The 135475-nt window shown below is 49.0% G+C and overlaps 19 protein-coding genes and 1 pseudogene across 23 annotated transcripts; 11 read left to right on the top strand and 9 right to left on the bottom strand.

Annotated features, from left to right (window-relative positions):
* Window positions 1-361: 361 nt before the first annotated feature.
* Window positions 362-1193, bottom strand: LOC121403878 (annotated as a pseudogene).
* LOC111079549 (casein kinase II subunit beta'-like) lies at window positions 399-7959 on the bottom strand. The gene is made up of 3 exons (XM_041591927.1): window positions 7460-7959; window positions 7313-7394; window positions 399-417 (listed from the first exon to the last, which is right to left on the bottom strand). The coding sequence occupies exons 1-2, from the start codon at window positions 7891-7893 to the stop codon at window positions 7316-7318; spliced, it is 513 nt and encodes a 170-aa protein (XP_041447861.1). The 5' UTR covers window positions 7894-7959; the 3' UTR covers window positions 399-417; window positions 7313-7315.
* A 14672-nt stretch (window positions 7960-22631) lies between these two features.
* On the top strand, window positions 22632-28507 carry LOC111077440 (amyloid protein-binding protein 2). Its single transcript, XM_022371716.2, has 8 exons — window positions 22632-22772; window positions 23194-23549; window positions 24751-25445; window positions 25515-25739; window positions 25833-25934; window positions 26014-26690; window positions 26764-26921; window positions 27001-28507. The coding sequence occupies exons 2-8, from the start codon at window positions 23358-23360 to the stop codon at window positions 27115-27117; spliced, it is 2166 nt and encodes a 721-aa protein (XP_022227408.2). The 5' UTR covers window positions 22632-22772; window positions 23194-23357; the 3' UTR covers window positions 27118-28507.
* A 1500-nt stretch (window positions 28508-30007) lies between these two features.
* Window positions 30008-36870, top strand: LOC111077443. 2 transcript variants are annotated; one of them, XM_022371721.2, is made up of 6 exons: window positions 30008-30161; window positions 34639-35042; window positions 35335-35451; window positions 35875-36167; window positions 36251-36410; window positions 36475-36870. In XM_022371721.2, the coding sequence occupies exons 2-6, from the start codon at window positions 34837-34839 to the stop codon at window positions 36635-36637; spliced, it is 939 nt and encodes a 312-aa protein (XP_022227413.1). In that variant the 5' UTR covers window positions 30008-30161; window positions 34639-34836; the 3' UTR covers window positions 36638-36870. The 2 variants fall into 2 exon arrangements, with proteins under 2 accessions (XP_022227413.1, XP_022227412.1); XM_022371720.2 differs by having other exon boundaries at window positions 30008-30198.
* A 341-nt stretch (window positions 36871-37211) lies between these two features.
* LOC111077444 (type-1 angiotensin II receptor-associated protein) lies at window positions 37212-41977 on the bottom strand. The gene is made up of 4 exons (XM_022371722.2): window positions 41309-41977; window positions 40803-40949; window positions 37761-37830; window positions 37212-37624 (listed from the first exon to the last, which is right to left on the bottom strand). Exons 1-4 carry the CDS (start codon window positions 41354-41356, stop codon window positions 37410-37412), a joined length of 480 nt encoding a protein of 159 aa, XP_022227414.1. The 5' UTR covers window positions 41357-41977; the 3' UTR covers window positions 37212-37409.
* Window positions 41978-42778: 801 nt separating this feature from the next.
* On the top strand, window positions 42779-43848 carry LOC111077456. The gene is made up of 2 exons (XM_022371738.2): window positions 42779-42964; window positions 43035-43848. The coding sequence occupies exons 1-2, from the start codon at window positions 42857-42859 to the stop codon at window positions 43707-43709; spliced, it is 783 nt and encodes a 260-aa protein (XP_022227430.2). The 5' UTR covers window positions 42779-42856; the 3' UTR covers window positions 43710-43848.
* A 1-nt stretch (window position 43849) lies between these two features.
* Window positions 43850-47372, top strand: LOC111077455 (putative inorganic phosphate cotransporter). Its single transcript, XM_022371737.2, has 3 exons — window positions 43850-43997; window positions 44382-45133; window positions 45218-47372. The coding sequence occupies exons 2-3, from the start codon at window positions 44911-44913 to the stop codon at window positions 46747-46749; spliced, it is 1755 nt and encodes a 584-aa protein (XP_022227429.2). The 5' UTR covers window positions 43850-43997; window positions 44382-44910; the 3' UTR covers window positions 46750-47372.
* Window positions 47373-48065: 693 nt separating this feature from the next.
* On the bottom strand, window positions 48066-59906 carry LOC111077453 (neprilysin-1). 4 transcript variants are annotated; one of them, XM_022371736.2, is made up of 9 exons: window positions 59573-59906; window positions 54987-55821; window positions 52072-52149; window positions 50623-50750; window positions 50435-50552; window positions 49364-50370; window positions 49128-49290; window positions 48750-49066; window positions 48066-48677 (listed from the first exon to the last, which is right to left on the bottom strand). In XM_022371736.2, the coding sequence occupies exons 2-9, from the start codon at window positions 55549-55551 to the stop codon at window positions 48405-48407; spliced, it is 2649 nt and encodes an 882-aa protein (XP_022227428.2). In that variant the 5' UTR covers window positions 55552-55821; window positions 59573-59906; the 3' UTR covers window positions 48066-48404. The 4 variants fall into 4 exon arrangements, with proteins under 4 accessions (XP_022227428.2, XP_022227425.2, XP_022227426.2 ...); XM_022371733.2 differs by lacking the exon at window positions 59573-59906 and adding an exon at window positions 57553-57625; XM_022371734.2 differs by lacking the exon at window positions 59573-59906 and adding an exon at window positions 56774-56858.
* Window positions 59907-60664: 758 nt separating this feature from the next.
* Window positions 60665-61393, top strand: LOC121403888 (multiple inositol polyphosphate phosphatase 1-like). The gene is made up of 3 exons (XM_041591977.1): window positions 60665-60869; window positions 60902-61318; window positions 61389-61393. The coding sequence occupies exons 1-3, from the start codon at window positions 60665-60667 to the stop codon at window positions 61391-61393; spliced, it is 627 nt and encodes a 208-aa protein (XP_041447911.1).
* A 161-nt stretch (window positions 61394-61554) lies between these two features.
* LOC111077452 (regulatory-associated protein of mTOR) lies at window positions 61555-67830 on the top strand. The gene is made up of 3 exons (XM_022371731.2): window positions 61555-63441; window positions 63783-67538; window positions 67738-67830. Exons 1-3 carry the CDS (start codon window positions 62052-62054, stop codon window positions 67743-67745), a joined length of 5154 nt encoding a protein of 1717 aa, XP_022227423.2. The 5' UTR covers window positions 61555-62051; the 3' UTR covers window positions 67746-67830.
* LOC121403783 (multiple inositol polyphosphate phosphatase 1) lies at window positions 67828-68637 on the top strand. The gene is made up of 3 exons (XM_022371732.2): window positions 67828-68102; window positions 68170-68367; window positions 68463-68637. Exons 1-3 carry the CDS (start codon window positions 67828-67830, stop codon window positions 68635-68637), a joined length of 648 nt encoding a protein of 215 aa, XP_022227424.2.
* A 3498-nt stretch (window positions 68638-72135) lies between these two features.
* LOC111077436 (protein THEM6) lies at window positions 72136-73542 on the top strand. Its single transcript, XM_022371711.2, has 3 exons — window positions 72136-72375; window positions 72442-72656; window positions 72735-73542. The coding sequence occupies exons 1-3, from the start codon at window positions 72216-72218 to the stop codon at window positions 73185-73187; spliced, it is 828 nt and encodes a 275-aa protein (XP_022227403.1). The 5' UTR covers window positions 72136-72215; the 3' UTR covers window positions 73188-73542.
* A 709-nt stretch (window positions 73543-74251) lies between these two features.
* LOC111077431 (protein THEM6) lies at window positions 74252-75354 on the top strand. Its single transcript, XM_022371707.2, has 2 exons — window positions 74252-74328; window positions 74545-75354. Exon 2 carries the CDS (start codon window positions 74592-74594, stop codon window positions 75171-75173), a length of 582 nt encoding a protein of 193 aa, XP_022227399.2. The 5' UTR covers window positions 74252-74328; window positions 74545-74591; the 3' UTR covers window positions 75174-75354.
* A 1435-nt stretch (window positions 75355-76789) lies between these two features.
* On the top strand, window positions 76790-82324 carry LOC111077447 (tetraspanin-9). The gene is made up of 6 exons (XM_022371725.2): window positions 76790-77165; window positions 80469-80539; window positions 81289-81480; window positions 81558-81752; window positions 81824-81984; window positions 82056-82324. The coding sequence occupies exons 2-6, from the start codon at window positions 80477-80479 to the stop codon at window positions 82294-82296; spliced, it is 852 nt and encodes a 283-aa protein (XP_022227417.1). The 5' UTR covers window positions 76790-77165; window positions 80469-80476; the 3' UTR covers window positions 82297-82324.
* Window positions 82325-83124: 800 nt separating this feature from the next.
* On the bottom strand, window positions 83125-84713 carry LOC111077448. The gene is made up of 4 exons (XM_022371726.2): window positions 84337-84713; window positions 84146-84268; window positions 83937-84068; window positions 83125-83633 (listed from the first exon to the last, which is right to left on the bottom strand). The coding sequence occupies exons 1-4, from the start codon at window positions 84553-84555 to the stop codon at window positions 83550-83552; spliced, it is 558 nt and encodes a 185-aa protein (XP_022227418.1). The 5' UTR covers window positions 84556-84713; the 3' UTR covers window positions 83125-83549.
* Window positions 84714-86768: 2055 nt separating this feature from the next.
* LOC111077450 (membrane-associated guanylate kinase, WW and PDZ domain-containing protein 1) lies at window positions 86769-100165 on the bottom strand. The gene is given in 9 exon segments (XM_022371727.2): window positions 86769-87145; window positions 87147-87527; window positions 87595-87801; window positions 88981-89292; window positions 89358-90243; window positions 90304-90437; window positions 90500-90616; window positions 90618-90873; window positions 99644-100165. Coding segments are annotated over 8 exon segments (2379 nt in total). The 5' UTR covers window positions 90837-90873; window positions 99644-100165; the 3' UTR covers window positions 86769-87022.
* Window positions 100166-101864: 1699 nt separating this feature from the next.
* Window positions 101865-111869, bottom strand: LOC111077432 (brefeldin A-inhibited guanine nucleotide-exchange protein 3). The gene is made up of 8 exons (XM_022371708.2): window positions 111489-111869; window positions 110660-111045; window positions 109492-109625; window positions 108541-109181; window positions 108143-108463; window positions 106790-108080; window positions 106346-106716; window positions 101865-106255 (listed from the first exon to the last, which is right to left on the bottom strand). Exons 2-8 carry the CDS (start codon window positions 110742-110744, stop codon window positions 102712-102714), a joined length of 6387 nt encoding a protein of 2128 aa, XP_022227400.2. The 5' UTR covers window positions 110745-111045; window positions 111489-111869; the 3' UTR covers window positions 101865-102711.
* A 304-nt stretch (window positions 111870-112173) lies between these two features.
* On the bottom strand, window positions 112174-113856 carry LOC111077434 (importin subunit alpha-like). The gene is made up of 3 exons (XM_022371709.2): window positions 113498-113856; window positions 112966-113428; window positions 112174-112896 (listed from the first exon to the last, which is right to left on the bottom strand). The coding sequence occupies exons 1-3, from the start codon at window positions 113752-113754 to the stop codon at window positions 112369-112371; spliced, it is 1248 nt and encodes a 415-aa protein (XP_022227401.2). The 5' UTR covers window positions 113755-113856; the 3' UTR covers window positions 112174-112368.
* A 103-nt stretch (window positions 113857-113959) lies between these two features.
* On the bottom strand, window positions 113960-115020 carry LOC111077435 (malignant T-cell-amplified sequence 1 homolog). Its single transcript, XM_022371710.2, has 4 exons — window positions 114921-115020; window positions 114717-114869; window positions 114345-114647; window positions 113960-114252 (listed from the first exon to the last, which is right to left on the bottom strand). Exons 1-4 carry the CDS (start codon window positions 114929-114931, stop codon window positions 114171-114173), a joined length of 549 nt encoding a protein of 182 aa, XP_022227402.1. The 5' UTR covers window positions 114932-115020; the 3' UTR covers window positions 113960-114170.
* A 286-nt stretch (window positions 115021-115306) lies between these two features.
* On the top strand, window positions 115307-116926 carry LOC111077430 (cell cycle negative regulator roughex). The gene is made up of 2 exons (XM_022371706.2): window positions 115307-115461; window positions 115526-116926. The coding sequence occupies exons 1-2, from the start codon at window positions 115431-115433 to the stop codon at window positions 116536-116538; spliced, it is 1044 nt and encodes a 347-aa protein (XP_022227398.2). The 5' UTR covers window positions 115307-115430; the 3' UTR covers window positions 116539-116926.
* Window positions 116927-135475: the final 18549 nt, after the last annotated feature.

The raw sequence follows: 135475 nt of genomic DNA, 5'->3' as shown, positions 1-135475 counted from the left end.
GGGATCGAGGCCGTCCTGAACTCCAAGCCGCTAGGAGCCCTCAGCCAGGACCCCAGCGACGGCGAGGCACTCACGCCCGGGCACCTGTTGATAGGCGGGTCGCTCCTCGCCCCCCCAGCACTGCGGACTCCGGACCAGGAGGGTCTCAGCTGCTTGCGGAATGGCAACTTGCCTCGTCAGTCAGGCAAATAGAGTGCACTCATTCCCACAATCCACATTCCATCCACCAGCACGCATCCTACTCTAGCTATAAAATCATCGAATAAACGATGGACAGACCAGACAGTTTGTTTGTAAGAGTATCAAAAATATAACAATATTAGATTTTTAAATTTTAATATTAAGTGAATCATTCGAATTAAGTATCAAAAATATAACAATATTAGATTTTTAAATTTAGTATTAAGTGAATCATTCCTTCTAGGTATCAGCTTCTTCGTCCGAGTCCTTATGTGTCTCAGAGCGATAGGCAAGGGGATGGATCTTGAAGCCATACAGTCTGGGAATGGAGTCGAGGAGGGTACATGAATAAAGAATGGATTAACGGATAATTGTGGTACCCACCTGGCCACAAACTTAACCTTGGAGCGCTTGGGACGCGTCTCTGGCTTGACCATGAAGAGCATTTGAGGAAAGTTAGTGCCAAAGAAGGCGCCGTCCAGGTGGGGGGGGGGGGGGGGGGGGGCCCCGGGGGGGCGGGGGGGGGGGGGGGGGCCCCTTTCGCCGCCGGGGGGCTCACGCCGAGGGGCAGCACGTGCGGGCGCAGAAAACGCGTGGACATTTCCCAAAGACGCCCTTCACGTACTTCTTGTACATCAGTTCGATGCCGCGGTCGGTGACGATGAAACGGGCGTGAATCAGCCCGTAGAGCTCCTCGGCTTCTTGAACCTCCGCTTCGGAATCGAGTACACCATCGGAGGCGGACCCAGTCTTCAGGTCAAGGATCACCGGGAGTGCCCTGCGATAGTTCTTCTTCTGCATTTCTAGGAACACCAGGTTGAACTTGTCGTGGATGAAGTCCTTGTCCACCATCACAAAGAACTCATTTCCGGGCTTCTTGCAGAACCAATTAATCCAACTGGTCTCATCCGAGTCAGTCATTGTTAGAAATAAAATAAAATACAAATAAAATCCTCAAAACTGTAACTTGCTTTTTTCGAGTTTCGAGTTTCCAGAAGGACTACTTGATTACTTGTGATTAGTTTTCTTTTTTTTTCTGGCATGATGCAGACGATCAAATTTGTAAAATTTAATTCGAGATTCAGCTCCTTCTTCTCCGAAATATCCAATAGGAAGCACAGAATTTTCAATGATATCCCTTGCGTGAATTAAAATTGTATGAACACTTGCGGTCATTGGCAGCCAAGGGTATTTATCAATGATTATCTCGGCAGTACGATAACAAAAAGCTTAAAATTTTGGAACAGAAATCGGCAGCTGGCATGAAAGGCATATCAAAATCGTATGTAAATTTGCAATAAGTTGCTCATCGACACCAGTGATGTTGGAAAAAGCATGAGGATCGGAAAATGCTCGCCGAGCAGTGTTACTATCATTGGTACTGCCAAGTCCTCCAACTTTCGGTTGATCGACTTTAAGCGAAAGGTGTTCCCAAAATAGGCCTTGGGCTTCTTTTTTTGCTAAAAAAATGGGTGTGACACCGCCTTTTATTTGATAATGCATATTAAAAAATAGTTAATGATAGGGAATAGGAAGTAATTATAACAGTTTTATTAAGAAATTAGTTTAACTAATTTTTATTAAAATTATAAAGGCGTGGCACGCATAAAAACAACACCCGACCCGCGTCGAGTCGAGCGACAGAACACACCAAGAAAATATGAAGTCTTACGACGGGAATAGGTCCAGGGCCGGATTAGCAGTTGCCTAGGGCCCTCCTAGAAATAACAGAAAAATTTTGTTGAAAAAACAAAACTCCAAATAATGAATACAAAATATAATGGCCACTGAGAAAAATACAAAATAAAGGAGGGCCCCAGATTGATGATTGCCCAGGGCCCGGTTGAGGGTTGATCCGGCCCTGAATAGGTCGCTACATCACATCAGCCCTCAAAACAAAACGAAAAACCAATTCAAGCGGCCAACAATTGTAGAGCCCACACACAAGCACAGTATGTGTGAATACATGGCACACACACATTTACGTAACCTGGAAACGAAACTCAAAACGGTTTCGGAAAATAAGAATTGATACAAAATTTTGTCGTGTCTGTTTACACACATACATTTGCAATTCTCAGCTTGCTTTCGCATCTCGTCATGAATCGAACATGTCGAAAAAATGCCGAACGTCTCAGCACCACAGCCGAATGGTCCCAGCACCCTAGCCGAAGACCTGGGGGTGCTGGGACAGAAACCTCAGCTGCGCCCCTTTCGTTGTATGAACTGACACATCTATATACTGTATGGTTAGTGGTTCTGTACAGCCTTGCGAATCAATTTAGCCTTCTCTGGGCATTCAACTTATTGTTTTAGCACAAATTTTAAGATTTGTGGTCAAATGTGGTATTTCTTACTATATACATTTCAACAAGAATTTATTAATCTACATCACACAATAGATTTCAAGGTGGGACTAGGTGGGACTCACTAAATATACCTTTTCAAAAATCAGTTTTCAATCAAAATTGGCTAAAAAAAAAAGACTCATTTTAACCTAAAAGTACTAAGACATCACAACTACGAGATACAGTTAACAATACAAAACACGTAGTAAAAACCCAACAAATTAAGATTCAATCAAAAAATTGGATCATCTAATCGTATTTTTCAATTTATGAGAGATCTAAAACTGTAATTAAATTGCCACTTTTTCACTGCGCGTGCTTTTCAGCAACAACAGCTGGGTTGCACAGCTGATTTTGCGAATGTGGCGCCATCTATGGAATTTTCTGGTACGCAACTTATAAGCTCACTCTTTTTCTAATACAGAGTGATCAAAACCACGGATTTTTTTTAAACCCTTGAAAAATGGGTTTAGTTTACTGTAGGGTAGCGCGTCACATGCAAAGTGAGTGCCTAAAAAAATATACCCTCAAAACACAGGGTAGCGCGTCCCTTGGCGATCCGTTTTGATCAAGCGCGGCAACGAAAATTCTTTCACCAATTACACAGCAAGCAACGGCGGATAAGCGAAAGCGAGAGACGAAAAGAATGCACCGGTGCACTATGGGAAATTTGACCACTTTTTCTGGGAAACAGTTTTAAGGAAGAAAGAAAGTAATATAAAGCGCATTCATCTTGTAGTCCTGCAATGAAAGACAATTAATAATGTATTGTAAGAAATATATTTTCCTTACACACCTCTTAGAAAAAGACCTGCTCTTCCCTTTCCAAATCAATATTCTATTTATGTTCTAAGTCTAATTCATTAAAAGGGATTTCATCTTAACGCTCCGCGCTGCCATCCGGATTTGATGAGTATTCTAATAGGTTTAAAACCTTTAATGGAAGACACATTCTCCTCTCGCTGAATACGTCTATCCAAATTCACTGAAGAAATTATCGGATCAGAAGTATCTATAGCTCGCAGAAACACGTCTGTTAGGTTTTCAATCCTACCGCATTTTTTGGCATGATGCAGACGATCAGATTTGTAAAATTTAATTCGAGATTCAGCTCCTTCTCCGAAATATCCAATAGGAAGCACAGAATTTTCAATGATATCCCTTGCGTGAATTAAAATTGTATGAACACTAGCGGTCATTGGCAGGGTATTTATCAATGATTATCTCGGCAGTACGATAACAAAAAGCTTGAAATTTCGGAACAGAAATCGGCAGCTGGCATGAAAGGCATATCAAAATCGTATGTAAATTTGCAATAAGTTGCTCATCGACACCAGTGATGTTGGAAAAAGCATGAGGATCGGAAAATGCTCGCCGAGCAGTGTTACTATCATTGGTACTGCCAAGTCCTCCAACTTTCGGTTGATCGACTTTAAGCGAAAGGTGTTCCCAAAACAGGCCTTGGACTTCTTTTTTTGCTAAAGAACCTCTTTCTTATCAACAGAGCATACTCTTTTTGCGACTTTTCCCTTTGCTTCGTACCACTTGCCAAAAAAATCTGAGTTTGCCAAATTGAGGTTATGTTCTAAAAATTAAAACTTCTCGCAAAATCGTAAAAAGTGTTATTTTTAATTACAATTAATTATTATACTCTACAATCAACAATAATTCAGGTATTGCCATCAGGTCGGTTTGAAGTAAGGCTGCCGTTTAAATCAGATCCAAATTGTCTGGGAAACTCCTTTGAGGTTGCTAAACGGCGGTTTTTGTCGCTCGAAAGAGGATTGTCTCGTGAACCTGAGTTGAAGAAAATGTACTTGGAATTCATGGAAGAGTACCTCTCCTTAGGTCATATGTCGCCGACTGACAATACGGTTCCTTCTACTCCACACTACGTAATTCCACATCAGTGTGTCTCTCGGCCCCAAAGTACGTCCACCAAGCTTCGCGTCGTGTTCGATGCGTCGTCGAAGACGTCCTCTCAGGTGGCCTTAAATGAGATTTTGATGGTCGGACCGACCATTCAAGAGGAATTATACTCAACGCTTCTCCGCTTCCGTCTGCACAGGTTCGCCCTGACTGCCGATGTGAAAAAGATGTATCGCCAAGTGATGGTGAATGAAGCGGATAGGCAGTTTCAGATGATAGTGTGGAGAAGAAACCCATCTGAGTCCTTGAGATTATACAAGCTTAACACCGTGACGTATGGGACTGGACCAGCCCCCTTTTTGGCTATCCGGTGTTTAAAAAGGTTGAGTGAGTCTGTGAAACTATCATTCCCTAAAGCTGCTCACGTTATTGGGTCCGACTTTTACGTTGATGACATGTTGACTGGTGCTGCATGCGTAGAAGAAGTATCGAAGTATCTCAGGTTCTTCAGACCGCAGGGTTTGAGTTAGCGAAATGGTTTTCGAACTCACCTGAGATCACCGCATCTGAGAGCACAGCAAAGCCCATAACGATCTCGGATTCAGATGCGACTAAGGCGTTAGGAATCTCATGGTTGCCTAAGGAAGATGCCTTTCAGTTTAAAATTGACAATGAAGTCATGGGTCTCCGAGCGACAAAACGGAACATACTGTCGGTGACATCGAAGTTGTTCGACCCCCTTGGATTGTTAAGTCCTATCGTCATAAAGGGCAAGATCGTATTGCAGGAACTCTGGCTTAACAAACTAGATTGGGATGAGTCGATTCCGATGCATTTGGAAACAGCATGGAATATGTTGAAAAATACATGAAGTACATGTCTCAATTGGAAGAGATCTCGATACCTCGGTTTGTGTATTCCGATCCGATGTCACCGGTCCAGATACATGTCTTCGCTGACGCCTCCATGAGAGCTTATGGAGCGTGCGTCTATGTCCGTAGCAGAACTGCAGAAGGTTTAATTGTTGTATCATTGTTGACTTCAAAGTCCAAAGTAGCGCCGCTCAAGACCAAAACGCTCCCACGGCTTGAGTTATGTGCCGCTCACCTTCTCGCGGATCTCTGTCACAGAATCAAGCCCCTATTAAAGGTCCCTATCGAACGAGCTATTTATTGGTCAGACTCTGAAGTAACTCTTCACTGGATTCGGTCACATCCATCTTCGTTGTCGACGTTCGTTTCGAATAGGGTGGCTGAGATACAGGAGTGGTCAGATGGAGCTACGGTGCGGCATGTCCCTACAAAACGAAACCCAGCAGATATTGTGTCAAGAGGTTGTGACGTCAAGGAAATCGTCCAGTCCATCTGGTTTGAAGGACCCGCATTTCTAAAGGATGAAGAGGAAAACTGGCCTAAAAACCCTCATTTCGAGCCTTCAGAAGATGTTGAGCTGGAGAAGAGGAAGAACGCGGTCGGGCTGACCGCTGCCGTGGAAGTTTCGGATTTAGTAGATGTCATCGAGGGATTCTCGTCACACCTCAAGCTGCTTAGAGTGTTTTGTTATATGATCTGCTTTATAAGATAATGTAAGAACCCGAGCATGACGTTTGAAAAAACGGTCTCACCGACCGAGTTTTGCCTTTCGCAAAATTGTTGAAACCACCCAACATCACGAGTATCGTGAAGAAATCGAGAAAGTTCGGAAAGGATCTAGAGTTGGTCATAGTCTTCAGCGGTTGAACCCATTCATCCATGAAGACACTGGTACTTGGTGTTTTTTTTCGTTGTTGAGAGTAGGGGGGCGACTAGCTAAAGGTCCTATATCATACGATGCCAAGTTTCCGTTGCTTTTGACAAAGCGCTCGCAATTCGTGCGGAGCTATGTTCGTCATCTGCACCAAACCAATTTTCATGTCGGCCCACGAGCACTTGTGAGCATCCTTCGACAGAGTGTTTGGATCGTAAACTCTCAGGAGGTCTGCAGTCAGACAGTTCGATCGTGTATCCGCTGCTTCAAATGCAAGCCTCGACTGCTGACGCAACTTATGGGAAATTTACCCACAGACCGGCTCCGTACTCTCCGCCCATTTTCAATTTGCGGCGTTGATTTTTGTGGACCCGTCTCGACGACATTGAAAATTCGAGGAAGGCCCCCATGCAAGTCCTATATCGCGCTTTTTGTTTGTTTTGCGTCCAAAGCGGTTCACTTAGAACTTGTATTTGGCTTGACCACTGACTCTTTTTTATTGGCTTTCCAAAGGTTCGTTGGGCGCCGAGGATATCCCCAGATCGTCCATTGCGACAACGGGACGAATTTCGTCGGAGCGGGCCGCCACCTCAGCGCTCTGCTCGAGGACGAGGCGGACGCAGTTCGCGAATTCCCGTCAAGACACGGATGCGAATTTGCGTTCATACCGCCTCGAGCGCCGCACATGGGAGGCAGGTGTGAAGTCTGCGAAGAGCCCACTCCTACGGGCGGTAGGCAGCGCGCTCTTGACCGCCGAAGAGCTCGCCACAGTCCTCGTCGGGATCGAGGCCGTCCTGAACTCCAAGCCGCTAGGAGCCCTCAGCCAGGACCCCAGCGACGGCGAGGCACTCACGCCCGGGCACCTGTTGATAGGCGGGTCGCTCCTCGCCCCCCCAGCACTGCGGACTCCGGACCAGGAGGGTCTCAGCTGCTTGCGGCAATGGCAACTTGCCTCGTCAGTCAGGCAAATAGAGTGCACTCATTCCCACAATCCACATTCCATCCACCAGCACGCATCCTACTCTAGCTATAAAATCATCCAATAAACGATGGACAGACCAGACAGTTTGTTTGTAAGAGTATCAAAAATATAACAATATTAGATTTTTAAATTTTAATATTAAGTGAATCATTCGAAGGCAATGGTGATGAGCGCCAGCATCGGTTACCTTCTAGGTATCAGCTTCTTCGTCCGAGTCCTTATGTGTCTCAGAGCGATAGGCAAGGGGATGGATCTTGAAGCCATACAGTCTGGGAATGGAGTCGAGGAGGGTACATGAATAAAGAATGGATTAACGGATAATTGTGGGACCCACCTGGCCACAAACTTAACCTTGGAGCGCTTGGGACGCGTCTCTGGCTTGACCATGAAGAGCATGTGAGGAAAGTTAGTGCCAAAGAAGGCGCAGGTGCAGAAAACGCGTGGACATTTCCCAAAGACGCCCTTCACGTACTTCTTGTACATCAGTTCGATGCCGCGGTCGGTGACGATGAAACGGGCGTGAATCAGCCCGTAGAGCTCCTCGGCTTCTTGAACCTCCGCTTCGGAATCGAGTACACCATCGGAGGCGGACCCAGTCTTCAGGTCGAGGATCACCTGGAGTGCCCTGCTATAGTTCTTCTTCTGCATGTCTAGGAACATCAGGTTGAACTTGTCGTGGATGAAGTCCTCGTCCACCATCACAAAGAACTCATTTCCGGGCTTCTTACAGAACCAATTAATCCAACTGGTCTCATCCGAGTCAGTCATTGTTATAAATAAAATAAAATACAAATAAAATCCTCAAAACTGTAACTTGCTTTTTTCGAGTTTCGAGTTTCCAGAAGGACTACTTGATTACTTGTGATTAGTTTCCTTTTTTTTTCTGGCATGATGCAGACGATCAGATTTGTAAAATTTAATTCGAGATTCAGCTCCTTCTTCTCCGAAATATCCAATAGGAAGCACAGAATTTTCAATGATATCCCTTGCGTGAATTAAAATTGTATGAACACTTGCGGTCATTGGCAGCCAAGGGTATTTATCAATGATTATCTCGGCAGTACGATAACAAAAAGCTTAAAATTTTGGAACAGAAATCGGCAGCTGGCATGAAAGGCATATCAAAATCGTATGTAAATTTGCAATAAGTTTCTCATCGACACCAGTGATGTTGGAAAAAGCATGAGGATCGGAAAATGCTCGCCGAGCAGTGTTACTATCATTGGTACTGCCAAGTCCTCCAACTTTCGGTTGATCGACTTTAAGCGAAAGGTGTTCCCAAAATAGGCCTTGGGCTTCTTTTTTTGCTAAAAAAATGGGTGTGACACCGCCTTTTATTTGATAATGCATATTAAAAAATAGTTAATGATAGGGAATAGGAAGTAATTATAACAGTTTTATTAAGAAATTAGTTTAACTAATTTTTATTAAAATTATAAAGGCGTGGCACGCATAAAAACAACACCCGACCCGCGTCGAGTCGAGCGACAGAACACACCAAGAAAATATGAAGTCTTACGACGGGAATAGGTCCAGGGCCGGATTAGCAGTTGCCTAGGGCCCTCCTAAAATAACAGAAAAATTTTGTTGAAAAAACAAAACTCCAAATAATGAATACAAAATATAATGGCCACTGAGAAAAATACAAAATAAAGGAGGGCCCCAGATTGATGATCCGGCCCGTCCCAGGGCCCGGTTGAAGGTTGATCCGGCCCTGAATAGGTCGCTACATCACATCAGCCCTCAAAACAAAACGAAAAACCAATTCAAGCGGCCAACAATTTTAGAGCCCACACACAAGCACAGTATGTGTGAATACATGGCACACACACATTTACGTAACCTGGAAACGAAACTCAAAACGGTTTCGGAAAATAAGAATTGATACAAAATTTTGTCGTGTCTGTTTACACACATACACTTGCAATTCTCAGCTTGCTTTCGCATCTCGTCATGAATCGAACATGTCGAAAAAATGCCGAACGTCTCAGCACCACAGCCGAATGGTCCCAGCACCCTAGCCGAAGACCTGGGGGTGCTGGGACAGAAACCTCAGCTGCGCCCCTTTCGTTGTATGAACTGACACATCTATATACTGTATGGTTAGTGGTTCTGTACAGCCTTGCGAATCAATTTAGCCTTCTCTGGGCATTCAACTTATTGTTTTAGCACAAATTTTAAGATTTGTGGTCAAATGTGGTATTTCTTACTATATACATTTCAACAAGAATTTATTAATCTACATCACACAATAGATTTCAAGGTGGGACTAGGTGGGACTCACTAAATATACCTTTTCAAAAATCAGTTTTCAATCAAAATTGGCTAAAAAAAAAGACTCATTTTAACCTAAAAGTACTAAGACATCACAACTACGAGATACAGTTAACAATACAAAACACGTAGTAAAAACCCAACAAATTAAGATTCAATCAAAAAATTTGATCATCTAATCGTATTTTTCAATTTATGAGAGATCTAAAACTGTAATTAAATTGCCACTTTTTCACTGCGCGTGCTTTTCAGCAACAACAGCTGGGTTGCACAGCTGATTTTGCGAATGGTGGCCCCATCTATGGAATTTCTGGTACGCAACTTACAAGCTCACTCTTTTTCTAATACAGAGTGATCAAAACCACGGATTTTTTTTAAACCCCTGAAAAATGGGTTTTGGCCAACAAAAGTGGTCATTGGGACCATAGTGCATCGGCGTCCATTCATTCAGTGCCGCTCTGAGCTTTTTGGCAGACTTTGCCCGTCCCCGGGCCAAACGTCCGCTTCTTGGTCTTGAACCGAGGCCCACGGGCACTTGTCGATGGCTGTTCCTCTGTCTGGGTGCCGCATGGCACCTGTGGGGAATTGGCAGCGAGGATATGGCTGTCAACAGTAGCTTCTCCACCATCGGCGTCCATTCATTCAGTGCCGCTCTGAGCTTTTTGGCAGACTTTGCCCGTCCCCGGGCCAAACGTCCGCTTCTTGGTCTTGAACCGAGGCCCACGGGCACTTGTCGATGGCTGTTCCTCTGTCTGGGTGCTGCATGGCACCTGTGGGGGAATTGGCAGCGAGGATATGGCTGTCAACAGTAGCTTCTCCACCATCGGCGTCCATTCATTCAGTGCCGCTCTGAGCTTTTTGGCAGACTTTGCCCGTCCCCGGGCCAAACGTCCGCTTCTTGGTCTTGAACCGAGGCCCACGGGCACTTGTCGATGGCTGTTCCTCTGTCTGGGTGCCGCATGGCACCTGTGGGGGAATTGGCAGCGAGGATATGGCTGTCAACAGTAGCTTCTCCACCATCGGCGTCCATTCATTCAGTGCCGCTCTGAGCTTTTTGGCAGACCTTGCCCGTCCCGGGCCAAACGTCCGCTTCTTGGTCTTGAACCGAGGCCCACGGGCACTTGTCGATGGCTGTTCCTCTGTCTGGGTGCCGCATGGCACCTGTGGGGAACTGGCAGCGAGGATATGGCTGTCAACAGTAGCTTCTCCACCATCGGCGTCCATTCATTCAGTGCCGCTCTGAGCTTTTTGGCAGACTTTGCCCGTCCCCCGGCCAAACGTCCGCTTCTTGGTCTTGAACCGAGGCCCACGGGCACTTGTCGATGGCTGTTCCTCTGTCTGGGTGCCGCATGGCACCTGTGGGGAATTGGCAGCGAGGATATGGCTGTCAACAGTAGCTTCTCCACCATCGGCGTCCATTCATTCAGTGCCGCTCTGAGCTTTTTGGCAGACTTTTCCCGTCCCCGGGCCAAACGTCCGCTTCTTGGTCTTGAACCGAGGCCCACGGGCACTTGTCGATGGCTGTTCCTCTGTCTGGGTGCCGCATGGCACCTGTGGGGAATTGGCAGCGAGGATATGGCTGTCAACAGTAGCTTCTCCACCATCGGCGTCCATTCATTCAGTGCCGCTCTGAGCTTTTTGGCAGACTTTGCCCGTCCCCGGGCCAAACGTCCGCTTCTTGGTCTTGAACCGAGGCCCACGGGCACTTGTCGATGGCTGTTCCTCTGTCTGGGTGCCGCATGGCACCTGTGGGGGAATTGGCAGCGAGGATATGGCTGTCAACAGTAGCTTCTCCACCATCGGCGTCCATTCATTCAGTGCCGCTCTGAGCTTTTTGGCAGACTTTGCCCGTCCCCCGGCCAAACGTCCGCTTCTTGGTCTTGAACCGAGGCCCACGGGCACTTGTCGATGGCTGTTCCTCTGTCTGGGTGCCGCATGGCACCTGTGGGGGAATTGGCAGCGAGGATATGGCTGTCAACAGTAGCTTCTCCACCATCGGCGTCCATTCATTCAGTGCCGCTCTGAGCTTTTTGGCAGACTTTGCCCGTCCCCGGGCCAAACGTCCGCTTCTTGGTCTTGAACCGAGGCCCACGGGCACTTGTCGATGGCTGTTCCTCTGTCTGGGTGCCGCATGGCACCTGTGGGGGAATTGGCAGCGAGGATATGGCTGTCAACAGTAGCTTCTCCACCATCGGCGTCCATTCATTCAGTGCCGCTCTGAGCTTTTTGGCAGACTTTGCCCGTCCCCGGGCCAAACGTCCGCTTCTTGGTCTTGAACCGAGGCCCACGGGCACTTGTCGATGGCTGTTCCTCTGTCTGGGTGCCGCATGGCACCTGTGGGGGAATTGGCAGCGAGGATATGGCTGTCAACAGTAGCTTCTCCACCATCGGCGTCCATTCATTCAGTGCCGCTCTGAGCTTTTTGGCAGACTTTGCCCGTCCCCGGCCAAACGTCCGCTTCTTGGTCTTGAACCGAGGCCCACGGGCACTTGTCGATGGCTGTTCCTCTGTCTGGGTGCCGCATGGCACCTGTGGGGGAATTGGCAGCGAGGATATGGCTGTCAACAGTAGCTTCTCCACCATCGGCGTCCATTCATTCAGTGCCGCTCTGAGCTTTTTGGCAGACTTTGCCCGTCCCCGGGCCAAACGTCCGCTTCTTGGTCTTGAACCGAGGCCCACGGGCACTTGTCGATGGCTGTTCCTCTGTCTGGGTGCCGCATGGCACCTGTGGGGGAATTGGCAGCGAGGATATGGCTGTCAACAGTAGCTTCTCCACCATCGGCGTCCATTCATTCAGTGCCGCTCTGAGCTTTTTGGCAGACTTTGCCCGTCCCCCGGCCAAACGTCCGCTTCTTGGTCTTGAACCGAGGCCCACGGGCACTTGTCGATGGCTGTTCCTCTGTCTGGGTGCCGCATGGCACCTGTGGGGGAATTGGCAGCGAGGATATGGCTGTCAACAGTAGCTTCTCCACCATCGGCGTCCATTCATTCAGTGCCGCTCTGAGCTTTTTGGCAGACTTTGCCCGTCCCCGGGCCAAACGTCCGCTTCTTGGTCTTGAACCGAGGCCCACGGGCACTTGTCGATGGCTGTTCCTCTGTCTGGGTGCCGCATGGCACCTGTGGGGGATTTGGCAGCGAGGATATGGCTGTCAACAGTAGCTTCTCCACCATCGGCGTCCATTCATTCAGTGCCGCTCTGAGCTTTTTGGCAGACTTTGCCCGTCCCGGGCCAAACGTCCGCTTCTTGGTCTTGAACCGAGGCCCACGGGCACTTGTCGATGGCTGTTCCTCTGTCTGGGTGCCGCATGGCACCTGTGGGGGAATTGGCAGCGAGGATATGGCTGTCAACAGTAGCTTCTCCACCATCGGCGTCCATTCATTCAGTGCCGCTCTGAGCTTTTTGGCAGACTTTGCCCGTCCCCCGGCCAAACGTCCGCTTCTTGGTCTTGAACCGAGGCCCACGGGCACTTGTCGATGGCTGTTCCTCTGTCTGGGTGCCGCATGGCACCTGTGGGGAATTGGCAGCGAGGATATGGCTGTCAACAGTAGCTTCTCCACCATCGGCGTCCATTCATTCAGTGCCGCTCTGAGCTTTTTGGCAGACTTTGCCCGTCCCCGGGCCAAACGTCCGCTTCTTGGTCTTGAACCGAGGCCCACGGGCACTTGTCGATGGCTGTTCCTCTGTCTGGGTGCCGCATGGCACCTGTGGGGGAATTGGCAGCGAGGATATGGCTGTCAACAGTAGCTTCTCCACCATCGGCGTCCATTCATTCAGTGCCGCTCTGAGCTTTTTGGCAGACTTTGCCCGTCCCCCGGCCAAACGTCCGCTTCTTGGTCTTGAACCGAGGCCCACGGGCACTTGTCGATGGCTGTTCCTCTGTCTGGGTGCCGCATGGCACCTGTGGGGGAATTGGCAGCGAGGATATGGCTGTCAACAGTAGCTTCTCCACCATCGGCGTCCATTCATTCAGTGCCGCTCTGAGCTTTTTGGCAGACTTTGCCCGTCCCCCGGCCAAACGTCCGCTTCTTGGTCTTGAACCGAGGCCCACGGGCACTTGTCGATGGCTGTTCCTCTGTCTGGGTGCCGCATGGCACCTGTGGGGGAATTGGCAGCGAGGATATGGCTGTCAACAGTAGCTTCTCCACCATCGGCGTCCATTCATTCAGTGCCGCTCTGAGCTTTTTGGCAGACTTTGCCCGTCCCCGGGCCAAACGTCCGCTTCTTGGTCTTGAACCGAGGCCCACGGGCACTTGTCGATGGCTGTTCCTCTGTCTGGGTGCCGCATGGCACCTGTGGGGGAATTGGCAGCGAGGATATGGCTGTCAACAGTAGCTTCTCCACCATCGGCGTCCATTCATTCAGTGCCGCTCTGAGCTTTTTGGCAGACTTTGCCCGTCCCCCGGCCAAACGTCCGCTTCTTGGTCTTGAACCGAGGCCCACGGGCACTTGTCGATGGCTGTTCCTCTGTCTGGGTGCCGCATGGCACCTGTGGGGAATTGGCAGCGAGGATATGGCTGTCAACAGTAGCTTCTCCACCATCGGCGTCCATTCATTCAGTGCCGCTCTGAGCTTTTTGGCAGACTTTGCCCGTCCCCGGGCCAAACGTCCGCTTCTTGGTCTTGAACCGAGGCCCACGGGCACTTGTCGATGGCTGTTCCTCTGTCTGGGTGCCGCATGGCACCTGTGGGGGAATTGGCAGCGAGGATATGGCTGTCAACAGTAGCTTCTCCACCATCGGCGTCCATTCATTCAGTGCCGCTCTGAGCTTTTTGGCAGACTTTGCCCGTCCCCCGCCAAACGTCCGCTTCTTGGTCTTGAACCGAGGCCCACGGGCACTTGTCGATGGCTGTTCCTCTGTCTGGGTGCCGCATGGCACCTGTGGGGGAATTGGCAGCGAGGATATGACTGTCAACAGTAGCTTCTCCACCATCGGCGTCCATTCATTCAGTGCCGCTCTGAGCTTTTTGGCAGACTTTGCCCGTCCCCCGGCCAAACGTCCGCTTCTTGGTCTTGAACCGAGGCCCACGGGCACTTGTCGATGGCTGTTCCTCTGTCTGGGTGCCGCATGGCACCTGTGGGGGAATTGGCAGCGAGGATATGGCTGTCAACAGTAGCTTCTCCACCATCGGCGTCCATTCATTCAGTGCCGCTCTGAGCTTTTTGGCAGACTTTGCCCGTCCCCCGGCCAAACGTCCGCTTCTTGGTCTTGAACCGAGGCCCACGGGCACTTGTCGATGGCTGTTCCTCTGTCTGGGTGCCGCATGGCACCTGTGGGGGAATTGGCAGCGAGGATATGGCTGTCAACAGTAGCTTCTCCACCATCGGCGTCCATTCATTCAGTGCCGCTCTGAGCTTTTTGGCAGACTTTGCCCGTCCCCGGGCCAAACGTCCGCTTCTTGGTCTTGAACCGAGGCCCACGGGCACTTGTCGATGGCTGTTCCTCTGTCTGGGTGCCGCATGGCACCTGTGGGGGAATTGGCAGCGAGGATATGGCTGTCAACAGTAGCTTCTCCACCATCGGCGTCCATTCATTCAGTGCCGCTCTGAGCTTTTTGGCAGACTTTGCCGGTCCCCGGGCCAAACGTCCGCTTCTTGGTCTTGAACCGAGGCCCACGGGCACTTGTCGATGGCTGTTCCTCTGTCTGGGTGCCGCATGGCACCTGTGGGGAATTGGCAGCGAGGATATGGCTGTCAACAGTAGCTTCTCCACCATCGGCGTCCATTCATTCAGTGCCGCTCTGAGCTTTTTGGCAGACTTTGCCCGTCCCCCGGCCAAACGTCCGCTTCTTGGTCTTGAACCGAGGCCCACGGGCACTTGTCGATGGCTGTTCCTCTGTCTGGGTGCCGCATGTGCCATGCCATATCCTTCCCCCTGTGGGGGAATTGGCAGCGAGGATATGGCTGTCAACAGTAGCTTCTCCACCATCGGCGTCCATTCATTCAGTGCCGCTCTGAGCTTTTTGGCAGACTTTGCCCGTCCCCGGGCCAAACGTCCGCTTCTTGGTCTTGAACCGAGGCCCACGGGCACTTGTCGATGGCTGTTCCTCTGTCTGGGTGCCGCATGGCACCTGTGGGGGAATTGGCAGCGAGGATATGGCTGTCAACAGTAGCTTCTCCACCATCGGCGTCCATTCATTCAGTGCCGCTCTGAGCTTTTTGGCAGACTTTGCCCGTCCCCGGCCAAACGTCCGCTTCTTGGTCTTGAACCGAGGCCCACGGGCACTTGTCGATGGCTGTTCCTCTGTCTGGGTGCCGCATGGCACCTGTGGGGGAATTGGCAGCGAGGATATGGCTGTCAACAGTAGCTTCTCCACCATCGGCGTCCATTCATTCAGTGCCGCTCTGAGCTTTTTGGCAGACTTTGCCCGTCCCCGGGCCAAACGTCCGCTTCTTGGTCTTGAACCGAGGCCCACGGGCACTTGTCGATGGCTGTTCCTCTGTCTGGGTGCCGCATGGCACCTGTGGGGGAATTGGCAGCGAGGATATGGCTGTCAACAGTAGCTTCTCCACCATCGGCGTCCATTCATTCAGTGCCGCTCTGAGCTTTTTGGCAGACTTTGCCCGTCCCCGGGCCAAACGTCCGCTTCTTGGTCTTGAACCGAGGCCCACGGGCTGTCGATGCCTGTCCCTCTGTCTGGGTGCCGCATGGCACCTGTGGGGGAATGGGCAGCGAGGATATGGCTGTCAACAGAAGCTTTTCCACCATCGGCGTCCATTCATTCAGTGCCGCTCTGACCTTTCTGGAAGACTTTGCCCGTCCCCGGCCAAACGTGTCGTCCCAGGCCCACGGGCTGTCGATGCCTGTCCCTCTGTCTGGGTGCCGCATGGCACCTGTGGGGGAATTGGCAGCGAGGATATGGCTGTCAACAGTAGCTTCTCCACCATCGGCGTCCATTCATTCAGTGCCGCTCTGAGCTTTTTGGCAGACTTTGCCCGTCCCCGGGCCAAACGTCCGCTTCTTGGTCTTGAACCGAGGCCCACGGGCACTTGTCGATGGCTGTTCCTCTGTCTGGGTGCCGCATGGCACCTGTGGGGGAATTGGCAGCGAGGATATGGCTGTCAACAGTAGCTTCTCCACCATCGGCGTCCATTCATTCAGTGCCGCTCTGAGCTTTTTGGCAGACTTTGCCCGTCCCCCGGCCAAACGTCCGCTTCTTGGTCTTGAACCGAGGCCCACGGGCACTTGTCGATGGCTGTTCCTCTGTCTGGGTGCCGCATGGCACCTGTGGGGGAATTGGCAGCGAGGATATGGCTGTCAACAGTAGCTTCTCCACCATCGGCGTCCATTCATTCAGTGCCGCTCTGAGCTTTTTGGCAGACTTTGCCCGTCCCCCCAAACGTCCGCTTCTTGGTCTTGAACCGAGGCCCACGGGCACTTGTCGATGGCTGTTCCTCTGTCTGGGTGCCGCATGGCACCTGTGGGGGAATTGGCAGCGAGGATATGGCTGTCAACAGTAGCTTCTCCACCATCGGCGTCCATTCATTCAGTGCCGCTCTGAGCTTTTTGGCAGACTTTGCCCGTCCCCGGCCAAACGTCCGCTTCTTGGTCTTGAACCGAGGCCCACGGGCACTTGTCGATGGCTGTTCCTCTGTCTGGGTGCCGCATGGCACCTGTGGGGGAATTGGCAGCGAGGATATGGCTGTCAACAGTAGCTTCTCCACCATCGGCGTCCATTCATTCAGTGCCGCTCTGAGCTTTTTGGCAGACTTTGCCCGTCCCCCGGCCAAACGTCCGCTTCTTGGTCTTGAACCGAGGCCCACGGGCACTTGTCGATGGCTGTTCCTCTGTCTGGGTGCCGCATGGCACCTGTGGGGGAATTGGCAGCGAGGATATGGCTGTCATGGCCCTTGGTCCCAGGAAAGTTCGCTCCAGCTCGCGGCAGCAGACATCTGATTTGCATTGATATGGGTGGCACGACTGTTCGTGCTTCTGTGTGGATAGGAATCGTCGCTCCGTCGGGGCACCTCGGCCTTGGCATCCGAAACCATCAGGTTCACGAAACTGTTGTGAGGTGCACAACACTCCCTGCGCGTCTTCAGTGGCGATCGGACTGCTGCCATGTCTGGAGGATGGAAATGACAAGGCAGTCTGACTTAAATTTAAAAAAAAAAAGAGCTAAAAATTTGGTTTACGCTAAGTCAAAAAAAAAAGAGCTAACAATTTGGTTTACGCTAAGTCAAATAAAAAAAAATAAAATAAAAACTACCGTACGTACAGGTCGAAAACAAGTGTGAGAATGAAATATTGCCCAGCCTCAAATCAAACGATACGAACAGAAAAGTAAATGCTAACTAGATGAAATACATTTCCAAGCAAGTAAAACACATTCAAAATCTATTGATTTTTGTCATTTTATGTTTTGGTAGAATTTTTTGTATTTTATTTCAAATTGAAAGCAGCAGAACGCCACACTTCTGACGTCGAAGTCACAGCAACTTCTGATAGATACGCCTGAAGGTAATCCATTGACTGTATTTCACGCATATGCCTCAGAAAGCAGCACAGAAAAGGTCTAAAACAGCTCATAGAGAGTGTAAAATTATCTACCTATAATACCTTTAATACATATATTCAGAACACTCCCCGCTCTGCTCTGCTCTGATCTGATGAGCGGAGGAAAACCTCTGAAAATTAAACTGCTTTTTGCTTGTTCCAGTGGAGGCTTTTATTTTATTTTTTTGGTTTATTGGATTGCATTTCATTTCTTGGCGACTTCTTGGCGGTCTTCTGGTATTTTCTTCTTGTGCTATTTTGTTTTTTTATACCCGTACTCAAAAAAGAGTTAAGGGGTATATTAGATTTGTGGTAAAAGTGGATGTGTCTAACGCAGAGAAGGAAACGTTTCCGACCCCATAAAGTATATATATTCTTGATCAGCATTAATAGCCGAGTCGATATAGCCATGTCTGTCTGTCTGTCTGTCTGTCTGTCTGTCTGTCTGTCCGTCTGTCCGTCTTGTTGAGCGCCTAGATCTCAGAGACTATAAGAGCTAGGGCAACCAAATTTGGTTTCCAGACTCATGTGATATCACACTGCTACAAGTGTATTTTAAAATTTAAAATCTGTGGCAGGCACATTTTCAAAGATACGATAAAACTAAAAACGCAGTATCGTAGAGAATGCCCATATCTACCAGATTGCCAAATCTGAATCAGATCGGATCATAATTATAGCCAGAATGAAGAAATTAATTTTCTGTTGCTTCCCCTGCCCGCCCTCCCGCAAACGATATCACAACTCATTTTCCTTCTCGCTCGCACACTCTGCCGCGTTCAGTGCGCGAGCAACCCCTAGCGGAGGAGATGTAGAATATGAATGGAACATGTACAATCTACATGTTAGATGTAGAATATACATTGTATATGTAGATGTAGATATCATATGTAGAAAAAAAATGTAAAATGTAAAATTTTTTTTTTTATAAAATTCTTAAAAATCATAAGCTCAAAAATGTATGTATATACTGACTGAGTACGGGTATAAGTAGAGTCGCGTCCCCAGAAGCGACTCACACGTTCCTTCTCGTTTTTTCTCAATTTGCATTGTTAAGAGGAAGGAAAACCAACCAATAAAAAATAGCAATCATTAACAATATATAAGCCACACATGTGTGACACAGTATTTTTAAATGTTCAACAATGTTTTTAAATATGTATTAGACGATAGCTTGTAAGATGTGTTCCCCACGGAGAAAAAATTGAAATGATGCTTCCGTGCTGAGGACTGCCGTATTTATACCTTTTTCGTTACGCACACACACACACACACGTATGCAAGCAGAATTGCTCTCAGTGCTGCCAAATTTTCATAAGAAAAAAGCTGTTTCTAGCTTGAGGAAAAAAAAAAAAACTATATTGATTTTACCAAAAATTGCTTTAAGAGGTGATATTTGACATTATTGTAACAGTATTTTTATATATCGCTGGAGAGGTAATCTGACAAAGTCTGTTTTGTTTTTTGTTTGACGCCACTTATTGCACTTGTGTGCGCTTTTGTGTATACATGGGCGCGTATATCACGTAGCTTGGCTGTGATTTTGCAACAGCTGCACTAAACTGTAAACTCGTTTGTGTCATCCATGCAAACAATTCTTAAAACATCAAGAATTTCCGCTTTCCCGGACGGAAAAAAGCTAAGTCGGCAGCCCTGATTGCTGTACACAAGCGGTCGGCTGCAGCTGCAAGAAAACGTACAGCTGCGTGATAGGAGCGAGCGAGAAAAATGTATATGCTCTGGTTTGCCGTGCTGTTCTTGCTACACGTAGCCACTAACCATACAGCATATAGATGTGCCAGTTCATACAACGAAAGGGGCGCAGCTGAGGAAGATGTGCTCTATATGTGTTCTATGCTCTGACCGGAATTCAATTACCGGCTTCGCAAATGTGCTATGAATCCATCTATATTTTCTGAGGGGGTAACAAAAGCTTCTAAATAGGAAGTATTTATGTTCCTATTTGTTTCTCAACAACATATTGTACTATCATCTGCAGATCATTTGAGTATTATGTACATATAGTTATACAAATGTTTCAGCTTTATTTTGAATTTTTTTCTATTTAATCCAGATTTATATAAATAAGAAATTTAACGACAAAATTAACAATTGGAAAAAAACATCTCAATCCAAGAAAAATGCTATATTAATGTTTCAAAGCAGCTTGGAACAACAAATTTAACATAAATTAAAGGAAATATGGCAGCGATGCCCAAAGTCAGCTTACGGCAGGGAACTCACCAATACTCCCAAACAAAAACACAAATACCAATAAGGGAACAGTGCAAACTCGAAGAAAAGACAACAACAATATCATAACAAAAATCGGGTTAACACCAATCAGAGAAGAGACAAAACCGGTTTTTGCTGGACAGATCGCATACACACAAAGATGTTTGCATGTGTTGGGATTTCGGTATGCTGGTACACAGCACAAACTGTGCACTATGGGAAGTTTGACCACTTTTTCTGGCCAAAACCAATTTTCTGAAAGTCGGAATATTAAAAAAAGTTTTAGTGCAACGCATTGACAATACTTCAATCTTTATTGTTGCATAACAGAAATCTTGATGGAGAGCGCCACAACAAAGGAATCAGCTGATAAACACAGCTGTTTCATTTTCAAATCACATGCTTCTGCAATATTAAGTTTTTTGCTAACTTTAAGTGGTCAAAAAACAAAAACTAAAAAATATTACTCAAATTTTTGAAATGAATTCCAATCAGTGTGGTTTGTATTATGTGTTTGTGAACGTCTCATGTAGAAAAAACTCGTGTTGTCCCCTCAATATAGCCAACATGTAAGTAGCCTTGTAAATGCATATTTTTGATAAAGTCTCATCTTGCAAAAGGGATTTAAAGTGAGTCCAGCAGAGTCCATCAACAAGATGTATTGTATGTTGTAGAGTATTAAGTTCTTGTTCAAATGAATGTAATTAAAAATAACACTTTTTACGATTTTGCGAGAAATTTTAATTTTTAGGACATAACCTCAATTTGGCTAAACTAAGATTTATTTAGAAAGTGGTACGAAGCAAGGGGAAAAGCCGCAAAGGAGGATGCTGTGTTGAATTTGATCAAAGCTGCCATATCAGGAGTGGATTTTGCGCAGCACAGCGATATTGCAGACCGAGCGTGTAAAAAATTTTGCTACCGCTTGACACAAATGTGGAAGAGTTCTTATGCTAATGTAAACGCAAATGTAAGTTTACTTATACATGCAGCAAGCTTGGCTGCACAATAAATAAGCAAGCAGATCTTGCCAGTATTCTGAAGCTGCTTTCGATATGCCCCGAAAAAGCTAAATACATGCGCAAAGCAATTATGGCACCGATCAAAACGCCAGAAGCTGTTTCCCCTGATGAGGCATTAGCTCTTCTTCTGGACCAAAATTTTACAAAAGAGCAATACTTTGCTATAGGATACCAGTCAAGAAAAAGGCAATTCGATATATATCCATTATACGATACGGTTGCTGACCAAAAAAAAAATTTTCCGACCTGATGATTTTTCAGTAATTGATAACAAAGCTGAAGTAGCGCTGCAGAGTCTTCTAGCCCACACAGCAACTGATTTTAAGCTACGGCTTTGATGAAAGCTCTGGGCAATCCAATTACAATTAGAAATACTCGGGAGGGCTATACTTTGGCTCCAATATATTTGCCACAACAGTCACAGTCACTGCCCTTAGATGCATCGAAAATGGTAATATGGAATAAAAGGCGTGCCACGCCCACAATTGTCCAATAAATATAACCTAATACTGTCACAAAAATGGTTGTTACTTGTTAAAGAAATACTCTAAAAAAATGAGGAAATTTAAATGAGTTTTTAAAAAAAGGGCGGTGCCACGCCCTCTATTTTTCTATTTCTAATAGATGTTGGTTAATTTAACCCGATGCAAAAAACATAAGCGAAATATTTTCCTCCATTCTTGAGTTATTAATTTTGGCCAGAAAAAGGGGTCAAATTTCCCATAGTGCTGTGTATGCATACAAGAATTGGTTTCCTATGCTGATGGCTTATTATGTAAACAATCCAATGAAAAAGAGTTCTGAAAACTAGCCAATCCTGAACAAAATTCATTGAGGAATTGGATAAAATTATTTTTTTTAGGGCTGAGAGGGCCAACTATCTAGTAATATTAAACTGAATATCAAAATTGACGAATTTCATATCACAAAATATCATGGTATGGCAGCCCGCAGAAACTACGAATTGCACGAGCCTGGCAGCGCCAAAAAACTACGTCACATTCGTTTTATGTTGTTTTTGTTTGAACCTTAATATGTAAATAATCCAATAAAAAGGACTTCTGAAAACTTGCCAATCTTGTAGAAAATGTATGTATCTATCGGATAAAATTATTTGTTTAGGGCTGAGAGTCCCAGCTAGCTAGTAATATTAAACGGAATATCAAATTCGAGGAATATCAACGTTGAATGTTTTGAAAAAAACAATCGATACTATCGTGATAGTATCGGGCTCAAAAAATTATTAAAAAACTATTGAAACCTTTTAGGAACTTGTCCATTGTAAAAATTAGATGCCACCTGTCGATTTTTTTACAAATTTGTCTTCGTATTTTATAGCAGCCAATCCAAACATATCAAAAGTGCAACGACTGTAGCTCGATACTATCATGATAGTCGCAAAACCGTCGATAGTAGAGACTAGCAGTAAAATATCGATACTATCGATAGTGCCCTCGATGGTTTGACACCTCTAATGTAGGCCCTTATCGAGTAAAAAAGGGAAAAAAGAATTCGAGTGCTACAGTGTTTTTTTACGCTTCACGGCCCGAAAAACAGCGGAGTTCCTCCAGAGTGGCCCGCAGTACACGTGAGAGAGAAACTTAGATGCATTCGAGTTTGTGTAAGTGAGCTCCAAGCCAGCCTCTGCAGGTGGCAACAAAGAGGCACACACTCCACAACTCACAGCCACCAGCAACCAGCAACAGAAGTGAAGCACCAGCAAGCAGAAGAAACGCGTCGACTGCGACGTTGGCGTTGGAGGCCGCGGCCGAAGCAGCACTGAGTTGAAAGAAAGGAAAACCAGAGAACGTCTTGAAAGAAAGTGAATTTAAGTGAACGGAGCAGCCGTAGCCCCTCAGAGAGATTGCCACACTCCGCATTGCTGGTAGACAAGAGAGTGGAGTGCTTTTCCCCCTACCACCAATTCTGTTATTGTTTTGTTTGGTGTCTGGCCCTGGGCACGTGTGTGTTGTGGGCCGTGCCCCAAAAAGAGTGTCCCTTCCCCCCAATGTGCGTGTAGTCTAACTGAATACTTGTTGCAGAGTGCACCCGAGTGCCACCCCGCCCCTGCTCCACACGCACCAGCGAGAGACGTGAGCGCAGCAGTGTCGCCGCAGCCCAGCCCCAGCTCTAACTGCTGCCCCCGAGCCCGAGCCAAGTAGCAAACGGTGCAGAGGATCATCATCATCGTCGTCGTCCCATCGCAATGGCCAACAACAATCAACTGATGAATCTCATCGCGTCGGCCCCCGCCAACAACAACAGCCCCAAGCCCCTCTACGACCTGTCCCTGCATGCATCGATCTGCAGCCTGGATGGGAACACGGTGCCAGCACTGGATCGGATTAGCCGGTTGCCGGAGCTGCCGCGCAATTTGCTTATCGATGTCTACGAAATGGTAAGTGGATAGCCAAGCCAAGCCAAGCAGCAAACGCAACGGTTGCATGCAACAAACAGGCAAACGGGCAAACGGGCAGACGACATTCAGTTTAGTTTCGATCAAACTCGTGGCTCGATCGTTATCTTTGGGCGGTGGGTTACAGCACCACACCACACCCACACCCACGCCATGCTCCTCTCCTGCTTATCTGTCCGCCCAGATTTCAGTGGGTATTTCGCCATTGGTCCCCACTGTTTTCGCATCTCTCCGATTACCAGCCGTGTGTAAATATCATTCGCATGCCTATGTGTGTGCTTGTGTGTTTGCCTTTCCGCTTTGTTGGTGGGTGGGGGGTGCGACGCCTGCTTGAGCGTCGTGACGTAGACGCTGGCCAAAAGTCGATTTGCTTTGATTTGATTTGCGCTTCATATTATTGATTGGGTAAGACGATCATAAGGGGGTACGATTGACCCTGTACCATTATCGGGCGGTGGTTCTGTAAATAACATAAACACATTAAGTACATAAAGAGTGAAGCGACCCCCACACCCACCCCCAGCCCCAAACAGCTGTGTGTAGGCACTTCACTCGGGTGGTTTCTGCTGCAAAAAAAGGTCGGCAACGATCAACTGTTTTCAACTGCGATTTCGTTTTATTTTTTGCCCTGCACTGATACACAGTGGGGGGATGATCTATAAGAATATATATGTATGTATGTAGATGCAGCTGGAGCTGGAGCTGGACTTGTTTGGTTTCCAATCCATGTACATATATATACATATTCGGGAGCTTCGTGTTCCCATCGTATCACACACACACACATACGCAGGCACACGCACATAACGAAGAGCGAAGATCTTGTCATAATAAGCTGGCAATTACAGTATAAATTATAAACAGAAGCTGCGACAAGCGGCTAAAAATAGCCACAATCAGCCAGCGAGCAGTAACCGAGGGGGGGTAGAAGGTCCCTTTGATTGTCCTGTTCTGCTTCCGATGCCTATGGATGCGGGTAGATAGATGATCATGATGATGATGCTGCTTATGAAGGGACAGACCTTGCCGCCGCACAGCTGTTGCCAAAGAGCCATTGAACTTGCTGATAATTCCCACTGGCTAAGCGAAGCGCATTTCCATTGTCCAGAGATTGTGTCTTGTGTTGTCTTGTTGTGAGATAATTTGAGCTTATTCCTTAATGCCTTTATTCCACCCACGACAGATGTCGCAGCGGGATTCCCTACAGGACACCCTGCTGGAGGAGCTCTCGCGCCTGGAGGTGTTCGCACGGCTCGTGCGCCACGCACCAGCACGCAGCAAACTGCTGAGAATTGTGGCCGCCCTGATGGCCAACAGAAAGATGCTCGCTAGCCGACTTAGCGAGGCCTATGTGGGTCGCTACAGCACAAAAAAGGAGCAGGATGGCGACGAGGATGGGGAGCAGCCAGGCGAACATCAGGGGAGAGGAGGAGGAGGTGCCGAGGGGCAAGAACAGTCGCAGGACAGTCTGGATGAGCGGGCCAAACAGCTGCTGCAGGAGTACAGCCAGCTGCCGATACCGGACGAGGATATGGCCAGCACCAGCAGCAGTGCCAGTGCCATGGCCAGGGCCAGATCCAGCCAAACGGAGTGCCCCAACCATGAGCTCGAACTCAGTGTGATTACTACTGCCATGGATCAGCCAGGATCTACAACGCCGAATGCAGATGCAGCTGCAGCTGCAGCCGATGACGACCTGGACGAACTGAACGGGGAGGAGCTGCAGGAAATTGATCTGGGTCTGCGTCTCGGTTCGTTCCTCTCCGAGGCCGGTTGGATGCAGGAGAGCATCTCAGTGCTGACGTGCCTCAACGAAAGACTAAAGCGTCTGGCGCCCCACAAGCACTGGCTGGTGATGCGCCTTGACTGCCTGCAGCGGTAAGGCATTACGAACCTCTAGTCAATCCCTAATGTATGATATATATGTGTGTGTTTGCTTCTGCGCAGCCTCCTGTATGCGGAATCGGCCCACTGTAACTTCAAGCTGGCCCAGCGCACCTACAACGAACTGATAGAGCTGAAGCGCTCAATTAGCGACCGGGTGCCCTCGGATCTGGTGGCCATGACCTACACACAGATATCGGCCATGTTCTTTGCCCGCAACGAGTACAACAACAGCCACATGTGGAGCCTGCATGCGATGCGTCGCCTCAAGCACTCGGCCACACCGCGGTGGGTTTCTTCTGCCACTCTCTCACTCTCGCTCTGACTCTTGAATATTGATTGTTATTGTTGAATCTTTCATCCATTTGTTTTTGCGCACAGCATCGCCATCGATGTGCTGAGGCAGGCGGCCAAGGCCTGTGTGGTTAAGCGAGACTTTGCCCGGGCCAATCTGTTAATCTGTCAGGCTGTGCGACGCGCTAGGTAAGCTATAGAGGCTCTCAGGCTCTCAGAATCTGTCTCTCTCTCTCTCTCTGTCTCGTGCTAATCCTGCTCATTCTAGGGAACACTTTGGCCGCAAGCATCAAAAGTACGGGGACACCCTCCTGGATTATGGCTTCTTCTTGCTTAATGTGGACTCGGTGTTCCAGTCGGTGAACGTGTACAAGGAGGCGCTGGGCGTCCGTCGCGGCATCTTTGGCAACATGAACTTCCATGTGGCCATTGCCCACGAGGATCTGTCGTATGCGTACTACGTGCACGAGTACAGCACCGGCGACTTTAGCTGTGCCCAGGACCATGTGGACAAGGCTGTGGGCATTATGAAGAAGCTGGTGCCCAGCAACCATCTAATGTTGGCCTCGGCCAAGCGTGTGAAGGCCCTGCTGCTGGAGGAGATTGCACTGGACAAGATGGCCGATGGCATGGACGAGGAGGATCTACTGCTGCAGTCCGAGGAGCTGCATAACTTTGCATTGCTGCTCTCGCTCGAGGTATTCGGCGAGGTGAACGTGCAGACGGCCAAGCACTATGGCAATCTGGGGCGGCTCTATCAGACAATGAACCGCTTCGAGGAGGCCGAACGTATGCATCAGAAGGCAATCAAGATCAAAACGGATCTGCTGGGGCCGTTCGACTACGAGGTGGGCCTCTCCATTGGCCACCTGGCCTCGCTCTACAACTACCAAATGAAAAAGTACCGCGAGGCGGAAAAGCTCTACCTGCGCAGCATCGATATAAGTAAGTATACTGGGCATATCTTCGCCCCCATTGCTTCCCCGTCCAGCTCTAAGTCACGCCTTGTCTCGTGCAGGTCTACGTCTGTTCGGGCTGTCGTATTCCGGCCTGGAGTACGACTATCTGGGGCTGTGTCATGTCTACGAGACGCTGCATGACTTTGAGAAGTATCTGCAGTACGCGCACACGCTGGAGAACTGGCAGATGCTACGCGGCCAGAACATCACCCAGAATGTAGGTTCCTTTCGATTGTCTATGATATTCGAGTGATTCGATTGGCTTCAATTGTGTGTGCGTGTGTTTTATTTTGCAGAAGTTCAGCTACCCCGCCATCGAGCAGGACTACTCCATCGATGAGGTCAAAAACAAATTCTATGACACGTGCGAGAGCAGCAGCAGCAGCAGCCCCCAGAAAACGGAGGGAAAGTGAGCCAGGGAGGGAGCATCGTCATGGAGCAGCAGCCGCACTGGAGGCGGCATCTGTTGTATGGCATAGCGATAGGGTTTATCCACCCAATGCACTGTGTGCAATGCACCCCCCTCCCCCTTGCTCTATACATACTTTTTTTTTATTGTAAATATTATGTCCTGTGTCCAGCATGGACACACGGATGCAGCAGATTGATTAGCCTTGTATTCTTTTATTTTGTTTGTCATTTCCATCGAATAAGTCCAAAACGTAGTTAAAAATATTTAGTAGGGCCCCCATACCCAGGAGTCAGAGCAGCCACGTAGCCAGCAAGCCAGCCAGTCAGCCAGCAGTAGGTAATCGTATCGTATCGTATCCACTATCCACTATTAAGAACCATCGAATACGTCCAGTTCCACGCCCCCCGTCAGTTAGCAGTCAGCAGCAGTAAGGCGGTTACCCCACACCTCTCCCCCCTGCCCTAGGCTAAGTTCCAATTGAAAGTTGAAAGTTAGGAAGCAAAAAAAGAGTATTGCTAGTTTTTGCTGATACGATATCTTGATATCTTTGATTTTCCACACATATTTTTATTCGTCTTATTTGGTTTTTGTTTATTGTGTGTGTGTGTGTGTGTGTGTGTGTGTGTGCGTGAATATTTGTTAAAAATTCACTGAAAAGCAAGCAGTTGATTATCGTTCTTAAAAAGTTCTTAATTTTGTTTTTTTGATGGTTTATAGTTAATTACACATGTGATTGAGATGATACGCAAAAAAGATAGCGATAGCTACAGCAGCTTTCCATATAGAGAAAATATTGTTTATTTTTTTAAGCGCATGCCCGGGCAACAACTGTCCTCGATTAATTAGAACGATTTTGTAGCACAATTTGAAGTTTAATTTCGAGGCTACCCCGCCAACGACCAACCGCCAATTCCCAAACCCTAACCGCCAACCGCCACCGCCAGTAAATGCTAACTAGAAGCGAGAAGAAAACAAAATGTTGTATAGACGACCGGAGAAGGAATAAGCGAAAAAAATGTATAGTTCTAAGCACAATCATTATCCACTATGATTAATATTTCATACCGATGGTAGCTGATGCGTGCACACATGTAACAAGTATTTGCAGCTAAGTAGTAGGCACACCCAGAGCCATCCTCATCCACGTATGCCCACGTGGAAAACAATGAAGTGGACGGAACCGGTGGGAGCGATAATCGTACGCCGTATGTGGTAGCGGCAAGAAGCCACCAGTGACATCTACAAACATTTATGAGTAAATTTCATACACAATTGAAACCCAATACACGTATACTTATGAACATTGCAGTTGCAAGCAATTTTTGGCATTACTTAGCAGTAGCTTAAGAGCAACGTCGTAAATCTCAAAATAAATACAAAAACCAATCAAATCGGTTACTCTCGTTTTCTTCTACCACTACTTGATGTTCATTCATATTTGTATTTGTTAAAATCTATTGAAATTTTAGAAGAACCCCCCCCCCCCCCCCCCCGAACGGGGAGGCTCAAACAGCCAATAACCCTTTGGATCGTTGTCTGTCTGGGTGCCCTTTTGTGTGTCGCTTTCTGCAGGTAAAACCGCGTTTTAATTGCTTACCCCACTGTCACTTTTCTTTGGTACGCGCGCTGTGCTTGCTTGCAGCGACATTTTAAAAGTTGTTTGGGTTTGTTTTCACTTTGGCACTTCACCGACGACAATTAATGGCCTTCCCCCCCTCTCGCCATAGCATTTTGATGGGAAACTTCGGCAGCGCGATGATCAGCATTTGGCGCAGCGCAGCGAAGAGTCGCGCGCATCGTCCCCATAAATGGGTCAGCAGCATGCTGCTGTCCTGCTCTTGCACCGCTTCGCCTACTCTCTTGCACACAATGCAAGCAGGCACACGACTGTGTGTGTGTGTTTGTGTGTGAAGCCGCCAAAAGATGCAGTTGCAGTTACTGCTGCATATCCATGATACCCATTAGGTGGAATAAACAGTTTTCCTAGTCATCCTTCATAATTTGCTATGGGCACAGAGCAAGCAGAGAGAGGAGAGACCTCTTGCTGGGCGCCAAGCAGTGTTCAAAATACAGTTGGGAAAAGAACAAAAATTAAAGTCGCAGTTCAAATAGCTGGCAATGTTTTAATTGTTGAACATTTTTGAGATTTTATTCCAAGTTCCCTTCCCCAGCAGAGGGTATCCTGAGACTTGTTACCATGTCGGCTCCCTGCTTACGCGCACTCTCTCACTCTAACAAATGGGCGCTTTTCGTAAACAAGGCACCAACTGCTTTGTGTCTGCTGCTTGACGATGCTGTCCAATGATTCGGTTTTCCAACGACACTATTCCATTCTCTTTTTTTTCTTTTAATGTGTATTAGTATTGCAATTTGTGGAGGATGCAATTGGCATATTTTTTTTTATCGTGTTTCCATCGGTGAAATGCATTTCGGAATGCCATCGGTTTTTTCTCAAAAAAAACCGTCGCTAGAAAGCGTATCGTGTAACAGCCACACACGCCTCGTTTTGGCAGTGTATTTTTTTTTCTTTTTTTTTTTGCTGTTGTATCGCAGCTTTTGCTTTTGACACATTTTCGTTGACGCCGACGCTACGTCGTTTCGTTGTTGTTGTTGATGTTTTCGGAGCCCAACACTCGTCTCGTTGTAGCTGTCGACGTCGCGCTCAAGGTGTATTCAATGTAAGGTATGCACAGAGTTCGGGAAAACGTGCTCGGCGCCAAAGAATGCATAGCCGACCGAGGGGCACAGCCGCATGACGCGCGATACGTATAGATATGATGTAGATTGGCACAGCGAAGTTTATACCTTCCATTTTATATACCTTGGCTTGGCTGCTTGCTTTGCTGCTCGGTCTGGCTCAGCTCCACTGTTGGCTCTGGCTCACTTGGCTTTGGTGTCTCTTGATCGATCAGTTGCTGACTTTGCGCGGCAGCGAACGGTATTGCGTTTTCAATAGTTATTCCGGCTTCCATTACCGTTACTGCAACCAGCGATTGCGATTTCGATTGCTACAGCCACTGCGCATGCGCGCCGGACTCCGAATCGGTGGGGGAAAAACAGCGTCTATTTTTTATTTTTTTTGGTTAGTTTTTGGTTTCTTGTTTTTTGCTTGTTTTTTTCTTGTTGTTTTTCGTACATGATGAAAAGTGAAACTGTCCAGCAAAACCGAAACAAGTTTCGGCTGCCCGATAATTATACATAAATTTGTGATTTGCGAATAGTTCTGAGTGCTGTGTATAAATTGTGGATTATGGTTTTTGGTGGCTGGTTGGCTGGTGCTGTGCTGTGCGGATTAATGGCCCATTAAAGTGGCGCGCAAGTACAAAAGTGCGAGAGGAGATCCCATTACCATTCCTAGAGTGGTTGCCCGTTGGCTCCGTGTCGCCTTTTATGGCTGGGGGGTGTGTGTGTGAGTTGTGATTGTGAGTGCCAGTGCTAGTTGGGTTTGCAGATGGAGCTGTCGCAACCTGGCGGTTGGCTGCTGCCTGTAGCCCGCTACCTGATTAGCAGATAGTTGTGAAGTGCGACCAGATCTACCCACGAATCCCCTACCCCCAACCCAACTGCCATCATACATAAATTGTGACCAACTCTACAATCATCGCCAGATTGCATAATGTTGTCGTGCAGAGTGCCTGAAGTATCCACATGGCCGCATCATCCCATCCTATCCCATTCCATCAAGCCTCATGTCTCATCTGTCGAAGCAGAAGAAGCTCTTCAATATGCCAAAGAAGAAGATCGGCGGTGCGGTGCGGTGCGGATCGGTTTGGATCGAATCTTGTCTTGTGTTGTCTTGTCTTGGCTTCTGCTTCTGCTTTGGCTTGTCTTGGGCTCTCTCGCGTGTGCTACAAATGGAAATCAAAACTGGAGCAAATTAACCAAGATTAAGCCCACAATTAGGTGCCCAATGTGAAAGTTAATGCCGATCCAAAGCTGTGCTTGGAGGAAACCTGTTGTTTCTGTTGCTGTTGCTGCTGGTGCTGCTGCTGTGCGGCTCATCTGCAGCCATGACCACTTTTACTCCACACCCCCGTACGTCCTTCCTTTCACTACACCTTCATGATGACAGTGGCCAGATCTGGTCAGAAGGGGGGGAGGGGAATTGTACCGCTGGTACGCTTCACTGACCTATGCCAAGGCCCTCCCCGCCCCAGCTGTTGATGGTCGTTTGCTGGGGCCTAAAGCTTGGCTCGTGGTTTGTTTCTCTATTTTGTTGTTCTTGTTTGCTTTGGTTTTGCACTCTTGAACTCGTCTGAAACTCTCTACGGTTTTTGCTGGAGACGCCACAAATGGGAGGGGGTGGGCAGAGCTAGAGGGAAGTGCGGAGCAAGTTCAAGTTGGCCAAGTTTCGTTTGGTTTTTTTTTTTTTAGTGGAGCCAAGCCCATGCCCAGCCCCGGAAATTGAGTGCTGCCAAGCAGCACTTAACAATAGATCTCGTGGGGGCTTGCGAGCCCCATTAAAAGATGATCTCCGTGGCAGGGCCAGATCTCTTTCCTCTCGTAGATCCAGTTCAAAGATCCATCTTGGATGCACGATGCCAGCCAACGCTTTCATTATAATTATCTTTGTGTCTTTGCGCGACAGCTATCTCTGAGACCCCCATACCTAGCCATTAGACCGCTATCAGCGATGAAAACTGCTAGAAATTTCGAGAGCAATCTTTTTTTGTTTTGGTTTTTCTTATTTTTTTTTCTTTTTTTTTCCTTTTTTTTCCCCCTTTTTTTTTTTGGAATTTCCATTGAAGATGTTTTGTGGCTTATTGAGGATCTCATGCTGTGAGCAGAGCTTCGTTTGGGTTCTCAGTGAGTTGACAGATTTTTGGCTGACAGGTTGGCGCATTGAGTTGGGACTAAGATGAGTTTCGATGGAAGATGGCTACAGAAATTAGACAGATATTACTCAGCTTTAAAATTGGATATTACACAAGCGCAGATTGCAGTTAAGTCTCCAAACTCCCCCACACAGACTGTTTAAATCTCAGTTCAGTTTCAGTTTACTATTCCAAGTTCCAAGCCAAAGTTCAATTGTTTCGAAACCAAAAACAAAATCAGTTTTGGCAGCCTCTGACTCTGGTTTTATTTAACGCTCAGCTTGGCCAGCACAAAGATATATACTTTAGATGCAGATATTCGTTACGGCCTGCCACACGGTTGGCTATTTGCATTTGTGTTTAACATTGAACCAACTGACTTGGGTCCACTTGACACACATATGTACTGGGGCCATAACTGAAGCTTAAGCTGTAGTTATACATGTCTGCCTGCCCATACATACATACATACATACAAATATGTATCGCGATCTGTGGCTAGGTTATAGCCATTGCGGTTGTGTGCTGTGGAGTCTGTAACACTGTGGACACTGAGGCAAGACAAGGCCCCCACATTGCAAAACACGCCACATTTTGGACATCTTCGTCATCGACTGGGACTTGGATTCGGATTGCATGCTCGTCGGCCGTAGTTCCCATTGAAATCGCAACAAAATCGGCAAACAAACCGGTGAGGAGCGTAGAGGCCACCAAAAGTCCCAAACAATGAAAACACTTTCACTTTGCTCACCTCGTAGCTAGCGAGGGCTACTGCCCCCTGCCTCAGCCACTATCCCTCACACTTCCCCCCCCATGCCACTTCTTGACCAGCTTGCGTAAACTTTCGTGCTATATTTTAGCTGGTTTTTCGTTGCTGTTGCTGTTGCTGTTTGAGGGCTTTCAAAACAATCAAAATGCGTCGTCGCCAAGAAACATACAACAATATTACTAGTAATAATAATAATAATCACTCAAGGGGCATGAGAAGTTAAGGTTATGGGTAGGGGGGTAGGTAGGGGGTGGCATGGGAAGAGTGTGGGGAGTGTGGAGCATATTTATTAGCATGTTGGGTGCGTGTGCTCCAATCGTTGGCGATATGGCCAGAACGTCGGCTACAGCAGGGGTTTTTGTTTTTTTTTTTTAGCTTTTTGTTTGCTTTTTGCTGGCCAGCCCCATTTAGTATCGAACGCCCCTAGTGGGTGCGAGGCCATGGGTAAGTTCAAGGACTTGTAAAGGCCACGGGTCAATGATGTAAGTTTGCTGAAAAAGAATAAGGAAAATATTTTAAATATTGAAGTGGTTTCAACTTGAAGCCGGGGTTAGGTCGCGAAAAGTCAGCAGGGTTCAATGGGAACTGCCTGTTTAGCATTCCACAGATCGCAGAATCTAGCAGGTACACTCAGAGAAAAGTGGCATAGTAAACAGAAGACACACACACACACCCATATTTCAGTTAAATATTCGCTTTTTAAATGAAAAAACGCGTGTAGTGAAATTAAATAGAATTCATTTTATATTTAAACATAAATAGATTCAACAATCGGTTTTAATATGGCCCATATTTGATCTAAAAATAAAACACTTTAAAATTAAAAATGATTCAAAATAATTTAATTTTTTTTTTTTTTTCTTATTTGTAATAAATATCTCATTAAAATAAATATAAATAATAATAGCAACGTAAAATTTGTAATCAAAGACAGATTTAATGACTCGCTGAAATAAGTTTTGAGCTTAGCCAATCCCGATTCCAATTCCATTTCCAATTCCAACACGAATGAAAACTGACTGGAATTTGCATTTAGAACCGTTGAAAATGGCTTTAGAAATTAAAAAAAAAATACGCACGGGCACGGGCACGGGCTTTATAATCGATTCCATGCAGAGAGAGCAGTTTGAATATTGGATGTCGTTCCAGTCGTCTGGGGTGGTCTGGGGTAGCCCCATTGTTATTCCCATGCCTATTCCCATGAGCCCTGATCGTCATCCCATGCTCAGATCTTTAATATCTACGCAACTAAGTAAGGTAGCATTACCCAACATTATGCTATACGTTTACGTAATGGGATAATGCTGGGCTATTGCTGCTGCGGCTGGGGGTATTCTTCGCTTTGTCTTCCATTGTTTTCGGGCCCGGGCCACTGTGCGTATACGTAATGTGCTGCATGGGCGAGTAGAGATGGCTGGGCGTGGCTCGTGGTTCTCGTCAGACTGGGGGCTTGGCCACTGATGCAATCCATGACAGATGTGCAATGGAGTGGGGGAGCCGCCATGTCGTGTCTGTCCATTGTTAAACCCATGACAATTGTCCCCCCCCCAACCCCATGTGATAGTCGGACTGCGAAGTCCCAGGGAGGATGGGAACGGGGTCGAATGAGTTGCAAGTTTTGGCACCTGCCGGCAAAGTAACTGGCTGGAATGAATGGTTGGGCGGGGCGGGCTTTAGCATTGGGAAAGCCGCCAGCTGGTGGGGCACGAGCCCCCTAACTGGATACGAATGTGGGCCTAAATAATTCAGTTACTCCCCTCTCCGCACCACGCCCACACGCTGAAACACGCAGACAAGTGCCATCGCCAGCTATCAATCCGAAAGCCAAAATCCACAATCCAATGCAATCCTTTGCCGAACGGCAACAACACGCGAACCGAGCTGAAACCCCAACAGCTGATTTAATTAAAGAATAACAATATATTGGAACCAACCGCAGGTTTCGGTTCCGCCGGGAAGGCGAAGGTACACCACCGTACACCGTACACCGTACACCGGCTATCGTAATTGCCATCGCCGGAGCGAGCGACCACACCAGACCCGACCAGACTGTAATGTGACTTTGGGTCTGGCCCACGTGAACCAGTTGCCTCTCCAGTTTCCACACACATCCACGTTCGTCCAGCTTCGATCCGGGATGCCCTACAATCTGTGGCTGCGTCGGCGACTCCAGTTGCTGGCCTCGATGCTGCTTTGCGCCCTGCTCGGCTATCTTACCTCATCGTCGGCCAAGCCGACGCTGTCGTTCAGCCTGCCGCAGGGACTGCAGGGCTTTCCATCGTTTCAATCGTTCACCCAGCAAATCCTCGAGCAGCGGAGCGTGCGACAAATGAAGACGTACAGGTGAGAGCTCCCCTACTACCCATGGATGCACCAGAGGGGTGGGATCTCGCTGCCTCTTTCTCTCTGCAATTAGTAGGCACGGCACGGCACGGCAGTCGAGGGTTTCACCTGCTGGTGATCAGCAGCAGCAGCAGCAGCAGTAGCAGCCATTGCCATGGACGTCACGTAGTTCCCATCAATGTGCTGCCTGGCCATGTGCCCATATATGCCTCAGAGCTCTCACTCACTCTCCACTCACTCTCCTCTCTCTCAATCTCTCTCTCTCTCTATGTATCTCTCGCGGATTTGACAGCGGGAAGCGGCTGAGCAATGACTCGCTCATTATGATATACTATCACGATCTGACCATAGCCGTAACGGAGCTGGGCCCACAGAAGCTGCTGTTGGGCTGCGAACTGATCGAAATCTAGTGAGTATGCATGCCAGAATCAATGACACGTATCTACGTATCTATTAATATATATATACCAATCTGTTTGGGAGCTATCAAGGTTTGCGGAAGCAATCAATGAAGTTAGGGAATTGATGGGGAACTGTGAGCAGACGAACAGACATCGACAGACATCAGACAAGAATTATTCAGTTAGATTTGCGTTCATTGATTTATTATATATACATGAGATTAAGTTTACAGACTTGAGGATACTCAGAATACTCGAAAGTATCTGCAGATCCACTAGAAATTATGCAGCCAGGGATCTATGTACATCCTTTAAGTTGATAGTTTTCCATCAGATAGGGGACTTCTTTGGCTGAATGATGAAAGTGAATCCAAGCTGAATGCAATTCTAGAGATTCTAATCTCTGTGATAATTTTTCTTTGCTCTGGCAGCAACGACAAGGAGGGAAAGATGCTGCTGGATGGACTCTCCCACTACAATCGTCCGCTGGAGATCAAGTTCGATGAGATGCTCAAGCTGATGGACCAATGCGAGCACGTGGACAAGCTGAGCTACGCCTCGCGTCACAAGGTCAAATCGGAGGGTGGTGATGAAAGGAGCAGCGGTGGTGCTGGTGGTGGTGCCAGCGGTGATACAGCCCTAGCCAGTGGCATCGATGGCCTCAAGCTGTCCACCAACATCTTTCCGCGCAGTCCCTTTTCCCTGCTCAGCGGCATTATACCAGGTGATTATCCATTATCCTAAGCCAAAGCCCAGCAGTACTAGCACTGAGCGAATACTTTCCCTCCCCCGCAACCCCCATTCCAGGCACCAAGTGGTGCGGCACTGGCGACATTGCGGAGACGTACAGCGATCTGGGCAGCGAGATGGCCATGGATCGGTGCTGTCGCCAGCACGATCTCTGCCCGGTGAAGATCCGTGCCTACCAGCCCAAGTACGACCTGATGAATGACTCCATCTACACCAAGTGAGTGGCTCTGACCTAACTACATAGATGATGTGTGCCATGTGCCATAACCACTCATCCACAGGTCGCACTGCATCTGCGATGATATGCTGTTCAGCTGCCTGAAGAAGACCAACACCTCGGCCAGCCAGCTGATGGGCTCCATCTATTTCAATCTGGTGCAGGTGCCCTGTCTGGAGGGGCGCAGCAATCAATACAAGTTCCGGAAGGCCAAGGAGGGTTTCTAAGCGAAACATATATACAGACATACATACAAATAGTATACATAAGTGGGGGACATTGGGGGCTGTGGGTGCGCTGGGGTTTCACTGTACAGGATGGCAGAGACGGACTATTTATTGGTTGATTGGCAAACGATGAGGCCCACTTTTATTACTGTTATTGATTATTCTGTTAGGCAATACAGATAAACATAAGTAGAGTTGCAATTCATTATCCTTTATACATGCAAATAATAATAGTAATAGTATAATAATAATAATAAAATAATATATATATTTTTTGGCCACAAACTAATTTGTGATCATCGCGTTGCTGTCTCCAAAGAGCGTACGTATCTACCACATATAGTTGATAGCTGATTTATCTGATTAGTTGTCTTTATTCGTTAATCATTAATAACAAAAAAAAAAAAAAAACAATACAGTACAGTACAGTACAGACTGGAGACAAAAGAAATCGCATAAGGTTTGAGATTTCAGCTCAAGGGCTTTCGCTCTGCTCGGTTCCACATTTAACTACAATGCTTAAGGTTGCTTAACCCTAATTGCTGTCTCTATACGAGACGTACAGCTCGACAACAATGACAAAAAAATGTATTTATTTAATTATTTAGCATATCAAAATGTTCTCATTCTCTTCTGGGATGGAGAAGGGACCCGGGACTCCGTTGCGTTCCATTCGATGTCCTTCTTCAGATCGGAACACGTCCATCCATTGGTTTTTTGTTTGTTTGTTTGTTTGTTTTGTTTTTGGGCTGTGGGATGGTGGCTCTCCGATCTAGAAAATGCTGGCCACATTGGGACCCGGCTGCGAGTTGGTTGGAGTCGGCTGCGTGGGACGATCAATGTCCTGATAGCTGCGCTGCTGGCTAGTGGGGAAGACCGAGCCCGTCTGCAGGCTGCCGCCGCGCGTATTGAACTCGCGATAGAGCAGGGCCACGCTCACCGGGCGCAGGATCAGGTTGATGATGCTAAAAGCAATGGCCCAACCATCTGAAATGGTAAAGATGCAAAATACAAATTTCACACGTGGCACAAATGTTGCAGAGGGGCGCGCGCGGCTGGGCCCCTGCAGCAAGGGGTCGATCGATGGGGCGGATGAATGCATCTGGGACAGCCATCTACTTACTCATGTAATGGAAATAAACGATAATGCTGACTAGATCAAAGAATATGCTAGAAGCATCGATGACGAGCGCCTGCAAAGATACGTAGAACGAAATGGTACGGCATGAGTATGTGGGGGAACGGGCAGCGAAACGGGCAACGGAATCGTAGGCTGGGCTTTTTATTTTTATATTTTTTTTAATTGATCGATTTATTGGTAGCATCGTCGAACTTCAAAGTTTTTTAGCACTTCGATACGCTTTGTATGTATGTATAAAATGTATGTAACAAAATACTACATATGTAGTACATCACTGTGTACTACATGACACTGGCATGGATATGACATTATAAAGTAAATTTCTCCCACTTCAAAAGTGCTCTTTGGGCTTCATTCTTAGTACCTTTTCAATCAATTTGTTTAGCTTTTATTTGATTTCTTAGGCAAAAACTATATATATGTATGTATGTATGTGCTTATAATACATATGTAAATATGTATGTAATATACTTATTTAGCGGAATTAGCATAGTCTACTTTTGTGTGTAAAACTTATGCCACTTTTCCAGATAGCGAGGGAGTTGCATTACATTTTGATATGGATACAAATCAGAAGAACCCTATTTATTTCATTATTTATAATTATGTATTAAATGTTTGAAAAACTACAGGATAAATTGTACAATTTTAGGTCGAATGTGTGTGTTTCCAACGATACCTGGGCTCTGGCTCTATATATGTACATGTCTGAAAAATATTGGCTGCGTTCACCAGCATTATAGATTGATCTCTGATCGAGTATCAAGCAGTAATTGTTATTCGAAAAGCTAGGAGATTATTATTTTGTGGGCTTAATTGTAAAATGCCCTTTCATCGAATGACGCGAGCTAGTTAACCCCTGACCCTTAGCCATGTGTAATTCTGACTTTATTTGGTAACTACTTGATTGCATAACTCATAGGATTGAGCTAGCGAGAGAGAAGGAGAGAGAGAGAGCTATAAAATCAGTATAGACTTTATTCTACCCAAGAAACTTTCCCTACTCTTCCCATTTGAATGCATTTGGTAAATGATTTTGCATCAAAATTATTGCATGATCTTCAGTCGTGCATTCATCTTGATGGAATATCATCTTGATATATATTTTTCGCAACAGAACTAACTTAATTGAACAATCTGCAATCATTCACATTGCACGATATATCATTTATCGTTGCAACTTTTTATTTGTCAATCAATTGGCATCGGTCCCATAGCATTTGTACATATGTACATATCTATGTCTATATCTACGTTATGTGGCAGTGGTCAAAGCCCTTTCCGAGTTACCCCAATTTCCATATATCGAATTAAATAAATGATGTGAATTGATTTTTCTGTACAGTTTTTGTTTCTTAGAAAAAGAAACGAAAGGATATTTGCTTCGGATGTGACTCGTTGGGCTTTTGCATAGTTAAGTTGATTAAAAGGCGTTGCTAATGGCTTTCAAGGAACGAAACAAAAGCCATGGTATTGGTATGTGACCTACCACCAGCTACAGGGGAGGGGAGCGCTGTTGGTGATGTTGGCTGAATCTGAGTTCGTGTGACTGACCGACCGAAGCCTCGAAATGAAATTGTAATTTCTGATACTATATACATATATATTGTTTTTGGTAGCCTCCGACCCGAAATGGCATGTCGCGTGCTGCGACTCTAAAACGTGTAAATGGGGGGCGGGGTTATTTGGAGGGTGTAAATAAGGTTTGGGGGGGATATATGGAGTGGCTGGTCAGTTAGCGTTAGCTGGTTACGTTTTCCTTTGGCCTAAGGGCAAAGTTCAGAGTGCCAAACCATTTTCTGGCTAGTTTCTGGCTAGTACTGCCTTTTCTTGCCGCTAACCCATCTATTAATAACGGTACACACACGCACACATGCACATATATACGACACAAATCCGCTTCCATTTGCATACCACCACGTATACCATCGGTTTATGTTTTATTTGTTTTTTGTTGGTTTTGGGGCTATGGGGTATGGGGTTTGGCATGGCATGGGCTGCCTGCTAAACCATAAGCGAACAAATTGATTGGACGTAGCCCAAAACAGGGAACACTCTTTGCTTTGAGCAGCTTTGCTCGTTTTCTCTTTTAGGCGTCGAGATAGAGGGAGGGAAAGAGTCGTCTCGATCTCTCGCTAACAAAATCCCACTTGTATATCTCATTAAGAGCAAGCTTCAAAAATAAACGGATAACCCCATTCGCGCTATCTTATCAGGGAAATGTCAGGGTGTATGTAAACAGGGAATGATGCGGGCTGGAGTCTGCATGAAGTGGTATCTACCTCTCATTATGGGGCGCCTCTGAGGCAGCCTCAGTTGCTGTGCAATTCTGCTTCAGTATCTGCGTCTGCTTTGGAACTCTTCGAATTTGCCTCAGTCACTGTTTCACTATCGGTTTTCAGCTCTGGTTTGGACTCAGTTTTTATTCTCTGTATAATTCCGTGATTAATCGTTTACCCTTTTACAATTTTCTTGAGTCTCTGTTATTGAAGCAGTATTTTTCACTGCTTTGGTTGCACTGACTGCCTCCCCCCTCGAGCATCGTAAAACATCTGCTGGCTGCAGTCTCAGTCTCTGCTTCTGCTAAGATGCTCTCAAACTATTTATCCAATGAGAACATTCGGTATTTTTATTATTTATACTATTTGTATGTTAATTTGAGAATTGGCAGAGTTTCGTCGAACCGGTTTGGCAATTTGGTGGCGATATCAATGTGACTCGTGCGGAATTTGATTTAGATTAAAATGTGAATCGTAAAGCCGTGAGAGAAATTCAACATATTATTTTAATTGTGGGATGATGCGGAGCATTCACTTAGGCGTGTTAGTTCTTATCAGCTGCTACACTCACTGTATGAGTGAGTGAATGTGTCACCGAATGGAGTAATCTTTCGAGGGCAATGGCAGGTTCTCAACTGTTTAATTGGATTCATTCACAATTTTACGCTTAAAACTTTGACTCCTTATCCGATCCGTTCCTCTTAGGACTCTTAACAGCAAACCGTTGTATTACCGTTTCACTTACCGTTTGCACTGCTTCAATTGAGTCCTTGCTGTGGATCGACCAGAACATGGAAATGATGAACAGAAAATTGTAGAACTCATAGGCCCCATGCCCCCAGCTGCCCAGCATGGCATTCGATATGAAGAAGAAATGCACAAACGCCACCAACTGCAAGGGGAAGAGACAGAGGGACAAATAGAGTTAGTGTAAGCGGATCAAGCCCCCAGACGCGTGGAGTGTCAATTGAAGCCCCACGAAGTCGCGGCAGCGGCATTGCCCAAGCTTCTGGATAGTTGCAAATTGAGACGCAAGACACTCGAGTCGCTGTCGAAGATATTGTATGCGTCAGGCTGCCTGCGCCTGGCCTGCGGTTGGATTGTTCACGCTGGACGGTGCTAATCAGCCGTTGCAAGTGGGGCGGGGTCCAGCCAAGACGGTCTCCAAAGCAGTGCAGGGCAGCCCAACAAGTGTGGTTGACTGGCTTTGTGGGGGGTGGCGTGGCGTGGCTTGGCGGAGTACTGCCTTACCTTGACGCGCACAAATGGCGATCCCAGCAATTCGTTTAGGTCGGTCATTCTGATGCTGTGGACAGAGATGCAGCTGTGCACACCAGTCGACTCTTCTCTCTCGCTCTTATTTGGCTCTCCCACGCAGGCGGACCTGTTACGCTTCTAAACAACAACAACACGCACGCACACACACACTCTGATGCTTTCTCGCACTCGCGCGAACAGCTGTTTGTTATTTTTGTGCAAAAAAATTGCTAAAACTGTTCTACTTTGTCTCCCCGTCGCTGTCGCTGTCACTACCGCTGCTGCTGATGCTGCCGCTTTTGTCAGATCTATTTTCACTTGTCGCTTTCAATCACTTTCAATTGGTTGAACGCACTCTCCGGGCAATGCAACTGGCACACTGATGCACTTGTGTGAGTGTGAGCACTTGTTGGTCTTCCTAGCTTCCACGGGGGCAGGTGGGAACTACTTTGATTGCGGGGGCAGGTAACAGTACCAATATCACACGGACAACCGTAACGCCTACGCACACACAGATAGGTACACAGAAATGTAGGTGGATTTATGGTTATAAAAAAAATTCGGTGTTATAAGTATATTCTGCAGCGAAAAGCGGGAGGCGACGAACAGAGCACGAACGGTTTCAATTTAAATCTAACTTGGACTGTGCATGGGGCAGAGCCAGACGCCCGAACGGTCCCCAGCAGCGGCCTACGTTTTTCCCCCCCATGGTATAACGATATTAGGTAGGGACAACGCAGGGAACGCCTCATTTTTTAAACGTAAGGAAAAAACAAGTTTTCTAGTTTCAAATTAGAACCTGTTTAGAGAAGAAAAAAATCTCTCATCTATTTTCGTTCTCGAATTTGGTAACTCATCATAGAGAGACACCTTCTATAGTTATACCATGAGTCAGGCAACCTGCGTCGACAGCGACACTAGCGCCGACGTTGGTGGCGTAATTCTGCCCAGTGCTGCGCAATGCTGTTGGTATCTGTTTTCTCTGGTGGGATTTTTAAATTTCTCAAGTAAAGTGTTGCCAAACGCCGGCGTGGTGATGCGCTTGGTATTTTTCAGTAGATTTTTGCGCGGTTTTTAAATATGTGTAAAAGACATTTGTAGTAGAGCTGGGCCCTTTCCTAGAGATGCATATTGTTTAATGTTTAATATGCAGATGCACTTTATTTGACATTAAATAAAGTTATTCACAAGAAATAGAGTGTGCGACGACACCTGCTGCTCACTGGCAGACATGGAAAAGTGCTGCAAAACGTTTGCAGAATGTTCTGTAGGATATTCAAATGTTTGTTTTGTCTTCAAAATAGCAAACTGCTTTAATTTGTGTGTTTCGATCAATTTGTATCATGTTGCCAACGTTGGGGGTATTCACCGCACCGCCCTACGCGTGGGGCGAAGCTCTCCAGCTGAGTGCGTGCATGTGTTTATGTTCTCTGCGTGTGTGCGTGTATGCGTGTATGCGTGTGCGAGCTGCTGATAACGCGATCAGACGACGCCTTGATACGGTTTCAATTTCTTTGTGAAAATCGGTGAACAGAGCAAGGAATGGCCAACAAGTCCGTGCCGGTGAAAAAAGTACTCAGCCCACTCCAGCCAGCGATCACCAGCGACATGGTCAACAAGCTGCAGCAGACGCCGGCGTCCGAGGCGAAGGTAATTTGGACCCACGCCCCTACTTCCATAAACCGGACATAACCTTGACACTCAACCTTTTAAATTGAAGATTTCGGGAAGCGTGGCTTCTGCGTGGCGGTCCCCCCAGCTGATGATCGTGTTCGAGGACGGCGATCTGCACTCGGCCCGGCAGCACCTGCTCGACTCGCTGCAAAACCCGTTCGCGGAGGGAGCCGTGGCCACGGTGCTGCTGCAGGAAAGCGTTCGGGATCAGTTTGTGGGCCTGGTGGCCCAGAACCTCAAGCGACTGGAGCCACAGGTGGCCGGACATCCCAGCTACGTGCGCACCCTGGCCCAGATCGAGCTGCTCAAGGCCAATGTGATCAAAGCTGAGGGAGATGTCCCAGCCGATGCATCGCCCCTGCTGGTGTCTGACTTTGTAAGCAGCTATCTGGGGCAGCCGGGCCCCACTGGCGCCATTACCCTGCAAACCTTCCGCACTGCGCGCGAGGCCACGCTGGTGAATTTGAAGGAGTCGGTGCCCTACGCCAGGGTCAGCATCTGGAACGAGAAGCTGGCCTGTGCATACGAAGTGCTCGGCCACCTGGCCGTCGACACCTTCACGATCAACTGCTTCAACCCGGACCTAAGTCCCATCCGATCGGCGTTCGAGGCCAATCAAAACGATGTTTGCCTGTTCAAGGGCTATCACTACGAGACGCTGACAGTGAACTTTAAGCGCCGGATCGTCGTCTTCCCGGTGGGAACCATGTTCGCCAACTAATTTTGATCTGGAGTTGGAATTGGACTGGGATTCCTATTCAACAAGGTGCTTGATCAATCATGCCATACATATTTACCCCTTTTGTAACTGTTTTTTGTACTTATAATTGTTCAATACACGCGTTGCATGACCCAACCGAGCCGAACCGAACCTTTGCCATCTGTGGAAAGAATCGTATGTCAGGTCAGGGATACCTCACATGGAAGAGGCATGCAACAGGCCATTCCCTGGGCATGCGTAGTATCTGTCTAAATCAAGGAAACGCAGTGAATGTACAGCTGTACATAAGTATGTGCATTGTATCTGTACATGTTTATGTATGTACCACTAAATCATAATCGTTTCTCACCCCTGTTTCGGTTGTCGTTAAGGCAGGGCAGAGGGTTATTCTCTCTGTTTGATTTGCTCGAAAATTTCCCCTTTGTTTCGGCTATCTTTATTTAAATATTTCAAATCGGTTTATTGTATATTCCAGTGCAAGTAAATACACAATATCATCACACCATTGCAATTGTGTGTGTGTGGGTGCGCGCGCGTGAGCCAGTGAGTGAGAGGGGAAGTACATAAACTGTAACTAAACAAAGATATTGTACTTTACAACACAATTTAAAGTGCGCCGTTTGCAACCTCTCTCTTTCTTGCCCTTTCTTACACCAACTCTGGGTGACGTAGTGCTGTTGCTGCTGCTCTACTTTCACACACTGCCCGCGGAGTACGTACCGTACGCTCTCAAAGAGCAGAGCGAAGCGAAGCGAAGGAGAGAGCGTCGGAGCGAGTTAGAGAGAGAGTGGCATTAGAAGAGAGAGCGAGGCGAGCGACTGCTTCATGGGTTTGATGAGACTGCTTCGATTGCTCGCTCGACCATTTGTGGCCACTTTTTGTTTGGGTTTTGCTTTTGCTGTTGCTGCCGCTCCAGCTGTTGACGAAGGTCTCTGTCTGCTCGCAGTGCTGTTGGCCTCCACTCCAGTCCACACCGCTCCGCCTCTAATTCAATTCGCGTTCTTCCGCAAAAATAAAACAATAAGAAAGAGAAAATGAGCTGGCAATTGCACAAGCGTCAAAACTGAGCAGCCGAAACATCAGTCACCAACGGGACAGCAAAAACAGCAGCAGAAGGGTAAGCAGTAAGCAGTAGTAGCATCAGCAGCAGCAGCAGCCCGGAGAGAAACAGAAACATCGAAGACAACAATTTGCCACGACGATGCCACCGCACAAGTGGACGGACGAGACGCGGGACGCTTCTTGCTACTACGGGGACGCGGATGATGCTGCCAATAGGCGGCACCACTCCTCCTCTTCCCTCGACGACGATGACGACGATGATGATGCGGATGACGAGCAGGAGGCGTTCTGCGCGGGCGACAGGCCGCTCATTAGGGGCGTCGGCGGTGGCGGTGGCGTTGGTGGTGCGGCCGCAGCGGGGGGTAAGTAGATAAGGCCTGGTACTAGATAAAATGCTCTAACCAATGTTCCCACCCCATTCCCCTCACCAACCATTCGCTGTACAGCCGAGGGCAGCGACGGCTGCGGCCTTAAGACACGCAACATTTTCGGCCTGATGGGATTCCTGGGCTTCGCCGTGGTCTATGCCATGCGGGTGAACCTGTCGGTGGCCATTGTGGCCATGGTCAACCAGACGGCCATTCCTCACAGTAACGGCTCTGTGGTGGACGATGACACGTGCCCCATGCCGGAGCCGGGGCGCAACGACAGCGGCCACCGGATGCCCGAGGGCGAGTTCGTCTGGGACGAGGCCACCCAGGGCCTGGTGCTGGGCAGCTTCTTCTACGGCTACGTGCTCACCCAAGTTCCCGGCGGACGCATGGCCGAGCTAATTGGCGGAAAACTGATATACGGATACGGCGTGCTGGTCACGGCCATCTTCACGCTCCTCACGCCGCTGGCGGCGCGCTGGGACCTGCCGCTGCTTATCCTGGTGCGCATACTTGAGGGCATGGGCGAGGGCGTCACATATCCGGCCATGCACGCGATGCTGGCCCACTGGATACCGCCGTTGGAGCGCAACAAATTCGCGGCAATTGTCTATGCTGGCTCCAACATCGGCACCGTGATCTCCATGCCCCTGGCCGGATGGCTCTGCTCGCTAGACTTCCTAGGCGGCTGGCCCTCGGCCTTCTACATCTTTGGGCTTCTGGGCATCCTGTGGTTCGGCTGCTGGATGTATCTGGTGTACGACAGGCCCAGCCTACATCCGCGCATCTCCCTCAAGGAGCGGGAATACATCGAGAGGAGCCTTCGCACTCAGTCTCTGATCAGCCAGCATGATGAGGAGGATGGGGAGGAGGAGGGCGGCGGCGAAGAGGATGGGGAAGGCGTTCGACTGCGACATGGAGAGGATGACAGCATACCCTGGCGCTCTCTGCTCACCTCGGTGCCGCTGTGGGCCATCTTGCTGACGCAGTGCGGCCAGGCCTGGGCCTTCTACACGCAGCTGACGGAGCTGCCCACCTACATGAGCAACATCCTGCACTTCGACATCCAGTCGAATGCCCTGCTGAACGCTGTGCCCTACCTCACGGCATGGTTTGTGGGCATCGCCTGCTCCGCCCTGGCCGACTGGATGCTGGCCAGGCGCTACATTTCGCTGATCAACTCCTACAAGCTGTGGAACACGGTGGCCTCCGTCGTGCCCTCACTGGGCCTGATCGGCATCATTTACGTGGGCTGCGACTGGGTATGGGTCACCTTCATGCTGGCGGGCGTCGGCTCCTTCGGCGGCGCCGTCTACGCCGGCAATCAGATGAACCACATTGCACTGAGTCCACGCTACGCGGGCACCATGTACGGCATCACCAATTCGGCGGCCAACATCTGCGGCTTCTTGGCTCCCTATGTAATCGGGCTGATCATCAATCACCGCGAGACCCTCTCCCAATGGCACATTGTCTTCTGGCTGGCCGCAGCTCTCAATATTGGCGGAAACTTTATCTATCTAATCTTTGCCAATGCCGACGAGCAAAGCTGGTCGCGTGCTGGTCGTCGCAGAGGCACGGGCTCGAGGGCATCATTGCGCACCTAGCGGGAACTGAGGCGCCAGGGTGAGCGCCATGTACCTAAAGAAAGCATCGCTATACAGTTAGAGAATAAGCATGTGTGATAATTCCAAATATCCAAAATCCAGGCAGAAGATATTGGAATATACCAGTGGAATATATGTGTGTGTAGTTATAGGACAGTATTGATGTAGCTTCCAGTTGAAACCTATGAAACTCTAGTGCTACCAGGAGGAGGGTGCATCAGGAGCAACCTCTTCCATCTCCTTCTTGATGTTAACTGTTTTAGTAGATACAATCTATATATATGTATGTGTATATTTATGTGTATTTGGTGTATCGTTTTATATGAACTTTGTTTTGCTAGGCGGCTTTTTTTTATATATACATACCTACTATATGTATATAGGTACGGAGCATCATACATAGATACTATATATACTATAATAATACGATGATATATACAATCCGGACGGACAATGATAAGTTTGGTTCTCAGCCTCGGGTTTAGCCTGGGACACACACAATATATGTGTTTGTATATGTATATAGCTTTAGAATGAAATTATACACATCCTATACACAACATACATACCAAGTATAGAACTAGTTCGAAGTAAGAAGTAAATAAATGTTGTTTACATAGTACATACATCCATCATAAATTATCAATATGACAGATATGTATGTATGCCTAGTACCGTAAGTCTGTGACGAATAGATAAATGGATATTGCTGTCAGAATAAACTGCTCAAACATATCGAAAAGCGCCCCCTAACATTAGTCATATACGAGTATCGTTTCCATACTCGTAGGCCTGCTATTGAATGCTAAATTATTCCATTCATTCAGCAAGTCATGGCCCATGTCATGGAAAAATACGGCGGGTGCTACGCATCAGAATAACGTTTCGTGGAATTATATACCAATGATAGGCAGTACTGAAGTTCAAATAAAGCCAAGACCCTTCGATGGACTTGACAAGCGAGTAATTAATCGACGCTCAACAAAAATACAACCCTTAATCAGGCAGTCATGCACACAACATTTATTTTGTTTTGTTTTTTGCATTCTTGGGCATCGGCTAGTTTTGGTTGTGCCAGAATAATTATCGAAGGAAGTATAGGAAGATAAGGTCCTCTAAGCAAAGGAGTTAATGGATCCTGTCGAGTCGTATGTTCAGAAATCCATCCCTTGGGTTATGATTTTGCGATTACCGTACTTTTTTTTTTGTTTTCTTTATTCACGAATATAATATAATCCGTTTTCTTCGGACGCTCTTCGGGTGGGTGTGGGTGTGGGTGTGTGGGTGTGGGCGTGGTTGTCGGGCTTGATGTGTGTTGTGGGAAGTGCGGCTTGTGGGCTCTGTGCATATACATATGTATGTGCAGGGTATACATGGATCATCGTTACTACGCATTACATTACATTACATTACATAATAACTGCTATAACAACAACAACAAAAAATACAGCAAAAAGAGCACAGATCGAGATAAAAAAAAATATATATAAATAAAAACACAATAGAGATACGAATCAGATGTGGTCCATCCTCCGTGGTGTTCCGTCGTCTAGCGTACTGTATTAATTGTATATGGTATCTACTCGTACTATATTTAGTATGAGATATAAATATATAAAAAAAAAACATCAACGTTCCCTTCTGTGTGTGTGTATCTACCAGACGCTGCACTTCTCCTCGGGATTCATGTTGCAACCCAAGGGGCAGCTGTAGGCGTGTGCAAAGTCGCGCGAATTCGAGAGCGGCCCCAGGACACGAACAAAGCCCGGCGAATGGACGGAGGAGCGGATCTTGGTCAGTGCATCCTCCGGCCGCATCGAGCCGCACCATATCTGGGCATAGTTGAGAAAGAAAAGCTGATCGTGGGTCATATTGAGGCCGGGCAGCTGCAGCTCGCGACCATGCAGCTTCTCCCATTTCTTGTAGGCCTGAAAAGCGGAAAAAGCAAGATCAGATCAGATCGGGGGAGAGATAGAGAGAGAGAGGAGAGGAGGACCTACCCTGAAGGCCTGCTTGAGGCCGCCGTTGTCGGCAATGTTCTCGCCCTGCGTCATCCGACCGTCCATGAACATGTCCACCTCGTTGATCTTGTAGCGCGAATATTGATCGATGACGCACTGGGTGCGCTCGCGGAATGCCTCGATGGTGGCATTGTTCCACCACTGCATCATGTTGCCCTCCTTGTCGAACTGCCGCCCCTTGTCATCGAATCCGTGGGTGATCTCGTGCCCAATCACCACGCCAATGCCACCATAGTTGAGCGACTTGGGGAAGTGCTGACTGTAGAACAAAGGCTGCAGAATGCCCGCCGGAAATACTGAGGAAGGGAAATAAATATAGTGGCGAATCGGAGAGGGAAACAGCAGCACAGCACCCACCTATATCGTTCTTGTTGGGATTGTAGAAAGCATTCACTACCGCCGGCTCTGTGGTCCACTTCTCTTTGTCCACCGGTTGGCGCAGCAGATGCAGCACCTTCTCCGACTCCCACTGCAAGATGCTCAGCACGTTGTCAATGAAATTGTCCGGCACAACAGTCAGCTGGAGGGGGAGAAGCAAGGGGATATAAGGATCTGTTATATGGGTTCCTTTCTGGCTCGGCTTCAACACTCACATTCACATACTCCTGCTCCAGTTCGGTGGCATTGGTGAGGACCTCGGGATAGCCAATCCTCTCGTTCATAGAGTCAGCCTTCTCCTTGGCCACCGCACGCGTCTCGTCGTCCATCCAGTCGTTCTCGGCCAGCAGCTCGTTGAATGCCACCCGGATGGTGTGTATCATCTCGAGGGCCACCTCCTTGCTCTCCTGGTTAAAGTTGTCGCGTATGAAGAGGGCACCGACGGCCACGCCAAGCTTCTTGTTGGTCCACTCGACGCATTGAGACCAGCGCGTCCGCTCCGACTGAATGCCCATGAGGATCTTGCGGAACTCCACCCGCTCCCGCTGATACTCGTCGATCATGTGGGTCATCAGCGACATGACCAGGCGCCACAGCATATAGTTGTGGACAACGCGGCGGTCGGTGCGCCGCAATATCTTGCCCATATCGGTGAGATAGCGCAGGCCGTAGGTGACCAGCGGCTCGTCCGCCTGCAGGGGAATGCCCGGCCCCAGGGCCGTCTGGAGGTACTCCTCCCACTTGACCTCCGGCACCAGTTGCTGCAGCTCCGGCAGCGTCATCTTCCGGTATACGGCGCTCGTGTCATGCCGATCCGCCTCGGCCAGCGAGACATTCACCAGCTGCGTCTCGAACAGCACCACCTGTTCCAGTTCGGCAGCGGCTGTGGCCGGATTGGCACCCAGCAGCACCGACACCTGCGTCATGTAGCGATGATAGGCCTTCCGGTCATTGGCGCTGCTCTCCTTCAGGTAGTAGTCCCGCGAGGGCAGAGCATACTGCAGCTGATCCATCTGCAGAATGTTCACCGAACTGTTCTTGTCATCCGCCCCCACATACAGCTCAATCAGCACCGGTTCGCTGTAGTTCAGCCGCAGATGGCCCATCAGTTTCTCCACCGAAAGATCGGCCGGTGGCTGCCAATTACGCTCGATCACCGGCCATCCGCCGAGAGCCTTCAGCACCTGCTTGAGCCGCCCCGAGCCGATCTTTCTTATCTGAGCTGTGGGGGGAAAAATATTTGTATATATTTATTTGGTAACAGCCTCTCCCTTTTGGCCACTCACGAATGTCCATGCAGCTCTTAAAGAAGGTCTTGGCCTTGATGGTGGCCTGGTTATCGCGCTCGTCGATTGGCTCCTCGAGCACACCCCGCAGGATCACCTGCTGCTGGTCGGAGAGTACCTGTTGAGGATCGACACACGTAACAGATACTACACTCCCGATCCCAGTTTGGTTCCCTCTCATCACTCACCTCAAATGTGCTGATGGAGCTACGATCTTCGGGTATGGGATGTACCTTGTTCCAGGTGCCGCATGCATACTGGAAAAAGTCCTCGCAGGGATCGGCCGTCATGTCCATGGCCGAGAGCAGGGAAGCCGCTATTGGATGGTGGTAAATCACACGTGTCAGACACCACATCGTATCTTGGGAAAGAGTTCAGCTGTGGCATTTAATTGCGGGTTTCCCTGCCACCCTGCGCTCTCACCCATTCGGGCCATAATTCACCTTGATCTCATTCACCTGTCGCCTGTGCTGATAGCAAACCGTGTTTGGCGGAAAACTTGCACAACAAATCATTGGCCAAAAAGTTTTATGATAAGCGATAAGCCCACACCCATACACACCCACACCCACAACCCTACACCTTTTTCCTTTCTATTCGATGGCCCCCCAAATTGCATTGCGGCGGCTGTGGTCTAAAGTTTCCCGCGTAGACGGTAAAGTTTCTCGGTCTGACAATAGTTGCGATTGAAACTGAGAGTGGGACTTGCCCTGTGGTTTGTGAGTGGGATTAAGGGAGGACCAGACCCATCCGCAAATCAACGGCTTGGGGCCTTATTATTCTTGCACTTGAAAAGAAGAGAGGGAAAGCCCGATTTTGTTAGAAATTCTTCTTAAAATTTAACCGAAAGGATTGAAGAATTGCACACACGACATGCATTTGGTTTTTGCATTCTCTGGGGCATGTTGGGCAAAGGTTTCCACTTAGAATATGGTAAATCCCAACTGGTGGATTTGGCCCATCCTATCTGTCCCCCAATCACTGTACTTCCTTTGTCTGCCCCAAAAAGTAGGCAAACACAGGTGGAACCGTCAATGATGACAAAAAAGGCCCAGAAACCGCAACGCTAATTGGATACCGCACTGGTAAAGGTACGGCTACGGATAGGGGTACAAGTACCGTTACCATTCCGTTATGCTCTGCTGATTGCACCCTTTGGTAATTGTCTTGGAATGGATATAGGCAATAAATATGGCAGTAGCTTTTTGCTACATTGAATTTCGATACTTAAAACCGCAGAAGTTGGAGTTGTTTGAATATAAATTGAACACTAATAGGCCCCCGCCCCTGCCCGCTCCACCAACCGCCTAGCAGATGACCAACTTCACATCGGCAAAGGGTTTCGTTCGTTCGGCTATAATCAATGCTTGGGGAAAGGACTAAACTATCTTAATGGCAAATAAATAATTGATGTATAAATAAATTGCAAACATTTCGTGCAAATCCCTGGCACCCTTTTCACTGTCCTTCCTCCAATCAGTCCAATCAATCCTGTGCCTCGTGACCCTCCGTGTCCTTTGGCATGCACTTGGACTGACATTCTCCCACTTCCCACTGGATCCCTCAGACAATGCTGCAGGTGTACCCCCTTTTAAGAGGTTACTCGAAGCATGTCCAATAATACCCGCGTAGCATACCTGTTCGCACGCATTCCTGAGTCATGCAAATGTTGTCCTGCTCCTCGTGGGCCTTGCCCAGGCCCCATCTGGCATTGCCTGCAATTACAGAGAGAAAAGATTTCTTGTAGCATTCGAAAAGGTATACGAGTACGTGTAGTACTAAAAAACAGAGTCCGGGGAGTGCGATTCGAAAACCACTCAAGTAAATTGAATTTGAATTTTTCATTATGAGAAATACGAAAGAAAAAAATATAATAAGCGACCACAAGACAGGCAGAGCACAATCTTTGCTACAGTGGCAGCTCCTTCTCCTTGTCGTCCGTCAAGTCGCGGGCTTTATTAAATTAAAATAACGAAATGTTGTTCTACCAACCAGCACCAACCATCACCCACCCCACTCTCAAATACCACTCACATCGATTCCAACTTGGACACATGTTGCATGCTGATGTCCTTGTCGAGGCTGTCAATAAAAAGTGACATCTAGGCAAACAGCATAGAGGGTGGTATTGGTTGTGGTGGTGGTATCTGGATGGCGGCATTAGTTATTAATTAAAACGATTCCCCCGACCGAATGGACAGCTAATAACATTTGCCATGGCGTTAATAGATTTAAATGGCATGTGGCACGTTTGAGACCCACAGTTCGAGGTGAATGTCCCACTGAAACCGAAATGGAACCTGAGACCCTTTAAGCTATAACCAAAATAAAATAGTTATAAGACTAGACAGAACGCAGTACCCTTGGGGTAGCGTCTTGCGCAAAGATTTGGTCAAGTTATTTTATCTGTTAAGTTGCATCGAAAAGGATTTGAAAATTAAGATCATAATCGATCAAATACAAATTTAATCTATTATGATAGATTGTCGGTCTGGAAGCTATTATAAGATCTGACTGGAATATGACCCATCTACGCACATATGTATGTACATAATGTACATATAAGTAAGTATGTAATCATCAATCGAGTGAGTGTCCCTTTTTTCCGCCGTTTTCATATTCTATAAACATTAAAGCAATTTTATTTTTCAAAACGTTTCCTCTTTCCTTCCACCTATTAAATTCAGAGTCCACTTGAAAATTTCCGAAGAAATTACGGGGTGAATCAATGGAGCAGACAGGAGTGGGAAATGGGGTGGGAGAGAGTATTCGGGGGTGTATCATAGTCAAGGCCAGGGGGCCTACCGAAAGATGGGGGATGATGCTACGGCGATGCTGCTGATGATGATGATGTTCGATATTTATAGAGAGAGACCGAGAGAGGAGAGATATTTTTACGTGGGCTATAACGGTATAAACGGCGGCGACGCATCATATGCGGAGAATCGTTAGAAATAGGCTTTGATGGTAAACCCTCATACCACTCATACCTTCCCATCCTTCCCACAACCTGTGGCATCCGGTAACGGGAACGCGCGCTATCGATGAATGAATTTTTGGCGCAAAATATTACAAAAAAACACGTTTTTATAACGGTAACACGCGCACGCATTAAAAATGCCGTTGGGAGTGAATGTGTGCACATTCAATTAAGCTAACGGTTAAAACGAAGGAGAGACACAAAGAAGAAGCAGTAGCAGTGAAGAGAAGAGAAGAGAAGCAGCAACGGGACGAGATCGATTGGAGCGACCGTTCAAAAATTCATAGTACATCCTCTGGCCAGGGCCAAGGGCAAGTGCCGAATGATTGCTTTTCTCTGTGTGTGTGTGTTCGCTTTTTATCTCATTTAGTAAAATGAAAACCAATGTTCTAGGACCCCGCCTCAAAACACATCCCTGTGCATTTACCGTTCCTTATCCGCTGACAGAGCAGAGCCTCCTGAATATTTCAGTGGCTTTGAATTCGCATTACACGTAAGTATTTTGTGAATGTCTTATGTGAATGGTGAATGTATGTAGAACACGACTGCTTGACTGTTCCTGCCTCGGCCTCTCACTCCATCGCACTTCACGCACAGACCACAACAGGCCACGCCTGAAAAGAGCATCGTCCGCACAGTGGTCCACGGGGCTGGTAAACCATGCGAAACATAGGGCTTACCAGAGGGCGCTGCTCGATCCCACTGTTAGCGAGAGATAGAGAGTGGGAGTGAGAGCGAGAGCAAATAACGGACCACAAAATGGCACCAAGGCAAGCAGTGCTTCGTGCCCTTTTCTCTTGCTGGTGCGGCGCTCCAACAGAGCGAATGGGATGGATAGACAACGGGAGAGAGCAGAGAGAGAGCGGACAGCAACAGCATTTAGTGACAAGAGAGGGCCTTCTGTTAGGACGGAGATTACAAAAATCTTGTTATACACATACCCTTTCCGGGGGTAGTATTAATATTCATTAGAGGCTTGCAACACACACAACACACAGAGTAAAAGGCGCACAGATACTTATTTGTACTGCACAAGATCGGACCGGATCACCATGGCCATCGCATCGGATCGCTAGCCATAGGAAATTCATCAAATTACGAGAACATTCAGTTCTTTATCCATCTCTCATCGAAACGAGGCATTTGGAAGGGTATCAATAGCATTGACTTCGAAGCTGGGTTGCCTTTCTTTCAGCCTGTTGCTGGTCCAATTCTCCTCCCCCGCCCAATAAAATTGAAATTTCTACTCGGTTTATGGATGGATGAGCAATGGGATGGTTTGACGGGTTGGAGGGGGAGCAGGGGCAGGCGCCAAATTCACTTACCACAACAGTAAATGGACCTTGACGGGGCAGGGGACAGATTAGAGATGGAAGATGGAAGACAGGGCACAGGATGCCTGTTGATTGGCTGCTGACCCAGTTCCCAGTTAGCACTGCATGCAACGGTAGTGGGAATGGGAATGGGAACGGCAGTGTTAACGGGAAATGGGAATGAACTTCACACACACACACACACACACACACACACACACAACACACAACACACACACACACACACACTGGCACTCACCTGCTGCAGACTCGGCGGCGTCCACGGAGCGGGGATACAGCTGGCAGCGCTGATGGACGCTGGCAAAGTAGATAGCCAGCGCACCGATGGCAGCTCCCAAAACGGTGAAGGCGATGGCCAGGATCAGGAGGCGGCGTCGCTGCTGTGATTCCTTCAGCAGCCAGTCGCTGGTGCGGCTCCAGGCGGTGGCCGGGGGTATGCTTGCACCTGAGATGGGATTCCGTTGCAGGGCGCTGCCAATGCCCACGCCACCGCTTCCATCCGGACTGAGGAAAACTACCGTTGGCAGCTTGTTCTGCTGTTGCTGCTGATGTTGTAACTGTGGCTGCAACTGAGCCTGCTGCTGCTGCTGCTGCTGGCCGAGCAGAGGCGACACCACGGTGGCATTTAGCTCGTCCATAGCATTCGCCTGCAGGTAGCCATTGTTCAGGGGCTTCTCCGGACTGGCCAGGGATGCGGCGACTGCTGGGGGCACCGATACGGCGGATACGGATACGGGACCGGGGGCTGGAGCGGTTGCGAGAACATTAGCGGGCGCTGCGCCGCCGCTCGGCGTGGCCAACATATCGGTCGGCGGCGACACTGCCAAATACTGCCCGGCTCTGGCGTCGCTTCCAGCTCCTTATCTGCTGGGGGCTGATACACCGACGGGACGGGACCGTACGAGCCCTATTGATTTATGGCTTTGTGCCTGTGGTGTTTCACGGCTCACGGTTAGTAATCTCCGATTATGTTGATGGAAAGCTGTCGGCCGCTGGCTTTGACTTGGTAGCTCCACGCACGGTTCACAACGGCAGCGACGCTGGCTGTGACTGCGACATCAGCGTCGATGGCACTAAGTGAAAGAGAGAGATAGTGTGAGAGAAGGAGATGGCCAATTATGAGATATGATGGGTATTAAATCCGTGGTGGACACATGTCCATTCGTAAACGCGTTACAGTGCAGTTCACCACCACATTGATGCACTGCTTGGATATTCCTAAGCAGATGATCTGACATGCTACAGCAGGCAACGTTTACCTTTCCCCATTACCATCATAACTCTTTTATTGGCATTGAATTTTGACTCAGTTACGTTGAGGCTAGGCTTGTTCCACTGTACCATCATTAAATGTAAGCTGATAGTCACCACCGCCGCCACCGGCAAAGTCCAGACCGGACCGGCCCAAACCAGATCGCCAACTACTAATACAATCGGACGGACAGTCGATCACCAGTCACATATTGAGTTTCCACTGTATGACAGACAGTATGTCTGTGTTGCGCAATAATATTAGCAGGCACAGCATCAAGGGGGTGAAGAAGAGTGGAAGAACTCTAATACTGCTTTTAAATGCGATTCTTACATTACTGCTTTCTCTTTGCACTCTGAATTGCCAGCATCCTTCCTTACTCAATATCACTGCTTAGGGCATACACATCACTTGTAAAACATCTGCCATGCCTAAAGACTGCTTGCTTTTGTTATTCTAATTCACTCGGTCTCCCGGCTTCTCTATTCCGTATAAAAGCAAGTCTTATGGAACTACGCTGCTGTTTAATTCAAATGCACTGACAGCGATTCTCTCTTACTCAACTGCAATTCCATTTAACTGGCAGGCTTTACCTTAACTCGACTAATTTTTCTGGACTCCTATCTGGCCAAACTGCTTTGCTTGTGCTCCTTTCCTTTCCTCCTACACTGGCATTCGTGCGCTAACTCTACTGCACTGCATACTGTTTCTGAATTGCACTTCCTGTGCTCCAGCTTTATGTCACTGCCTTTTCTGCTCCTTCTACCACCTACACAATGCACTGCGTGCGCCAGCCACCTCCTTTGCCAATACAACAGCGTTGCGCTGGCGTTTGTTGCCTCTGGCTCCCCTGCTGCTGTTGTGCTGTTGTTGCTGCTTTTGTGAGTGTGACGATCAGGGCCAACGTGTTTCGAGCGTTACCGCGCAAACGCAGCCGGCGGCGCGACAGAACATGAACGAGCGAGAGAGAGGGGGTGATTGTGGGGGCTGGGGGCTACACAACCAAACAGTTTGCTGGATTTTGTATAAATTTAATCGAAGATTAATGCGCGGCGAAATTTCCAAAACTCGAAACTAGTTAACCCAGCCTGAGACTGAGGCCTGAGCCGGAGGCAGCGCAGCAGCAGAGCAGTTGGCGCAGCAGGTGGGCTGCTGGCCCAGAGGAAGAAGCCCCCACAATCCGATTCTCGAATCGAATCGAATCAATCTCGTGATGGTCATGAATATTTTGGGCGCCACGTGAAATGCGAAATGCTGCCGCTGCCACCGATCGTGGATTGGATGCTGCTGCCGATCGCCGTTACTGCGCCAACGAAAACGAAACGGCAGAAAGCAAAAAGAGAGGAGAGTGTGCGGTGGAGAAGAGCGCAAAGAACATCACAAAACTCGAAACCCAACTAAAAAACTAAATGAAATGCGACATTGTATAGCAAAAAATTGGATTTCCTTTGTTCGTAACTAACTTTAAATAGTTTATGTTTTTTTTTTCACATTGTGTTTTGTTCATGGTGGTTTTCTGTTTAGTTTTAGATTTTGTTGTATTTTTCATTACTTTTATTTTCGTTGTGGCTTTACGGTTACGTTTACCGTTGTTTGATATTGTTGTTACGTTTTGCTGCTGCTGCTGCTGCGTGTTACCGTTACCGTTGCCGTTGCCGGGTACGTCCGTTCAGTTCCGTCGCTGTTTCTGTTCTTTCTTTATGGCTTTCACTCGCCTTCCCTTCTCTGTTTTCTGCTCCGTTCCGTTCGGTTTGGTTCCGTTTTTATTTTTGTTTTTTAACTAATATTTAGCGCTGTCTAAGGCTCCGTGTGGCGGCTCTGTGGCCAGTGTGCGTGTCCGTGTGCGGTGCGTGACTGGTGGTTTTTGTTCGCGCCAAACCGCGCGGGGCAAAAACTCGAGGCGAACTGAACGTTCTGAGCGCGTGTCCTTAGCTTTTAAGCACCAGCGCCAGCGTCAACGGCAGCGCGTCGTCAGCAACAGTAACAGCAACAACAGCGGCGACACCGGGTGAATGGAACTGAACCGAACTGACACCCAAAAAGGTGTGGATTAAATTGCTGTTAAGTTGCTTTACTCCATGGCATGGGCAGGGGGTCGGAGTCGTGTGTTGGGGGGCAGGCAGGAGCTGGCACCTTGCACCTCTTCCTTTGAAATTGGACGTTACGCGGCAGTGTTGGATAACTCTTATATAGTTACAGTTTTCTCGAAATTTATTATTTAGGAGCTTTATTTAATTAATTGAGGAGGTTATTTTTCAAGTTGGGAGCTACAGTTTTAACAGCGGAAGAAAAAATAAAGCTTTTTTAAGTGAAAAATAAATTTTCTCTGGAACTCCCATGAATTCTAAAAAAATGTGGAACTAAAAATAAAATTTCCAAATATTTATGTGATGGAAAGCACATGTACATATGTACATATATATGTACATATATCGATTAGAGTGTTTAGCAAGCACCTTTCTTCATTCATTCTCTCTGCCGATACTCCCAATCCTAATCATCCAAAAGGGTATCAATCAGTCTAGCCCCTTTTCTGTCTGCCAGTCTGTCAAGTGATTGAACTTGTTCTGCTGCTGCTGCTGCTATTGCGTTGCGGCTCTGCTGCTGCCAAAGAAAGTGCAGGCGACGACACCGTAACGCCCACACACCCACTACTCACTCACACACTTCCACAGAGATAGGGGGCAGAGTCGATTCGCTGCTGGCTGAATGGGGGCTGGACAGGTGCGCTGCCGCTGCTGCTGCTGCTGCCGCGAACCACAGGTTTTTGGACCTCGTTGCGCTCATTTGGCACGTTCTACACACAAAACGCGTTAATCGCAGCCAGCATGACGCTATGCCGCTCCAGCTTCAGCTCCAACTCCCATGCCTGTCTGTTTGTGGGACAATTTAAATTTGGGGGTTCTGTTTGGGGCTAAACCCATTGGGCCATTGGCATGGTCATTATCTCTATCAGTGCGTGATCATCGTTTCATTGTCAATATGTTCTCGGTCCGACAAATACCAAAAAATTAATTACCGATCTCCGTGTGTGTTGGCCGATAAGTTAGGGGCCCCTGTCCAGCTTGGTGGCCAGAGATTAGGCTTTCCCCAGCCCCGCTTCCTTTGTTATTGCTTCTGACACTTGTTTCGCTTGCTGACACTCATCGGGGGCTACTCGATGCCGCAGGGGTAATCGGTTGAAATTACGTTGCCATTGATTTCATTTCGCTGATTGATTGCCCACTCGAACAGCGCTTCTTTTTCGCCACCCAAAACACACACAAAAAATCCCAACATAAAGTGATCCTTACATGGCTACACTTTTTAACCACTGCTTTTCAGGGAACGGGGCAGGGGTTCCGTTCCGGATTTTATCATTCAAAATTCGCGCCTAAAGCTTTGCAGTTTTGGCGCCCAACAGGTGGCGTGCTTTGAGAGCCACGCGTAGCCCGAGGCTCCGAACTCTGCTCTGCGTGGCCAATAAATAAGATAAACATCGTCTAAGCACCATTGCGTGTAGCTGTGCAACAAATCAAGCCACGAAGCACCCACCAGGAAAGCGACTTTATTACGTTTACGGCTACGGTTACCTTCAGCCTCAGTTTTGGCGCAAAACTTTTGGTCATCGACACGTGCGTGATGCGGCTCCTGTTTTTACTGCTGCTGTTGCTGTTGCTGCTGCTGCTGCGGTTGACATTGGCCGACACCGGCTCCATATGGCAGCCAGAAATGCGCTAAAGGAGCCCACCGAAACTGTGGCGGGACATGAACAAAACAAAATTCGAACCGAACCGAATCGAAACCGAAATGGGAGGGGTGAAAACAGCGTAAAAACGTGGCTTCCGGTGCGAGTGTGCAATTGATTTCCTCTCGATGCTCTACTATTCTCGGATGCGCGTTGAGTGCTCATTGGGCTGCGCGACTGAGCAAATTCCTGTTGGTACACAAAGCGAAGAGCGAAGTTGTTTCGTTTTATCAGAGCACGGAGTGGCAACCAGGCGTTAAGCCACCTAGATTGACGACAGGCAAGAGCTTTTTCTGATAAAAGCTCCCCACTTGTTGGCGTGCAGTGTGCAAAGAGCGGGAAAGATACCAAAAATTAAGCAAAATATTACAGTGGCGCATCAGTCGCGATAAGGACGGTGGTAGAATATGTGTAAAGCCCTCATCAAAGTTGTATCGATTCGAATTTAAATAAACGTTTTTCAGTGTTTTCTATCGCCAAACGGTCACACTATTGGCCAGTGCTGGCGAATGTGAACACACAGCATTTTTGGCTTAAATATATCGATAGGCGTTTTACAAAAATGGTTAGGAAGCGAGTTTTTAATAAATATTTCGTTTTATTAAACGTTTGAAACACAATAATAATATTAATATAATCCAACAATTAGATACCAAAAACGTGAAATTGTTGGTATTTTTCTGAGTACCTGGCAGCCTTGGTCATTCTGTGCAATGCTGCCACTCTCACGCACTTGCCCATTCTCTTTTGCGTGTTTACTTTACGCAGCCTCCCTTTTAATCCCATGTTCATCTGCTTGTCTGCTCTGTGTCCCTCGATTCGTGTGTTTCTTCGCGTGCGTGTGCAAGTCTCATTTTTAATGTTTTGATTTGTTTCGTTTTTGTTGTACCAACTTTTTGGTTTTACTTCTGACAAGTTTTTCCGCCTATCCGGAAAAATGCTAAAACCATTCCCAATTCTGTTGCTGCCACTTCTGCTGGCTACTTTAGTACTGGTACTGCCACAGGAGCGGGCAGTATTAGCCGATCCCGATACCCAGGCTTGCAGCAGTCTTCAGCGGGAAGACATAGAGCGGCACTTGTCCACCAAGACGCCCTATAGGGCCATAGCCAATTATGACGAGACGCCGCCGCAATATGCGGGTGGGTATTGTTATATTGAGCCGCTCCAACAGCTGATTTCACGAATTCCATTCCATCTCTTCTCTCCACCGGTTTCGCCAAGCAAGGCTGCCACCCCACTCGAATCTGGTCGGTCATTCGCCATGGCACCCGCAATCCCAGCAAGAAGGTCATTTTGCGCGCCCAGCAGCGTCTGGTCGAGTTGCAGCAGCGCCTGCTCAGCCAGCCACATCCTAATCTCTGCCCGGCCGAAATGGAGCAGCTCCGTAACTGGAGCTGGGGGCACCTGAACGCCGTCGAGGATGAGAAGCTGCTGGTGGCCGAGGGCGAGGATGAACTGATCGAGCTGGCCGAACGAATGCAGTTGCGCTTCCCCGCGCTATTGCCTGATATGTACGACCCAGCCTGGTACTACATGAAATTTACGGCCACCCAGAGGACGCTCATGAGCGCCCAGAGCTTTGCAACGGGTCTGTTTGGGCGTCATCGTGTACACGCGATGCGTTATCCCCGGCCTGTGTATCGGGATCCTGTGCTTAGGGTGAGTAGTATTACAGTTTTAAAAATTATATTTAAATTTAAATGGGGCGCGCGCGATATTTTTCCTGAGTCAGTCTGGCAACGCTGCACAACGAAACGAAACGCGAAGAGGAAAAGAGTGTGACATGAAGTGCGCCTGTATGCGTGTATGTCCCGTAAATGCGTATTTTGACTGGAGCAGCAATTGAGTTAACCATTTGTAGGCCAACGCGCGGCATCGGAACCAAAAGATTTTTTTAGAACTGCACATCGGGTTTCGGGTGAATTGTAAAACGTCAAAACGTGAGGCGACGACGAATCGAATCTTGGTCTGTCCGTAGCCGTCGAAAAGGCAGTCGAGTCGACTGCGTGCGTGTGTTTGTGTGTGTGAGTGTATAATATATGTAGCTGCGTGTGTGTGTGTTATGTGCGAGAGTGCGAAAAGTGTTTGGTTATGTGCAGCAGTCATCGCAGTTGTCGCTGAGAAAAACGGATTCTGTCGCTGAAACTGCAATCGGAGACGTAATCGCCCTCGCGTCACGGGGATGTCCCGTGCCTAGACCAAGGCCTCCCCAAGCACAGTCCGACAGCCCCCTACGCCCCAACAACACCCCACACACACCGTGTGTGACTCGGATATTGAGTGTGTGTGTACGTGTGTGCGTGTGAATCCAAAATTGAAGCATGCTCGAGTCGCGTTACAGCGCCATGCCCAGTGCAGCCTCCTCCTCCAACGCAGATGCCGCCGCCGCCGCCGTGGGCGTCGATGAAAGCAGCAACAATAGCGGAGGTGGCGGCGGCGGTGGCGGTGGCAGTAATGGTGGCGGTGAACCGCTTCTGTTCGCCAATAACCGCACGAACAGCAACAATAGCAACAACAGCAACAACAGCAGCAGCAATGGGAGCGCCGTCGACATTGGCAGCCTGATGATTGGCCAGGACGGGCCATCCAATCCCAATAACAAGACAATCGCCTCCTCGAACCGGCCGCCAAATGAACGCGAATGGGAACGGGAGTGGGAGCGGGAATGGGAGCGCGAATGGGAACGTGATCGTGGCGAGCGCGATGGTGAGCGCAGCCAGTTTGCCGGTGGACCTTCGCTGCTCGTCCAGCTCTTCCACTTTGATGTGGTGCCCAGCAGCTTCCATTTTGGCCATAGCGAGCACGAGGACTCGCGCATCTCGTTCTCATTCAACGCCAAGCGGCATCTGGAGCTCATCGAGGGACTGAAGTACGAGCGTCAGGCATGGCGTATACGGGAGCGCATGAAGACGGCCAGCGTGGCGCTGGTGCTCTGCCTGAACATTGGTGTGGATCCGCCGGATGTGGTGAAGATCCAGCCCTGCTCCCGCCTCGAATGCTGGATCGATCCCAGCTCTGTGTCGCCGCCAAAGGCCATGGAGCTGATCGGCAGCAATCTACAGATGCAATACGAACGCTGGCAGCCGCGCGCCCGCTACAAGAAGTGCCATGACCCCACCGTCGATGATGTGAAGAAGCTCTGCACCTCGCTGCGTCGCAATGCAAAGGGGGAGCGCATCCTCTTCCACTACAATGGCCATGGGGTGCCCAAGCCGACGGCCAATGGCGAGATTTGGGTATTCAACAAGACCTTCACCCAGTACATACCCCTGAGCATCTTTGAGCTGATCACATGGATGTCGGCGCCCTCGATCTATGTGTACGACTGCTCCAATGCGGGCATCATCATCAACTCGTTCCAGCCGTATGCCGAACAGCATGAGCACGAGCTGGAGAAGGCTCTGGCCATTGCCCAGCAGCGTGGCATGGCCCATCTCCAGCCTGGCTCTATACCCGGCTCTGGATCCGCTGCCGCCTCCTCTGGCTCCATCAATGTACAGCTGCCGACGCAGCTGGTCAGCTACAAGAACTGCATACATTTGGCCGCGTGTGCCGCCAACGAGATACTGCCGATGAATGCCCAACTGCCGGCCGATCTCTTCACCAGTTGTCTGACCACGCCCATTAACATTGCCCTCAAGTGGTATGCGATGCAGGAGAAGCTGGGCATGGTGCCGCGCATCCAAAGCGAACTGATTGACAAGATACCAGGTAAGATCCAACCAAAGACAATATAAGTACAAGATGCGTAAAAAACGTATGCATGTGCACACATGCAGGCGTCGCGACGACTCGGCTCGGATCTCGCATCGGCAAAGAACCAACTTCGTGTGCCTGCTGTATGCATACAAGAGAGCGGCTGGCTCTAGACTCTAGAGCGCTCTCTCTCTCTCTCTAAAAAATTGCAAGAGAGCCTGGAGCCAGCTCTAGAGCCAGCATGCAAAATTCGGGCTGCAAAAATTTGGCGTTATGTATCTTATACTTATATTGTCTTTGATCCAACCCCGCACGTGACTCCAGACTGACACTCTGTGTGCTCTCTGCTTTCGCAGGCAAAGTCAACGACAGACGCACCATGATGGGTGAACTCAACTGGATATTTACGGCCATCACGGACACGATAGCCTGGAATACGCTGCCCCGTGAGCTGTTCCAGCGTCTGTTCCGCCAGGATCTGCTGGTGGCCAGCCTCTTTCGGAACTTTCTGCTTGCGGAGCGAATCCTAAGGAGTCACGACTGTACGCCCGTCTCGCTGCCAGCACTGCCGCCCTGCTATCGCCATCCGATGTGGAAGGCCTGGGATCTGGTGGTGGATCTGGCGCTGCAGCAGCTGCCAGAGATACTGGACCATAGCGCACCGTATCGCCAGCTGCCGTTCTTTGAGCATCAGTTGACCGCCTTTCAGGTGTGGCTGGACTCGGAGTCGGAGTCGCGCACACCGCCCGAACAGCTGCCGATTGTGCTGCAGGTGCTGCTGTCGCAGGTGCATCGTTTGCGTGCCCTGGAGCTGTTATCACGCTTCCTGGACCTCGGACCCTGGGCCGTCAATCTGGCCCTGGGCGTGGGCATCTTTCCGTATGTCCTCAAACTGTTGCAGAGCTCAACGCGCGAACTGCGCCCGGTGCTGGTCTTCATTTGGGCCAAGATACTGGCCGTGGATCCCAGCTGCCAGGTGGATCTGGTCAAGGAGTACAAGTACTTTCTGTCCGTGCTGCAGGACACCAGCGTCTCCAAGGAGCACCGCAGCCTCTCCGCCTTTGTGCTGGCCTCCATCGTGCACAATTTCCTGCTCGGCCAGACGAGCGCCCTGCAGGGACCGCTGCTCTCCATCTGCCTGGAGCAGCTGAACGATCACAGCTGGCTGCTGCGCCAGTGGCTGGCCATCTGCTTGGGCATGCTGTGGCAGAACTTCGAGAAGGCCCGCTGGTCGGGGGCCCGCGATCTGGCCCACGAGAAGCTTTATGTCCTGCTGCGGGACTCGATACCCGAAGTGCGGGCCGCCGCTGTCTTTGCGCTGGGCACCTTCATCAGCTCCGTGACGGACCGCAGCGAGCAGCAGGCGAACAACATCGATCGGATCATTGCCATCACTCTGCTGGAGACTGTCGGGGAGGACATGTCGCCGCTGGTGCGCCTGGAGCTGGCCGCCGCCCTACAGTGGATGGTGCTGCTCTTCGAGTCACAGTTTGTGGCCGTCTATCTGGCCGAGCACATGCGCAGCAGCCATGCCGCCTCCACCTTTGTGATGCTCCAAGGCGGCAATGCCCTGCCCACGGGCGCACATGCCCTCGCCTCGTCCACCCACAGCCTGGAGCGGCATGTGACGATGCGACGCGGCGTTAGCTCCAGTTCCATTTCGAACATGGGCACCGGCTCTGGGTCCGGTTCGGCCACCCTGGGTCTGCCAGCTGCAGGAGGAGCAGCGGCAGGAGCCGCAGCAGGATCCAGTCGAGCCGGCAAAAGCAGCGGCGAACGCTCCGGTTCTGTGGGCGGTGTGGGCGTGGGAGCGGGAGCGGCAACTGGCGTCGTGGTCGGAGGCACCAACAGCATCCCCTTCCAATCGATCTTCACCAAGCTGTGGCTGGGCATCTGCCAGCTCGCCCAGGATCCGTTCCCCCAGGTGGCGGCCACCGCCCAAAAGATTGTCCATCATGTACGCGACACCGCCCTCTGTCCGATTATGGCCGCCAAGGAGGCCACCATGGCCACCGCCTCCGAGAAGTGCAACAGCTTGAGCGTCAGTCTGCCGCCCAGTCCCAACACGCGGGTCACCTACCTCGGGGGTGTCGCGGCCGGCGGCCAATCGCCGCCTGTGGGCTGCAACACCGGCGGCAATGCGGGCGCAGGCGGCGGCGCCGGTACCACGGTGGGTGCCAGCCACTGGGCCCAAAAGCTGCGGCTGTCGGGCAGCGCCAGTGGCGGAGGAGCCGCCGGTGGCGTCGCATCGGGGGATCCGCAAATGATATTGCAGCGCAAGTTGCGGACCAGCTCGATCAACGATGAGACTGACAGCGGACCGGCATATGTCCGTGGCGGTGGCGGCGGCGGAGCAGCGGCCGGCGGACTGGGACCCGCACTTGGAGGGGAGACAGCCGGTGGCAGCCATTCGGCTAGGAGCAGCGGCAGCGAGAGCAATCACTACCACGAGCCGGGCAAGGGCCATGGCAGCCATGGCCAGGCGCTGCAACCCATTATCCAGACGGAGTTCATACCGTGGGCCATCTCCTACTTTACGCGTCCGGGCAAGCATCGCTACAGCTCCGCGGACGGCAGTGCGGAGGGGGAGCAGCGCTATCCCATTGATCGCAATTCCCACGAGCTGCGCACGCGTCGCTATCGCTACCAGCGCAACGAACTGATCCGCCGACAGGCGCGACGCCCACAGAGCCAGCAAAGCGAGCAAAGCGAACTTAACCGCAGCAGCATGGGCCAGTCACGGCGGCCTGGACAGCATGGCCAGAGCTCCGATCAGTTTGGGTACGACGTCTGCAGCTGGAGCCGGAAGACCCAATTTACGCCATCGATTGTGAAGCTGCTGCCCTACGAGTCCCAGATAGCCGTAGCCTATCGCGAGAAGGTGCTCGTCTACGATTTTGTGTGGAACTCGGTGCGCACGTATGCCGCCGAGGCGTTGGCAGGCCACGGCGCCGGCACCGCCACGGGCACCAGTGGCGGCAGTGGCTCAGGCTCAACCTCCGGCTCATCCTCATCCCTGAACGGCAGCACGCCCCGCAAGCACTCGTCGGGCCTGGCCGGACTGACGGCCGTGCCCACGTTCGCGCGTGTCAGCAGCATTGAGTTCCTGAATGCCCAGGATCAGGCCCTCACACTGGTGGCCCACGATGATGGCATCGTGAGGGTGTGGCAGCCACCGCCACTGGGCGAGGATGCACCTGCACTTGGACCTGGATCGATGCAGTATCAGCAGCCCAGATCTCGCCTCGTCACCGCCTGGACAGCCCTGGCGCCGGCCAACAGCGCCAGCCAGCAGACGGGTACAGGCACAGGCACTGGCACTGGTCCAGGATCGACCGGACGACAGCGCACCAGCATCGCGGGAAGCGGCGGAACCATCGGCAAGGCCACCGCCGATCAGACAGGCGGCGGCGGCGGCGGATCGCCCAGCAGTTTGGCCAGCTCCAGCATCATCACGGCCTGGCAGCAGTACAGCCAACGTCTGGTGGTGGGGGGCGGCGGTTGCCGTTTCTTGCGCATCTGGGACGTGGAGCGGGAGCTGCGACTGAGCGACATCCAGCTGCGACGCAACGAGACGACCGTCCGTGTGCTGAGCCCCTATTTGCCCAACCAGAGCTGTGAACTGATACTCGCGGGCTGCGAGGATGGCAGCGTGCAGCTGATCGACATGCGCTGTGCCACACGCTATGCCCCCGTCTGTGTGTACAAGCCGCGACGCCACGATGCGCCCATACTGCACGCGTACATGCGACCAAACGAACCGCATCTGGTGGCCGGCTGTGAGAACGGAACGATCAGTGTGGTGGATGTGCGGAATGGCGGTGCTAGATTCCCCATCGGCACCGGTGATAGGGTGCTGTACCAGTGGGATGCTGGCAGCGATATCACAGCCATATCCAGCCACCAGATCGAGGGCACTGTCGCGTGTGGCAATGCCACAAAGATCTGCATCTACTCGCTGAAGGGCGATCTGCAGAAGGTGCTGCGGACCAACGAGGGATTCATTGGGCCCAAGATAGGACATCCCACCTGTATATCCTTCCATGCGTACAAGGCGCAGCTGGCAGTGGGATTTGTGGACAACATGGTCGCGATCTACAGTCCCACGCCAGGTATACAAAACAGTTTACATCTCGTCTTAACCATATAAATATATATTAGTAGTAGCTTAGTAGCTTAGTAGCTGTGGCTAAGATAGGAACTACATATCTCTGGAATGGGGTGGGAATATATCCCTTTATTTGGGGGATACCCCGCAATAAACTCTTGACTCCACTAATTCCACTCTTCTGTATCTTTTCTTTTGTTTAGTTCTATAAACTCTGCGATAGATGGAGAACTGACGTCGATAAGAATCCCGAAACATTTATTAATGCACGCCGGTTCACCGATGAGCCGGAGATGCAGTCAGCAGTGGAGCATGTGCGGGGCAGCACTCAGTTGCCGGATCTGCAGGCCGAGGATGTGGAGCTCATGTATATGGTGTGTGCGTTCGAGACATCCTGGCAGCGTCGGAGGCAGCGCGAGTCCGTCTGGTGCAGCTTCTTTGATGTGGATAGCTTGAAGGCTTTGGAGTTTGCCAAGGATCTGGAGTACTATTGGAACGATGGCTATGGCTATGAGCTGACCCATCGCATTGCCTGTCCGGCGATAGCAGATATGTTTGCAGCCATCGAGTGAGTGCGCGTCCGCGTGGCGATTCCTTTTCCTTTGTGGCATTCACTATAAACAATTCCCCCACAGCCCAATCTCCCAGGCCTCCATGCGTGCCAATGCCACGTTCTACTTCACTCACTCGGGCACACTGCTGAAGCTACTGGCCCATCTCGGTCTGGCCAAGGACAAGGAGGCACTCACCCACAAGCATTTTGGCAGCGAGCGTCTCTGGCGCACCAGTGAAATCGATGCCTTTGCGACCAACTTGGCATTTTTGCGCTACGAGTGAGTCGAGTGTTCATGCCAGCAGTTGCTGGACTGCTGGACAGCAGCCTCCCTTTAAAACTAGCTGCTAATTTTATGCTTTTTTTGTATGACAGATGCGAGCAGGAGCCGCCCCGTGTTTTGGTGATGCACCAGGAGCGTGTCGTCCGCCTGCCTGGTTGCCCCCAAAACGAGGATCTGTGCTCGCTTGCCACGCTACGCCGCCTATATGCGGACAACGTGGAACGCTGCGACTTTGAGGCCCTCTGCCAGCCCGACGATACGAAATGAGATGCCTGCCTGCCTGCCTGCCTGCCTGCTGCTCCGATGCTCCGCTGCTCTTCTGCTCCAGTGCAGAACTTTGTGAAGGGATTCGTCGGAATGTTTAGAATACAAAACGGAAATTGAATTAAAAATTGCAGATTGTGGATGGAATAGATGCGTATAAGATGATTGAAAATGGAACGGAATGGACCCCATTTGTAGGGTTTAGTTTGTAAGAGAGAGAGGAGAGATGAGAGAGAGATCACAGAGTGTGGAGTTGGTCGGAAATCTGTGTGTTTTGTATGCCTTATAGTCAGTGGATGGGATGATACAATCCAATCCATAACGAACGAAGACTAGAACCGAGCGAGAGTCATAGAGAGAGAGAGAGAGAGAGAGAGAGAGAGTGAGAACCACAGCAGGAGTTAGAGCAGAATGGAGAGTGCGAGTAAGAGTGAGAGAGATAGAGAGAGAGGGATTCAGAAAATATACTTACACTATCCAAAATACTTTACCATCTATCTACTTATATATATATATATATATATATACCTACTATATATATCTATCGATCTATAAACTACTGTCTGTCCTCCGAATGACTCCCCTCCCGCCACCCGCAGACTGCTCCAAGAATTCGTCGTTTCTTTTTTTCAAGAATTTTTTTCTCCTATAATTTACTTTCTTTTTTGTTGTTGTTATTCACACACTTTAACCCCCCCAAACCCGTAACCCCCTTCCCTTTTGTACATATATAAATAATGATGTCTTAGATTTAATTAAATCTAGAAACCATAAAACCCACACACACACACAAAAACACTTAGATACATGCAGAAATATATAGTTCTAGTTTATAACATGATTTAAAGCAGATTGTTTTTGAGTCCTTGGGCAACCGCAGAAAACTCAACTCAAAAAAAAAAAAATGAAAAAGGAAATGGAAATGGAAAAAAACTGTTGTTATGCGCTAAACCTGTGTTATATGTAAGGAAAGAATATAGGCAAAGGGACGGGGCATCCAACCCGAAATGGAAAGCAGGAGAAGTATATAAAGAGTCGCAAAGAGAGAGGGCCGTGACCGAGGTGCACTGAACAGAAGTAACCGTAGACTCAGAGACTCGGGGAGAGTGCCTGCCAGTCGTCCCGTTCCCGGTGCTTGCCTGGGAGCCGATAAAGAGCGGATACTATAGGTATATGGTCGTCCCAGGAACACCCAACCACTCTGTACATAGCACTTAAAATACTTTAATCACTTTTGTCGTAATTACGTTTGTCCTTAAATCCACAAAAACAGTACAACTAAAATACAACTAACACAATTCTAGTTTAAAGCTTAACGCGCTTGGACGTTTTTTTTTTTTCAATTTGTTTAAGCTAAAAATAAAAACAAAAAAAAATCATGAAAAAACTAAAACCCACAACACGAGAAGAGCAAAAATCAATGAGTGGGGGCGCAATGACGGACTAGGGTGCTAGTCGATTTTATTTATTGCCATTTGTATTTTGTTTTGTTTTTCCGGTTAGAATACACGTACCGGGGGAGGGGACGTGGGAGCTACTACCGTAGATTCCCCGCCAAAAGGTGACTTCTAAATCGTGTGAATCGTATGCAACAGCAGACAGAATGCAAGCAGATTAAAATCATTTAAAAAAAGCAAAATTAAATGTAGAATATAGAAACCAATGGCGGACCCCTTCGATGTGTCACTGTTAATATCGATCGATCAATCGCTTTCCCCCATACATTCGAATGGAACAACTGGCAGGGCTGTTCTGTATATTTGCCACTTGTCCACAATATCCAAATAGCGGAGGTATCTTTACGGTCGGAATACTCGACTATAGACCTTATTGCATTCTTACGAACTTTTTTTTTGTCATTTTTGCTTTTTGCTTTGATATTTGTCAACTTCCCGTATTTGCATAGCGTGTGCTCTGACTAGTGTTTGCCGACAGCTAAGTTGTGTTCTTACCCGACAAAAAGGCAAATTTCCATTCCACATTGCCAGCAGACCAAAGGCTAGCCCTTAGGTTGTTCTGGAATTACTTATAATTTAATGGAAATTCTATTTGAACTATGCATTTGCCGCTGCCTGTCTGCACAGTTCCTGCGCAAAAGGCTCTCGTGGCTGTGTCCGAACATATTCGAAAACTTCCGAACTATTCAAAGTGTTCGAAGACATTCCAGATGTACTTCAGCGTAGAATGCGTAGATCGATGATTTATATGCAGTTCATCTCGCCCTATGCTGTATCTTCAAAGAGTGCTATGGAGAGAGTGCAACCCAATCCCACTGGAGGGAACTGTTCTGGGGCGCCGCCCCCTCTGTTTATCTAGCTAAGTTTATTTGCCATGAAAGCGGAAACCGAAACACCTCGAGGGTCATTTCCGAAGATGCTCCACATGAGGCTCGAAGCCCCACCAGCCAAGTAACTTTGGCTGAGGCTGAAGCTTCTTCTCGCTATCAGGAAGCGGTCTGAGATTAAAGCCAAAGCTTTTGCTCAACGGCAACAGGTTTCAACCCTTACCAGCCAAGAAAGAGCTTTTGTTTTGTTGTTGTCTAAAAGCTGCTGCTGCCTGCCGCTGCTGCTGCTGCTGTGAGGAGGACGTCAGCTGAGAGCAAATGTCGACCCGTCCGAACGCACCGAACAAACGGACGGGTCGAACTTCGCTCAGCGCGCAGGCGTCGTTGAGGCGCCCCTCGCGACTGAAACCGAGACCTAGACGGAGACGGAGACGGAGACTGTGACTGAGCAGCGATGCACCAGCAGCAGCAGGCAGAAGCACCCGCAGCATTTTGGCCAAAAGAAAAAAACACACACAAAAAAATACGTTTGTACGTTTCAGTGCGCTTGTTGTCGCTGTGGTAGGCGCGTCGTTTGACTTTATAGAAATTGTTTCTTTTCCTCCTGGTGTCGTTTAAATAACATATAGTGCCTTTTTTTTTTTTTAGTTCGGTTTTGTTGGTGAGTTTCGTGCGGCGGTTTGTCCTGTTTGGGGCCAAATTTAACAAAGAGCCAAAAGTGGAAATATCAGTTTTCCAGCTGCTGTGCTCAGACAGAGGGCGAAGGCGACATCCACAACAACAAATCGGGGGTTGGTCGTGGGTCGTCCTGCGTGTGCTTCTGCTTTGGGCAATCCAAGGAATCGCTCCCTGCACTCACCTGATGAGGGTTCCGTTTTGGGTTCCGGGTTACCGTGAGAGATGTGTACCGCGAAAGGAATGACCTAATTTGTGTGTGGCTATCGCTTAGCCAGGACAAAAACCAGCACAACCAGCCCAAACACCCACCAAGCACTTGATTGGTTTCCGCCCGCCCCCGGCCACCGCCACCCTACTTCCGCCTCCTCTAATTAGATTCCGATTTTTGATTGGCATTTGTTCTCTCGCCACCGCATTCCTTTCAGTTTCCGGAACTATTCCAGCACCAAGGCCCCTGGCCCCAGACGCACCCAGCCCACCGCCCACCGCCCAACGCCCAACGCCTACAGCAAACCGTCTACATCACAGCTACAACAGCTACAACTACAGCTACAGGCCTAACGCCACAGCCACAAATCCACAATCCACAGCCGCCATCCGTGCCAGCATCGGCTAGATTATGGAGCAGCTGTGCTACCTGGCGCTGGGCTGCCTCCTGGTCATCGTGGGCCTTTACGGGCTGCTCGAGCTGCACTACTTCCTGCGCATGTGCATTTGTGTGGTGCTGGCGCGTTTTGTGAAGCGACGCTGCCACATACTGGACGCCACCACGGTGAACGGTGAGTGAGAGTCCCAGTCTAACCCGTTGTGGGTGGCACTAATGGTTGGTCTCGGACCCTCACCAGGTCTATGCCTCACCAACGATGTGGACACGCTGCTCTACCACATGAACAATGCCCGCTACTTCCGGGAGCTGGACTTTGCCCGCGTGGACTTCTACGAGCGGAGCAATCTGTATCGCACCATCACGGGCATGGGCGGATCCGTGTTCCAGGGCGCGGCCACCATACGCTATCGTCGCTTCATACGGCCCTTTCATCGCTTCAACATTGTCTCCAAGGTGAGTGTTCCAGGCTCCCACCTGTGGCTCACATCCCACAGCATTCTCCAATTCCATTATCTCTGGGTTCACCTGCAGATCGTGTACTGGGATGAGCAGTCGCTGTTCATGGAGCACCGCTTTGTGCGGCCCTCGGACAAGTTTGTGCACTGCATAGCCATTTGTCGGCAGCGCGTCATTGACGTGTCCATGGAGGCGGTAATGGCAGAGCTTCTGCCGCGAACGGCCTCGGACCAGTTCCGGCCAATGGAGCGGCTGGTGGCCCCCGGAACGGCGGCTAGCCTGCAGCCAATGAGCGTGACCGGCGGCATCAGCAATCCAGCAATGGACCAATCCTCTCTGGCGGAGAATGGACATGCAGCAGCAGCAGCAGCAGCAGCGCCAGAGATGACAACACCAACACAAACAGCGACGGTGACGGTGACAGCGCTGGGGCACTGTGCAAAGCTGAAGCCGTCGCTGCCACCAGAGCTGTCCAAGTGGATCGAGTACAATGACATGTCCAGCAAGAATCTACGCAGCGGCTGCTGACGGGAGTGCCCGAGCGGGAAACTGGAACTCCACGTTTCTCCCGATACGTTTTGCGGGCTATTTCTGAGAACAACAAAAAAACAACAACAAAAACAAAAACTGTGCTACTCGTACTATGTATACATGTTTAAGAGGTCCAAGTGACCCTAGGCGTAAGTGTCCGCCCCTAAACCCTAGCTTTATCTTATGTATGATGATCATCATTCATGTCTGAAACCGAAACCGAAACCCACACACACACACACACACCCAACCCCAACCCCAAATCCAAAAACCCAACCCCAATTGGTAGTCCCTAGTGTGTGTAAGATTATGATGTACAATGATTGTGTTTAGTAAAACAGAAGAAAAACTCTCCGCTTAACGGGTTCTCTCTCACTATCTCTCTCTCACTATCTCTGTCTGGTTGAATCGCCCGAAAGTATGCTTCTGGAACATGCATGCAACGGTGTCTCGGTGTCTGCAGAGGAGTTTTTCGATGACTGATTCCGGATTTATTTAATATCCGCCCCTTTACTTGAAACTTTTACCTTTTGGGTAATTTACAGTTTAACAACCTGACAAATGTTCATAGTTCGGGAGCAACGTATTTGCCGATCGTCAACTTTGTAATTCCCAGCATTTTCACATTTCCACATTTGCCCGTAAATGTGCTAATTGATCGCGTGATTATTCCACTCCTACTTAGGCATCGGAAACGCAATCGGAAACCAATCGATCCGCAGGCGCAACAACAAGAAAATACTTACATTTGTTTACCTTGCATATAGTACTCTGCATCGGCATTTATCATAAACAAGAGAAAGAATGCAACACAACACCCAAGAAGCACTGCTTACTGCTCTCTGAGAGGTGGGCACTCCGCTCACTTTCCGGGCCTTTGCACTTGTCGCTCCGCTGCTGCTGCTTGCTGCTTGCTGCTGCTGCGAGTGCTCTTCTCTCCACTCTCCAACTTTGGACTGCTTGGCAGCTTTCTTCGCTGCGGTGACGGTGACGCCGCTGTTCAGTCTTCTCTGGCCTTGCCCAGTCAACGGTTGCTGTTTCTCCGGTGTATCCACGCCAGCTGAGCGTCTTTCTGTGTGTGTGTGTGTGTGTGTGTGTGTGTGTTTGTGTGAGCGAGAGGGGATCTATTATTGCAAACGTAAGTAGATTTCCAGAGCTGGAATTGTCGCACTGCCTACCAGCGGGTTCAGTGCATACGCTTGACATCCGCCCCGCGGCTTGGACTTTGGATGTAGACAAGACGCCCGGACGGGACGGGACGGAACGGGACGCGAGCCAAAGTCAATTGCAAAACTTTCGCTGAAGCGACTCAACCAACCACCTAACAGGTTTTCCCATCTATCCCGTCCCACAGCAAAAGACAACGAGAGTGTGTGAAAGGAACCAGAGATCGATCGAACCATGTCGTGGCTAGTGATTCTACTGATACTGTACGTGATCTGGGATGTGAACTACTTCATCCGCTGCGTGTTCACCGTTTTGGGCGGCAAGCTGTTCCAGCGCAAGCGAAAGGTAACGGAGAGCACCTCCATTTACGGTCTGTGCACCTCCCAGGATGTGGACATCTTTATCCGGCACATGAACAATGCCCGGTACCTGCGCGAACTCGACTTTGCCCGCTTCCACTTCTACGCCCTCACGGGTCTGTATGAGCGCATACGGCAACGGCGCGGCGGTGCCGTGCAGGGTGCAAGCAGCGTGCGGTATCGCCGCACCATACCCATATTCCATCCGTACAAGATCCAAACGAAGCTAGTCTGGTGGGACGACAAGGCCATCTATCTGGAGCAGCAGTTTGTCACCCTGTCCGATGGCTTTGTGCGTGCCGTCGCCCTCTCCAAGCAGTGCATCACCAACTGCGACGTCCAGGAGCTGCTCAATACATACCCGGAGGCTGCCAAGCGACCGGAGATGCCCGCCGATCTCAAGCTCTGGCTGGATGCCATCGAGCTCTCCAGCCAGAAGTTGCGCAAAGACAAGTGAGAGCCAGATAGTAGCACTGCAGACCCATTTACATAATAACCTCTGCGCTTCTGAGCATCTCCAACTCCGCTTATTAAGTGTCTTCTACCTCAACAGCTTTCTGTTGCGTCTGTCACTCTTGTTTTTTTTTTATCGTAGATTTAATAAATAAATTTTGTAGAGATTTTTGTATGGAAAGGTAAACGAGGTCTCCCAACTTTCCTTTATGTTAAGTTCGCCTGCCACTGGATCGTAGTCGCAGACGGCTCGTGGTGGGGTTTTTTCGCTGGTTCCGTTGCGGCTCCGCTTAACTCTGTTGCGTCAGAGAATTGGTTTGGGAGTTGCGCCAGCATTATTCAAACTTCGATTTCACATAAAAGCAATCATAAATAATCACTGGAGTGTAGGGTATTGTTTGAGGTACTCCTGAAATAGGCGTCCCCTCAGGTATCCACATATAAAGCTGGAGTCTCAATTGGCTGTTTAGATTCACGTTGGATACAAAAAAGTTACCTAGCAAATCATTGGGCACACCCAAATTGGATCTAGACTGAACTTCTATATTAGCCCTCATAGGCAGGCACAATCGATCAGATCTGCAAGGGTATTCAAAGCTGCGGTGCCAAAACCCCAATTTTCTGTCTTGTTTATGTTTTGAGTTCGTTAACCCTCTCCGGCGTTACGTTGTGGTGTGTTATGTTCGCTATTTTTGGGTGGCCTCTATAAGCAGTGACTACTGTTTTCTTTTATAATATGGGTGAGCGAGCATCTTCTTTGGGACTATTTTTACGTCGTTTTCAATCATATGATCATTACAGCTAACGGTTCAATAGCGTAACCGCTTACGTCACTAGTTCCACTTTCCATTTCCCCTTTTGTCAGCGACAGACACATTTCCATACGCTACCTCTTCCGCTCCCCCGCTATCAAATCCCCCCTCTCTTTTGTTGTATTCTTTGTAAGCGTTGACGCTGGCTTCTCTGCTGATTCGTTGATTTGATTCGTTTATTTAGAAATGTGGATCAAAACGTGACACTGAAATCTAAACATAAATCTCATTCATGAAGTATGCAGACGGTGTGCTCTCTATATCTTCACCTCTCACTCTCTCATTCTCTGTGGCATTTTTCGGAGAGAATGCAAGCACTTTTCTCTCCTCCACAGCTGCATGGACAAAGTGTATTTGTAATAAGGTAAGGTAATTCCCATCGACTGGGATTTTATGATAATTGTCTAGAAAATGCAAATACAACTGATTTTTGTTACTTGTTTTTGTTTTTATATTACAACAGCGTACCATTCATTTAAGTATTGGAAGTTCCTACATTATGGCTAAGCATATAATGATAGCGAAATTTTCCCAGATTAGATTGTTGAGAGCTCATTTTCCTTAGGTTCTACAAACAGCTGGTCCATAATATCTTAATCAAATCTAAAAAACTATCTTTACATACATATGTACATATATAGGCATCTACGACACGAAGAGCGTTAATGGTAATGTGTCCCACCTTGGATTAATATGTCATGTACTGCTTGCATACGGTAAAAAGCTTCGTGTCTGCGCTGTCGCTTCGTGGTCGCTGCTCGACGCTTTGCTATTTTTAACTGCGACTGCGATGAAAACCGTCGGTTTATTTTGTCGTCAAGTTTATTTCAGCAACCGCCGCGAGCGCATCATAGAACCTGCGGACCGAGCCGAGCAGCAGTGCCGTGCTGAACAGCAGCAGCAGCAGCAAAAGCGCAAAATAGAAAACTCTCAAAAATTGAAATTGTTGTAAAAATAAATTGGACAAAAACGTGTGTCGGCGAAGAATAACCGAAAAGGAGATCAAACAAATTCTAAAAAATATATATAACAAAAACAACGATCACATCAAATTGCAACACAATTTTTTTTTGCAGTTAAATTTTGTGTTTATTAGTGCGCGACATCAATACGGACGACCGATCGAAACTAAAACCGATACCGAAATCGAAACCGATTCTCCCTTCAGTTGGAGTAAAACAAATGTATGTGTGACTGTGGGTGGTGGATCCAAGTCCAAGTCCTTCCCACAAATATATCTCTATAAAGGTCCCTTTTTTACAAATGCAACAGCGAACCTTTGCAGTTTATTGACAGCCAGCCACAAAACAGAAAAAACCAGATTGAAACTGAAAAGAAATGCGGCAATGGGGCACAAACAAAGTAAACACACAGATTGGCCGATCGTCGGGCAAACCCCTGGCCCTGCTTTTCCAATCCCCTCTTCTCAGAGACGAAACAGCAAGAAAACCAGCAAAAAAGAAAGGCTCGATTTGGAGAGCCGCAGTTTTAAATACTCTTGAAGTTCGATTGTTACATAGAGTTACATATTATCACTCATATATCATTCAATCTTTCTCGTAATATTATTCCTCTTTAATCAAACATCGCCAAATTCCATAAAAGATATTCATAGTAAGCGACGAGTACTAAAATTGGGTCAAACTTTTGGTTGGATTGTCTTTAAAAACGAAAGTTTTGCCCCTAAGACTTTATTTACGAGCTGTCTTTGTTATGACAGGTCTTCGGTAAAGCTGGTTTTAGTTAAATTAAGCAGGATTATGATTGGCTAAGCATTGATTTCTTACTTTTGGATCACAAATTTGCTCACATTGAGTGAGATTGGTCTCATGAATGCCATAAGACATGTGTAGTGATCAGTGCTACCACCATCTACAGTGAAAATAAGAGTCTGACAGAACTGATTTAACCTTACTACTGTTTCAGAATAGAAAAGGGGTTCTTTCTCAGCCTGACAAACGACTTGTTGTAACATTGGAATACCCATTTTTGCAAAGAGTATCAAAAGAGAAAACTTTTCGTGGACGACGACGACTACGACACTTTGAAAGACCAACAGCAGTAAGAGCTCTCGAGAGGGGTAAATTGGCTAGTCAATGGTCAAGAGAGACATCGGCAGACGGTGAAAATCTTTTCATTGCTTGCCGCAAATGTCGTCGACTTGGTAGATCTGTGCGGATTCCACTGCTTGCTGCTTGCTGCTCGCTCTTTTTCCCCTCCTCGCTCTTGCGGGAAGAATGGTGACAATGGAAACTGCTTTTTCATTGCCTATTTTTACTGCTTTGCCATCCACTGGTCTTCTTTGTTTTCTTCGTTTAGTGTTTTTATCATGATCTTTGCCACCGATTATGAAATACATATATTTGGAGAAACAGAGAATAATTTCCAGATTTGTTAACCAACAATTTCCATGGCATAAATCACTCGGGCAACATCCGCAGTGGAGGAGTAGAGGCTCAGAGAAGTCAAGCCTGAAATCCACATACTAGTCGTCGTAGTCCAGCCCCAGCTTCGGTTTGTCCACTCTCGAATTATGATAAATGTGCAGCTGTGTGTGGGGGGGGGGGTGGGGTGGAGACAAGACGAGACGGGACGGGTCTGGGGTAAATCGCAAATTTTCAGCGTCAAATGCCATTAAGCCAGTCCGCGTTATTGAGTTAAATTGGAAAATAAGCGAGCGACAGTTACTCTCGTTGCTGGGCCTTTGCAATTGTTCGCACTTGGAAACGACGGACTGCGACTGCGACTGGGTCTGGGACTGGGAGTGAACCGAGCTGCACAGCCCTGGCCCAAGTCCCATTATCCATTCCATTCCATGCCCCCCCAGTAAGTCCCTCACTGCCCATTCCAACTTATTTGCACTACTATTTCATTATTATGTTGGATGTGGTGGACGCTGATGATGATAATGATAGTTATTCCAATTACAGAGTAGCTCTTTTCCCTCTAGTTGGCATTCCACAGTAGTTCCCCGAGAATGGGTTAGGATCGTAGGAGGATTCTGGAAGTGAGGCCCGCGAAGCAAACTGCACGCATGCGTCTGTCGCGTGCTCTGTCCAACAGCAACAACCGCCCCCAAGATTTCAAGTTCAGATCCATTAACGAGGGTGTGGTGGGAGGCTCAGGGATGGACTGTAAACGATTACCTAATCCGAAACGAAAGCCGCTTAGATCCTATGGGAAGCCCGAAACTGCTTTCTTTTCGCCCCTGGCCCATCCACATACATTGTAAGCAGTGCAGCTCAGTTGAAAATATTGTAATATCAACATTGTAAGGCACTCCTCATCTGCTTCCTCCCCACTGCTCTCCGTCTAACTGCTGCCTCACATGCAACCATCTAATCTCCCAGCTCCCAGGTGGCGCGAGAATTGAACATGAATTTTCCCAGATCCGAAGCTTGATTGCCACACAACATGAATTAATTTGCATAAAACCAATTGAATTTGTGTTTTTCTTTCCCATGAAAGTTGTGTAGAATGGAAATTTTCGGTTCTCTTCACTTGTACAATCCTCCAGATGTTTACATATAAATTTGTAAATACTCGTACATACACGTACACGTATGTACATACATACATACATATTTGGTTAGCTTTTAAATAGTTTACACATTTGAATGACCCTCGATTGCATTTGTATACGTACATATGTATGTTTGTAGTCACACAATATTCTGAAGTTCTTTTTCAGCTTTAGTTCTGGATTTGCATATTAATTAAAATGTCTTTAGAGATCATTCTCTCATTACTAATGATTTTTTTGTGTGACCTCTTTACCTGCTACCTGTACCATTTTATTGTATAGAATAGAAACATTCTGTTCATATACTCAGAGAAGTAAAGACTCTCACAACTTCCCTTCGGTGTCCGGCTGTTTGTTTGGTTGTTTCTCTGGATAATGGCCTGCAGATCTGGTTGCTATTCTATTTGTTTGTTTTCATTGGATCATATCAAATATTATTTGCATAAACGAATCCATGGCTGAGTGGATGTGCAACAGCTGCACTGCCACCCACCCGCTGGCAGACCCCGCCAGCCATTCCGTGATACTCCCATTAAATGGCCATAGACAAAAGGAAATGCCAATGGAAGCCATCAAAAAAATAGCAACAACAACCACAACAACAAAATCAACAATAAATTCTTTTTGTTTAAATTTATGAAATTTCAGTTTTATTTATACACAAACACATACACAATTACACTAACACACACACACACACACACACACACTCACGCTCATTCAATGGGGTCGCCGAAAAATAAAAAAAAAATAAAAAATCGCTTATTTAATAGATGGAGAAGAACATTTCTAATGAATGCAGCGCGGCAATCGCAATCGCGTTGCCCATGATTTATGCCCCCACTGTGTGAGTGTGGGAGTGTTTATGTGTGTGTGCTTTTGTGTGTCTGTGAGCGAAGGAAAAGGGGGAAATCCCAGCCGACTCAAAACTGAAGCTTGTTGCATCTCTGTCATTTCTTTGCAGCTCCCGCGATGGGTAACGCCGGCTACACGTGCATACGCCGCACCTTTTGCTGGCTGAACATCATTCTATGGGTAAGTCGCCCATCCCATTCCCAGTCAAAGGGATTAAAGAATCCGGAAGTCACGTAGAAGATATCGAAGGAACCGCAGCAACTGAAAAGGATATTCTAGATCTTAATGAAAGCACTTTGCATATCTCATCCAGTGATTGTAAGTTGGTTGCTACAGTTTGGTGGATATCTGACTAGAGGGTAGCCGCACTCCGTTTGTTCTTACTTGTTGCTGCCTTTTCTATGCTCTCGCACGCATCGATAACAAAAACTTTGGCCGCCTGCAATGGCGATGGCGGTGGCGGATATGCAGCAACAGTTACAGACAGCAGACAGCAGACAGACGGAGCAGACAGGCAGGCCAGAGCCAATGGAGTGGCAGTGGGACTGGCAGATGGCAACAAATCAAAGGCAGAACTTTGCCGACGTCGTGCGTCTGCAGCGGAAGCTGCGAGTGTGTGTGTGTACGAGTATATGTCTCCTCGTCGCATTGTCTGCTTGTGATTGTCTTCAACGGCTTTGGCGGAGCTTTACTTCATTCTCAGTCTCCGTTTTGGTCTGCCTTCCATTTGCTCTTTGAACTGTCAATCGCTGTCAGTTGAGGAGCTTTGTGCTGACTGTCGCAGATATCAATGATAGCGGCGTAAGAGTTAATCGATTGAACAAGAGTTTTCCAATCGATTGCCAGAGCACCTGTCATGTCACTCTCTCTCTCTCTCTCTCTCTCTCTCTTTGCATTTAGCTGACACACGTTCTCTCGTTTTTTGACAGCTCTGCAGCTGCGCTTTCCTGGGCGCCGGCCTTTGGCTGCGCCTCAGCTACGAGGGATATGCGACACTGCTGCCGCAACATGCCGCTCTCAGTGCGGATATGATCTTCATGTCGATTGGGGGTACTGGGTTCGTGGTGAGCTTCCTTGGCTGCTGCGGCGCCTGGGTACAGTCGCGCTGTTTGCTGGTGCTGGTAAGTAGCAGGTGGATGGAACGGTTAGAGCGGTAGAGCCATTGTTGCCACATTCTCTCGATCTCGTTCCACAAAAGTACTTTATGCTGATCGTGATGCTGTTCATGAGCGAGTTCCTGGTGGGCTCCATTGCGTTCCTCTTCCGCGGCGGCCTGGGACGGACGCTGGCCAACGAGCTGCGCTTCGGAATCGAGCGCCACTACAACAGCAGTGACCGCGGCTCCCTGGTGGCCCCGTCGGTGGCCGCCATTTGGGATAGTGTGCAGCAGTCGGTGAGTCGGCCATGTGCCACCCTCTCTATGCCCATCCTCAACTCAATTAACTGCCCCTATTTGTTTTTCAGTTTGAGTGCTGCGGTGTATCCTCGTACGAGGACTGGTACGACATCCAATCGTGGACGGGCAAGCGCTGGGTGCCAGAGTCCTGCTGCCGCACTCTGTACGACCAACGCCAACTGATGACCGAAGGATCCGGCGATGGTCTCCTGCGCGTCGACTGCGGCAGGTTAGCATCCCGCACATCGAACATAGCACAGTGTTCTCCGATTGATTCCTCTCCCGCATTTTAATTCACAGATCAGAGAACCCCTCGCTGTGGTGGGACAAGGGATGCGCCCATTCGCTCCAGAGCTGGTTCACCGGCCAGCTGAATGTGGTGGGTGCCATTGGACTGGGCATCGCCTTCGTGCAGCTCTTCGGACTGATCACCTCGATGCTGCTCTTCTGCACCGTCAAGCATAAGCGAGCCTCCGACACATACAAATCCTACTCGCCCTCGATCGACCCCCAGACCCGCACCAGCAGTTGGGAGGATTGAACCCGTCTGTAGCAGAGGGACAACATCTGAAAAAAACAAAAACCTAGTTAGATGTCTCTCTCCAGGCATTTTTCTAGCTATCCTGCATTTTTTTTTTGTTTTTTTTTTTTTTGTTGAATCTCTTTAGTTTTTAAACCATTCTGCGAATTGTGCCAAAAATTAATTTTATGAGAAATGTGTAGTGTTCTTTTGTTATAATTTGTAGGAGAAAACGTATCCGATGTTTATTAGGGTAGAAGAACGAGGCTTGGATCCTCGACAGCAACACTCACACATATCGAAACCTGTCTAGTTAGTGGTGTATCCATATTGTGATGTGCTCTCCTATATAGTGTAAGGCCCATAATCCGAGCACAGCATCCAGTACCAGGCCCAGGACCAGGCAACGGCAGCGGGCCCAGTAAATATTCGCGTACTCGTAGGCCTCTCGAATAACTAAAGCAATATACATGCATACATACATATCTACTATACAATACACAACAATATACATTATACTATATAGTATATACATACATATATATATATATATATATATAAAATCTACATATATTTATGTTATTTATTAATGGACACTTGTAGTATTCAAAGAGCAACAACAAAAACAACAACAAACAAACTGCCCACAAAGCAAAGGAAAACGAAGAAGTGGAGTGGAAGTAGGAGGAACATTATGAAAAAAGGAGAGAGGAGAGAAGCAGCAGAAGAATTAGTTAAATAATTAACCTTATTATGAGTATGATTATTTTATTTATATATTTATATTTATATTTATATATCGAATATACATTCCTAAACAGAATCAATTACACAATATTATTGCGATAAGTTACAAATAAATTAAAGTATTTATTTAAATTACATACAAAACAAAAACAAACAAAAACAAAAAACATTTAACATTTAAAAAGATAGGCATACATACAAATTGATTTATATAAGAGTACATATTGTAAGCAGTGCTCCCACACACACGACCAATAATTCCCATGACAACTAAACGATATGGCCATCCGATATACATATATGTATGGCAGCTCCGACTTGAAGTATACTGCCGGAAGCAAAACTTTCATCTAGACGGACTGACGGACATATCGGCTATATCGAATAGGCTGTGCATTCCGATTAGATTTACATGTAATTTATGAAAGTCCAGCCGCTGGGAAACATCTGTAACACCCTCTTCAACGGTCATTGCCATGACGAGCCATGTAACTCCCTCGGTGAAAGCTCGGCCAAAGGCATTCTCTTCAGAGGCCCACCAGCTTGCCCCCGATGATGTCCAGCTGAGTGGTGATGCCCTTGGAGACGCTGCGAGCCAGCTCTCTGGGTTTCTGTACAAGGAGAGAAAGAGTAAGAGTGAGCGTGGAGTTGACCTTGAACAAACACATTGGTCGGCGACGCACGACTGCTTGCATAAGCAGGGTTTTGGTTCCAAGGGCCAAAGAAGAGGACTAAGCAGGAGCCAAAGCTGTGGCCACAGTTTGGACTAAAGCAGTGGCTACAGTTTGGATCAAGCAGTATTCAAAGCAGAGGTGCATACGCTCTCGTCATATTGTGCAATTTAATGTGCGAACCAGCGAACGAACGAACGAACAAACAATCAAACAAACTGTAAATTTCAGCACAGCACTCACCTGTATCAAGGTGTTGAGCAGATTGGAAAAGGCCTCGTAACCATTGACAATGGTCCGTGAGATGCCGTCGAACATGTCGCCATTGTTGCCGTACTTCTCGTGCTCACTGATGGTATCCAAAATGGGAACGGGCTACAATCGTAATGGTGACACAAACAAACAAAAAAGACGTACAATTGCCCACAGTACTAATTTGAAGTTTAACCCACCTGGGACAGCTCGGCCACCCTCTTGTGGCTGTTTTCGTAGGCGCTGAGCACCTTGGAGGGTATGGCCTCCTGTTCGAGGTTCACCGACTCCGCCGTCTGGGCGGGCTTGGGCAGCAGCGAGAGCTGCAAGTATCTGGTCAGCAAATGCAAGTTGTACCACGAAAGGAGTTGTGTCCCTTCTCGATACGCACCTTGAAACCGGCCGTCGCCTCACTGGCCGCTACCTGTGTGGACTCCGCCTCGGCAAATGCATCGAGGGCTCCAAACTCTTCGGCCGTTACCCTGGCATCGATGGGCGTGGCACCGTCTTTGGTTGTGGGCGCTATGGGTGTGCCGCGAGTGCAGTGGCGGAGCAGCAGCAGCATTATCAGCAGTTGCAGCGGAAGCCTCATCATCATTGTCGTCATCATTGCGAAACCAACCAGTGGTGTGGACTCTTACGAAACCGAAAGTGAAGTAAACTGAAGTGAAGTGAAAACGTCGCTAACTTTCGGGCTGTCTCCGCTTTTGGCCAGTCGCTGTCTGTGCGCGGCCAAGTCCAAATTTCAACTGAATCGCCGCGTCTGCGCAACGATTTTATTGGTTTAACCCGTCCACGAGTCGGGGCTTGGACTCTGAGCGAGTGTGTGTTTGCTGGGTGATAATTTCAGTGCTTGTGTAAACGACAGCGGTAGCCGCTACAGTAATGCAGCAATCACCTATCTAAGTCAAATATGGTACAAAATACAATCCTCGTGCATTCCTTATTGTTTGCTCAAGGAGATGTCTGTCGAAGAGGAATTGTGTTGGGTGAATGGCCACAAAAAATCTCACCTTTTCCCAGCCCATCGAAGCTAATCCAAAATGTTTACCAGCCTAAACCAGACTTGCACTTTTCCTTATCCTAGCATATTATTCGTTATTTTTACCCTAATAATGTGTCCCATTTCAAGCGTTTCTTTAGTCTGCTCTTCCTTATTCGAAGCGGTCTTGTCGGAACGTTTACTTGCCGCTGGGCGTCACCTAACCCATCCAAATCTCACGTAACCCAAAACTAATTGAAAACGAACACCAGTTGACCCATCGAGTCACAAGCACCGCTCTGTAGTGTAACGACCAAAGCAGCCGCAACAGGCAATCGAAGTTTAAGATACCCTCGTGAAGGGTATACCCACTCGGCTGTTGTTCTGCTGATCTGGAGCAGATCGACTCCTCAGCTCTGCAAGCAGCGAAAGAAAATTTAAGAGGGTATCGCCTACATTAGCAGAGTAAAACGGTAACCCAACCCGCAGCAGCAGCAACAAAATCGAGTCCGGCAAACTTGTTGCAGTCCACGTCCACAGTCCACAGCTGCGCTGGCCCATTGCGTGCTCCTCTCTGGCGCAACAATGAGGAAGGAAGCCGATCGGTGTTCGTTTACTCAGTTAGTTGGTCAATCGGGCGACCGGGTTTGTGCAACTGGCTCCAGACACAGTCCATTACATGCCGCCACAGTCCACCCAGCCACCCGCCGACTGCCGCTGCCGCTGCCAACGCCCACCATTCCTTTTTCATCAATTAAAAGCGCAAACATTTTGAAGTTGATTGTTGTTTATGGTAATCGCTGCTGCCGCTGCTGCTGTTACGGTGTCATAATTACGAGTACGTATACATTAATCAGCAGCGGATCCCCCTGAGAGCTGAGAGGTGATATATGTACATATACGTATATAGAAATGGAGATTTCTGCGTGGGTTATGGGTTACTAATCCGCGTGGGTTAGCCAAAGGACTGACCCGCGTGGGTTAGCCTAAAGACTGGCTGCCACGGGTACTGTCCGAGTGCACTCTGGCGGAGGGAATGTAGAACCTACATTGTAGATGTAGATGACAGATGTAGCACAAAAAAATGTAAGCTGATAAAATATTCAACGAGAAGGAACGTTGTGAGTCGCTTCTGTGGACGCGACTCTACTTTTATACCCGTACTCAGTCGGCCAACAATAGTCAAGTAATTTGGCGTGCAAGTTCTACATATATAAAGGTAATCCCCACAAAGAGTTGGCTTATCTGCAAGGGTATTACCGTAAACTTGGATCCATTCCTAAATGTAAAAACTGCAATTGCAGATATGCATTTCCCATGCCACTTGCCACAGAAATCTACAGCACGTAGATTGTACTATACAAGTACGATCGTAGTATTGTGTGCCTTGGCCTGGCCCTTTTCGCACGCCAAGAATTACAAGACATTTCGAGTGGGAGTGTGTGTCAGTCTTAGCCTGTCAAATTAATTTGTCGCTCGGCAGAGGCCTAGATCTATGTCCCATAAATCGATATATCAAGCAAGCAATTGACGGGATACACACTGTACAGTACAGTAGACAAAACACGGACCGATATCTTTATGGCTCGAAATGTAATTGGGATTTGCTGGTTTCGGTGTGGCTGTTGGGTGTCTGACGCAAGCGCTGAGGCATTTTTCGCCGTCTTATCAGTTGTGGGATGTGTGTTGCCATTGTCTATATATAGTGTACACCCTGAACATCTGAGCACACATTCACTTATACGAGTATGTCCATATCCATTATGTACATAGATCAATTGTGTGCGCGTTCAGTTTTATTGGAAGCCTGCACAAAGTTTCGCACACACCACACGCGTATGCGGAATTTATATATTTTATTTACAGAGTACATCGAATAATAATAAAAACTAATCGTACATCTTTTCCATTTCGAAAGCTCAACAAATCGCACAAAAAAAAACCCTATTATTATTGTAAAAAAAAGACATAAGTAATATGCGGTAATATGTACGATGTGCACATGGGAATGCCGCCTCTGCACGTCCAGTTTTGTACTCTTCTCCGTCGAGCGTATTGCACAAAAGTATTGCTGATAGCACGGATCTGCGTGGCGTCAGTTGCCAAACTTAATGGTCTTCTCCCCGTGCTGACTGAAGCTGGCGCTGCTCCGACTCGAACCGTTCTTCAGTATACCATTGGAGCTGAGCGTGGCCACCGTCGTGTCGCCAACGTTCACCTTTCCTCAGCGTCTCCCGCTTGGTTCGCTGCTCTCCGTACTCCCCGATGGTGACTGTGCCCAGACGCAGGGTTCGTCGCTGTTGCTGTTGCTGCTGCAGTGATGCTGCTGCTGCTGCTGCTGCTGTTGTGGGGTATGTTGCTGCTGGGGATGATGCTATGGTTCCATGGTTGCCCCGCAGCTGGACGGCATCGTAGTCGGGCTGTGGTGTGGCCGGCGGCCGAAAGCCGCCCACACTGATGCTGGCACTGCGCATCGGTGACATGGGCTGTTTAATTTTGGATGCCATTCCATTGCCAACAATGTTTCCATTTGAATTTCCATTATCATTGGCTAGCTTCAGCATTTGTGGTCTAGGCTGTGGATTGGCAAATTGTGGCGGCTGCAAGAGACAGACAGTGGATTATGAGAGGAGCGGCCCAGAGCTGTGCGCTGCAGATGTGGCTTACCGGTGGCGGCAGTTCCGGTGTCCCATTGCTGGCCGCTGCTCCATTCGTGACGCCATGCTGACTGGAATTCTTCTGTGTGGCTACTGCTGTGCGGCTGTTTACTTTGCTGTTGCTGTTGCTGTTGCTGGTGCTGGTGCTGGCGGTACTGTTCCGATAGCAGCTATCGTCTGGCATTATCGAGGTGCGCTTCAGTGTCTCACCGCGTTCCTGCACAAAAACACAGAGAGAGAAAGAGCGAGAGGATATACCATTAGATGGTGGCTTGTGGCGCACACTTTCCCCCCAGCCCCACTCAGCCTTGGATCAGCATTGAGCGGCTGCCATACCTGATAGGTGGACATGGTGACCAGAGGTCGTCCGATGGTGACGGGTCGCATGGTTGGCATATGGCTGCCCTCCGCCTGCCCACCACCGCCACCATTACCATTCTTCACACGCAGCAGACTCATTTGCTTGTGGGCCACAATCAATCTGTTCGGCTGCTAGCTGACGGCACGACTGGGCCATTTGGCCGCAGACCGATGCCTCCCGACCTGGCTCTGGACGCTAGCGGCGCAGTTCGCTCATCGCGGCGGCGCCCCCCCGCCTGATTAGATAAAAACCATTGAGGAGTACTCACAATCAGAATCACAATCATGCCCCCGCTCCCCACCCCCTGCACCCTGCCCACACACTTTGTGCCCGCCTCTATTTGCTTTTTGGGCCATTTGTTTGCCTGCGCCTTTTGTTTTGGTTCCTTCTATCAACATATTCCCAGAACCCCAGCCCCCATCCCCCCCAGTTGCGTGAGTCATGAGCGTGTGCGGCGATGACCATTTGAGATTGATTTGAAGGAGGGTCCCAAGTAGGGGCAACGAAACCGAATATCGGCCACAATTAAACTGTCATGGGGGGGGGGCGACTACTATCTATTGAACAATTTCTGTGATTCGATTGATAGATCGACCACTGCCGAATGCTGCCTCCTACACCCCCTCCACTGTGCACTTCAAAGCATAATTAATCGGCACTCGATCGAACAATCAAATCAGCACAGAGCTCCCCCCCCACTGGGATGTGCAGATCAAATGGAAGGCATAGCCCAACCTGGAGCCTGCTTTTACTGCTCCACTTGGCAGCGATAAGACGAGGAGCGCCACTCCACGCCACGCCACGATACAATCGAAGCGTTGATAGCCAACCCTTGTGTCGCGTCTGTGTGCAGCTCGCTGAGGCAGCAATTGGCCAACAGCTTGATTAGGTAACAACTACAACAATGCCACAATGGGCTGGCTATAAGCAGGGGGCTTCCAACTGGCCAACAACAAGTGCAGCCCAAGAGGCTCGCTTGACCTTTACAAGTAGCTGATGATGATGATGACTGATGGCTGCTGGCTGCTGGCTCACCTTGTGCTCGCTCTCATGGAACCCGTTCCTGAACATGCGCTGGTGCGCTCGCTTGAATTCATCCATCAGCGCCGTGTGCTGATCGCCTCCATTCGCTGTTCCACCTGTTGGTGGTGCTGCTACAGCTCCACCTCCTCCTCCTCCTGCATTGCCCCGATGCCTGTGCGACACTTGGGCAACCGCATGGCTGCTGCTGCTGCTGCTGTTGCGGTGACTGTGGCTGTGGCTGTGGCTACTGCTGCTGCTGCTGCTGCCATTGTGAGCGATCTGATTCAGCTCTCGATTGTTGCGTTGCTGCTGCTGCTGCTGCTTCTGGAATAGTTTCAGTTAGTGGGCTGGCATATTGCCTATCTCCCCCTGCCTCTCATATCGCTCACCTCTTTGCGCTTCTTGAGCTCCTCGGTTATGGCACTGGAGAGGCTGCTACCCCCAGCAGCAGCAGCCCCTTCGCTGGCGCCTGAGCCGCTGGCCTCATTCATTGCTGTCTTCGGTGGGGGTGGAATAGGTGCACATCCTCCTCCAGCTGATGCTGCTGATCCTTCTGCTGGTGTCCTCTGGTGACTGCTACGTCTCATGACGCTGCTGTGTGGTGCCGTCCGTGTGCGGGACTGCGGCTTGTCCGTTGCGGAACTGCAACTGGAACTGGAGTGGCTGGCTATGAACGTATTGTTGATGGAGGTTCCGTTCTCGGACAGCTTGATGATGGTCTTGTTCAGCTGCTTGCCCTGGACTTGGGCCTGCGACCAGGCAGCCGGCGAACCAGAAGCTGCACCACCCGGAACCGCCTCCTCACGCACCGCCGTCAGCCGCTTGGACTTGGCATCGGCCCAGCAGGGACTCTGATCGCCGGTCACGGAACTGGCCGAGCTGTTATATCCGCTCGACTCGCCCGGAAAGAGGTCACAGCCGGCGGCGGTGCGCACCACCATATCCAGCTTGCTGGAGCTCTTCATCACGGCCACCGCCTCGCTGAAGAGCACGTCCGAGAAGTCGATGCTGTTCACGCTGAGGATCTGATCGCCGGGCCGCAGCCCCGCCTCTCGCGCCACACTCCGCTCCTTGGTGAACTGCACGAAGATGCCCGGCTTCCACTCCGGCCCCTTGCAGATGCCCAGGCCCAGTTTGGTGCGCGGCGCCACGTGCAGCACCACGCTGATGTCGCGGCTGGCGCTCCTCCGGTCCGCCTTGAACGAGCTCTCCGAGGGCGTGCCACTGACGCTGGGCAGCTTCACCACGCTCCACGACAGACGCTCCTCGGGCTGGCTGTTGCGGAGAACATCAATCAATGGTTGAATGCGATCTGGGATGGAATGTGTGACTTACTCCCTGACTGGCAGCATGCCCACGCCACGCACTTTGAGCGTGACCCGGTCCTGGCTGCCCACCAGCTGAATAAACTCCTTGTGCACGGCATCGTCTAGCCGAAAGCCATTGATCCGCAGGATCTGATCGCCAATCTGCGAGCCAAGGGAACCATAAGAGCGGGAGAACGGCAAAACCCGCAGAGGAGCGCACTTACCCGCAATCCCTTTAGCTGCGCCTCGCCGCCATGCTCCACGTGGGAGACAAAGAAGCCCGTGCCGTGCTCCCGGCCGCCACGCACCGCAAAGCCGTACGTACTGGCACGCTCCGGGCCCGCCCACCAGAAGGCGGCGCTGATGCGGACGCACAAGTCGCAACACCCGCAGCCTGGAGCTCGTGGGGATGGCGCACCACGAGGAGGCGGCCGTCGTGGTCAGTGTCATCACATCGCTGGACGCCGAACTGGTCGTGGAGCCCTGCATGCTGCTGCTGCAGTCCGTCGATGCCGATGCCGATGTCGATATCGAGGCCGAAGTTGCAGTCATCGTCATCATTGTGGAACGCGTTCAGGTTCAGGTTCAGTGCAGGCTGCTGCAAGAAAGATGGGGCAGGAAACAGGAAACATTAGTCCAAGGATAGACAGGATAGACAGGTACTCGTGGAAGCGGTTGAATGAACCATCAGACCATTCCATCTGCAAGTGGTAGCTGGAGGATTTAATCTACTGCCACCAGGATGAACAGCATCATTTGGGATCGTTTCTTGAGGCTGTAAACCCTCAAACAATTTATATATAAGTGGGTTCAGCTACTCGTATCCCTGTGCATGGAATTTGGATCATGGATCACTGCTTAGATTTGCCATCAATTATTAATTCATTTTTTATCGATTCTTATTGATCCCCATTCGCATTTATCGGACTGTCAATCGATAACGGGTATCGTAAACGCACTTGGAAAGCACTTCCATTTCCGACTCGAAGCTTTTGGCGTATTCCATGCGAAAGCTAAAGAAAGTAAGTGGAAGGGGAGTGGAAAGGGGAGTGGAAAGGGGAGTGGCTGTGCCCTCCCTTGCCTCTGCACCAACTCGTCGATTTTGGCGACGTGCAACGCCTGACAAGTGATATGTGAGGAAGAGAAGCAGAGAGTAGAGCCGGGGAGAGCCGAGTGCAAAACTTGAACTTGCAATCGAAATTCCCCCCCCCACCAACCTCGAAAATTGGGTCACACGCATCGACAACGATGGTGATGATGGTGCTGCTGCTGCTGTTGCTGCTGGTGGCAGCGTTGGTGGTGGTGTTGCGGCCTGCTGGTGTGGTAGTTTTGGGCTGCTTTCACGCGCCAGTGCCACTGCCACTCCACTCCAGCAGCAGTGTTGAGCTCTTGCTGCCACTGCCACTGCCACTGCCACTGCTCCAAAGATCACATTCACCAGCGTCGCGTTGTCGTGTCGTCGTTTCGTCGCATAATTTCACTTTTTCACGTAATTCTACGCTTCACTTGCAGCGACAGTGCCAGTGGCAGCGACAGTGCCGGCAACGACGAGCCAAACGAAAGGAAACAAAACGAGAAAATTATAGAAATTTATTATTGAAATTGCACTTCCAGTGCTGGCCCCCCCCCCCCCCCACCCCTCCTCTACTGAGATGGATCTACTCTCCGATCTCCGGTCTGCTCGAAGCATATTTCTGTTGCCATATAAATCACTTTACGAATCTGTACAGAGCAACCCATGAGCCATTCACGAGTTAAAGTTCAACCCACTTACGATATGGGGTCGTGGCGGAAGGGGAAAGGTGTTTGGCCCGATGTTGCCACATGCCACAATCACTGACGTAACTCCGCTCTGGGGTCCCCCCCAATTACTCGAATCAAAACGTTTATAATTGCCGGCACACACAGCTCCAATGATGAAATCCGTCGATTCGGCATGGAAAGACATTCGCACCAACTGCATTAATTCAGCATTATGCCGTGCGGGCTGGGGCAGAGAGGCCCCGGAAGCCGCCCCGCGCCAGGCCCCGCACCCCACACACACCCAACCGTCAAGTTAATGCCTTGCTGCAGAAAGCCCACGCCCCGGGGAAATGGTTCAAATAGGAATGCCAATGGGACTCTGCCCCCTGGGCTTGGATGCCAGTCCACGACACTTGCAACAGAGGCTTGAGGCTGAGCAAATATATTTCTTGCTCCTTTGGAGATGGCTTGCATGGAGACAGTTCCTGTAGCTCCCTCTCTATCTCCTCCTCTGTCGACTGGCATTCATGAGACATATATATTTTCCAGATTGGCAATTGGTTGAGTCGTCGTCTAATTGCTTTGCTCGTCATTAATCAGTGGCGACAGTTCAATTGCTCGATAAGTGATCAATATAATTGTTGGCTGCGAGTGGAGTATGTTATTCAATGCGATCATTCGATCGGCAATCGTATCGAGTGGAGTGGGAGTTTGCAGAGAAAAAAATTGCATGGCGATGACACAATTTCATCCATTTATGCCAACTAAAGAGTTCCGCCTCCGCCGCCCATGGATCGATTCGATGGCCAATATGTCGATATCTGAACAGATTTTTGAATGATTCTTCAGCTTTCCCCACCGTGTCAACCACACAGACACGATCGAAAGACAGAGACAGAGACCCAATTCTTCTGAGGTGAAACTCTTTGCAATCAAAAAAAAAAGAAAAAGGAAACAACAAAAAATGTAAGACAAAACCCGACCCGCCACAGAATATGTGGAGTACTGTGGAGGCGCGTGATAATCAATTTAAAAAGAATCGTCGCTAATGCGAGTCCAACGAATTTCGGATCTGGATGGGGCAACGGCAATGGGCAACAGCAATGGGCAATGGGAAAACACTTAACGCTCTTGTCACGCAATGCTCGTAATGCGGTGAGGGGGGGGGCGTGGCATTCACACACCACACCGAGAGACCGAGACCGAGAGAGAACAAACCAGAAATAACATTGTAATGCCTACGTGAGCTTCCCATTCCAGCAAAACAAAACACACTCACATGAACTGAAACTGAAACGGGAACTGGAACTGCCGGCAATGCTGGACCGAGACCGAGACAACATCTCAAATTATCCAAAAACAAAAAAAAGAAAAAAAAAAAGTAAATAAAAACATACACAGAGAAAGTCCATGTCCATGTACATGTCCATGTCCAGCAGTACAGAAGCAGAAGCAACACTCCTCAAATAATTATTACATTGCTGCTGCTTAAGCAGATGAAACGCAAAATACGAGCAATGTTGCAAGAAAAACCAAAAAAAAAAAAAAAAACATGATATCAAACAAGAAACAATGTTTCGGATACCCTTGATTTTATAAGGGGCATTATGGATTCCAGTGTGGGTTTTGCATACGAATTCTGGTGGCTGCAGACTAAATCAACTAAAAAGTGAATCAGTCCCATCCTTTGGTTGGGTGTTGAATACTTGGGGCAGGAGGAGACTCGCGTCACGCACACGACATGTATATTGTTTTTGGAAACGCGCGTGCAAGTTTCGGTGCCAGTTTCGAGTGGAGTATAAATGTGATTCATACACACTGAAGCCGATCGATAAATCTCGTATTTGGAAACAATTTCTTTTGCTTTTCCGAGCAATCTTTAAATATCTTGCAGCATTCTCTTTTTTCTCTTTCCCACCAAACATAAAAAAAAGAGTATCTAAAGCTGCGGCCACGTATCCGCAGCGGCCTTTCTTTTTGTTGCTCGTGTTGTTTTCCCCCAGCGAGACATTTCTTGCGGTCTGCTCTTCTGCAGAAATGTTGAGCATAAGATTGTGTATGGAAATAAAAGTAATAATCAGCAGCCAATGGTCAAAAAACAGCTTGTATTTCTTTCTGCTGCTGCTGCTGCTGCCTGCCTGCCTCAGCACTTTTTCAATTAAATTTCCAACCCGAAAGCTGAAAGCTGAGAGCTGAGAGCTGAGCAATTGCCAAACGGAAATCGTACGGAAAGTGTCAACATGCCGCAGAGGCGTGACAGGAAGTGTATGTAGATGCCACAGCAAGCAGAAAGCAGCAAGCAGCAAGCAGCCGCAGCAGCAACTCATTAGAACTAATTGTAAGGGGTACGGGTAGCGGTCAAGTGGAGCCGAGCCGAGCCGAGCCGGCTGCAGCAGTTGGAAGATGCCGCGCGCAGGTGAAAGGCCGTCAAAGAGTTGGACTTTCGTTTGAGGGGGGCAGGGCAGCAAATGCTGTAGCTGTGGCTGTGGCTGTTGCAGTTGTTTGTTGAAACTTAATTGTAACTGCCAAATAATTTGTTGCGGCCACAGAAACTGATTATCATTATTATTATTACTCTATCTGTTGGCAGCTTGTTGCCTCTTTCTATTGTTATTAACTGTTGAAACGACAGCAAACAGAAACAGACAGCAAAGCCAGAGACAGAGCCAGAGAAAGAGACAGTGGTAGATTCCGCCTGCCTGCCTGGCTGATCGATAAACGGATACCTTCAAGTAGCTGCCCAGTAAGCAGTCTCTCAGCAATGCCTCCAATGGACTGGAAGGTGGAGTCAATCCGATGGCAGCATGGGGCCAGGCCGTGCAGCTTCATTGTGTGGCTCGGGCTGGCTCCGATAATTGCCATCAATCTCCCGCTGATAAATTGCAGACGGATGTGGGATAAGTGGGCCTGCAATGTCATTAAATTACAGGCATTTACCAATTGGACTTCTAGTATACCAAATACCGCATAGCCGAAGATCTGCTGCAGGTAGCCGCCCAAGAAATTTCAGCTTTCTTTTTGGAGTGTGATGGCAAGGATCAAAGCAAAGCATCCCATCTTCTAATTAATTCGCATTCAAATAATATCGATAACAAAGAGGCAAAGATCAGCGAAAGCCTCCTGCTCCTACAGCTCATGTCGAAATGGGAGCAAAAGCCAAGCCTAAGGCGGGGTTCAGAGCAGAGAGCAGAGAGCAGGGGCCCCTGCTATGTCGAATGGCATTCCATAATCATCGCGTTTGTTGCCCAAGTCTTTTGTTGATTTGCTGTGACGATTGCCGGCGCAGCAGCCCATGAGTGAGCCTCCATTATTAGTGGGCTGGCGGATCTTAGCTAGTGGGTTTATCCATTAAGCACGTTTTAATTGCTTGCAGCGTGCTTGCAGCAGGGCAGAGCGAGGCTGAATATTTGCACGTATTTCTTGTACGTACCAATGGATGGATGTATTTTCCCTTGTGTTGATTTTCAAATAAAACAATTTCCATTTGCATTTGCAGCGAGACGAGCAACGAGCGCTGGACGGGCATGGAGCGGTGGTTCGGCTTGGCTTGGCTGGCTGCCAAATGAAATTACAATAAATAAAAGAGAAATTTCTGTTGAATTTTCTGTCCAGACCAGAGACACGTGAATGAGCATCCATCGGATTGGGGCATATGGGGGCATCCTCATATGGTTGCAGGAGGAGGAGGAGGAGGTCTTGTCTTGTCTTTGGTGTGCACCTGTGTGCTGCCTCTTTCAATGCTTTTACTTCCGCTGATGCTGCCTTCTGCTGCTGCTGCTGGCTGCCTGCAATCAGGCAAACGCACGACTGACAACGTGACAAATTGTCGATAATCTAAGTGCCCCATTCCATATCCAGCCCCCTCCTGTCTCATGGCTCTTCCTCGCAGCAAGGAAGGCATTTTTCTGGTGAAACTCCTCACCCGTGTGTTGTGTGTTGCTTATCGCCAAATTTGCAGGCAATGTCAAACGTGGGTTATGCCACCAAGCAGCAGACAGCAGACAACAGACAGCAGACAACAGAAAACAGACAGGAGGAGGATGCGCCAGAGCCAGAGCCAAAGCCAGGGCCCAGCCATGGCCATAATCGTGATGCCAGCAGCCAGCAGGCGACTCCATAAATACCAAAGCGGTTGCCTCTGTTGTTGTCTTGTGCAAGGAAGCGTCCCCATCTGTGTGGCAGCTGCAGCCAACGATGCTCCTTCTTCGTCTGGGAGAAAGCTGGGGGCACACAAAACTTTTACTCTGCCTCATTTTAATTGCAGAACATTAACAATGCGCCAAAGGATTGGCTCTACCTCTGGTACTGGGCCTGTGTCTGTGTCTGGGTTTGGGTCTGAGTCTTAGTCTGGCGGCTCCCTGGCTTTCACCTTCAGCCAATTAGGATGGCGGCAGTGCCTTATGCAATGGCCTTTGCCTGAGCCTTTGGCCAGTAGCCCAGCAGCTCTTCTCTTTCCGTTTTCCTACCCATAGATCGCATCTACCAATTGAATGACAAAACATCTGCCATTAAATGCCTGCCCTCATACGTACCAACAATGTTGTGTGTCTGTGGCATGTGGCAACAGCACAGCTCTGGCGGGTGAAGCAATTTACATTTTGCGCCTCGAATCATTCCGATTCCACTCTCTGTCTGTGATTGCGTGCAAGATGACAGCGGCAGATGAGTTTGAGTTTGAGCCTAAAAAGCCTCTTACTGCCTTATTGCGTCAGATGGAAATTGGCTCTGCTCTGCCACTGGCGGTGGCACCTTGTTGCCACTAAACAATCGCCTCCTCAATCAACTGTTTGGCTGTGGCTCTGGCTGTGGCTGCTATTGAACTTTTGCTATTTTGGCCAAGATTCCCACACACACCTGCTGAAGCAGCCAGAGATGCTGTTGCAGACGATGGTTGCAGCTGCCAAAACATACCAACCAACCACCCACCCATCCACCCACTCTTGCAGCGTGTGAAGCGTTGCACGGTTGTCGGTTGTCGGTTGTCGGTTGTCTTTTGCTTTTGGCTTTCAGCTTTCGAGGCGTGACACGAAACACCATGTTTCAATTTCAAGTACGTTCGGTTCGGTTGGCCCTAATGCGCTGACCAGACCCCAGGGTAAATGACCGCTGAATGGCGCGCAAAAATTGAATTGTTTTGCATAAATTGATGTTTCGTTGATTCGTTTGCTGTGTGCTGTTTCAGTTTCAGTTTCATTTTTGTGGCAGTGGCAGCATGGCTGTTGTTTTAATTGAAGTTGTTGTACCTCCGCTGTTGGGCCCACGCGCAGCAGCAACAGCAGCAACAGCAGCTGCCAGATGGAGGCCCAGCTGCCGCCAACAGAGACTTACAGGCGAGGTGTAGTGGGAGTGGGAGTTGGATGCAGAAACTGGATTGTCAGGGCGCGGCTGCTGGCTCTCCTCGACCATCTGCAGATCATCATCAGCCGAGCCTCAGATGCTGCTGCTGCCTTCTGCCTGCCTGCTGCCTTCTGCTGCAGCGAAAGTTGTCCAGTCCAGGCCAGGCCATTTTTCTCCCCTTGCAAACACATCTTCTTTTCTTGTTTTGTTGTATTGCCATGAGAGTCACACAACATCCCATCCAAAATTTAAGAGCCACAACTGTAGCACTTACAAAACTTAAAACTTAAAGCTGAAAACTGGATCTGCCTTGGGGATCTAAGGGGGTACTTCTGGACCCTCCAACCTGGTCTACAAATACCGATTATAAAAATTAACATCAGCAGCAGCAGCAGCAACAGCAGCAGCAGCCGCAGCCGCCGCTTAGCCAGCAGTCGTTTGCTTATTGGGAGGAAGGCAGCCAGGCAGCCAGTCAGGCTGACTGGAAAGGCGGCTTGGCTTGGCTTATCCTACAAATGCCAGACAAGCAGCCAAGAAAATTCAACCAGTCCGAGAGTCGCCGCCGCTGTCTGTCCGCCTGGCAGAAAAATGCCATTTGAGGCTAACTGGGCGGCGAGGCGAACTGGTTGCCCAGGCCAAATTCTTCAGCAGCAGCAGCAGCAGCAGCCTCGTTGCTGCTGCCCGTCCTCGGTGGGGCTTGGGTTACAAAAGGAGCCTGGCTCTGACTCTGGCTCTTCTTGGCTCTTTGGCAGTGGCACTGCCTGTGCCTGTGCCTGTGCCTGTCTGTCTGTCTGTGTGTGTGCTTTGAGCAGCCGCAGGCGGCAGCCTCAGTTTTGCTGCATTATAATTTCAATTTTGTGTATATTTGAGATACGCGCAACTTGAATTGGCATTTTCCATTTTGCATTTTGCAATTTGCAACCAAAACTGCAATTGCAGTTGCAACTGCGGCGCTGTTAGGCCATTCCACAGGCAACTGTCCGGGTAATTAAACCACAATTAACGCCTCATCATGATGGGGGGGGGGGAACAGCGATGATGATGATGATGACGATGATGGGGATGACGAGGCTGGCTTTGGACAGGAAATGCAATTAACCGATTGGCCCACAACTCAGGCTGCAGCCATTTGAAAGTCTCCGCGGCCGCTGCCGCTGGCTGCCTCATGCCTCACCACAGGCCTTTTTGGCCGACCAGGTGCTCTCACTTCTCCCTCTACCTCTACCTCTACGTCTATCTCTATCTCCTCTCGAATGCCCAATTGCTGGCGGGGATTGCATAAGAGATTGGTGTCGCTGCAATGATCAATCAGTCATTCAGATGTTCAATCATAATGGGGGTGCTGGTGGGAAGTGGTTGAGGCAGGGACAGGTAAATTCAAAGAGGAGGGAGAGGGAGAGAGAGAGAGTATGGGGAAACTTTCTTCCGGCAACGGCAACAGGGAACTTTCTTCCTGATGTTTCCCCCAGCGACAGTGCTCGCACCCTTTTTTTCTCTCTCAGCGAGCCTCTTCTACAGCAGAGCGAGAGAGCGGATCAACAACAACCTTTCCCCCTGCACATCCCGAGTGAAAGAAAGTGAAGGAGTAAGCGGGTTAAACAGAGAACAGAAAGTTTAGTCTCGTAATAATTTGTAGAGCAACATATACAGGGGGTTCTTCCGCAGACGGAGAGCGAGAGAAACGAAAGCTTTCCGGCCTTTCTTCCTTACCGAGAGGGACAGCGACAAGCCTCGTGTTTTCGCCGCCAGAACTTTGGCTTACCATCCGTTACTCGGGAACAACGAGAGACAGGGACAGGCAGCGCATTCTTACGCTTTCTAACAGAATTTTGTTCACCATCTTCCTTCATCTTTTCTTCTTCTTCGTCTCTTGGTTTGGACTAGACTTTAAAAGTATTTAGAGCAAATCAAGAGCAGACGGCAGACAACAAAAGCAGATATAAGAGTCACAACAATTGAAGGCCGCGGCACAATTAGTGCGTTATTTATTATTAATATCTCTCTCATTCTTCTCTCACAAATTGTGTCGCCCGTTAAGCAGCTTAAACAGCAGCACAATAAGCACACACACAACACACACACACACCCATACCTAGTAGCGGTTTGGTGGATGGGAGGATGGATGCCAAGCAACGGCAAAATAAGGCTTCACATTTCACTCTCGCAAACACACATACACATACACATACACGCCAGAACATAAAGGTAATGCACATCCCCATGGCTGCAGCAACACACACACACACACACACATGTTAATAAACATATGTACAAATATATATATTTACCTCATTTGCGGTGCGGTGGGGCGTCCAAAAGAAGAAGCACAAGTATTAAAGTTAAGGAGAGCCAAACAAAAAAATCAAAAAACAAAACACCAAAAAAAAAAAAGAGCAACACACACGCGAAACTCTTGCAATTAGAGCGCGGCAACAATCACAAAGAAGCGCAAATTCTTGGTTCGGAGAATCTGGTGGCGGTGGCGCGGGAATCGCAGATTCAGCGACGCGAATAGCAACAAAAGCTACGGCTGCCGCATGCACTTTACACTTTTGTGGCTTGCGAGTGCGAGCGCACTCAAGTGAGACGGCAGGACAGGTGCAGTGGAAAACTGAAAACTCTTTCAACACTTTCGATATGCCTTTCCTTTCGGCAAAATTTGAATAACAGTTGCACAGTAAACAAACAAAAAAAATCAGCCAGTATCAGGAAAGTACATGTGCACACAATGCTGTTGTTATTTCACTCATAAACACTATGCACCAGCGAACTAATTTGTTGAGTGAAGCCACCGCGAAACAGCGAAACGAACCGCGTAGCCAAAGCCGAGTTTTTGAAGTGGGCGCCAGTGTGACTGGATTACCGCCTATCGATAAAATATACAGTCAGACCCTCAGAAACATACCGAAATATACCGTCCCATTTTTAAAATATACCGTAAATATACTGACGGATGCGTTAATATTCCCCGATTTTGATATTCGGTTTAATATTATTAGCTAGTTAGCCCTCTCAGCCCTAAACAAATAATTTTATACAATTTCTCGATCAATTTTGTACAAGATTGGCTAGATTTCAGAATTCCTTTTTATTGGATTTTATACATAATACGTTTCAAGCCAAAACGGCCAAAGCATAAAACAAAAGTGTGTACCGGAATGTAAGTATGGACATTTGTATACCCTATTTCCTTTAATATATGTTAAATCAAATTTATCTTACAGGACATGATCATTTTTAAATTTCGACGATAATAATTTGTAAGTCAGGAAAAAAATTATCGCTAAATTGAAAATTTCGTATGTAAAAAGCAAACTCATTGAAATTGTTTAGTAAAGTTGCGAAAGCGTTGTTAAATCATTTATTTTCATTCCACATTACATATGCACTCTTGGAGAGTTTTAGTACATACTAACTTAGCATATGATCCTCCTCCCCAATACCACAATCCGGTCCAGTGATCCGTTCTTTCGACAGCTTTGCGCACTTGCACTTGCACTCTCGCCACTTCTCGCCACTTACAGTTTAACAGTTAGATAGAAACGAGATACAGTTAGAGATTCTCATATAAAAAGAGAGCAAGCGAACGAGTGAGTGAGAGGGTGGGAGGGAGAGAGCGACAAAAACGAGTACTTAGAGAGAGGGGTGGGGGGGCAAGTAAATAACACAATTACATAGTTCTTTATATACCTGCATATGTATATTGTAGATATATGTATGTATATTTATGTATATATGTTTGTATATACCACGAAGCGAAAATAAATAAATATTTATGTATAGTATATATATGTATATGGTATATGGTATATGTATAGATTTGTAGCGCTGTTGCTAATAGTTTCACATATAAAAATGTTTTTGTTTTTCCCGCTTAGACATTTACAACATCGAGTAGTACAACTATGTATAATACATATGTATGTAAGTACATTCATGTTTTATATGTATATTAATGTATATATAGTATGTATAGACATATAACTCTTTAGATCTTTATATAGGGCACATATATATGTATGTGTGTATGTATGTATGTGTATGCATGTATGTAGCGCAGGCGTGGGAGTGCGTTTACTTGTTAAAGGTAGGTTTAGGACTGATCTACCCAGTTTTCACTAGAGTCGAGTGATCCCCAAGTTCTTTCTTGGGCGGACTTCAACTATCCGACACGAATCAAGCTCCAAGCTCCACTTGGGTTGGGATTATTTTTGTTTGTTTGTTTGTTTGCTTGGAAATTACAGATAGAGGCTTATAAGCTTCGGATGGTGCAGGAGGTTACATGTAGGTAGGTTATCCTTCATTTTTGGGTTTGTACCAGCGGGGCAACTGGCACATAGGTATGCAAGTTTTTAAAGGCAGCACGGGACTACTTGGACACACATATGTACTATTTATATATATATTTACTATATACATACGTGGTATATTATGTATGTATATTGTATGTTCATGTTCCTATATGTTTTAGGCTGTGTCTTTGTCTGTGTGTGTGTGTGTGTGTGTGTGTGTGTGTTTGTGTCTAATCGGTAATGGTGGTAATCGTGGATTAATGGGCGGCACTGATTTTGTGTTAGTTAACATTCGCTATAAGTTTTACATACGTTTACAGTTTGCTATAATCTTAATGCATATTATATATATAATATTATATTTTTCCTTGGGTTGGGGGGTGATGTTGCTTTTGGGAAGGGGGGCTCGGATGTCTGTTTTGGGACTAGCTAGCTAACAGTTCTTTACAATACATTTATATATGCATATTGGGGTGTGTGGTGTGTGGGGGAGAACGTGCTTTCAGGAGGGCAGGAGGCTGAGGTTCAGGTTGAGAGAAAGTTTTTTCGACTAAATATAATTTACAGGACTACACACACGTTCTTCACGTGCTTATGCTAGTTCTTCTAGTCAACTACTTCTTCATCTTCTTCAGAATCTGGATCCTGGTGATCTTTCTTCCCTTCCTTTCCTTTGCTTTCCTTTTGGTTTATACCGTTGTACTTTTTCTTTGTTTGCTTTGTGCTGGCTGACATGTTGAGCTTTTACTTTGAAATGGTTTTGCCTGCTGTGCTAGGGAACTGCGGGCGGTTTATAGATACGGACAGAGAGAGAGAGAGAGAGAGAGACACATAGATACGGATACGGATACAGAGAGAAAGATAGTTTTGAGAGGTGACAGGGCGTGAGCAGTACAAGATGCAGACGTAGCTGTAGTTTAGCCGTTGGCAGGCGGATTGGGATTTGGATTGGGATAAGGTGAACTGGGGGATACTGGGGGAAACTGGTAGCAGGATACTGGATACTGAGTAGGGGCCGGTTTTAGCTGCGCCTAAAGATCAAAATAAAACTCAACAAGCATTGCCTAAAACTGGTTGACCTTCAGCTCGTTGCCCTGCAGCTGGACGAGCCGGAAGGCCTCCCGTATGGTGGGCGTCATCAGCAGCTTAAGATTCTCCTCGGCCTCGCCGGGCAGCGAGCGCAGCAGCTCCATCGAGGCCACCACCAGTTGGGCGAGTGCCGCCCGCTTATAGTTGGAGTCCTTTAGAATGCTGCTCGCCCGCTGCTGCTCAATCTCCGGCGATATGGACTCTGCCTCCGACTTGGCCTGCCGATTCGTATCGAACGGATTGTTGCGGCACTTGGGCTGGAATTCGCTGATCAGCGTTGTCATCGTCACATTCTCCTCCTCCTGCTGCTGCTGCACGCATTTGCTGGGCGATCCACCCGATCCGGCGGCCTCGGTCATCTCTGCATCGGCAGCCCCATTGCCATTCCCATTCAGCGAGATGCACATGGGTTTGCCCACCATTTGCGGATGCGGATGCGGATGCAGGTTGGGGTGTGTGTGTGCAAGTGGGTGCGGATGGTGGGGCGGCGCCGCCATTGGTGGCTTCTTGTTGGCAGCTGCCGTTGCAGACTGCTCCGGCCGTAGCTTGCTGCTGCTGCTGCTGCCGCCCGAGCCCGTCTCGAGGTCGTGCAGCGCCGAATTGCTCAGGTAGAGCTCACAGACTAGATTCCAGGCATCCTGCAGACAGAACAGATACCGCACAAAGTTCTCCTTCTTCTTCACGGTGGTGGTGTTCAGCCGCGAGCAGGACTCCAGGATGAAGTTGAGATCCTCCGGCCCCAGGTTGTACACCACAATGTCGTTCAGGTGCGAGTCGACGAGGGCTATGTAGTAGATCATCCAGGAGGAGGTCATCTGCTTGTAGAGATTGGCCGCATACTCGATATTGGAGACCTTCTGCATGAGGAACTTGAGGCCCGGCCGCGAGTCGAACTCCAGGGCGGACATCAGGTACTGCTTGACGCAGCGCAGCAATATCTCCTTGGAGCGAAAGTCCAAATCGTAGTCGTGGCTGGGCGTGGCTGCCGCACCCGCATAATTGTCAAAGATGCATGTGGACACCGCCTGGGGCACACACTTGAGCCGCGACAGCAGCAGCTTGGCCACCAGCTGCAGCAGCATCTGGTTGGCCAGCAGCCCCACCACCAGATTCTTGAACGGAATCCGTATAACAAAGTTGTCCAGATTCGAATTGAAGCCATTGTTGAGGGGGTACAGCAGGAAGGAGTAGCTCCGGTCGTCCGACAGCTTGCATTGTCCGCCCGTGCCCGCACCGGGCCCCGTGCCGCTGGGGCCCTGCCCCTGGCCGGGCTCCCGCTGATTGTCCGAGAGGAAGACCTGCTGGGCCAGCGAGTAGATGCGGGCCAGCTCCTCCAGGCTGCTGTCACGCCGAGCGGCCACCTTCACGTTGGCACAGTCGCCGTAGAAGCTATTGGACTTCTCGTGGAAGGCGAACGAGAGCTGCCGCAGGGGGGCAATGGTCACGGTGCAGGCGCGATGGATGGCCGAGCAGGCGATCATCCACTGCGACTCGTTGAACAGCATGCCCGTCGACAGGATGACGTGCTTCAGGCAGGACACCGAAATGCGTGCGATCGCCTCCTGTGACTGTGAAGCGCATTCGATGAGGACCAGCAGCAGCTGCTTGAGGGCCAGCGTGGCCGAACTGGAGATCTTGGTGGGGGACTCGATCAGGTTGCTGCTGCTGCCCGTGGAGGTGGCCCCAGCTGTGGCAGGCCCTACTCCCGTGCCGCCCTTCTGCTGCTGCTGCTGTTGGTGCTGCTGTTGTTGATGCTGCTCCTCCTCGCTGGCCGAACTGGAGCTGCTATCATATCTGCTGCTGCTGGCGTCGGGGACTGCACCCGAACCCACACCCACCCCAGCCTGTGTCGTGGGATTGAGATTGAGATTCGGCAGCTCCTGCTGCTCGATCCGCTCCGTCACGAACTTGAGCTTCGAGTAGATGAGATTATCGGCGGGATGGACAATCTGGGTGAGACGCGTCTTGGTGCCGGCACCCAAGCGACGCTGCTCGGGCACTGATTTCTCAATAAACTCCACCACCAGGTCGGTGGTCATGCAACAGCAGTGCTTGAAATTCTTCTCGATGAGCTGCCAGGAGGCGCCCGTCTTGTTGATGTACCGCAGCCAGTCCTGGATCATCGGCACCAGCAAATGATTGATGCAATAGAAACCAAAATCTATGCCCGGCGTGGCCAGCAGATTCTTGAAGAGCTTAAAGATCGTCTGCAGTATTGGCGCCTGGTGCGAATACGGACAGACGATCAGGGAGTTGGTGAGGCCATCCAGCAGGAGGAACCACACCTTGAGCACGCCCGACGGCTTGTCCATCTCATCGATCTTCACAATGGTGTCCTTGTCGATGTGCAGCGAGCGGTAGGAGATCATATACTGCTCGTTGCGCGTCTGCAGATAGTCGTTGCCAAAGTACGTGAAATTCTCCATCGAACTGGGTATGTTCGCGTCGATAATGTGCGTGTACGAGATGCCCTTGATTTTGTACGTCGAGTGGAAGTTCGGGCACTTGGGCATGCTGTACATGAAGCCCAGTATGCTGGAGCAGCGCTCCAGAAAGCGCAACGTCTCGTGCAAAAAGTCTGTCGGCCTAAAGGCATTCTCCTCCTCTCCACCAGCTGCGCCTGCGCCTGCTCCTGGGCCACTGCTGGTGCCGGTGCAAGTATTATTGTTATTGCTGCCACCACCAGAGATCTCCAAATACGAGAGAAGACACAGTATGCAGTCGAGTCCGGCATTGGCGAACACCAGCGTGTTGTCCGAATCGAGAAACACGCGAAAGATGTCGATGATATTGCTCATGTTGAGCATCCGGCTGCGGGCGTTGCGCAGTGTACCGAAGAGCGGCCGCCAGCCGGAGCGTATCTCGGTGCGATGTGCCTCTACCACCTCGTAGAGACAGGCCACAATCTGATCCTGCACATCCACATCCGTGTCCATGCTGAGCAGATTCTCAAAGGGCTTCAGCAAGGCCTCGTTAAAGTGGAAATACGGCAGCTCCGATTGCTCCACCAGAAGGGCCGTTATGATGTCGTGTATGTACTCGATGGCCCGCTTCGAGATCATGCGATCTCTGTGGCAGGCGGCATCCATCAGATGCGGTCCCGTTATGGCCCACACCTTGAGCACGTGCAGCAGCGGCCGCGAGCTGCGAAATACCTTGAGCGTCACATCACCGATGCGATGCAGGAGCAGCGACATGGGCAGCGAGTCGAGCTTCTTCCAGCCCTTGCTGGGCCACCAGATGCGTGTGCCCTTGCGGGCCACCTGGCTCTTGTACAGCTGCTCGCGGGAGGCACGGCACAGATGCTTGAGGAACTGGCACAGCGACGGAAGGCTGAGCCGTTCGGCGGCATCACTGAACAGATTCTCCGCCTGATGGGACAACGCGCACAGCACCTTGGAGGTGTCGCACTGGCTCAGCAGCACCGCCTCATTGGTGCCCGAATAGACCTTCAGTATGCATGTGATGTTCGTGTTGGGGCTCTGCATGGGCGCCTGCAGGAAGCTATAGACATCAACGCTGTATCGAAAAGAAAGCGGGAGAGAGAGAGGGAGAGATTCGTATAGTCTGGGACAGATATTAGCCAGAGCTGTCGGATTGGTGCCTTACCAGGTCTCATCATCATCGATGGGTATCGAGGAGAGATTCAGCTTATCCTGGGCACTGTTGCCATTGCTCAGCTTCTCGCCCGTCTCCAGATCCCTGCGACTGCTGCCCGGCGATGCCGATATGGATGGATTCTGCATGCTAAATATCTCATGCTCCAGCTGGCTGACATGCCGGCACACGGCAAAGATGCTCGGCCAGCAGTCGGCACTGTAGCTGCCCAGATTGAGGCCGCCCGTGAGCACCACATCCATGGACATGGCCTGGCTGGCGGAGATGCGCGGCCCCGTCGTCTGGCACACATTCGAGGCCAACAGGTTGAGAATCTTTCCGGCCAAATGCTGCAGGTTGAGACTGTTGCTGAGCGTGGCCGCCTGCAGCGGGAGGATTATCCAGAACAGAATTAATTATGGGGCTCTTCTTCGGAGCAGATGGAGCAAATCTTACCGAATGCAGTCCATCCAGGCACATGGCATACAGCGCCTCCCCGTTGGACTTGTTCGCCTTGGCCTTGACCCTCAGCGTGCGCTTGGACAGGGCCACCAGCTTGTTGGAGGCAGACGCTGTCTGCAGATCGCCCAGCCCCGAACTGAGCACAATCACCATCGAGTCCCAGCAGCAGGTGAGAAGCCGTCGGCACAGCTTCTTGGCCGCCTCGCGCCGCTTGTCGTGCTGCTCGTCGTCGCTGTGCTTCACCTGGGTGGCCGTCTGCAGGCGCTGCCACTCGGATAGCATCTGTGTGGCCCCAAGGCCGCCCGCGTCGCACAGCATATCGACGAGGGCGCAACGCGGACCAATGCCCTCCAGCTGTTGGCGGGACATGGCCTCCAGGATGTTGCACATGGTCACCGATTGATAGAGCTCGCACAGCCATGGCGATGATAGGTACACCAGCACGCCCGTGTTCTGCACGGAGGTCACGAATTGCTGCTCGGACATGGGCACCAGGATGTCGCGGTTGGGGGCCGCGGGCACGGGCACCGCCTGGTCGTAGTAGCCGGCGCGCATCAGCTGGAGGCTGAGCAGCAGCGAGGAGTAGATGGCCAGGTAGATGCCATCCGCATTGATGGCCGTCAGATTGTAGTCGAAGTCCGAGAAGTTCATGCTGTTCTCCTGGCACACCGCCGAGGCGAACTCCTGCATGGCCTCGTCCAGTTCCACGCAGCTGCGCAGCCGCAGCAGTTTCGGGACCAGATCCTGCCGCAGCGCACGGGCAAAGTCACGGGCATGCTGTCGATCGTTGTCGCTGTCCGTACGAATGGGCATGACGGGCGCCTCCAGGTGGGAGTAGGGCCAGCGATTCTCCACGCGCGACGTCTCATCACTGGAGCTGCTGTGCTCATCGTCCTCGGGCCCCTCCGTATCGCCCGAACCATTAGAGGCGCCGTCCTGCTCGTTCGGCGGCTCGCCATCGCTCTCCGATCCCGAGGAGGTCTCGAACACATTCTGGCGGAACTCCACAATGGCATCCCGATAGGGGGCCGGCAGCCGGGCCATGCTCTGGTAGGTCAAGGGCCCCGAATAGTCGGCATCCTTCAGCAGATCGTGGCGAGAGTTCACCACCTGGACAATCTGATCGCTGATCATCGATTCGGTCACATCACCGCTGCAGAGCACCTGCAGGCTGTCCAGCAGGGCCACCATGCACTCAACGCTGGCCTGGAGGCTGGCCTCCGTGCAGGCGCTACCCCCAGCACCGCTGGCCCCATAGGCGCACTCCTCCATGGCATCCACCAAGCTATAAAGATTAGGCTTCGATGGGGAATCGTTCCTCGCATTTTCGCATTTCGATTTACTTACAGTCTGAAGAGGGCCATTTCATCGCTACAGCCCTGGGCCGTGTTCTTGTCCACGTACAGGATGACAGCCAGATCGATCAGCCGCTCGGGACTCTTGAATATCTCCCGGACACAGCGCAGCGGCTCTGTGCGGTTCTGGGGCGCCGGCAGCAGCAGCATACGATGGAACAGTGCCTCCAGCATGGGACGCAGCGAGCCGTGGGCCCCGGCAATACGCAGCAGCTGAATGGCCGTCAGGTAAACGCATCGTGCCTGGGGTCCGTCCAGGCCAGGGCCCGTAAAGAAGCCGCGTGCCTCGTTCTCAATCATGTGGAGAGCATCTCTGTCAGAAAAAGGGGAAAAGGGCATATAAGAATGGTATAATGGTTGGTAATGCTGCCCTGCCGCCCGTCCACTCACTTGTAGGTGAACTTTTTGTCCAGATTGATGCGTCCCGGCGAGCCCAGGGCGGCGGCCAATGTGGGGCAGAACTTTTGCCACAGGAAGGAGGTGAAGTGCGGATTGGCATGAACGTTGCGGGGCAGGGCCGAGCTGAGGGTCAGTATGCATTCGGTCAGGTAGAGGGAGCTGTGATTCTCGCACTTCTTGTTGGGCGATGTGTTGACATTGGGCTCCACCAGGCGGCTGCAGAGCCACTGCATCACGGGTATCACCTCGTTGTAGACGGCCGAGGCCTGTGTCTGGGTCATCAGACCCGCTGGCGCCGTCTTCTTCACCTCCTCGGCCTCCTCGATGAGGAAAGCGCAAAAGGTGCGCAGGCATTGGGAGGCAGCCGCCAAGGAGGCGGCCTTGGTGGCCCGGGAGCCCATCTCCCAGCACTCGCCGCAGCGGGATAGTATCTCGATGAGCAGGCGGCCATTCAATGTGCAGGCCGGCGAGCAGGCCATGGCCAGGAAGAGCCGCAGCACATTGACCACGGTGTCCTCGCTGCTGGTCGATGGCAGGATGCCATTGGTGGCACGCAGCAGCTGCGATGGCAGCCACACGGAATCGTCCTCGGGCTCTAGGCCAATATAGAAACGTTCGTCCTTGATAACGCGCTGTGTGGGGGAAGAGAGGGAACCCAAATGAAATTCCGTTAAATAATGAAAGAGTTACAGAAACAAAGAGCAGGAAGGGCCCCTCTTTCTCTCTCACTCTCTCAAAGAGAGAGGTCCACAAGTCCCAAGAGATTTTCGAGTAATTAGCTAATCCCCGGGGCACACAAGAGGGAAATGTGTACACACATTCAATTATATATATATGTATGTACATATGTATATCCGCTTTGTGTGCGCACCGGAATCTCCGGTTGGAATATCCCTTCGCTTCCCCTACCCTTACTTCCGGATCGGATTGTCCGGCACTTACATGCAGCCCATTAAGGCCCATCGTGATGAACTTTGGCCGCTTGGTGTCCAGTGCCATCTGCAGGGCCGTGAAGCAGACCGAGCGCAGCTCGTGCGATGGATCCCGGTGGATGCCATGCTGGCGGTACAATTTATCTGCAAGTACACAAAACCAAAAGACATCGTGGTAATCCATTGATACTCATAAAACGCAGACAGTAAAAAAAAACTAAAATTTCCCCACGATAAGCGGAAGGTGATTAAAGGCTAATGGGCCACGGTGTGTTTTTCGGGCGAGATCCAAACAGAGGGCGCAGTACTTCACCAAATCATTGCCTACATTCCAGAGAAACGTCACAAAGCCAACAACGAATCAGAAAAAGAAAGCGCAGAAAAAACGGAAATGCGTATGGAAGTGGGAAATACCCTAAATACTGATTATATTTGACTACTGCAATCAGTTTATTATTATCTTTTGCTGATAAATGGCACGATGACATACAACAAAAACCAAACCACATTCGGAACTTTTGTGGGAAGGCATCATGATACTTGATGCTATGTCCTGAGGTATCGTGATGTCGGGCCACGTGTGACACATATGAAATACATACATACTGTAAGCTTCAGGAAGAGTCGCAACTCCCCACAAAAGTAACGTTTTATTTTGAATCTTAATTAATTAGATTGAGAGGAATTGAATGTGATTGAATATTTCATAAAATGCTACCCTTTGAAAATGGAACGTTATTAGGGTAGAAGTAGTTATGCGTTATGCGAAAACTGCAACATCTAACGTAAAGTTATTTAATTATTTTCTTTACAGTTTAGGGGTATATTGATACACCTTTTCATTGATATAATGTACATACGAGTATGTGTGGCTATGTTGCTCTATATGCTATAGTTCACTGAACCATCAGGAGTTTGGCTAAGCGATAGCATAACGAATATGCCCTCCCACTCGAAGGAGTCACAAAGGAAGTGGCAAAAACCAACGGTGAACATTAGGCAATGGAATGGGCGTAAAGAAAGGAAGGAAGAAAGAATGAAAGGAAATTGCGGTCTTCAATGTTTTCAATATCGCTCAACCATTATCGCTCGTTCTCTCTCTCGCCCTCTCTTTTATCTCCTTCACACGTCACGCACACACACCCACCACACATATGGTACATATATAACACACATACCGTAAGCAATTTGCGCCGTTTGTCGCAAAGCGTTATGTTTCGTGCCCGTCGACTCCTTGATAATTAGCAGAAAAAGGTCCTCCATATTGCACTGGGAGAGTAGGGCCACGGCCACCCTCTCCGTCCCGCTCACTCGTTCTCACACTCCCTTGCTGCTGTTTGGGTTCTGTTCCGTTGTACTGTTGCTTACGGTGTGTCGTGTCCCGTTATTCTTATCGTAGGCCTTGCTGCTGCTGCTGCTGCTTTGTGCTGCCTTTATGGGGGTGGGGTGGAAGGGAGCTTTAGTTCGTGAACGACTCCTTTGCTGCGTTGTTGGCCTTGCACGCCATCAATAACAACTCAATTAGCGCCGACGTTGCTGTTTCTGTTGCCGCTGCTGCTGTTGCCTGTCAAAATTGGAGTAAAATCAATAAAATAACCAAGAAAGGATTGCATATTGTTTATGTTAGATGCCGCCATATGACCGCGTACACCGTACGGACACCCCCCTTGAGAGTTCGACTCGCTTGCTGTGTACCTGTATCTGTGTACGTGACTCAACATGTCCTCCCACTGTTCGAAAAGTTTGCACTGCATTGCATCTCGGGTGCACCTTCAAAAAGTTCAAACAGTGTGTATCCGTTTTCCTTGAAAACTTTTCGTACACCCACACACACACACACACACACACACACATACACACTGCACTGGCTGCAACGGTGATTTTTCAATGCTGCTTCATCCATTCCATATGTCACAAACACAGATACTTTTCACAATACACTTTTATATGTTTTGAACATATTGAATGTTTTTTTTTTTCACTTTTTCACAGTCTTGCGCCATTTACCATATTGAAATTCCTCGGAAGCGGATGCGTGCGATGGAATTGTAAAACTTTTGTACTTGCTGCCACTTGTGGTTTGATGTGCGAGCGAGCGTATCGTATGGATACGCTGTCCCCTCGACTCGTTTTGTATGTTATGGTGCCTCGAGCTGCTGCAGTTGCCGTGTGACGCCACAAATGTTGGACTGCTAACAAAAAGCGGTCCATTACGCAGGAACAAAACAGAGCAGCGCACAGCTATAACCGTTAGTTTTGGGCAGTGCGCATGGCCGGCGACGAACAGCTGGTTTCAGCATTGATTTCGTGCGAGCACATCGATAACTCGGCCAGGGATGCCAGATGTTATACATTTATATAACTGGTGAGGAAATCTGCCGAAACTTTTGAACCGTTTATGATATTTTATGACCGACTTACTACTATATGTATATGTACATGTTCTTTTCTCACTAAGGACTGACCAACAGACGATTGACGATAAAATAAAAATATTGGAATACGTTCTATAATTGATATGATGTAATAACTGAATAACATTTATTAACAGTTCGCCCCTTGCCAGATGTTCATTATCAGTATGTGAAAGCGCAGATGCATGCAAAATAGTTTGCGGAACTTTAAAGTTGCTGCCAGAATAGAATCGCGGGCTGGCCAACTGGAAACATGTATTAACAAAAAACTAAACAATTACGGATTGCAATCTGCAGCCTCCACAGGTCCTTGGCTTTGGCTTAGTGGAACAACGGAACGGGGTAAAACTGAACACAAGTGCCAACACCTTAGCAGAGCCTTTTTGTCTGAATCCTGAATCTGGTATGTGCTATGGTATGTGGCATGTAATTTAATACAGATTGGGTGAGAAGCGAGCGAGCTCTTCCTTTGGCTAGTCCTCATCGGAGTCGGCAAAATACTTATTGAGTATCGAATCGGCGGTCAGCTGCAGTGTTCCTGAATAACTATATTGGAGTAGCTCCAGCTTGTCCAGTGCACCCGAATCCTCGACCAGGATGCATATACGTTCGGCAGTGCCCCAATGCGTGGCCAGCTTCAAGAGATCTGACAGCCCAGTCAGCACCGCCTCGGTGGTGTTCAGGTCATCACAATCCAGCAGATAAAGGAACGAATTGAATAGAGCGTCTAGTGTTAGCTTAGCCCCAACCCGGCCACCACAGCATATTTTGTTGGTCTCCACCCAGGCGGCAACCGTTTTGGCTTTGGGATTGCTGTCCATAAGAACGACATCTATGAGGTGGAACATGTCAGCCCGGAACAGTGACTCAATGTGGCTGTGGGTGCCGACCCCAATGTTACTGAAAATCCAAGCCACCTCCTTGGCAATGTCTCTGTTTGTACTCAGCAACAGGTCGCCCAGCAGGGGCATACAGCCAGTGGCAATGATCACCTCAGTAAGCTGGAAATACACACAATGGATTGTGCGGCAAGGGTTCAATGCTGTCAAGGATTTCCATTAGCTACTGACCTTATCATCTTCGTCGGCGACAATACACATAAACGGCAACTCGTCGCTGCTATGCAAAAGCATCACCGAACCGTAAACTATTCCCGAATCGAAGACCGTCTGCACATTAACCGTCAGATCGCTGATATACGACAAAGCGGCACAGCGATCGACCAGCACTGGGGTATCGGGGAAATAAATCAGCTGCGAGAGAGCTGCCAGAAAACTTTTGAGCTGTCCGGCCGACAGCGTGGGACAGCATTTGGGGTCTTGGAACATATTCCGTACCAGTTTTATCATACGCTGCAAATAGACCAGGCCCCACTGTCCCATGGTGCAGCATGACATCAACAGCACGAGAGCATCAATTAAGTTGTGGCGACCCACAAGCAGACGAGTATCGGGTCCACTCTTGGCGATATTCGTTAAAACCCAGACGGCTTTGGCAGCCACCCGCTTGTGCGCCTTGTACTTCGATTGGGCGCTGTGGAGGTGATGGTGGCGCAAGGATAATTGCAATGCAAGCAAAACACAGTAATCTCACGGCACAAACCTGCTTGCCATAATTTTGATCATCATGCGCATAGCCGATGGCTGAACCAGCGGATGATCCCCGCAGTTCATGGCCTCCATAACTGGAACGTTCGATAGCTGGGTTCGCGACTCAACGCTTGGCTCTGCCACGTCACAGCCAATAATACTGATGCATCGTCTCATGTCGAACTGTTGCTGGCGGCTAAAGTTGCGACGCTCCTGCACAGACATATGGCGAGGTTCATCCTTGCCGGGCAAGTCTGTTTCGTACTTCATAATCCAAATAGTACATTTATTGGCGTTGTAGCTAGTATCTGTACTGTTTTGTTTTGTTACACTCAATCACTCATGGGAAGCTATAGGCATGTGCCCCCCGGGTAGATGATACCCAAAACAAAAGTTCAGAAACATCGCCCAGCCGGTCTCCATTTCCACAGGTGGCTGGGTCCTGCCTTGCACCTGTTCAAAGTTTATATTTAAATGCCATTAATTATATTTCGCATCGGCTTAAATAGTTTGACTGACAGTTTAAAATTAAGAAAATAAAAAAAAATTAATTATGATCAGGATTCAGTTTGCATATCAAACGAAATAAAAACCATTCTTTGCTCTCAGAATAAAAGCAACGACCGCATGGCGTGTGTGCGCGCGTGTGCAGGGGTCCGGTCCGGGTCCTGTCCTGATTTTCGGTCTTACTTGACTGGTTTCGACTTCCAAAGGCCGTCGTTGAGGAAATGGTACGTCTCAATGCCGATGCCTTTGTTCTTGGCCAAACTGCGGAGGAGCAAGGGAAAGCAAGCAGGTTTTGAAAATCTAAAATCTAGAATAGCCAGCCATGTGGTTGTACTCATTCGTTTGCCACTTACATTTCTTCAGTGGAGAGTGTGAGCAGACCGATGGCCAGCGCGTGCTCTTTGCCCTCGGCCATGATGGCCACCACCGTGTTCTTCTCAGCCGGCGTCATGCAGGCACCCGGCGACGTCAGCCCTGGGCACATGACATTCGCGCCACTCAAAACAAAGCGGATGGCACCCTTGTCCACCTGCTCCATGGTGACAAAGTAGGGAAACTTGTGGAGAAGGCGCAGCGTCGGCATCCAAGGGCCATCGCGGTGCCGAAAGAATACTTGCTCGCCGGCCCCGTTTAGCAGCAGCTCGATGTGGTCATGGCTGCCAATATATTAACAAATGTTGTATTACCTGTACGAGCAGGGCAGGGCAGGGCACTCAACCACTTACCACTTGGCAATGCGATACGAGTCCTTCTTGGGCAATATCAGATCAATGTGTGTCTCCAGCTTGGGATATGCCTCAAGCAGCTTGGCACGTATGCCCTTCTGTACGGACGATTTGAGCTGCTGTATGGACGAGATACTGTCCTTCTCCTCGAATCTAGATATCCAAAAGAATTATTGTCATCTCAACGGCACATTTCATACATACTTTTTGAACATTTTGCTAAAATTTGTTAGACCAGGTGTCAAACCAAAGAGGGCACAATCGATGGTATCGATATTTTGCTGCTAGCCTCTACTATCGATGGTTTTGAGCCTATCATGATAGTATCGAGCTACAGTCGTTGCGCTTTTGATATGTTTCCGTAAAATACATGTTGCTCACACCACGAAAAGGAGGGGAAAGTCATCACGAAAACGCTCTCTTCACCTCGGAAAAGAGAGAAAATTTTGAAAAACCACCACGAATTGAGAGCGACAAATGTCGGTATTTTTTGTGCGCTAAATGGGGTTTGGCGGGCATTTAGAAAAGTATTTAAAATATTTCGGTATATTTTTGAGGGTCAGGGTAGTATACTTTATCGATAAGTGGCTTTGTTTTCAATTGGGAAATTTTTCTTTTTAATGGATTTTATACTTTAATTTGTTAGTTGTTCAAATCCACAGTTCGGTGGAAATACAAATTTTGTTTTTTTTTTGGCACACGTACAACAGCAAAATGAACCCGAACAGCAGCAACCAGACAGCGGGTAAGGCATTCATTTGGTTCGCGTTTCTTTCGAACGTCCTCCTAACCAATAGAACAATTTGCAGCGAATCCATCTCCATCCCAGCCATCACCCAGCGAGATTGTGCAGAACTTCATCGTGGGCGTGGACACGGGGCTGGTGCGTGCAGATCTGGCCGATGACTGCATCCTCAGCCTTTTCGGGCGTCACATAAGGGGCGTCGTGGGTGTGACTGGCTTCATCCGCACTCAGATATTTAATCGCTTCAAGCACATCGGCTTCGAAGAGGCCCGCCCCTGCACTCTGTCGAAGGAGGTAGTCATCAAGGAGCGGTTTGGGCGAAGCTTTGATCGAGTGCGCCGCCGGATCCACGAGCAGAAGGAACGTGACCGCGCCAACGCGGATGGTGGACGGCGCCCTGCGGTGGGTGAGGTGGAGGAGGATGTGGACGTGCTGCCGCGCAGCTCCCCACATCTCGTTACACCGCCACGTCCGGCCAGACACGTCATGGACATGCTGCAGTACATTGAGGCCCGGGGTGTGATGGAGGACGTCGAGGGGAACAGAAATGACGGCGGCATTCAGCTGGGCGACTCACAGCACGTCCTGCTGACGCTGGGCTATCGCCAAACTCCGACGGCCAGTCTAAGCCTGCGCGACATCGAAATCTGCCTGGCCGTGTACGAGGATTACCGCACATTTCCACGGCAACGACCACGCGGCTCTGCTGCCATCACAAGCAATCCCCTGTCGGATGACGAGGCCGAAGAACCAGCGGCCAGCAGCCAGCTGCGAAGCAATCTGCGCAGTGTGCGGCGAACACTCTTCGCCAGGGCTGAGAGCGAAGAGCCGGAACAGAACCCATTGGAGGACTCAGCCGAGCCAGTGCCCACAGAACCGTCTCCCTCCAGCTCGCAGTCCCAGTGCGAGTCCCAGGGCCCAGTACCAGTGCCACCAACCCCGCCGATGCCGCCCGCAGAAGATGGCGTTCCAGAAATGCCCGCCACCAGTTCTGGATATACAACACGCAAGCGCCAGCAGCAGCGTGAGACCGAGGTGGCGGCCAAACGCCCGGGACGTTACGGCCTGCGCTTCTAGGACCAATGCGCCAGGGCACAATCTGAAAAGGTTTTCAATTAAGTTGAATATTCAATTAGTTCGGTTTTAAATGCCGCTAGCACAATTTCTAACATTAATCTATGAAAAAATCTCCCTATATATCGTCCTGTTTGTATGCTATGCATACGAAACCCCATCCCACATTCCCACACCCAGTGCCCACCGTTTAGGCAAGAGTATTCGTATCTAGGTGCAAAAGACTGATTCCACTTATTTGGGCAACACACTCCCCCTCCTCCCTAATCCCTTTCCCGACAACCCAAAAGTATGTACTATGTTTACATAAATTCTATAGTTATACACATATTTATTTATTGAAGTTCGATGTTAGAAATTAATTATACCAAAATTATTAAATATGTTTTAAAAATCAATGTGTATCGATTAGCCGATTGATTTCCCAAGGTAAATTTAATAAACCAATTCCTTAAGGGAATTTTCGTCAGTCGGGACGTTTGAATGGTGTGTGTATTGGCTGTTCCCACCGAAACTGTTCTCATCCATACGTTTTATAGCTGTACTATTTGTTGGGGATTTTATGGAAAAATGTCTGCCGTTTATGGTGTTTAGTTTAAGTATTTAAATACCAAAATTTCAGCAATATTGTAATCAACAGTGTTGCCATAAACAGGAACAGTGTCATAAGGATCGGATCTAAGGATTTACATATTAGAAAATCGTTGATTTTTTCCACTAAAAAGAAAACGAACATGAATAATGCCCGACCAGAAGCCTCATCTGATATACATATATTTACATATGTTACTCCAGGAACTCCGATCAGCAGAATCATGATAATGCCTGTCTGTAGGCCAGCTAATACCAGGGATAGAAGAGAGACCCGGGGATACGGAACACCTAATAAATTGTTGCTCCTGTTGTCAGCTCTTAAGTGGGTGGAGTGGGGCAGGGGAAGGGGCATGGCATGGGCTGACGGTGGGGAGACTGTCTATTTCCGTACCGTACAGGGAGAAAATTAGATAGAAAATAGAAAGAAAATCCATTTGATTAAAATTGTACGAGGCAACCTGCAGGGGGGGGTGGGTGGATGATACGAGCCTTCTCCCAGTCCTCCTCCCTCCGCTCACTGGTGCTACTGGTGCGGCGGGTGCTGGGTGGTGCTGGGGGTGGTTCGCATTAAGACATTAAATAGACAACAAAGTGGGTGAATGGGACGGGGGGGACCAGGAACTGGCCAACAAAAAAAACCCTGACAGCAGTTCGAATCGTTAAGCTAGCCAAGTGGAAAAGGCGCACAGAAATTCACCACGAACTCGAGGACTGCTTCTGGTCCTGGTCCTGGTCCTGCTCCTGGTTCTCGCTTGCTCTCTGGTGCTTGAAATTAGATTTCTGCCACTGCCCCAGCCCCAGCCCCGAGTGCCGGGCCTTCGAGTCTGCATTCGCTACGAGGTTTATGCGAGCCGATGGCGACGCACGCTTCCCATTCGAATTGGTCCATTTCTGTATACCCCGTAATCCGCAAGGGTACGGGGATATGTTGTGCTCTTTGGCACCTATGCAACCGATCTGAGGAGGAGCCCGCTTTTGCGGTGTAGCTGTACATCTGTGAGGGTAAGGGAGCTGCTGATGCTCTGCCTATCCCATCCAACAATATGGAAGATTGCAGTTAACTAACTCTCAAAGGTTCCCCAGGCTCAATCAAAGTATTTCCCATATATGCTAATATATCCTAACATATCCCAATGGGTATTCCACAGTCGCAATACCTACAGACATACATACATGTGCATACATGTATGCGTATGTGTATTTTCGCTGTCTTTATTTGGTTGGCGTCTCGCTCCGCGTAGAGTTGAGTCGAGTTGAGCCTGGCAAATCCTTCGGGTTAGCTACAACTGATTTATGGCTGGAGCAGTGCAACGGTAGCGGGTGGGGTTGGGATGGGATGGGCAAAAGGTGGGGAGTGGAGATGTTTACGAGCGGATTAAGTTCTGCCTTTGAAACAAATTCCATTTGAATTTAATGAGCCCAAAGATTACAGATCAGAGACAGAAAAACAACGGGAGAGGGAGAGAGAGTTGGAATAGATGGCTTGAGATGAGTGATTGCATGTGTGGGGGGGGGGTGGGGACGTGGGGCAAGAAGCGATGCATTTTTAATTGAAAAATGTCGCCAGTTTCTGCTTTGACAATCCATCAGAAGCCGCCCAGGCCCGACGAATCCACTTAGAGTTGGAAGTTGCGTCTAATTTATGCCCGCCTGCGCTGCCCCGTCGCCGTTGCCGTTGCCGCCTTGTTCTCAATTAGTTGCAACTGCAACATAGCCAGCCAGCCAGCCAGCCAGCCAGCCAGCCAGCGGCTGTTTACCCCGGGGAGCATCGCAAGCATCTCATCTCATCTCCACTTACAGTTGCCGCGACAACGCACACCCGAAAAACAACAAGAACAAAAACAAAAGAAACAAAAGAAACAAAAACTATTCGTCTAGCATTACACGATACTTAACCGCCGTTTATTTATGTCCCTGTCAACGCCTCTCAGCTGCCACCGTTGTCCCCTTCCCTCCCCTACCCACCACAGCACTCCACTTCACTCTCCCCTCTCTATATTTGTGGCCCCAAAAACATGCAAAATTCAATGACATGGGGGGCTGGGGGATGGAGTCTTTTGGTTAATTGAAACCTGTTGTAAATCACAAATCATATTGACTGCTGCTGCTCCCCAAAGAAGCTTCTCCAGCAGCAACAGCAGCAGCAGCAGCAGCAGAAACATCGCCCAGATGTTGTCGGTTTTTCATAATATTTTTCTATTTAATTTTGGTCGGTGTGGGGTGTGGGGAGGGATGGGCGGAAGCTTTTTCCAAGCAGCTGCAGCACAGTTGGGACGACATTTCAGCAAAAGATATCCAGGGTTTGGTTTGCAACAGCTATCAACGATCCTTCAGCGATCAAACTTCTCTTCGATGCCATCTTCGAACGTCTTTAATTTACTTTGATACACAGGATCTAGAAGAAGTCACCCAGTAGTGTAAGGTTTTAAGCTGTACAGCACCCACAATGAATCCATTCAACCCCATCGTAATCCCCAAAACCCAGCTACCCTCCTGGTTACCGGGGGTGGTGGGGGGTTAAAGCACTTCCAGCTCATAAATTTTACCCTCAAACTGAATTTTAAGTTGATTCCCGCTTGATTACTTCATCAGCCAAAAGGACAACCAACTAATGGTGAAAATATTGCCATTGATTTTGCGACAAGTGGATTTCCATCTCATATAACCATCCCATCCCATCCCATCCTATCCGACACCATTCCATTCTTATATGTATTTTGCGCATTTGTTGTCACTGGCCCGTGCCGAGTTGCGTCCTTGGCCCTGCCGTTACAATGGCCATTTCCGATTGTCGAGGGTGTCATTTGGTAATTGTTACAAGCTGCCGCATATTTGGACAGGCAGCGCACTCGAAAACAAACAAATGACTCGAACAACCCTCGTTTTGCTTGCGTCCAGGACATGCATCCATCCATCCATCCACCCATCCTCTCATTTGTAAGTGGATACGCATTGAGACCACAGCAGCAGCAGTGGCAATGGCAAGGGGAGGGCGAGGGAATGAATGGATTCGGCAAATGTCATTAGTTTACAGTTGTCTGATTTCCATCCTCAGGCCTTACTGCGACCCTCCAAGCAACAGCCCAGAGATGTGTGTTGTAATCGATGATGACATCTCCATCTCCATCTCTATCTTCACCTGATGATTATGTTGCTGAAAATATCACTGGTTACTGGATCCAACATTTACAAGCATCCAAAGGAATGATTCTCACAATTATTTTACATTTTTATCCAGAGATAACACTGGAATCAATCAAAAGAGTGCTGCAGATCCGCTTGGCAAAGATTTCCATTCATAGAATGTGCAATAAATCTCAGCCCCAAAAGAGATTCCATGCGCCTAGTGATCCTTTCAATCTTCCTGGAACTGCTTCCGTACTAGCATTAGAAGCCCCAAATGCCAATGGGCAACCATGGGGAGGCCAATTCCCAGACAACTAATTAATGTCAATCGTCTGGGGAGCCGGGCAGACGGAACATGCCACGGCATAACCCCAAGGACACAAAACAGTACACAGGAATAGAATAAACAGAAGAAAACAGAAACAGGAACAGGAACAGAAACAGGCCCGAGACTACTCGTAACTCAGAAAGCACTTAACCCATAAAAGTGAAATAATTCAGTGGAATAACAAACGCACTTAACAAATTACAGATGTGAAAATTTCATTTTCAGTGTCCTGTGTGTCCCCCCTCGCAGCAGGGGGATGTTTCCTACCCTCCAGTGTGACGCCCGCACTCTGCATTCCACAAATTAGAAAATGATTAATGGACTCAACCGGTTGCACAGCACATTCTCCTGCCCCTGATCTCCCTTTACCATTCCCCATCGAATATCCCATCGAAACTCCATGGTGGCGCCGTCGTGGTCGCATCCTTGGGCAGGGGACACCAGCAGCCAGCAGAGCAGCTACCGGGGAACTGGTACCGGTACTGGCTCTGGCACTGGCACTGGTTCAGTGCGTCTGGCACACTTCAGCATAAAATAGCACTCAGGAGAATCGAGAGGGCAGGACACCCTCCAGTGTGTGTTTGTTGCTCATCCTCTTGCCGCAGGAGTCACGTTAAAATCACTCTTCCGTTTCGGGTTAGACCCCTGAGCCACCCCATGAGAGTCGCTCGGCACTCGACCCACTCCTGCCGGATGCTGATGGGATGTTAAGGATGTTGGCTGGTGGCTGATGGCTGATGGCTGGTGGGTGGTGGGCGGGCGTGCAGAGGGGTGTGTTTGTTGTCATTTATTGGTGTTGTCCGGGGGGGCTTCCTTCCACTCCCTCTCCCTCTTCCTGCTCCGCCGTTGTGTGATTTTTTTTCTGGGGTCACGCTTTGCTCTTTTTGATCGCAATCGCAATAGCAGGCCCGGTCCCTGCTCCTGCTCCTGCTCCTGCCCCTGAATCAAATTACACTTTAAATCCTTGATTTTAATCTGAAAGGGGCTGACAAATGGATTTTTATGTCAATTTTTGTTTCCCAAATTACTGATACTCACCTTCCTTCCTTCCATGCGCTGTACTGCCATCCACTTCAACGGCAGCGGCAACTGCGAACTGGGAACTGCCAACCCCTCGCCAGCCAGCCAGAACAGAAGGGCTAAACAATTGAATTTTGCATTTTGACACAACAGAAACCCCGGGGGCGACAGGGGATTGAGGATGAGCAGCGGAGGATGAAAGGAAGGAAGGAAGGAAAGAAGGAAACAATCAGTGGGCGTTGTGTCTGCGGGGCGGCTTTTTAATCTCTGATTGGATTGCCGATTGCCGAGCTGTTGATGTTTATGAGGTTGCTCATTTTCCTACAATTTTCATACCGTCACGTCACCCAGCACGTCGCATAGATTCCATAATCCTTTGCGACTTTTGTCCAATTAGTGCACACGAAATGCGGCAGGAACTGTAAACTTTGTCGAATGATAGCCAACAGATAACCAACGCAAATAGAAGCTCCAGGAAGACATTAATTTACGTATCAATATTTTTGGACATACTCGTGCAAGTCGTGGAAAAACATTAAAGAAAGACAGAAGAACCGGTTTGAGAGCAACTTTTGCATTATGGTCGACACTGTAGACTTTTCCGCGCGAAATGCAAACTGAAACGGATTCGGGAATGTGGGCGGATAGTCTTGTGGGCGCTGCATAATTAGCGATGCTTGTCACACAGATACACAGATATATGTATATATGCTCGTACATATATATTAGCCATTTGTACTTATGTATGTGCGTACGAGACTCGTATGCATCTGTGTGTGTGTCCACTCCCAAATGGACAGTGTCATAAAAATTTATAACAACAATAATTCAGTGTCACAGCAGGACATCATTGTTGCCATGTTAACGCTTATTTTTTGTTTACATTTTTATAATTTTCAACGCTGGCAATGTCGTTTCGGTTGTTGTTGTTGTCGTTGTCGTTTGGGGGCTTAAGAAGCCAAAGCTTAGAAGTGAAAGAAGGCACAAAAGAGAAGAAGCTGAAGAAGAATAAACAGCCAACAGAGAAGAAAGAGACTCAGTAGGAGGAGGAGGAGTAGCAGCAGCAGCAGCAGCAGCAGTGGGACAGACAAAAGGAATTTCGCGGTATTTTCACGCTTGATGCAACATCCAAACAAACCCAAGTGCTGGTGGAATCGGACTTGGGATCCGAAACCGGGAATCGGGAATCGGGATCAGGGCATGCCGTTCTCGGTTTTGGGTTTCATTCAAAGGAAACGCGACTTCGCATCGATAGTCTCCATCCAACCATCCATCCATCCATCTGCAACCCTCGCTCTTGCCCTGCTGCCTCGCTCTCTGTCTTGCTTCTGGGGATTAAAATGATAACAAGACTTCATCAGCATTCGAGCTGGCAGCTTTGGTTTCATAGGAAAGGGTTCTTCGGTTCGGTTCGGTTCGCTCTCTTCTTTGTTCTCTGCGTCAGGCCTACCAGTCTTTCCTCTCCAGCGTAAAGTAAGGCACCTGCCCGGACCCAGACCCATACCCAGACTCGGAGCGTTTCTCTCTTTTTTTTCTGTCATCCCATCCCTTTAATGCTGCTTTAACCTCTCTTTGCTTTATCCTGACTTCAGATCTGTTTTTACGCTCGAGTTTCTTTGAACTGTTTCAATTTCTGGACCTGGGGCAACGAGGATAAAAGAAGGAGCCTACTTTGTAATCTCGTTAAGCTCGACAAAGGCAATGATCTATATAAGTACAAAGAGAGAGACAGACAGAGAGAGAAAGAGAGAGAGCCATAGAGAGAGTTGCCCAGTTGTTTTGCTGATATATTGACTAGCAGTTAAAGCTCTCTTTCGTACCATTCGATTTTGCGCGACCACCCACCCACGCATCTTCAGTCATCTTCAGTCATCCCCGTCATCCCCTCCCGTCAGGCTCAACATTCTCCAGTGTAAGTTTAACGATCCAGCAAACGATCATCGTCTGTGGGGATCACAACAGAATGTTGGCCAACAACTCAATTTTGTTTTGGATTTTATGGCTTCATCTGTGCCTGTGGCTGTGGCTGTTGCTGTGCCTGGACACCCTGAATGTCCGGACGGTTCGATTTTATGGGGCATAATTAAAAGTTTATGGTTAATGCCACCCATTCGCCCATAGATCAGGGGCGCCTGCGTGAACCATAGATTGGGGCATTAAATCTGCAAAACATTTGCCCAAAACAAAAGTCGCTGATTGTCGCCGTGAGTGAAACCGTGACTAAGGATTGACATAAAGATTATCTTAATGGATCGTGTGGCCGTTTAAGTTTAATTTTGCTTTAGTTTCGATCCCATGGATCGATGCGCGCCGGGGGGGTTCCACTGGGTTCGCTTTCGAGAAATTTTTCGGTTCGGTTTCGGTTCTGTTGTGTGTTTAATAAAATCTGCATAAATCATCAACGGATTGGAATCGTTCTGTTCTGTTTCTGCTGGGATTCGATTCGATTCCGAGTCGGTCCGTGACCTTTTGGGGCCTGCGACTGTGGCTAATGAGGGCGTTGCCAATATGTCAATTTTGGGCGCCCCTTAATAAGCGCAGAAGAATACCCTCCGCCGGTCTGTCCAGTCTATCCGCTCTGTCCGCTGATGACTTTTTTTCGGGGAGTTTTGCGTATGATAAATGAGTCGCGCGTGCCCCGAAACTTCGGGGGCTGCAGATGAGCGCGGAGTACCCATTACCCATTCTTGACCCACAAGACGCAGTGCAGTGGCTACCTGTTTTTCCGATCGAGCAGGTGCTATTTTGATAGATGAGGCACCCATCATCCATTAAGGGGCCGCAATTGATTTTCTCCGTTTGATGGACACACAAACACACATCTGCTGTGGCATCAGGGATCACTTGATGGATGGGGGCGCATTAGGGCTGCCCTTGACATAATGGCTTTCGGGTGGGGGGCTGTATAAAACGCCCCAGGTCGGTCCTCCTGGTTCTCCAGATCTCCCCATCCCGCCATGCATCAGGGCATTTCCGCTTTTAATTATTGCCACGTCGCCGTCGCCTTTGGAATGACATGCAGCCAAATTGCAGGCGATAAATTTTGCGCACATTTCTGCAAGGAGAAAGAAAAAAAAAAACAACCCAAGGAGAGGGTAAGAAAAAAAGCATCACGACAAAAAAGAAATCAAGCAACAGCTATACGCGAATATCTGGCCACACTGCGTGCGTAAAGTCTTCTCCCCATGGGCGCTGTAACAACTGGCATGGCCTGTGACCGCACAGTTTTCAGGCACACTGTCTCTGCCGTGAGCAGTGAGCGGAGCAGAGCAGAGCAGATCACAGGCAGCAGGCAGAGGCAGAGGCAGAGGAGAGAATGCGAGGATTGCCAATTACATGCAACTTAACATAATTATTTGTCAACTGAGCGAGAAAGAGAAAGGCACAGACTGGTACGGCACGCGGGCAGAGAGCTGCTCAGCTCAGCTAGCTGGGTGTGTGAGAGAGCGGAGGGAGAGCGGTAAGGCAGTGGCCTTGGAATGCAGGCAGCAATTGGCACAGCAACAAATTGCTGGAATAATTACGCACACATTTACAGATTGATTCGTCCACGACGATGTCAACGCGCAGAGCACAGCAACAGCAAACAGCAATGACGAGGAGCTATGTAAGTGAGAGATCTGCGGACGACAGCCGGCTGCAAAAGCAACAGTAGCAACAGCAGCAGCAGCATCGCCATTCATTGATGAACGTGAGGTGTCAAGCAAATTGACTGCCAGAGCTTATCGCTTCGTTCAGGGGCGTCGATCAGAGGGGACTCCCAATCAAAAACTGTGGTGTGAATTAGCTTACTCCTTTAATGCGACACCACTGGTTTTACGCCGAGACTGAATTTGGAATGTGTCGTTTACGTGAATTACGCTCAAATTACAAGTGGCGGAGAGGTGCACACTACAAAAAAAAAAAAAGTGAACATGTCCAGAGAGAGAAGGGAGCGATATGGACTGCAAAAAATTAAGTGGAAATATCCAAAGAGACGGACTGAAAATAGCTGCATCGCAATGAAAATGCAACGCAAATTAAAATTGCTCACAAATCGGTCGGTCGATCGGTCGGGGGACTGCGTTACAGGGTGCCTCAGAGCCGCTTACAGAGCTGCCTGTTGTCTCCTGCCTCTTGGCTCTTGTATGCTTGGCTCTTCTGTGTTTCTCTGTTGCCCATTGAGCTCGTTAGGCGATAACTTTATGCAGCATTAAATTTTATGCGGCCATAAAACAAACAAATACGAGTCGTACACATTCAGAAAACGACACTAACACAAACATTACGGCAACTGAACACGACACAAAAACAACAAACACAACAGAGCCGAGCCGAGGAAAACGAGGGAAGGAAGGGTTGTATCGGGCCGAAGCTTTAGATACCCTTGCATATCCATCGTAGCGTTCCTGGGTATTGAATTTTCAATAAAAATATGAAACTATAGTTTGGTTGTAGACTGTTTTGGCCCATGCTGATCAGGAATACACATTTACATATTTCTCTGTGGTGTCGAAAATGCTTGCTTCTGTTTGTTGCAAGCCCATCCGCAAAATCATAATGCCCTATGCAGGGATATGAAAAAAGAAACAGCAATAACAATAGAATGGCTGCAGCAGAATGCCATGGAGAGGAGAACGACAGGGACAGAGCGAGCCAGAGAGAACAGGAGCTGTAACAGTAACAGTAAAGGAATCAAACAGAGGAAGGAGTGGAACGGAACGGAACAGGACTGCGCGTGTGCGGTATGCGAAGCGTATCACAATGTGGTGGTACATGGAACATGTTGCTTTACGCCCCACTACAACTCAACTTGGCCCATTGTGCCGACCATATACATAATAATACCATATATGGGGCGCACTCCCGACTACCGACTACCGACCCGACTCACGGGTATGGAATTGGTATTGGTATTGTCCAAGGACCCGCTGGCCAGAATATCTTTTATCGATCTGCCGCACTGCCGCAAACAGATGTTTCCATGTTGCCGATATCGTGATGGCAGGCCGTAACATAATCAGCAATAAATATTTATGGAAATGCGTTAGAAGAACGCTGAATCCCCAGACCGAAGAATGCAGCGGGGGGAAACATGCCTTTCTCTTGGTCTCTTCTCTACTGATGTATCTCCAATCACGTGTCAAATCGCCAAGGGCATATCCCACTTTTTGACATCACGTTGATGGTAATATGAAACCAAAGCTGAGGCCATTGCGATAAGAAGCAGCCGGAACAAGGAACAAGGACCAAGGAGCAGCAGAGCAGTCAAACAGGGCTGTAAACTGATTAACAAGCCCGATAACTAAACAATTACGAGAGGAAGGAATGCCAGAATTTGCCATTTTGTCGAGCCTTTTCTCAGCTGACGTTCGGTCTATTGTTTATTGCTCCATGCCTGCCTCCCTCCCTCTCTCTTTTGCTCAAGGGGCGTGGCTGTTGTTATTGCCTCAGCTGTTGTAATAACAGAAAAGATGATTGATGCATCACCGAGATCAGCAGGAGAACAATGGGAGAACTATTTGGTTACCTTTACAATGGATTAGCTGCAAAGAATGCATGGCCATGGCTTCTGTTTCTCCTTTGAGGCTCTGTGAGGTTTATTGACTGGCGATGCGATGCGAGGCGTTGGTGCCACCTTTTAAAATGCCAATTAGCGATGCTAAAACTGTAGTTTATGATCCCACGCTTATCGACATCGTTATCGCTATCGCTATCGAGCTGCCATCCTATATATTTGCAATTAGTCAACAGACACTCGCTTATGCTAATCCCGGGCAGTTTAGGGTGCCCTTCTAAGCCATTTCCACCTGCTGGACCAGCGGTGCGACACAACAGGAGCGGTGCGGAGGGGAGCCCATAAAATGTACTGAAGTGGAAGACAGGCAGGCAGAAGGGCTACAAATGATGTGGCAAGTTAATTTTCCAATGGTCATAATCCAATAGATTAATATCATTCATTTCATGATCGCTCGCTCGCCCCTCTCCCCCTGATCCTGATGCGTGAAATGAGACCTAACGCCATCAGCTGGGCGTGGCGGCCCTCTGGTCTCTTGTGGTCGTGTCTCTGTGTTGTCTCCGTGTGTCCATTTAATGAGCGCGACAAACTTTCGACATTTGTGGGTTCTTCGAACGATGATTTATGCGGCCGTTCATTAGGTTCATTAAAAAGTGAAAGGATCTGCAATCGGCGATCGGTGGAAGCCAAAAGCCGTGCTCCGAGAAGATCCACGCCGGCGGCAGGTGGCGGTTCCAGTGCACAGTGCCCATTGCCCAGGGTCCCTGCCTCTGTCCCTGCCTCTGTCCCTGTCTCTGCCTCTGTCTCTGCCTCTGTCTGTGACTGTGTCTGTGGCGTTTATTTGTTTGTTTGTTTATTCGCCCCGAAATGAGCCGTAACTAATAAATGTTTACGATCCCTCCTCCAGACATGGTACGAATACCAACACGATGAGAGCGGCCACAAGAGTGTAACCCAACAGCCCAAATGAGCACAATAAAAATCATTTGGAACAGCATTAAAATGACACATTGTCTGGCCTGGAATCCACCGTCGTCGAAACGTTCTCTCGATTAGGCCTCGGGTCGGATCGGGTCGGGCAGCCAGCCAGCCAGCCACTCCAGCTCCATAGCGAGGCGCCACTCTCGCAATGGGATAACGGGCGAGCGGACAACCCGCAGGGCCAGCTCGAGGGTCCCAAACAAACCACCACAATGGGACAACAGCAGCCATAATGAGCTGACAAAAGCCCCCAGACCCAGACCCAGGCCCAGAGCCAGGCCGGTGAAAGAGTGGAAATTTGTTGGGCAAGCCATCGATAATACCCATTGTTTAGGCGCAATTGATGCGGTCACAACAGCCAAATGAAATAATTCTGAGCTATACAAATGTATTGGGCTCAAAAGGAACTTAAAAGTAATCAAAATATTGTGGATAGCCGCCATTATGATTCAATTTCAGATGTTTAATAATTGAAACTAGAACTAGAACTAGAACTAATTTTAGACGCATGAAAAACTCTTTGTAGAATTTAAAATGATAAATAATAAAAATAATCAATAATTGACAATCGATAAGTCAACCCCTACTGCCATCTCTAAGCCACCTCTAGTCCATCCTTAACCTCATTCCCCAAGCACAAGAGGCATAGAAATTTATCAAATCGAGGAAAATTACGTTGACAACATCAGACATTTGGACATTTGGGTATTTGGGTATTGGGTCCGCGGCTTCAAGCGGGACACCGTACAGATCCAAACGTACCCTAGCTCAAGACGGATGGTACTTTTATCTAATGTCGAAAAAGCGATAAGAGCAACCGAGAGACCTGGCCAGAATGGTAAGACAGTTGGCCTTGGGTCTCTGGGCCCTGGTCCCAGCCAGTCCAGTCCTGTCCTGTCCTGTCCTGCGGCCTGTCAACGACACGGCCCGATCTATAAATCATATGTTCATTGAGCCAACGCCCCCCACCCACGCTCCGCATCTGGTGACATTTTCTGTTCTTGGCTCTGTCCCGGTTATGCTACGTTCATCCTGCACCGCTCTTATCGGTGTGATCAAGCGATCAATCCAACTGCAGAGACAGACAGACAGACAGAGAGAGAGAGAGTCGAGTCTGGGAGCCCAACCGCAGGTACAACCGAGCACAGGTATGGGCAGGGGTGGGGGGGGTACGGGTACGGGTACGAGGCATGGCTACAGACAACAGGCAACATGCAGCAGCCGCAGCCCCTCGTCTAGTGCGTCAGGTGCATTGATGGCATTTTAATTATTGCGTGCGACGTTTAGCAGAGCAAACAGAACACACAGCGGAGCAGCAGCGGCAGCAGCCAGACCCTTAGCGTCCGCAATCAGAGTCCAATTCCACGACAAGACGGAGACGAAGACGGAGATGGATACCAAAAAGCTAAAGTTGCAAATAGCTGCAAGGCGTGAAATTTCCCCAATGTGGTCCCCAGTTTTAGTTTCAGTTTGAGTTCCAGTCCCGATCCGACATGCGGTGGGTCTTGGGCACAGTGGGTCCATGGCAGCCGTGGCAGGTGAATAAACTGCGCTGCAAGTGTCCGCCCCCTTCATAAAAGAACACTTTGTTCGGACTATAATTATGCGGTGCTTGCTATTTGTTTTTGGCCAAGGCAGGGCATTGGCTTGATTACAGTGCATTCTGCAGCACCGATCCGCTCCCTAGCTCCCCAGCTCCTGCTGCCTTTGCGTTGGGCAACTCTGAGTGATGCGGAACCACTGTGCACCCCGCCAATCCCTGTGCTTGGTGGGGATCGCACGCACGCACATTTCACTTTATTTATGAGGCGTGCGCTGCGGGCGTGGCCCGCTTGTTGATCGGCGCTACATACCAGGCCCCGGACCCGGCCCCGGCCCCCCCCCCCTGTGCCACAACCATCAACCGTCCGAACGTTTTCAATCAACGTTCTGGGCATGGGTATGGGTATGGGCCTGCCAAGGCGAAGACAAGCCTGGACCACCCTTTTAATGAAGCCCTAATTACAGTCTTTATAACAAAAGGTGATTACCAAAGCAAACCAACAACACCAGCACCAGCCCCAGCACAGGTCGGTCAGTGAGGCCACAGTGAGGCCACAGCCACATCAACAGCTCTTTAGGAAAACAGCCCCTCCCTCCCTTTCTCCCCTGGTTGTAGTTGGGTCCGATCGGTTTGGGTTTGGGCCGCCTTCGGGGTCCAGCGTCGCAAAACAGTCTCGAGTCTCCATTCTCCATTCTGCAGCTCTGACTTTGACTTGGGTTTGGACTGGAACTGCGACTGGAGCTGGAGCTGTAGCTGGAGCCTTGTCTGCTGTGGGTTTTAGGAGCTTCCCCCCCCCTCCCATTGCAGCCCCATCATCGTCGCATTATTTATAACTTTTCATGTTTAAATTTGTAATTTTGGCGCACTGCAAAGAATAATCCCCACTCTCCGCCCCACAAACTGCCCCACCCGTGGTGTCAGTGCCTCGTGACTGGAGCGGAGCTCTTCTGTCTCTTCGAACACACCACCACACCTCTGCTTCCGAGTCCACATCCAAAACATATTTCGTGTTTTTTTTTTTTGCTTGAACCTTGTAAATATTGATTTTAATCGAAATTGCCCTAAATTGCTTGTTTTTCATGTGCTTTGGGTATGCAATTTAAGACACTTTTGCTGTGAACTGAGCACAGCGTGTGTGGCTAACAAGATAACAAGAGAGAAAAAGAGAAAGAGAGAGTGAAAGAGAAGAGCGAGAGAAAGAGGTGGCAGTTATCGAATTGTATCGATAACATGACCGATATGCAGCATGCAGTGATGCACCGATCAGTATCTAAAAAATGTGCATAAATCGATCGAAGTGAAAGATATAATTTAATTTTAAGTCTGATTAAAAGACAGTGAAACATCTGTTTAAAGAAGATCTTCACTCAGGAGAACCATGATAAATATTTGAACCAACTTGAGACTTTCCACTGTTGCAGCTATCGATAGAAATCGACAAAAGTTCTGCTTTGATTAAATGAACTTCAACTAATCGAAATTGAAACTTCAATACTTGATCGATCAGCATACGAGTATCGATGATCGCAAGAACATTGCTTTTGCATTTGTCGATTTGCAAGTAAAACATCAATATTCAATATGCCACACCGCACCCGCACCGCAGCTCCCACCTGCAAACCTACCCCTTCTCCATCCCCTTGCCCTACCCCTGCCCGAAACCGAAACATAAAAGACTGCCGCCCTGGACTGCACTGCACTGCACTGCCTTGCCGACAGAGGGCAACTTATCATTTCCAAATTAAGTTCGATCCCGAATAAACAAGCGCACTCCCAGCCAAGATATTCCGCCAGCAGAGAAGAAACAATAACCAGAAGACAGGACAGCAGAGCTAGTTTCGTGTGGGCCTTATGGGACTTATCATACCCTTGCCGATCTTCTCCTTCGCTGCCGATATTGAAGTCTGAGTTAAAGCTGGATTCCTATGGCATCATACGCGTCTTGTAAATATGTGGAGTAATCCAAGCCAGAGTATGTCTCATCTGTGCGTGGCAAGTATCTTTTCGAAATCGGAATAACCCGCTGAATACCCTACGCTGCGCTGCTCTTTTGTGGCAGATCAGGAGGCCGCCATTCGGGCTGAGTGGGAGTGGGGGGGGGGATGTACGGGACTGGGCAATGTTTTAGCGAATTTCAATTCCCTCTTTCTTTCAACTCTATTTGCATTGGCCCGAACCACGCGGGCGGACAGGGCACGGGACCGAGAGGGGAGGGGCAGACGCGACAGCAATCGGTTCCGCGCGCTGGCCTTTGTTTGAATTAATCGAAGTGATATTTTGCTTGTCCCAAAATAATTTATCCCAGACCCCCAGTCCACACACACACAGTTCCAGTTCCAGCTCCAGCTCCAGTTGCAGTGTGTCTGGAGTCTGCAGTCCACGCTGAAGTGCTGCCCCAAGCCAAGACTCCAGTTGGAGCCTTTTATTGGTTTTGCTGTGTGCTGTGGCTGTGGCTCCTTTCCTTTTGGGTTTGGGGTTTGGGGCAAGCGTCGAAAGCCGCTGTTGCTGTTGCTGCTGCTGCTGCGGCTGCTGCAGCGAAATATAAATATTCCCCATACGGTGCCCCTTGATGCATTTTGACATGAGTTGTGGCCTAAGCGCGCGTTATTAACCGCAATTTATGCGATTTTGAAGAGCTGCGACGGCGCGACTGCGACTGCGACTGAAACCGCGATAGCGACTGAAACAGCGACAGCGACTTGGACTTGGACTTCGATGGCGGCGCCAGCGGTTCTGCGGCGGCGGCTCTGCTGTTGTTTTGTAAATTGATTTTGCGCGTCCATTACTCTGCAGCCGATGAGGAAGGAGGGGCATATTAGGGGGATTGGATTGGTGATTGTGGGGGGGAGGGGCATCTCTGAACGAGATCGTGCAGCACGCTGAGTGAACTTTTCTGGCAGTGTAATTTTATTTAGCCTTTAATCACGCTTTAATGACTCAAAGACAGCGCCAGAGAGAGAGAGAGAGCGGGAGAGAGCAGTGCATTTTGCTCACTTTAGCTTAGCATTTCCAATGACTTTTTATCACGCTGCAGTAAATGTTGGTCTCAGTTTCGATCATCCACTCCGCAGAAATCCTCATTGGCTTCCTGTGTGCATTTCGAATGCCTGACAGTTGCCTGTTGCCTGTTGCCCAACGTGTGGACTTCCTTTTGGAGCAGGTCTCACCTCACAGATTGAATGCTTCCACTTTTCGTGCGTCCTCATTTATATTTTTGCAATTTCTCATTAGCATGTTGTTGGGCCTTCTCCCGCTCCCGCTCCCTCCCTGCCACGCCTGCAGTCTGCACAGCTGCCGCTTGCGTGCATAGAGACAGAGACAGACAAAGAGAGAGAGAGAGAGAGAAAGAGAGAGAGCTAATAGTCTGCAGGTTTATGCGCAATTAACAAGATTCGCATAAAATTACAAAACTGACATAATTCAGGATAGCAGCGTGATCACCTCTCACAGGAATTATCACAATCAACTTTGCAGCTCAGGCCCCCAGACCCTAGACCCCATAGAGAGACAGAGAGAGAGAGGGTGAAATGATATTCTGCTGCGGCTACGGACAGCTAGACAGCCGGACAGCCGGACAGACGGACAGCCAGACAGGGGCTACTAAATGGCCTGCTAATGGCCTAAAGTGTACTTGCTGATAATATTAAGCACATGGCCATCACTTAGGGGCCCCAGGACTGGGACTGGAAGTGGAACCGAAACACTGTTGGAAATCCGCCAGGTAGTGAAGAGGGTGAGAGCGAGAGAGCGAGAGCCAAGTCTGGTGTTGGTGTTGGGGCTGGGGGGGAGGTGCATCCAATAAAATGTGGAAAATTATGACTTTTGGGTAGATGAAATCAATTTACATGCATTCAATTACAAATTGTGAACCATCAGGAGACAACAGCGCGACAGACACCAGATTCAACAGCTTCGAACAGCTTCAGCTTCAGCTTCAGTTTGAGCTTCATTTCGTTGGATCTTCAGCTTTCCACGGCCATCAGTTTGCCATGTTTATGGGGCATTTGGGGCAGCGCCAATGGGGCCCCCCCACCTGCCTTGTAACTGCCTCATTTTTACGATGCTGTATGGCCGGCCAGTCCATGGGACTGATCGTGGATTCGTGATCGAGCCTCATATAATGATCGTAAGTATTCGTCCCACATCGTCCATGTTGCATGGGGCATTGGGGCATGGGGCATTGGGCATGGGGTTTGTTGCGACAACTTTTGTAGCGCAGTTAAACGTTTGCATGATTCTGATTTTAACGATAGCACAGATAAGGTAGAGAACCAGAGACCAGGGACCAGAGACCAGAGACCAGAGAACCAGCGACCAGAGACCATGGACAGGACATCCTAATTAGCGACTGACTGTGATGGCCATCAAAATAAACACTTGTACAATACGAGCCAAACTGGGACTGCGACGTGCCTGCCCCATAAATTGGTCAATTTTACAATGGGAAATGCAGCAGCAGCAGCAGCAGCAGCAGCTGGGGGAGGAGGAATCGCAGTTAAGTGGAGCTGTAGGTGAAGTGATCGATGTACAGAATGGAGCAAGAATTCCCATTTCCCATTGCCCATTTCCCATTGCCCATTGCCCATTCCCCTTTTGCGATAATGCAAAGTGGCCCTCGTCGTCGGGCCCTTGGTAGCAGGATTTGGGCTGCATAATAGCAATCTCATGTTTATGGGCGCCACACTCAATCCTTTAAGTCTCTCTCTCGCCCTCTCTCTTCTCTTATCTGTGCAAATGCCCCCCGCCCCCTCCCCGGCGACGCTTTGGCTGCTTTGCCTTTTGCCTGATCCTCCCATTGGTGGCTCTTTTACGGCTCGACTAATGGCCTAATGGCTCATCAGGGCATGTCGAGCGATCGCCGGAATTGCATTAAAACCCAACGACAAGAAGGAGTTCAAATTCGTTGCCATAATTTAAATGAAGGCAGCCGATAAGACAGTACAGGCCTCCGCCCCCTGCCCCTCCCCCTGTCTCTTGCACACACCAGTTTTGCATACCAAATCCAAGCGATCCTCCAACCAGTTCCGACTCCTTCCAGAGATCCGCGAACCACTCTCCAACTTCTTTGGCAAAACAAAAAAACAAGAAAAAGAAACTCCAACTCTGACGGGGAGCGCTGCATGTGTTTTTGGTTATAATTTAAATGAGAACGATCGCTAAATGATCTCAATCCTGTCTGCCTCGCCTCGCCTCCCTCTCCCTCTCTACCTCTCGCAAACCCGCAGCGATCTGGATTCAGTCTGATGCTGCAAGCTGAATGCTGTGGGAATATCTCCCGTGTCTTCGTGTGATCCTCAATGATCATGCCGTAGTAAAATCCACAGAATCGATCAAGATCGCCTTCTATTATTTGTCCGTTGGATTCCTAAAGATATCTTGAATATTTAACATCATTTATGGATGAAGAAGAAGACACAGAAATTGAATTGAATCTTACCCGATCGATTCAATCGGCCTTTTCATTTTCCATGCCCCACAATCCCCCATTGCAAGAGTTCCCTTAACGTGCCTTAGATCTGAATAAGAGAATGGAATGGGGGGAGGGCTGGGCCCATACAATTATGCCTGCTACCCCACAATTACCATTAATCCTCCTGCTCTGCTGCACTGCGATGCGATGCACTGATCCGGATCCCTGGCACCTTACGTACGTGTCAGTGGCTGAAGATTACGGCCCGTTGACATGGCCCCAGAGTCGAGATTAATCAATTGCTCTCTCTCTCTCTCTCTCTGTGTCTCTCTGTCTGCAATTATTGGTAGCCAGATCCGGTGTGGATCCAGTTGGTGGCATGGCAAGACAGAGATAGAGAGAGACAGAGAGAGGGCAGAGGCACAAGCATCAGCATCAGCA

The sequence above is a fragment of the Drosophila obscura genome, unplaced genomic scaffold (genome assembly GCF_018151105.1).
Source record: "Drosophila obscura isolate BZ-5 IFL unplaced genomic scaffold, ASM1815110v1 contig_165, whole genome shotgun sequence".
Taxonomy (NCBI): Eukaryota; Metazoa; Arthropoda; class Insecta; order Diptera; family Drosophilidae; genus Drosophila; species Drosophila obscura.
Note: the sequence above shows the minus strand (reverse complement) of the source record. Positions and strands in the feature narration are given on the sequence as shown.

Excerpts from the sequence above, each read along its gene's own strand:
- LOC111079549 (XM_041591927.1), bottom strand. The coding sequence starts at position 7,893 with ATGACTGACTCGGATGAGACCAGTTGGATTAATTGGTTCTGTAAGAAG. Across the intron at positions 7,395-7,459 it reads AAGGTTAAGTTTGTGGCCAG|ACTGTATGGCTTCAAGATCC; the intron begins GTGGGTCCCACA and ends CTCCATTCCCAG.
- LOC111077440 (XM_022371716.2), top strand. The coding sequence starts at position 23,358 with ATGGCCAACAACAATCAACTGATGAATCTCATCGCGTCGGCCCCCGCC. Across the intron at positions 23,550-24,750 it reads TTATCGATGTCTACGAAATG|ATGTCGCAGCGGGATTCCCT; the intron begins GTAAGTGGATAG and ends CACCCACGACAG. Across the intron at positions 26,922-27,000 it reads GCCAGAACATCACCCAGAAT|AAGTTCAGCTACCCCGCCAT; the intron begins GTAGGTTCCTTT and ends TTTATTTTGCAG.
- LOC111077443 (XM_022371721.2), top strand. The coding sequence starts at position 34,837 with ATGCCCTACAATCTGTGGCTGCGTCGGCGACTCCAGTTGCTGGCCTCG. Across the intron at positions 35,043-35,334 it reads CGACAAATGAAGACGTACAG|CGGGAAGCGGCTGAGCAATG; the intron begins GTGAGAGCTCCC and ends CGGATTTGACAG. Across the intron at positions 36,411-36,474 it reads AATGACTCCATCTACACCAA|GTCGCACTGCATCTGCGATG; the intron begins GTGAGTGGCTCT and ends ACTCATCCACAG.
- LOC111077444 (XM_022371722.2), bottom strand. The coding sequence starts at position 41,356 with ATGACCGACCTAAACGAATTGCTGGGATCGCCATTTGTGCGCGTCAAG. Across the intron at positions 40,950-41,308 it reads CGCCATTTGTGCGCGTCAAG|TTGGTGGCGTTTGTGCATTT; the intron begins GTAAGGCAGTAC and ends TTCCCCTTGCAG. Across the intron at positions 37,625-37,760 it reads CGTTTATTTCCATTACATGA|ATGGTTGGGCCATTGCTTTT; the intron begins GTAAGTAGATGG and ends TTACCATTTCAG.
- LOC111077456 (XM_022371738.2), top strand. The coding sequence starts at position 42,857 with ATGGCCAACAAGTCCGTGCCGGTGAAAAAAGTACTCAGCCCACTCCAG. Across the intron at positions 42,965-43,034 it reads CGCCGGCGTCCGAGGCGAAG|ATTTCGGGAAGCGTGGCTTC; the intron begins GTAATTTGGACC and ends TTTAAATTGAAG.
- LOC111077455 (XM_022371737.2), top strand. The coding sequence starts at position 44,911 with ATGCCACCGCACAAGTGGACGGACGAGACGCGGGACGCTTCTTGCTAC. Across the intron at positions 45,134-45,217 it reads TGGTGCGGCCGCAGCGGGGG|CCGAGGGCAGCGACGGCTGC; the intron begins GTAAGTAGATAA and ends TTCGCTGTACAG.
- LOC111077453 (XM_022371736.2), bottom strand. The coding sequence starts at position 55,551 with ATGTTGGCCACGCCGAGCGGCGGCGCAGCGCCCGCTAATGTTCTCGCA. Across the intron at positions 50,553-50,622 it reads GCTCCATCAGCACATTTGAG|GTACTCTCCGACCAGCAGCA; the intron begins GTGAGTGATGAG and ends GATCCTCAACAG. Across the intron at positions 50,371-50,434 it reads TAAGAGCTGCATGGACATTC|CTCAGATAAGAAAGATCGGC; the intron begins GTGAGTGGCCAA and ends TTCCCCCCACAG.
- LOC121403888 (XM_041591977.1), top strand. The coding sequence starts at position 60,665 with ATGCTAAAACCATTCCCAATTCTGTTGCTGCCACTTCTGCTGGCTACT. Across the intron at positions 60,870-60,901 it reads GACGCCGCCGCAATATGCGG|CTGATTTCACGAATTCCATT; the intron begins GTGGGTATTGTT and ends CCGCTCCAACAG.
- LOC111077452 (XM_022371731.2), top strand. The coding sequence starts at position 62,052 with ATGCTCGAGTCGCGTTACAGCGCCATGCCCAGTGCAGCCTCCTCCTCC. Across the intron at positions 63,442-63,782 it reads ACTGATTGACAAGATACCAG|GCAAAGTCAACGACAGACGC; the intron begins GTAAGATCCAAC and ends CTGCTTTCGCAG.
- LOC121403783 (XM_022371732.2), top strand. The coding sequence starts at position 67,828 with ATGCAGTCAGCAGTGGAGCATGTGCGGGGCAGCACTCAGTTGCCGGAT. Across the intron at positions 68,103-68,169 it reads GATATGTTTGCAGCCATCGA|CCCAATCTCCCAGGCCTCCA; the intron begins GTGAGTGCGCGT and ends ATTCCCCCACAG. Across the intron at positions 68,368-68,462 it reads TTGGCATTTTTGCGCTACGA|ATGCGAGCAGGAGCCGCCCC; the intron begins GTGAGTCGAGTG and ends TTTGTATGACAG.
- LOC111077436 (XM_022371711.2), top strand. The coding sequence starts at position 72,216 with ATGGAGCAGCTGTGCTACCTGGCGCTGGGCTGCCTCCTGGTCATCGTG. Across the intron at positions 72,376-72,441 it reads GGACGCCACCACGGTGAACG|GTCTATGCCTCACCAACGAT; the intron begins GTGAGTGAGAGT and ends GACCCTCACCAG. Across the intron at positions 72,657-72,734 it reads GCTTCAACATTGTCTCCAAG|ATCGTGTACTGGGATGAGCA; the intron begins GTGAGTGTTCCA and ends GTTCACCTGCAG.
- LOC111077431 (XM_022371707.2), top strand. The coding sequence starts at position 74,592 with ATGTCGTGGCTAGTGATTCTACTGATACTGTACGTGATCTGGGATGTG.
- LOC111077447 (XM_022371725.2), top strand. The coding sequence starts at position 80,477 with ATGGGTAACGCCGGCTACACGTGCATACGCCGCACCTTTTGCTGGCTG. Across the intron at positions 81,481-81,557 it reads CGCGCTGTTTGCTGGTGCTG|TACTTTATGCTGATCGTGAT; the intron begins GTAAGTAGCAGG and ends GTTCCACAAAAG. Across the intron at positions 81,985-82,055 it reads CTGCGCGTCGACTGCGGCAG|ATCAGAGAACCCCTCGCTGT; the intron begins GTTAGCATCCCG and ends TTTAATTCACAG.
- LOC111077448 (XM_022371726.2), bottom strand. The coding sequence starts at position 84,555 with ATGATGACGACAATGATGATGAGGCTTCCGCTGCAACTGCTGATAATG. Across the intron at positions 84,269-84,336 it reads AGGCGACGGCCGGTTTCAAG|CTCTCGCTGCTGCCCAAGCC; the intron begins GTGCGTATCGAG and ends AGATACTTGCAG. Across the intron at positions 84,069-84,145 it reads GGGTGGCCGAGCTGTCCCAG|CCCGTTCCCATTTTGGATAC; the intron begins GTGGGTTAAACT and ends TTACGATTGTAG.
- LOC111077432 (XM_022371708.2), bottom strand. The coding sequence starts at position 110,744 with ATGGAGGACCTTTTTCTGCTAATTATCAAGGAGTCGACGGGCACGAAA. Across the intron at positions 109,626-110,659 it reads AACGGCGCAAATTGCTTACG|ATAAATTGTACCGCCAGCAT; the intron begins GTATGTGTGTTA and ends GTGTACTTGCAG. Across the intron at positions 106,717-106,789 it reads GCCTGGATGGACTGCATTCG|GCGGCCACGCTCAGCAACAG; the intron begins GTAAGATTTGCT and ends CTCCCGCTGCAG.
- LOC111077434 (XM_022371709.2), bottom strand. The coding sequence starts at position 113,754 with ATGAAGTACGAAACAGACTTGCCCGGCAAGGATGAACCTCGCCATATG. Across the intron at positions 113,429-113,497 it reads ATCAAAATTATGGCAAGCAG|CGCCCAATCGAAGTACAAGG; the intron begins GTTTGTGCCGTG and ends TCACCTCCACAG. Across the intron at positions 112,897-112,965 it reads TCGCCGACGAAGATGATAAG|CTTACTGAGGTGATCATTGC; the intron begins GTCAGTAGCTAA and ends GTGTATTTCCAG.
- LOC111077435 (XM_022371710.2), bottom strand. Across the intron at positions 114,648-114,716 it reads TCGTATCGCATTGCCAAGTG|CCATGACCACATCGAGCTGC; the intron begins GTAAGTGGTTGA and ends ATATATTGGCAG. Across the intron at positions 114,253-114,344 it reads ACACTCTCCACTGAAGAAAT|TTTGGCCAAGAACAAAGGCA; the intron begins GTAAGTGGCAAA and ends GCTCCTCCGCAG.
- LOC111077430 (XM_022371706.2), top strand. The coding sequence starts at position 115,431 with ATGAACCCGAACAGCAGCAACCAGACAGCGG. Across the intron at positions 115,462-115,525 it reads CAGCAGCAACCAGACAGCGG|CGAATCCATCTCCATCCCAG; the intron begins GTAAGGCATTCA and ends AACAATTTGCAG.